Genomic DNA, 115,514 nt, shown 5'->3' on the forward strand with positions numbered 1-115,514 from the left:
TTGAGGTTCCTGAGTCTGGGGTGGGATGCTAGAAGGAAGGCCTTCTAGCAGAGACTACAGCAAACAGTCAGTGCAAAAGTCTTTTTCCCGTGTACCTCCATGGGGCTTAATTTTCTTTAGCAGTATAGCAGGAGGGGAATAGAGGAAGGAGAAAAGAGAAATGGTTGGAGAATAAAAACTAAGTAAATGACTTTCAGGAAAACTCACCAAATACTGAAACAATGATTTAGAAGTCAATGCTTGGTTGCTGTTGCTTTATATCCAGGTCCCCTGAGCACCTTAACATACATACGTCTCTGCTTAGTATCCAGCCTTTTCCCAATGGTTTTTTTTTGGTCTGATTTCTCTGTCTGCTGACAGGCCAGCAGCTATGCCTTCCCCACCCATCCTCAGGAGTCCCTTAGTGTCGATGTAGCACTGAGCACAGCTCTGCCTCCCAGAGAGGACATGAAAGTCTAAGGACACATGTCTCCATTTCCATGTAAGCCTGACAATACAGGCTCTGTAAAGATAAACCACACCACCAAATAAAGTTTAATTTTATTTCAAAATTGTACAAAAGGCCATAAGTGGCTATAAAAAATTTTGTCTTCAGAACATGGAAATTTGGGAAGAAAGACAAAACAGATTATCATTCACAGTGTAATGGAAAAGCTTTCTTTGAGGCAGAAATTATAACTCCTCCTTCCTTTTCCCTAGTCTTTCGAGGTCTCCCTCTCGGAGAGTTCGAATAAAATTGGTAAATCCCAATTCCTGTAGTGCAGGGAAGAGAGAGAGAGAAGGGACTTAAAACCCTGAGCTGGTACACACATACTCCCTTCCCTCTGACTCCAAGAACTCAGAGAGGTGTGCAGACTGACAGGGAGGCCCTGCTGGGATAGTTTAGCCCTGAGATGCAGGTGAGGAAACTGTAGCCAGCATCCACCCTGGCTATGAGACAACTCCTTGGACTCTCCCGGCAGTGAAGACCCGGCCAAGCCCAGGACCCATGTCTTGTCAGTGTGGAATGTCCCAACTGACTGTTAATGTTCCTGGCAGCCTCTATTTCCCGCTCTCCACAGTAGCTGTTTCCTGGCCCATCAAGAGAAAGCTCCAGGCAGGTGCCTCCCCCAACTCACCGTCCGATCACTGTCATATTTTTCTGTAAACTTCCCATAGTGGTAGTAGTGGAAAGTGGGGTAGGCCTTCACAGCCTCCTGCTGACACAAGTCTTGGTTCTTGTCCTTGATGCAGTCCACAGCAGCACAGGCAATCTAGGGAGTCAAGTGGGGAAAGTCGGCAGGGGCAGCTCCGGTCTGCACTCTGTCAGGGGTAGAGCTGAACAGGTGAAGAGCAAGAGCTTTGAAGTTTCCCAAGGGCAAATTCTGGCTGTACATTAAGACTTACGGAAAATGACCTAGCCTCTTGGTGCTGCAATTATTTCAGTTGTAAGTAGGAATAATGATACCTGGGTTTTAAGGGTATTATGAAGACTGAATAAGATAATTAAAAGTAAGCCCAATCAGGACAGGACCTGGCACAGGATTAGTAGTTAGAACATGTCAGATTCTAACAATCACTCCTACCCATGCTCTGTCCCCACTAGGAGCTCAGAGACAAAGCAGGAGTTGGATAGAGATAAGCCAACAATGTGTGATGTGAGCTAGAATGCAGGGGACCTGGGTGCCAGGGAAGTGAAGGCATTCTGCACTATTCACCATCTAAGCCAAGGCCTGAGGACAAAGGAGAAAGCCAGGACAGCACATTACAGAAAGGAGCTTAGCTAAAGCAATCAGGGGTTTTGGTCAGAAAAAGGTTCTCAAATTGGCCAGTGGCCTCTGCTCATGTAACAAATTCCACATGTCGAGTAGCTTTTCCTTATTGTCTGTTCTTTCAAAATAAGAGTATAAAACAAAATGAGGGGATGTTTATTATGTTGAATGTCACAAGCTAGAGAAGGAAGGGAAGGAATCAGCGAATGGCAATGTGTAATACACTATTGGGAAGTGAAGATCCTGATGAGAGGGTATCCACATATTAGGCAAACTGTACTGACACTCTGCTATATGCCATGTCTGTTTCAAATGCTCAGAGCATGGAAGTGACCCTGACACAGTCTAGTCATCCAGCATCTACCACAAAACAAATGATGTTATTTTGGAGTTCAATGAACACTATGAAGACATTTTGAAGGGTGGCTCAGTTAGACGATTTAAGGTTGTTGAATAGCCACAATTCACAGTTCTTTGGCTGCTGGCTGTTCACATAACACAGAGGCCCCTTTCCAAGGAGGAAGATTCTGAGCCAACAGCCAGTTACTGGTAATTCACTATGGGTTCAGTGAACGACCACTGTCAGTGGCAGGACTGAGCCAGAGTATGGAAGAGGCTTGGCCTTCTCATGTCACCCTCCCTCACCTCCCTCACCTCACACTTCCCTCCTACCTCTCCAGCTGGAACATTCTACATCGCAATACTTTCCAGAGTAGTTTGCAAACTCACTGCACATAATCCATAGCTGGCTCTCAGTCCTGTTCTATTTGGCCCACAGAATTTAAAAAGAAAACATATTTGAATTAGCTGCCAACACAGAAAAGAGCTAGAAGATTTAATATAAAAAACTGCCTTCTCTTTAAATGTCAGAAAATTTGATGGCACTTTCCCTGCATTTCCACGGGCAGGACATGGCTGGAGGGAGGGACTGGGGGAGAGTGCAGCTGTCTCCTTCAGACAGGATAACCCTGGCCTTCCAGCACCTTATAGAGTCCAATGCTGGCCCCAACTGGCTCCTGAGAATCCTGGCTCACCCCCTTAAGTGTGTGCTGAGTTACTTCAGAAACATGAGGCAGATGTTTCTGTGGTTGTCCAAGTGCAGGGCTTCATTCCTCAGGACAGGTGCATCGCACTGCCTAAGCACAGCCAGCAGCAGAGGACCCTCTGTGGCCAGCCCAAGGCCAGAGGCCGCCGCTCATCTGCTCTGCTGTGAGAGTGTTTGATGAACACTGCTCCAGGCTGCTGCTCTCTCTGCATCTGCTTTAAATTATGAATTTAATTTGTATATGTGCCCTGGAGCTGTTAGAAACACAGTGAATGGTTTTATAAATCTACTAAATTAAAAATGTGTACTTCTTCTGAGTCTTCATGCTAGCTTCCAGCCACACATAAGGAATGCAACTTCTAGCTGTAAAAGGGAATCCATGCTTAGTTCCTATAGAACAGACAAGTGCAGCCCTCCCAGTGGGAGAGCCTCCTCTCTGTGCTCCCCATTTCACCACTTGCAGTTAGACCCACTCCTAATCTGTACTGGTTACCTGCACCCAGTGTGTATACCTACAGCTCTGGCTTTGTTCTACGGTAGTTGGCACCAAGTCCTGGGCCCAGATGCTGGTGTACTGAAAGGTCACCTGGGCCCTGCACTTACACCTGCAATTATTTCAGCTGGTCAATCAACAGAAAGAGCTCCAGGCAGGTGCCTCCTCCAAGTCACTGTCATACCCATAGTGGTAGTAGTGCAAAGTGGGGTAGGCCTTCACAGCCTTATCTTGATGGCCTAAGAGTTTCCTATCAGCCTAAAAGAGCTGGATGCACAGCCAGTGACAGGTGAGGTTCAAGACAAGCACTCTGGCCTCCTCAGCTGTCAAGTGGGACAATCTCCTGGTGATGTCTCCCATGGGATATGAGCTAAAGTACCCCACAGCCATCTGCACCCCTTGCACCTACTTTAGCTCTTTCCCTTTCTTTTCTCATTTCCTTGATTCTGTGCTTCCTAAGACTACCACCCAAGTGAATTCCCCGTGTGCAAGGCCCAGACACTGCTTGTGGGAGATTCAAACTCTGGTAGTGCCTATGTATTCAATTCTATTGCGTTCTTCCAGCCAAGGAACTTGTGGCTGATCAGTGAACCGGTCTAGCTCCAGTCTCTTTATAAGTACAATGAGGGCCATAACAGTACATCTGATCAAGCTATTGTGAGAACCAAATGACATATGCTTTTAGTAGTCACCATCAAATGCTATTTTCCTTTATTTAGTCAACATTTACAAGGCTGTAAGATGCCAATACTGCAGGGGATTCAAAGACAAATGAGGTCCTTGGCCCCCAGGAAGCTGTGACTGCTGATTGGGAAGACTAGCCTGGCAAATGGAAGGAATATAACTCAGAGCCAGACTGCAGTGATGATGTGGCTAGTCTGTTGAAGAGCTTCTGCCTTATGACCTCCCCCCCAGGAATAACCCTTGCACTTTTCCTTGCCCACACCATGCCATGGCTTGGCACACTTTTAAGTGCATAGAAGGTAAGACCTCTTAGCCTGTTCAGCTGTTCCTGGCATCTGATCTGATCTACTCACCTTTCTCATGGGTCCCTGTCCTCTAGACCCTTCAATAACATCTTCCATGCCAATACTAACATTATGCAGTCCTTTCTCCACCAGCATGTCAACTGATAAAGTCCCCAACTAAGCTCCTGGGAGGGGGTGAGGGCTCCCCAGCTAAAATATGAGCTGCCTCACACAGCTTTATTGATTCAGTAAAATAAATCTCTGCAGGAGCTAATATTGACTTTGGCTATGAAAATGGAAGCGAAGAACCAACTGCATATTGATTGGGGAAGGAACTGAGACTGGCTGTTGTATGGAGGGGAAAAAAAAAAACAGCTAAGGGGTGTCAGCAAAGGGAGTCTAGAAGAATGGGAAGTCAGAAGACCCAGTTCTGGATTTCAGTGACCCACAAGGCATCCCTGGCCATGGGACAAAGCTTCTCTCTTTATTCCTCATGAGAAAAAAGAGAGGGTATACAGATTGGTGGTCCCCAAACACTGGCCTGGGGCCAGCACAAGAGCCAGCTTTTATAAGTCACCCATCTCCAGAGGCATCCCCCAGAGCTTCTGGTTTGACAGTTGTAGCACCCTGCAGCCATGCACCATGCCTGGGCACTGAATGTGCAGAAGTCACCTTAGCTCTTAGGCCAGATGCTAGCCTTGACAATTACTGTTAGTGCTGGAACTGAGTGCTGACTCTCTCCAGTAACTGCAGGTGGGCCAGCTGGCCTAATACCAGGTTAATATGTGAGTTCTAAAAACAAATGACAGTAACTCCAGCCTGGAAGATACTTGCAGGTCTGTCGTCTTTTTACCCTCCAACAAATCATACTCCCACCAGCCTTAGGATGATTATCTATTTATGTGTGTTGTCTTCCTTGCCCTGGCTAATCCTCCATTTCCACCTGCTTGAGTCTGTGTATCATCTGAGTCTTTTCAGCCTGCTCTGGGCCAGGAATCCACCTGGGACAAAAAAGGACCCCAGGACCAGTGTATCTGACTCTGGATACACGTATGTATGAGTGTGGGTCCCTACATAACTCTATGCCTCATCCACATGGGAGGTTCCAGACTGAATCGGAGGGCTAGGGACAATTCTTATGGTCATCTCTAACAGCCTGCTGGGACTAGTAAGATGATATGGGAACTCAAAGACTGGAAGTGTATGTCAGTGGTATGGCACTTGCCATTCATGCACCAGGAATCCAACTCCTGCATCATCTTCCCCAATACTAACAACATAAAGCAAAACTACATAGGAAAAGGGAAGTCAAGGATTAGACACTTGACAGGACTTCCTGGGTTCCAGGGTTTCTCTTGCCCCAGGGACCACACTCTGCCTTCTCTCAGTGGCATCCTGCTGCTAGAGCTGCTTTGTATCCACACTTGGCACCCACACCCTAATCCAATCTGCAGCTAACTTGTTAATTTTATGCTTCATCGGTTGGTGGCTAGAGAAATCTTTTGCTGAGGCAGGGAAGGTTCTTCTGGTATGACTTGACTCCTCCAGTATGGCCTCCTCCACTTGACTTTTGTGGAGTTTTTATTTGTATATTTAATTATGTAAGTAATGCATGCCCACAATCCTACTGTAAAAAGGTTTCAGCACTAAAAACAGAACACATGGCCACTTTTACTACTCACTCTTCCAAGTGAGTGCTGTAATAGTTAAGTTTATCCTTTTAGTCAATTTTGCAGGTGGAAATCCAGCCAGCATGCTCTCTTCCTTATGAAGAGGAACAATGTGTTGGTTTGCAGGAATGACCCTGCTCACTGTTTAGGGATGTGAATGTGGCAGGGAAGAAAGTGTAGGAATCAGTGGTAGAGCAAAGTTGGAGTTAGGACTGGAGAAGAAGGAGGTGTCCTTACCTTTCGGTCATCTTTGAAACTGTCAGCAGTGGCAGTGAAGTGTGGGATGACCTTCTTACAGTGGGGGCACCCTGAGTGAGAGAGGGCAGAGTGTCACACACACTGGGAGGTTAGAAAGCCAAGGCCAATTTCCAGAACCACTTCACTGTCAGATTCTATATGTCAACCTTACCAACCTAACTACCCTCATGCCTGACCTGGCATGACAGAAGTCCCTGCCACAAGCACTGGTGTATTCCTGTTCTGGAACCTCTTATCTGCCACCTGCACAAGAGATGGAGGTTACTGTGTCTGTGTTCTGCAGAGACTGTTTTCAACACTAGGAAGAGCATTATCTATGCCACAGAGGGAGCTCTGAGCTTAGGAAAGTGCATGTGTGCTCAGGATTCTTTAAATCCCTCTACTCCATTACTGAGGAAGTGGCACTGGGAAAAGCAGAACCAAAGAGAGCCACTGTGCCCAGGCAATGAAGGCTTATGCTTTGCTGCTAATTTCCTTCCTCCTGGCAACATCTACCTTTGCCTTACATGTCAACCTCTAAGCCGGGAACCAGAGAGCCCAGGTTAGACTAGGAAGACCAGCTACAAGGAGCCACTATCAATTCCCAAATCTCTTCATATGTTCTGTGCCAGGAAAAAGAATTATCAAAGTAGATGAAGACCTGTGATGTTCCACTAACATCCCCTATGGCCTTATTTGTTGGTCCCCCCAGAGCCTGTCCAGTTGGGAGGTATTCAGGTATCACACTTAGTTCAGGAAGCTATAGGCTGATCTGGCCCTGGCCCTCAGTATAACAGATCAGAACCCAAACCAATTCCCAAGATACTAATGAAAAGATGATAGCTGGCTTTGATCTTACTGTGATAATCAACTCTGATTTAAAAAAAAAAAAAACACAGGTAACAGAGGCCACATGTCTCACTCATGGAGTGACCTGGCTCCAGCCACAAGTTCTTTTTTTTTTTTAAGTAAGTTTTTTATTGTGAAAATACTGTACAGAGGGGTTAAAGTTACATGAGCAAGGTAATGAGTACATTTCTTATCCAGCATTGTTGCCTCCTTTTTTCAGCCACAACTTCTTGATAAACAGCCTGCCTGTCCTACCTCAGGGAGGCAGACAGCTGACTTGCTGACTTGGTGGGGAATAGAAATGGCTTTGCTCTTCTGCTTTTTCCTTTTTAGAATGAGATAATAATGACTGGCATTTCAAAGGGTTTTGTGAAACCAAATTAAGGCTAAGCTACAAATTTAATCTGAATTTAGCATTTGAGCTGCTTCCTAAGATGGGTGGGACCACCCATATGTCCTGGCTGGAGGAACAGCCAGCTGGTCTCAGAATATCATGGGGGTGTAGGAGGGGGCTTACAGGGATTTTCCCAACAGTTGATGCAGAAGGAGTAGACCAGAACTGGGCTAGCTCTGGGTTATATCAGAACTAAAGAAGACAGAGTGCCTAGCACAGTCTACATGGCAAATACCAGATGAAGGACATTTTAATCGCCTAAAATGGCAATTACAATTACACAACTAATTTGACCTAATGGACAAAAAGCTCAAATTCAGGGAAATGTCATAGTATAAAAGTGCATTGTTATATGATTTTCAAAACGTTTCAAGCACACAATCTACTCGTTAACCACATGTGCCAAAGACTAACCCTGTGGACAGCTCTAGCACCTGAGTAGGGCACAGGCTCACTAACAGCATGAGTCTGGCTGAAAATAACCTACCTCTGGCCTTAAAATCTGGTTTTACTATTTCTCCTTTTTAGCCTCTTTGCTTATTCAAAGTATAAAGGTAACTGTCAGCCTCATGTAAATTCCTGTACCATCAACTTAAAGTATCAAGACCTGTGATTAATGGCCTCTGATGCATCTCATTTTCTCATTATCTGAAAGAAAGAACATGCAGATAAGTAAGTAGAAGGGAGATTGTCTCAGTAAGTGCATGAACATGTTCCCAGGAGGTATGAGGCATGAGATCTTTAAATCTGGGCTTTTAAAGTGAAGAAGCAGAGTAGGGAGAAGGACAAAGCAAGGCTTTGTGGGGAGGGAAACTCAACCTCTAGAAATCAAGCTGGGCTGCAAGGGTGGTCCTGGCAGGGAGCAGAACAGTGGACCAGTAGAGAAAGCTATGGAAACCAGGGGATTTGGGGGGTTGAGATCTGGGGATAGCAGATATGGTAGAGCAGGAAAGTGGCAAATAGGCAGGATATGGGGGGACAGAGTTTGCTTTTTCCTTTTCCTTTTATCATGTGTCTCCCTTCTTTTTGCAGTAGTTAATTGAATTTTCTTCTTCGTGTGTGTGTGTGTGTGTGTGTGCGCGCGCGCGCGTGTGCGTACGCACGCTAGTCCTAGAGCTTGAACTCAGGGTCTGGGTGCTGTCTCTGAGCTTTTTTTGCTTAACTAAGGCTGGTGCCTTACCACTTAAGTCACAGTTCCACTTTGGCTTTTATGATAGCAAACTGGAGATAAGAGTCTCATAGACTTTCCTGCCCAGGTAGGCTTTGAACTGTGATCCTCTAATCTCAGCCCCCTAAGTAGCTAGGATTATAGGTGTAAGCTATTGGTGCTGGGAAGATTTTATTTTTTGGTGGCAGTGGTATTAGGTCTTGAACTGAGAGCCTTGCCACTTTTATGTTTTTGCTTTTCAATGTTTCTATTGTTATTATAAAGGTGATATATAGAGAAGGGCAGTTTTTTTTGTGTGTGTTTTTAATAGGGGCTTGGATTTATGCCTAGACTGGCCTGGTTCAGAACCCTATTTACACTTCCTGGGATGACATACGCTCAGTATTTTGTTGGATGAGATGGGGGTCTGTCACACTTTTTGCCTGGCCAACTGAGATCCTTCCAATCTCTGTCTCCCAAGTAGCAAGGGTTACAAGAGTGAGCCACTATACTCAGCTAGATTCTTTACATGTGTGTGTACACATATACAAGTATATACTATATTTTTATATAAATATTATTTTCAAATATTATTTTTAAATCATTATTATCAGTTTAATCATTAAAAAATAGAAAGATTCTTTGTCCTTGAATGGTCTTGCCAACCACCATACAGATATCCCTAGGATTACTGGGGCAAGATAAGGGGAGAGAAAATTTGAGCAGAAAGATAGGGACTAAGTCCTTTGCTAGAAGCTGAGTCACTCTGTGACTGCCTTATGGATTGTATTACAATAATTCTGTCACAAAAGACTGGAAGCCTCTAAGGGATGGCAGGCACATGGCTCTTTCTCTTGTGTCCTGGGCCTAGAACTCTGCCCAGCACAGGGCTGTTTGATGAAGCAATGACGAGAGGAAGGGAGGGAGGGACAGAAGATATTCTCAGCAGCCCACAGCAGCATACAAGTCCCCATCTCAGATACCCAGAGATTCAGAACCTGTCTGCCCTAGCAGCCAGTGGAACCTTCATGTCTGTCATAGGGTCCTTCATTCAGGAACAAGGAAGAGGAAGGCCTGTCTCTGGTCTACCGGCCTGGGCAATAGAAAGGGTGCATTTCTGGGGTGGAGTATATATTCTAGTCTTCGTGAAAGTCCATCTGGTAACTGGCCAAGGACTCCTTCTGTATCTATGTGCTTGCTCACTGAGAACACTCTTAATCATCAAATTATGTCTATGACAGAGAAAGCCACTCAGAATGTCACTAACAGGTCACAAGCCTTGAGAAGTCACATATATCCTGGTCTCCGTATTCACCTCCTCCTAGAGGAAGACACTAACTTCTTAAAATCCATTCAGGTTTCTAGATGCACTCTAAGGACAAGTGAGGACAGCAGCAAGAAGCTCTATAAGCAACTGAGAGATTAAATTCTACTCTGAGAAAAAGAGGCCAAAGAAGAGGGGCAGGGAGACTGCTAGGATGTACTGGGTGCCTGAGGAATGGGATCTGAGACTCGTGGGCTACTAAGGCCTCCTGGACATTATGGATTACTGACACTTAAGCAGTGGAGGTAGGAGGGAAGCAAACAGGAGTGCCGGCTACAACTGAGCAGGTTTATGACTAGATTGAGCTGCCTGGCTTCTCTGCAGATTGCAGCTTTTATTATCTTCACTCCATTAAGCTGAGCTGTAACCTGGGGGAGAGAGAGAGAAGGGCAACAGAAGAGTGGGAGATTCTAAGAACCTTTCTTCCTAAGTGTCAATTAACAACTTCAAAATGGGAATACACAAAAACCTGAGGTCACAAGTGCCAATCTGAGTAGACATGTCATTTTCTTAGCTTATGCTTTGATTAAAATGAGACTCACATGGAAACTTCAGAGCGAATGTGCTTGTCCCATATATACCAGTGTGAAACCCACTGGAAAGGGGAGGAAGTGGGGAGTGGGGGGAGTACATGTGGGGACAGCATGGCAGAGCCCAGGGATATGAGGAGAACAGTTCCTGCTATAAACAGAAGCTACAGGACTCACTGAAAACAGCATCTCCCAGATGAGGGCAGGACCTAATGAAGCTGACAGGAAGCCCTGGATTATTAAGGCCCTCTCAGCCTCTAATGAAACCAAGAAGCCAGCCCCTAGTGGAGATGATTCCAGAGTTCACTAGTGATTGCCCTGGTGCCTAAGAGTTGGGGTGAGGAGGATCTTCTTGGTTGAATATGGGGGAGGAGGGGAAGGGGAAAGACTCTTAGTACAAGGTACTTACAAGGAGCATAGAACATGACCAAGGTATGTTTCTTCTTCTTCAGGGTGTCTCGGAAGTTGTCCCCCACCAGATGCAATACACTAGTCTGCTGCTCTTCCCATGTAGGCTCTGGGGGTGGAGGGGCCTCAGGGCTGTGGAAGCAGAGGGGCGGTGAGAAGACATGAGAGAATACTATAGGCAGGTGTACCCATCCCTATCCCCAGTCACTTCAGATACAAAGGAAGAGATCACTTTCATCCCTTCTATTTCATTTGAAAACACTGGTGTAAACACCAAGGTTTACGCCAGAATATCATCTACAAAGATGCCTCCTGAGGAGCACATTGGGGAGCCGTTTGGTGAAGAGACAGGAGACATGCTCCCATTTTAGGGCAGCGCACTGATCTGGTGTGAGCCATCATCTCCTGTCCAGAGCATATTACCTTCTCTTGACTCCCCAGCTGCCCCTTCCTGGTCCCTCAATGACCTTCCACTATTTTCTGCTTCAAAGCTTCTCCCCACCCGCTTTGAGACAGATACTCTGCAACCTAGACTGGTCCCAAACTCAAGATCCTCCTGCCTCTGCCTCCCACATGTGGGATTATAGGTATGTACTACCACACCAAGTTCTCTGAGTTTTTGTTCTGGTGTAGTGCATGGGCCAAGTAGTAAGAAGGGCCTTGGCTCAAATCCAGATTACCTGCCAGCGGTGTGGGTTACTCAATTCCTCTAGACTTCCATTTTCTTTGTTATTAGTTGAAGAGCACAGACGGTGTTATAAAGCACCTACTATGTCAGTCAACTGATAATTACAGAAAACTTGGAAGCTCTAATACTCTCCAGGTATTGAATAAATGTTGGTAGGCATCTTCTGCATACTCACTGGAATTTTCAACTTTCCCTCACATATGGATGTAGTTTACTGTAGTTTGGATCTGGAATGACACCCCTACTCCGCCCCCACAAAATCTATGTGTTAAAAGCTTGGTTCCCCAAAGTGGCACTATTAGAAGGTGGTAGAAACTTCTAAGACATATTGCTCACCAACTGTGGATTGAAACTTGCAAAATGGTTTCATGAATGAAACAAGAATAAGAACACTGGCCTCTACTAGTAGGCCAGACCTGAGGACAAACTGGGAACAAGACAGGAAAGCAAGAGACAAAACCCAGGGCTCAGGAGGCTATGATAAAGGAAAGATATCTGGTGGACCTGCTACCACTATGTTTAGAAAAGTGTTAGGGGGTACTGGTAGTATGTTTCCAAAAGTTGTAAGGGTCAGACGTGGCTCCAGGCCAAGCTGAGCAAGGCCCTAGGCTGGTAGTGTTGGGTATGGTGAGAGTGCATGGGCTACTGCTACTGGCAAAAGACATGAGATCAGCACAGGAGAGTGGCCTTAGGACTGGGGAAGTGAAATCTGGCAAAGCTCTTGTGGGCCCTGAGCCAAGAACAGTAGCCCATAAAATTCACTTATCCCCTCATAGCAGCCTCCATTGGCCAGCGCCAATAGTCAGGATGTACCAAGACCATAAAACTTACTTCTGCATCCACTCAATAAACTTCTTCTTTGTTCTGAGTGCAGGAACTGCATTCTTCTCTCCATTCTTAAAATACTTCAGTGTAGGAAACTCTGAGATGTGAAATCTTTCTGCCAGGGCTTTGTTGACAGTGGCATCGACAGCTGCAAGTACACCAGAGCTCTGGGATGGGGGAAAGGCCAACCATGTGTTACAGCCTCAGACGTGGTACTGGCAGAAAGAGGAGCCCAGGTGCTGGCCCCCAAGCCCCTCAGGAACTGGGTAGAATGTAACTGGGGATCCCTGGCCTCTGGCCTCGCAAAGCTCAGGGAACAGCTGAACATGGGCATGGCCTTCATTTCCTTATGATGTGCTGAGATGGGGTTGAATCTTCCTCACTAACCATGCTGGCAGACTAGTGTCTGCTTCCAATAGTCAAGAGCCCCAGAGAAAAGAGTGCGCTGGCAGAGGTCACCTGGATAAGGATAGCAACATGGTCCCATAGGTTTTCTGTCCACCGAGCTTCCTTGGTAGGGGCCTCACCAATTTAACCAAGATGTTTCAACTGCCGGCACCCAGGGACAGGGACAGTGAAAGTCACTGTCATAATTCTACATTCTCTCAGCTGAATGGTGAAGGATCAGAAAAGAAAGCTTACATCTGCTTCTCCATGGAGGACTTCTGCAGCACTCTCAAACTCTGGCTTCATTTTCTTACAGTGTCCACACCCTGTCGAGAGAGCGAGAGAAGCCATCCCCATGGCATGGAGGCCTAGTGATGTCCCCTGTGTGCCTCCTTAGACAGGCAGCCACCATTCCCAGAATCTGGGTACCTGGGAGAAAAGATGAATGCCAGCTCAAAGAAAAAAAACAAAAACAAAACCCTCTCCTGCCTTAATTCATGGGGTGGGTTGGAACGGCAGAGGATCCAAGAGACAAAAATGAAAAAGTTGCATAAACAACACAGGCAACATGTATACAGCCCCAGCACTGATCTAGTACTTTATATCCATGCATCAGCCCAACAAGGTAGGAACCAACATGATGATCCTCATTTTAAGCAGGAGAAAACAAAGCTGTCCACAAAGGGTGGATGGCTGTCCAAGGCTGCCCACAAAGGCACAGGACAAAGCTGGGCTGGACCATAAGCAGTCCAATGGGAGACACAGCTGTGGTTGGCACATGCCTTCTGGCACTACATTCCAGTCACCACCACCATCTTTTCCTGACCTTGAGTTGGAAATAAAAATTCATAGAAGGAAAGCAGGTATGTGTGTGGGTGGGTGCGGTGGTGAATTAAGTTCTGATTGTCCCCATAAGAAATGGGATGCGATATCTGACTTGTTTCCAAACTAACAGTATTTTCTTGGGATAAAGACTGTTCTGTCCTTTTCTGATGACCACATCAATGTGACCTGACATCATAAAAATAAAATTTAATACACCAATAAGAAAACAGGTGTTTGTGCAGAAGACATAGGATAGTGGGAAACTGTTCTCCATTCTTATAGAAAGAGTGGTGTCTTGGCTCTAGATGCTGGATGGGTCTGCAAGGCAAGGGAGTTCAGACTAGCTCAGGGCTACAGGCTGCCCTCAAGAGGAGCCTGGCTGTCCCGGGAACCTGAATAAACGAGGCTTAGGAGATGCCAAGATATAGGGGTGTGCCACTGTGTGGGATACTGATTGTTAGGAAAAAGAAACACAAGAAGAAAGGAAGACAAAGGGAGAGGCTACATCAGAGGAGACCTCCCAGAACCTCCTGGAAGCATCTGAGCTTCCTCCAGGAAGAATCAGCTCTTCAGACTCCCCCAAAGCTCAGCTCCAGGTGGCAGACAGGGACCAGGGGTTCTAAAATGGCTATTCCCACTTATGAGAGAAAACCTAATTGACTGCTAGGCTCTGAGCAGTATTGTAAAGACTTTCCTCTCAAAAAGAGCACTAGGAATGGACTCAGTCAAGGAAAGTGACTGTGATAGAATCCAGTCCAGGGAGTGGCTAGCATTGTGAACTGCATCAATATACTGGTTCTTCCCAATGGATCTCTGGCAAGGCCACAAACCCTCAACATGGAGGCTCTGCAAAGCCTACCAAGCAGGAAGGAGAAAATGGCAAGTGTATAGGTACCCAACTGATGCTATAAAGGGAGCTCCCCACTCCTATTGGGCTATAAGCAGGAGTAAGGGGAGAAAGGGTTCCAGCCCTTGGGCTCTTTAAGCCTGAAGACAGAGAGGACCAGGGCCTTTGATCAAGGAAGAATATAATCCGTACATAATGCCCTCAAGAGATAAACTGGAGAAAGAACCCTCTCTGTCCTCATTCTCACTCCCACACCGCAGGGATCTGGCACTCCTTCTGCGTGCCCCTGCTACCCGCTATACCTGTATTACATACTTACGCTGGACTATAAGCAAATCAGGATTTTTCCTACCCTGTACCACCACAGGAAGCAAAAGGAATCACCATTTAATAGATACACAATAAATACAGCAACAAAAAGAACAGACCTAATTAAATAATTAGTAGAGAAAGAACAAGGGTGACCGAAGGCTGGAGAAGATTTCTAGAATTCAGATGAAAGGCCAGATAGAGGCTTGCTGATAAGAGAAGAGGTAGGATGGCCCAATTGGTAGAGAAAGTACAGTTTCAGAGGAGTGTGGATATCCCAGGCCCATCCAACTGTGAGGAAAGCCAGTGCTAGGACAAGGGGGCGGGGGGGGGGGGGGGAGAGCGGAGCTCACTACGTCAAGAAATGCTCACTCCCAAATGCTCCTCTGCAAGAACTAGGCTCTAGCCCCCAATAGCCTCCAGGTCTGGGAAGGAGTGAAAAGGTAGTCAGGCCCTGCTGGGCCTCATCTGACTAGAGCCTCTGACTGAACCCCTCCACTCCATAGACTGACTGGAGAGGGGTGAAGGTCATCACTATTTTCAATGATAAGAACATCATTTTCCAGAAATGAACAGTTGCATTGTTATAACATGAATTATATTAAGATTTTAAAATGTTTGATACTAAGCTGTGCACTGGTGGCTATTTGTGATCCTAGCAATTCAAGGCTGAGATCTGAGGATCACAGTTTGAAGCCAGCTTGGGCAGACAAGTCTGAGATTTTTATCTCCAATTAACCACCAAAAAGCCATAAGTGGAGCTGTGGCTCAAGTGGTAGAGTGTTAGCCTTGAACACGAAAGCTCAAGAACAGTGCTCAGGCCTTGAGTTCAAGCCCCAGGACCGGCACAAAAGGTATGTAGATATATAGACAGACAGACAGACGGACGGACAGACAGACAGATAGACAGACAGACAGACAGGTAGATAGATAAAAGAACAAATCATTCTTTAGGGATTACAGTTGTGATGAAAAAGTTCTATAACTTTTATGGGGACCTGTACATGCATCCACCCACATACACCAGGGCTATCTCCTTTCCTGTTCCTTGCCCAAAGCGACCACCTCATTCTTCTGTCGGCAGGCTGACTCTGCCTGGGGCAGATTAGGCAGGCCATGCCAGCACAGGAGATATGAAGAAAAGGAAAATCAGAGGCACTCCAGCTGCTGTGGACTTCCAGCCTGCCCTGGACAGAAGGAAGTAAGTGACCCCAGCAATCCTCCAAGTGCCACTATCTCAAGAGGGCCAGCTTAGTCCAGGAGCACATAGAGAAGGCAACCTAGCAGGAGATGTTCCCCTTAACACCTTCTCTTTAAACATGATGTGGCTGGTGCTGATGTCTAGCCAGCTTTGGCAGTGCCCATGATCAAGGTGAACACTGGGGCTGGAATGCAGACTAGCAAAGCTAACACACAAGGCTTAACTAGGCTGATAATTCCCTCCTCCCTCCATCCTTCCCTGTTTGTCTGTCTCTCTTTCTCTCTGTCTCCAGTCCTGGGGCTTGAGCTCAGAGTCTGGGCGTCATCCCTAAGCTTTTGTGCTCTCCTACTTTAAGCCACAGCTCTACTTCCAGCTTTCTGTGGTTAATTGGAAATAAGAGTCTCAAGACTTTCCTGGTCAGAATGACTTCAAACCACAATGCTCAGAACTCAGTCTCCTAAGGAGCTAGGATTATAGGCATGAGCCACTGAGTCACTAAGTGAGGACTAAATGTTTTCTAGGCAAGAATCATGCCCTGCGTCAAAATGGTGCTAACTTGATTGCCTCTACTTTGTATAGCTGGCAGCCAAGCCAGTAACAATGCACACAAGGTCTCTTCCATTTGTACACTTCCTCTGCTCCTTACCGGGTCTGGAAAATGTCTTTAGAAATCTCCAATATTGGGGAATGGGAAGGTGGCTCAGTGATAGAGTGCTTGCCTTGCATGCATGAGGCCCTGGGTTTGATTCCTCAGTACCACATAAGCAGAAAAAGCCAGAAGTAGAGCTGTGGCTCAAGTGGTAGAGGGCTAGCCTTGAGCTGAAGAGCTGAGGGACAGCACCCAGGCTCAGAGTTCAGGCCCCACGACTGAAAGAAAGAAAGAAAAAAAAGAAATCTCCAATATCTATGGATTTTGTTCAAATGGTTTCTATATGGATATACCCTAGAGCTTTCTTGACAATGTTAAGATTTTCAATACTAACATCAATTCTCTTCTTCTGCCCCTAAGCAGGATTAGTCTGAGCAATAAATTTCTGAAAACAGTGTTTATGGTAAGGAGACTGGGTAGGCCCAGAAAAGGAGAAAAGACTTGCTGAGCAATCACCTTCCCTAACACTGGCCATATCCTGGGGAGCTATGGTGATAGATGATGCCAGCCATTACCTGACCCCAGCTTCCTGGGTCTGGCCTTCAGGATGTCCTGGCTATGTGGCTGTGGGATAGAGAAGGAGGGTTAGATGTGGGAAGGGGAGCTCTGGCCTGTTGCATTTAGTGTCTTCATTGTGATTTGATAGGCCATTACGTTTTATCACCAAACTTCCTTGTTGGGTTTTTATCATCTGTGTAAGTGTTCCTGCTCTAAGTCCATGATCTGGCATGGAGGTCTGCATACCAACTCCTCAATCACACTCTCTCCTGGCTGTGGGAATGTTGGCCTTCTGTTAATCACAAGCCCTCTGCATTCAGTTATACTTATTTTATTAGCTATGGGGTTTTCTGGATGCTGGAACTAGAATTTTCCAGGGAATCAGATTAATCTGTAAAGCTCCCTGGTAACCAGGTTCCTGGGCAGAACCTGGCACTCTAGATGACCCTCGTATTATCTGGCCTGGAATTTGGCTTGCACTTGCCAGGGCGGGTGAGTTTGCTACAAATGCTAACAAAAATCACTGATGTCTGGACATTGCAAAGGGCACTAGAGATTTCAGGGTTCTCCCAAGTCTTCCAACTGTCCTCAGACCAAAGGTCACTGACACAGAGACCTCAAGGCAGACTCACAAACTGGTAGATGCCTCTATTTATCCCAGCCCCGTTTTCACAGAGCTTTTTTTCCCCAAGCCTTTACACCAGTGCCAAATATGGATAAGCAAGCTTTTAAAATTTTATTTCCAGGCTTCAATCCTGAGGAAATAATGTGACATGTGGACCAATATTTATACATGAAAGTGTTCTTTGCAGTATGATTTATAATAGGAAATTCAGTAAACAACTCAAACCCTCAGCATTATATTGCTTGTTAAGCAATTTATGGTGCTATTATATGATTGAATATTATGTGGCCACCAAAAGCATATATAAAATGGTATTTTTAGTAACAGAAGAAAATACAAGATGACAATAAGTAGACAATGTAAAGGAAAAAGATGCATAGATAAAAAGCCTAAAAAGCATAAAATTATACTCCTTTCTTTTATCTGGCATACAAGCAAATGAAAACTTCAGATGAAATGAAAAAACAAAAATATCATAACAAATGATAGAGTACTGTTTTCACATTTCAGGACAGACAGCAACCCAGAGGAGAAGATGGGAAAGGAGACTTGCAGAATGGCTCAGTGGTTAGGTGCAGCATTCAGCACTGCTTGGGTTTTAATGTCAGCTACGTTGTGTGGACCAAGTATGCTTTGAGGTCTCTGTGTGTGGACTGTGTAGACTAACTTTTCTCAAGTTTCTTGGGTTTTTGTACCTTCCTTTCTTTATCTATAAAATGGAAGCTGGGCACCAGTGGCTCACGCCACTCAGCTACTCAGGAGGCTGAGATCTGAGGATTGAGGTTCAAAGCCTGCCTGGGCAGGAGAGTCCATGAGACTCATCTCTAATAAACCAGTCAGAAAACCGGAAGTGGAGCTGTGGCTCAAGTGGTAGAGCACTAGCTTTGAGCTGAAGAGCTGAGGGACAGTACCTAAGCCCAGAGTTCAAGCCCCACAACCAACAAAAATAAATAAATAAATAAAATAAAATGGAAACAATCATGATATCAATATCACAGGATTTGTCATAAAGATTATATGAGTTAATATACAGAAAATGCCTAGAACAACGCCCAATCCATAGTGTTATAGCTATTATTTGGCTACAAAAATGTAAAGTACCAAGTTAAACAACATACTAAGAGACGGAACATCAAAGGAACAAGAGGGAAATAACAAAGATTAATATCCATAATTTCAGAGTTCTGGGTCAGAAGGAAAAAGACAGCTCAGTAGAACAGTGGGCAAAAAGGATGAGTAGGCAGTCCACATTAGAAATTTTAAAAGTCCGGTGTTATGATATACAACACAAATGTTTCCTAAGAACATGGGGTAAAAGCTTGGTCTCCAGCTGATGGTGCTATTGGAAAGTAGTGTGGACTGCAGTAGTGGGACCTAGTAGAAGGAGGTGAGTTCACTGGGAACATGCCCCAAGCCTGGTCCTCTGTCTGCTTCCCTGCTGCAATGAACAGAACTGGCTGCCTTCTCATGTGCTCCCTGTCATGATGCTCTGTCTCACCACAGGCCCAAAGCCCAAAATAAATCTTTCCTTCATTTAAGTTCATTTTCTTAGGCATTTTGTCATAGCAATGGGAAGTAGATGAACACTGCTGGTTACCACATGAAAGGACATTCTGCTTCCCCAGAGGTCAGAGAGAGCAGAAAAGCTGTGTTTCACCCAGTTTGGCAGAAATATCAAAGGCTAATAGTATCTTGCTGCAAGGGCCCAGTTTCTACCTTTCTGGAAGGTACTCTCTGGCAGTATCTACTAAAGTTCTAACACACTGAGCCCATGGACAAGCAACTCCACTTTTAGTGATTAATCCTAAATATTTAGAGCAACATGTCTAAACCTGGACAGAACACCAGGGAATGCCCTAAACACATTTATATATGTTATCTTGCATGGTGTGAATAGTCAAACACTGTAGACAAATGCCAGTCAATAGGGGACTAGATTAAAATATCTAAATATCTAAATGAAAAGCCACTAATTAGTGGATTATTGGGATAGGTATGACAATAGCATAAAAAACATCTTTAAGACCTACTGGTAAATGAAAAAAAATTTAATCACAGAAAAATGGATAGAAAATGATTCCATTAATGTTAGGAGAACAAAAGGAAAAATCCTAAAACTTAGGTGAAATACAGAAGAAAGGCTCTATGCCAATTTTTATATTGGTCTACCTTAAGAGAGGAAGGTTTCCCTGCCTGCACTGTATTATTGTGTACCCCTTGAACCTTGTACTGAAAAGGGCAACATTACTCTTAAATTACTTGTACAAATTTTTTTGTTGTTGGTCATGGGGCTTGAACTGAACTCTCCCTGAGGTTTTGTGTTCAAGGCTAGTGCTCTACCACTTTAAGCCACAGTGCCACTTCTAGTTCCCTGGTGGTTAATTGGAGATAAGAATCTCATGGACTTTCCTGCCCAGGCTGGCTTCAAACCATGGATCTCATCAGATCTCAGCCTCCTGAGTAGCTAGGATTACAGGTGTGAGCCACTGGTGCCAGGCTACTTGTGCAATTAATGAATGAAAAAACAAAAATATGATAACAAAAGATAGGGCAAAGAAAAAGCAGGTATTTTATTGCATCATGGTTACATAAATCTACACCTGTGTTGACAAGAGGATTAATTTTACTGTATATTAATTTAAAAATAGAAATTAAAAACAAGGGAAAAATAAAAGAAAAAGACTGCAAAGAATGATGTGCAGAGGCAGGTGCCAGCGGCTCATGCCTGTAATCCTAGCTACTCAGGAGGCTCTGAGGATCTCGGTTCAAAGCCAGCCGGGCAAGAAAGTCCGTGAGACTCTCATCTCCAATAAACCACTCAGAAAACTGGAAGTGGTGCTGTGGCTCAAGTGGTAGAGTGCTAGCCTTGAGCTGAAGAACAGAGGGACAGTGCCCAGGTCCAGAGTTCAAGCCCCACAACTGACAAAAAAAAAAAAAAAAAAAAAAGAATGATGGATGGAAACAAAGTGGTTGTCTCTGAATAATGGACAAGAGGTATTTTTTCTTCATTTATATTTCTCTATGCTTTTTAGATTTTCTATAAAAATCACATATCACTTTGAGAGTAAGACTGAGATAAAGCAAAAAATTAAAAAGAAAAAGAGTTGCAAAGAATATCTGGAGGCTGATAGAGATCTACCTCCAGAGACAGTCCAGATGCCCAAAAGGTAAGCTGACACAATGGCTTCTGACACACACCTGGGGGAGGTGAGTTGGGCAAAGAAAACATCTCACATTGGGCTTGCTGCAAAGCAAAGGGCAGATGGAGCAGGGGACAGACAAAACAGAGGATGGGCAAAGCAATCTAGCTCCCTGGCAGCTTTTTTCTGAGCCTCAACACCTGCTTGGGCGTTGATGGGCCCAGCAGAAGGACAGACTTCCCATAAGAGATATTCTTTTTCATTTCTTTTAACCCTTTAGTGATGCTTGCTCAGGTGGTATAACAACATCATGTCCTGCTCTAGGAGTTATGTGGGGAGGGACAGAAAGCAAACAGGAAGAGATGAGCGACAGTAGACAATCTTACTATTCACCCAGAATGTTACAGAAATAAATAAAAGGTACAAGAGTGGGACAACAGCCAGTGTTCAGTAGACTTGCATTTCCTGGTCTCCATCTTTGTCTCATGTGGGACTAGAGAACTAACTGGGCCTGAAGCTATGGCCTCCTGCATTCATATCAAACCCTACACTATAGACCAGAAGTTGGCCAAGTGTAAAACCTCAATAACAAAGGAGGTTACAAGGGCCAGGCTACATCACATACAGTGCCATGTCTCTCTCACCCTCTTCAGATGGCATAGCTCAGCTTCTGGTTTGTCCAGGTGACAAACCTGGCTGTAAATGGTAGAGTAACTTGGGGCAGGCTGGAACTCATCCATGTGGAGAACTCTGCTTGGAGGCTGCCTAGGCTGACTAATTCAATGACAATCACTGCAATCTTTATGTGTTCCAACTGTCTAGCGGGAAAAAGGAGGGATGGAAGACCATGAGAATCATGGGGTGTGAGCCGAGTGGTAAGAAAAGAAAAAAGAGTTTTATAAAGAAGGTCTTCAAGTGGGTCCAACTCTAGAGAATCAATGCTACATGGCAACGAGGGCCAGTGTGTCTTTCATGCCAGGAGCTAGAAGTAAGGCCACAAGCATGCCACAGTAGTTCAGGTAGAAGAACAAATGACTTGGCTCTGAACCTACAGTTTTCAGGAAGCACCCAGTGAGGCAGGCATAGGTCAGAGAAAAGCTGAAGACTCTGTCTTGCTGGTCTTTCAAAGAGAAATCAGGAAAGAACTAACGCTGGCTTGACCACTTGCTCTATTTGTAGAAATAACACTATAAAGTAAAACCATGTTTCTTTCTGTGAGTCAATATCAGGAATTATTTCAATTTTCTTCTCTATTCTTTCTGATATTTTTTCTTTATAAAACGTATATGTAAGCCAGGTGCCAGTGACTCAAACCTGTAATCCTTGCTACTCAGGAGACTAAGATCTGAGGATTGTGCTTTGAAGCCTGAGCAGGAAAGTTCATGAGACTCTTACCTTCCATTTAACTACCAAAAGTCTGGATGTGGAGGAGGGTTCAAGTGGTAGAGCACCAGCCTTGAGCAAAATCAACAATAACAACAACAATAACAACAAAACCTAAAACAAAAAACTCAGGGAGAGAGTCAGTCCTTCAGTCCTGAGTTCAAGCACTAGGACTGGCACCAAAGAAAAACAAATATATTAATAGCTTTTGTAATTAGCTAAGTGTCATAAAATATTCATTTTGGTTGAAACCTCACTATTTCAGCCTGTTAGGATGTTTAAAAACCTTCCTTTTTTAAAAAAATAAAGACATGCTGACTTGTTAATCTAGTGATCCTGTTTCAAAAAATACCAAGCACATCCAAAGTAGAATTAATAGTCTGCTATACTGACAGATCCCAGCTTTTTTTTCTAAATCTCTAAGATGTTCTATTCCCAAGCCTGGGACTGACACCTGTAACGGTGTGACTACTAAAATTCACCTTTTCTATCCTTGTGAAACCTGGGCACTCTGTTGCTTCCCAGGCTGAGGAGCATGCTTCAGGACAAAGAAGGGGAGCATAAGAGATTATTTAATGCAGTTACTGACATCTGACAGGAACACTGATGGGTAGTCCATCAAGAAGGTAATCTCATGCTTTGCCTAATCCTCTTACTCTGCAGTTAAGAGCCACAAATGGCCAAGTGATCAGTGAGCTCTCTTGACTCATGGACAGATACATGGAGGTGGTCTCTGGAACATCCCAAGTAGAGAAGTAGAAATAGCCAGCCAGAATCTGTCCTACAGTGGGGAGAGAGCTACAAACAGGGTGACTGCAGTTCTGGATTCAATCTAACTTCCCATTAAGCTTGCTTCCAATCAAAAACTGTCTTTGAGACACATGTTCACTGGGGAGGTGCAGTACTACCAGCTGTGCTCTAACAGCAAGGATCTTCCAAGTATGTCTAATCATAGGGACACCCTCTCTAAGGCTCTAGCAGACCTTGGGGTGTCACATTCCGAAGGCTTTCTCTGCCATTGCACTGAAAAATTGAAGGGTCTTTGGAACTTGTTAAAGAGCTTTGTCTGCTTTCCCTTTGAATTTGTTAAAAAAATTTAGCATAGTAAGAAAGGAGTTAGAAAAGTCCACAGTATCAGTGTAGTTATAAATGGTTCACATGATGCTGTGGGAAGGGGCAAGTGGGCAGAAGCCAGGGATCAGGCCTCAATTCTATTCCCAGATCCAATGGCTCTTCAATTGTGAACCATCATAAGATTCATGGGCAGCAGACAATCTGCCATTTCTCTATGCAATAGTCTCCTTATCTGCAAAATGGGGTTAATCACATTCATTTTGTGGCACTGTGGGTAAGATGAAAGATGGCCATTCTAAAGGGCACTGTGTCACCACCACAGGGTAATTGTACAACTGTTTGAGGCAGGAGCCTTATGTTAAAGAGATTAATCATGTAACCTTCTCATGGAACATGTCTCCACAGACCAGAATGCTTTCCTACACTGACACTGCAATTATGACACTGATCCAGGAAGCACATACTTCCAGCTTTTCTTTCTCCTCCACAATCTCTAACTCACTACTGCTGGACCAAAAGAGCGGTCAGGAGGCTATGAAAGAATACCCACATATGCTCACTTTGTCTCATGCAATGCTGAGACCCAGTTCTTTACCATCAAAGGGACCAGCCCCCCCCCCCCAAGGCATCCCCCACCAACTCCATGCCTGGAACTGCTATCCCCTTGCTCTCACACAAGTCATGCTCACTCTTCTAGGAGTAGTCTTCTCTCTCCATAAGTGTGGGGAAGACATAGTTCCAGAACGATCATGACCTACAAACCTCCTAGCCATTATTGCAAGCACGTGTTACAGCAGTGACTCATTTGACATCCTGGATTCACTGTGGTCATCTCAGACTGAGATTTAAACCGGGCAGGGAAGAAACATTCTAGACATGAGGAGATCTGAGGCTTTAACCCTTGCGTCACTTTGCCTACTCAGCTATCAGACAAGTACCCCACTGGGGGAAAGATAAAGGGAGACCATTGCTCTAGCTCTAAGTAGTCTGAGGATACTCACAGTCCTGATTCCTCCAGCTTATGCTGACTTGGGAGGAAGATACTCAAGTCTGAATGGGTAGAGCCACAGTGCACTCTTACTGAGGGACACATACAACCTGAGGAAGGTTTCTGTGCAGTTCCAACTATGATGCTGGATGAAGACCTTGCCTGACCCATTGCCTGACCCATGATACCCTGATACCCAACAACTCAAGGCTCGTGGCCTTAGGTCCCAGTGATGTGATCCTGCTCTGTGGAGGAGATGGGGAGCAGAGTTCCACTCACATGGGGCGTGGAACATGACGAGGACAGAGGAGTGCTCCTTCACAAACTGGTCAAAGTCTTCATCGGTCAGGTGATAAACGGAGCCGCCCTCATCTGCCCAGGGAGTCTCGGGGACCTGGGGCTGTGGCGGCTGTGGACTGGAAGACCAAAAACAGGCAGAGCTCAGAGCAAGCCCCAGGGCTTGAGCCCCGTTACAAATCCAGCCCCCTGGCACAAAGCGCCCACTGAGTCAGCCAGTCCCACTCCAGGAATTCATCCTCTTATAAAGTGCAAACTGGCCCTGGAGGAGAAGCCATGGAGTAGGATGGCCTGCCCACCTCTACCTTCCCACCAAAGTTCCAGAGAGGTACTTAGAGGATGTCCTGCTACAAATGGTGGCCTTCTGCTACCCTCTCACTTGCTCCTAGGAAGTAGGGGGTTTGTTAGCTCTCTAACACAATTGTAAACTAGAAAGATTATACAGTTACAGGGGAGGGGGACCTTTGGATTAGCACACTGCTGCATTCAGTACTGCCAAAGGGCTGGGGAAGAAAGCTGGGAAAATGGGTTTATGCACAGGGAAGGTAGGAAGCAACATGGCCAGCGGTCTGAGAAAGACCACATCTGGGTGAAGAAGAAGCTGCTACATGAGGACACAGGGGCACAGAGCGCTCACTGACCAGCCTGAGGAAAACAGGGTTAGGAATGTCCTACTTAGCACTTAGTGCCATCTCACTAATCCTCCCAGAATAACAACAGTAGTTCTTCACCACTCATTAGCTGCAAACCTTGGGCACCACCTAACTTCTCACATACTGTGCCCAAGTACTATAAGAAGATTCACAGGTGTCTAATACAAGATGGCTGGTGACCTAAGGTTCTTACTCCTTTACTGCAAAGCACCTCTGCTAAAGCACCTCAATGTAGCTTTGAGAAAACCCTTTAAGATGACAAAGGTGAAAATCCAGCCATTGTTCTGGCTTTTGAGAACCTACTTGGCAGGAAATGTTTTAAAGTCTAGAGTCTGGGCTGGAGAATTCATCAGCTCATATAACATAATCTGCCAACATCCTGGCTCTACACTACACCGCAGAAGCCCACAATGGTGCTGCTGACTGGGTCCTACTGGCAGTCTGAGTCTTCCTGGTCCCAAGAAATGGAAAGTAGCAGGAAGTGGCAAGCCATCTCAGCCCATGCATGTCTAGTGGCAGGACAAAATTGAGCTTGGAATGAGTCACCAACAAGTCTCAAACAGTATCATGATATCTAGGTTCCTATTCTTGGCCTCAAATGCTAACCACTCACACTATCACTAATACTGTGAAGAATCTGTCTTTACAGTACACATACCAAGTTATGTACAGTTGTGTACATTTGAAAATATCTACTATAGATTATTTGTTGTGGAATAGACTAGAAACAAGCCAGGGTACATCGAAAAATGACAGGTCAAGGTACACCATGCTCTATCTCATACGGAGGGCTGAGAGCTGTAAGAAGAACAAGGACTTTCTACATACCCACATAGATAGACTGCTGGAGATACAGAATGGTCTCAAATGTGCTAATTCTTGCATAAAAGAGAGACAAAATATACTCATTCGTGGAAGTGGAGGTGTGACTAGAGTGGTAGAGAGCTAGCCTTGAGCAAAAAAATATACTCATACATATTTGCTTGCAGCTCCCTAAAGAAAGACTTTAAGAACATATGAGAAGCTGTAGGTGTAACTCAAGTGGTAGAGCACCTGCCTAGAAGCATGAGGTCTTGAGTTCAAAGAAATGAGCTGGAAAGAAGTTGTTATCTGTAAGACATGGGAGGGAGAATACAGAGGAGAGGGGTTGAAGTGAGACTTTTAAATGTTTACTTCTCATCTTAAATTTTGTTTTGTCTTATGAATGCAACCTATTAAAAGATCAAAACAAAAATTTAAAAATTCAGCAAGAAAATAAACCGAAGGTGGAGAAGCTAGAGCTGACTAGGAGCACAAGCATAAGAAAGTGAGAAACATGTAGTCAAATAGGGAGAAGAATGCACTGTAAACCCACTAAAATAACAGTACTAGAGGCCAAAAAAAAAAGTATGTATGAATCCACTGGTGCAAAAAGAACAGGAAACACCAAGCAGAAAGGAGTAAAAGAGGTCAGTGCAATTTTAGAAGCTGGAAAACCACTGTAGTACAACAGAAGGCAGAACCACGCCTTGAAGCAGTACTGCAGCTGGGCTGGAAACAGAAGCTGTCACTGAAAACTAGAGCAGTCAGACCTTAGATCTGGGGGAATACCCACTCCCATTCAGCAGACAAACCGAGGTTTACTTTCTGGAGAGGACTGTAGGATGGGCACAGTGGTAAGAAGACCTGATGGAAAGAACAAGGGAATAGAAGTCTGAGCCTGAAGCACTGAATGATGCTTTTTACTGTGTGCCTCTTCCTGAGAGAGCTCCCTGAAGATGGGGGCTCTTTGTCATCTCTTTTCTTCTTGTACTTAATATACAGCAGACACCTAATAAGTGCTTGTTGAGTAACTGAATGAAAGAATAGTAGATTAAAAAGTAGTTAAAAATAGATGTGTTAAGTTTGGTGAGGAGAAAACATGAGAGAACCCAGTAGCTATCTTCAAACATTTCAGACTGCTTTGAAAAAGAAATTATGATTCATTTTCTATGACCCAAAGACTAAAACCAACACCAACCCATGGAAGCTCCAGAGAAAGAAATTAACTCAGTATAAGGAAAACTGTTCTATCTATAGTAGGTGAGAGGGACAGAGCAGAACTGGAGTTAAAAGACCTGCTTGAGCCCTATTTCCACCTCTAATCAGCTCCAGGAACCCAGGTAAGCAAACCTTACTTAAAACATCCCCCATGGCTGAGAGTGTGGCTCAAAGGGTAGAATGCCTACCTAACAAGCATAAAACTTGAGTTCAAACCCAAATGTCATTAGGGGAAAAAAGCCTCAAAACATAGGCCAGTGTCCTTTATCTATCAAGTTCACTCAGGTAGATATGGACATGAGATATTTTGGAAATTTATAAATCCCTGCCCAAGTGTTCCTAGATAGCCTGTATGACCTGTAGACTAATCCAAAATAAATGGGCCAGTCTGTGATGAGGCAAAGGCACTAGGGGGAATTGCCAGGCTCAGTTTGCTGACTTTTCTGTGCCTTTGCAGTCTCTAATATGGTGTTCTCTGCAGGCTGGAGGACCAGGTACTCTAAAACTGGAAAGACAACACAACAGCTCTTATCTTAGGATAAGAGCTTCCTGTCTGCCAAAGACAGGAAGATGCAACCTGGAGCATTCCAAGGCAAGAACACTTGATGGCTATTTCAGTTTCCTCTTGTTAGTATCAAAATATACAAGATGGGATGCATGGCTAGCCATATAGAGTATGTCCTTATACCTGCCTGCGTAGCTTAACTCACCAGTGTGAGGCTCCACCAGCAGGGGATGGGACATAAGGCCATCAGAAGCATCAGGAGGTACAACTGCCATAATCATTGTGTAGAGTCCTTATGTCTTCAGCCACCAGGCCTCACTCTTGGACTTTTATGAAGAGAAATAAGCCAAGCTAGATGTACCTTTGTCCTGCACATAAGCCCCAAAATGGCTCAGAGCCAAAGGAGAGGCCCAAGGCATAGGAAAAGTGACATCACTACTACCTGCCAGGATTTGAGAAAACTTGGAGACTTAAAGCAAGACAAGAAAACTGCATGTGGAGCTAGGTCAGAAAATCTAGGAGGAAATTTGTCAAAATATCACGTTATCATTTTTGGGTAACGGAGAAGGAAGAAGGCTTTTTGTTTCACTAAAATTTTTGTATGTGTATCTCACTTGATTATCTTAAAATTGAGGAAGACTGAAAAATTAGGGTAGTTAGCTACACAGTGACATCACTAACTCTTATTAGTGCATGATGTCAGAGGGCTCACTGGGTATCATTAGATTCTCTACCGGGGAAGTCGACTGCAGCATACCCCAACACAGAGGGCTCATGGCTGGTGGGGAGATATTTCAAGAATCTGTAGATGTCCCTTCTCCTTCCTGGCAGGTCCTCATCTCCATTCTTACCCTGCTGATTACCAATGAACCACAGGCGGCTAACAGAGGCTCTTCCCCACTGGTGAAAGGAGGGAGGAGCTGGAAAGTGGGGATGCAACTCTGTCGGCAGGCAGCCAGGGTGTGGGCAGGCCAGAGCAAGGTGAGGAAGGGAGCTGGATACAGAGAGGAGAGGGCTGGGAAGACAGGGTGGCAGGCTCCAGTGGGAAGATAATAACCTGTCACAGAAACTCCACTGATGTGCTTCCCTTGCCTAGGCCTAGCAGGTGATTCTGAACATTTTTTTTTCTTAAACACCAAACCTTATCCTTCCAAAGAGATATGAGGGTGTTTTGAAGCCAGAAAAGGTTAGAGAAAGGGGAGGGAAGCAGACAGATTTTATGCTCTGGTGACAAATGAGATTGCTATTTGTTGAAACCTTCTCCCAAAGCAGAGCGAGATATGTCTGGCTGGAGGAGAGGACATGCTTATTATCAAATGAAAAAGGAAAATAGGAAAGTGAAAGCCCAGGTTAAGACAATGAACACATGATAATGGAGAGCAGCCTTCCCAGGCAGGGGCCGATAGGGACAGAGATGTGAATATGCTTCCAAGAAATGAAAGATGCTATGCAAACACAGGCTGCAGTGGCTGTTCATCTCCCAGGTCCCTGGGATGGGGGATAGCAGAGGACAGGATTTCAACCTCTGGAAACCCAAGTTATTTCTTACAGTCTTTTTTTTAAAACATAAAATCCACATTTTTATCATTCTGAAATATACACTGTGAATCCATATCTTTGGATATGTAATTCTTTCATCTGGGTTCCTTAGGTACAGATGTCTTTAAGTATCTACAAGCTGGCAAAACTGGGTAGGGGGCTGAGCCTTCCAGCAGGGCTCAGAAGGGGCTGAGCCAGAGTGTGGGAAGCAGCTGGGGGGTGGCATCAGGCTGCAGGACAGGGCTCAGTACTGGCTTTGTTTCTGCCATGTGCTCTGTGACCTCAGACAAGTTGCTCCATCAGCACCTCAGTTACATCACCAAACAAGGATAATAATTACAACATCTTCCCGACAGGGCTACTGTAAGCAGTAAGTGGGAATCCTGGTGAAGCATCAAGAACAGTATAGAGATCTCAAAATATTTCAAAAAAATATTAAAAAAAAAAAAAAGCCAACAGGCTTAGGCAGCCCTGTCCCAGCTCACAGCCATCCAGAAGAGAGTGAAGGAGACAGATGTTGACCAGGTCCCAGCTCCATAGGCCCAGGGCTCACGAAATCCTTACAACTCCTAGGACCCCAATCACACAGATCCCCATGCTGACTTAGACTCCTGCCTGATCCAGTAATGCACACAGTGCAATGTGTCTCCTACCCTTCCTTATTCCCTTTACCAGCCCCTGCCCTGAGACTGAAAGGCCACCTTTGGGCCTAGCAGATATCTTCCCCTGAGTATATCCAATGTGAATGCCCAACTTACTTCTTTAGCCATTCCACGATGTCCTCGGCTGTGGAACCATAATTGTCATACTGGAACAGAAACCGTCCTTTCCTGTGATATGTAGAGAGACAGCATGGCTAAGCCAGGGACACAAATGCCACTGGGAGAGAAGTGAGCACCACAAGAAAGTAGGGGACTTACTCAAAATAGCAGATGGTGGGGTAGCCGCGCACATTGTACTCCTCCTTGATGTTTTCAAATTCAGAGGGGTAGACATTCATCCCAGCCAGGACCTGGGAGAAGGAAGAACAAACTAGTCCACTCTCTGCACATGTCCATGCACATCTTGGCCAGGTGTCCCAGCAGAAAAGATATATGGGATAAAGCCTTGCACACTGGGATGTCACCAGAGCCACTGGGAACAAGGTAGACTGAGTTGCCTGGGAATAACAATAGAGTGCTCTGGAAAAGTCAGATATCTAGATCCATACAGCTGGTCCCTTATACTTGCCCTTCAGGAAGAACAACTCCTAGGCAAAAACAAAGTTCTGAGGGCTAAGGAACTTGCTACTTAGTTCAAGGCAGAGTCTGGAATGGGGCTACAGCCATTCAAATGCATTCTATGTCTTTTTCTCTGCCCCTGTCAACTCAGGCTGTACTCTTCCTTTTATGTAAATGGAAATAAGTAGTTTTCAGACATAGTCAGTGTCTGCACATATCCTTAGACACCTCCATGAATACCTCATGGGCTGTCCTTGGTCTGTCCCCCGGGCCTAATATGTAGAACATTCTCAGACCTCCTAACTCAGATGTGGCTAAGTACAACATGAGAAACACAGTGTCTGGGAACCTGCCTATCTCTCTTCCCTCCAGACCTTGTAATGCCTCCCTAGTTATTTCTTCCTTTTGTGACCATCACCCTCAGCCTCGTTTGACTGAAGTCATAGAAGTTTGATCAAGTTCTGGAGCCAGGGCTGGGAAGGTGGCTTAGTGGTAGAGTGCTTGCCTAGCATTCATGGAGCCCTGGGTTCAATTCCTCAGTACCACCTAAACAGAAACAGCCAGAAGTGACGCTGTGGCCTAAGTAGTAGAGTGCTAGCCTTGAACAAAAGAAGCTCAGGGGCAGTGTTCAGGCCCTGAGTTCAAGCCCCAGGACTGCCCCCTCCCCCACCAAAAAAGTTCTGGGGCCACATGACTGGCACACCTGAATCAGAAAGGAGATAAATAGCTGTGTTATTAGTACATGGCTAAATGCTAAGAAAAATCTGGAAAATAGCATTCTGCATCTCTGCCCTTTCCTTGGCAGTTAACTACTCTAGGGTTGGATCAAGCACTTGGACTTTTTCGTCTATTCTCATGGGCAAACATTGCTAAAAGAGCCAGTGGAATGCTGTCCCCCAGAGCAGGAGAGCACAGAGGTGAGAGGAAAGGAAGTCCCAAGGAGCCAATAGCAGCTACAGCAGCAGAGAACAGAAGGCCAGGAAGCTAAATGTTACCATTTCCAATGCACAACGATACATACGATAAAAAGGAATATCGTGGTTTCAGTGGACAATGATCTTGATCCAGAAGACTGCTTTCACCTACATGTCATGTGGCCTTGGGGAAATCACTCACGCTCACCGAGGTTTCTCATTTGGAAGGTGTGGGAGATAGACTATCAAAGGGCTCATAAGAGAATGGAATGAGATAACCAAGTTGAAAACTTCAAGAATAAAACTGGTTTTCAGTAACTGTCAAGGTCCTTATTCCCTACTAAGTCTTCTTCGTGACAGGGCCACCTGTGCCTCTGGCTCTCCATCTCCAGGAGGATGTAAAAATGTCGTTCTAACTGTTTTCATTACCTAGCACAATGCCTGGCATGTAACAGGCACATAATAACTGCTTGGGAAATTGTGGGGGCTTTCTCCAGCCAGTATGGGATGCCACAAAGAATACAGGGAGAACAAGTCTGAAACAGAACTTAGTAGAAGCCCTGGAGCCCTCTAAAAGCCATTCTGCTCATTTCCCAAATTGATTCAGCCTGTTCCAGTAATATCTGTCTACTTTAAACTTCTTTCTTTTCTGTCTAATTGATCTCTTTGTCAGTGTACATTCACAAGATTAATTACACACATCCCTCCTCTTTTATTACATCACTTCCCTGCACCAAACCTTCCAATTCCATTGAATAGAGGCTAAAAATCCAACTTCATACTCAGCCCATATGGTCTCTGTCTCATTTCTAAATCCTTCTTTCTTACAAAACTCTTATTTGCACACCTGTTAGGGTGTGGGTTTTGGATTTTGGATTTTCCCAGGAAGGAGACAGTCTGAGATTTTGTACAGGAAGGAAGCTGAGCCATCTGCCTTCTCAGGCACCTTGCAGAGCGCAGCAGCAGCATCCAGTAGCTGGGAATATGGGCTCATGGGTCAGGAGGCCTGAGCTGCAATCCCATCTCCCTACTTAACAAGTACTTTTTCTGAACAAGTCACAATGTCATGTGCTTTGATGAAGACTAAATGAAGTAATATAAGTAAACCCTCTGTAACATGCAAAATGAATGAGCTGTTTTTGTTAATACTACTGAGAGGTTCTCTATTCCAGACACACAGTATGCTTCCCTGGCCCCTACTTCATGTCTTCTAGTTCCCTTGCTGAGGATGCCTATTCCCCACTACTCAGCAAATCTTGAAGGCAAATCAACTCTCACCTCTGTGGACAGCTTCCTTATGCTACCTTTCTTTCTTTTTTTTTTTTTTTTTTGGGTCCGGTTGGTGGGGCCTGAACTCTGGGCCTGGGCGCTGTCCCTCAGCTCTTCAGCTCAAGGCTAGCACTCTACCACTTGAGCCACAGCGCCACTTCCGGCTTTTTTTCTTATGTGGTGCTAAGGAATCGAACCCAGGGCCTCAAGTATGCAAGGCAAGTGCTCTACCACTGAGCCACCTTCCCAGCCCCATATGCTACCTTTCTTAGGGGTGACTTGTAATCCTAGAGCTTCTATAGACCTTCTGTGCTACTTTGGCAGCACTGTGTACAAACATATTTTTGGAGGGTTTTTTGTATTTTTTTTTAAATTGTGCTGTTGAACTCACCGCCTTGCATTTGCCAAGCTAGTGCTCTACCACTTGAGTCGTGCCTCCAGCTCTATTTTCTTTTGCTTATTTTTGAGATAGGGTATCTTAGGCTTTTCTTCCCAGGCTGGCCTTAAATCCTGGTCCTTCTGTTCTCAGCCTCCTAAGTAACTAGAATTACAGATCTGAGGCAGTGGTACCCAGGAGTTGAGGCTTTTGAAGCCACATGACACAAAACACCTGGCCTAAGTCTAAGGGGGCAATAAGACCACAATTTCAAAGTAACTGTGTCTGTGGGGTGGTGCAAGTGGTACAACCAACATACTCTTCACATCCACCTGCAATTCCTACTGAGGAATAACCATGGAAGCTGCATAAGTGGGTTAGCATATGAGCTACTGCCCAAAGGAGGGTCAAATTTCCACAGACAGTCCAGGGAGGGGCATGGAAGCAAGACACCAGATTTGGCTCAAGAAATGGAGAACATTGACAGAAAGCAGAAAAGAGAAGGCTTGGAACAGATTTGAACTACCTAAGAAACAAGGACTCTATTCAGGATAGAGAGATATTGAGGTCTAATTAAGATAGCAAACATGAAGTTACTCATCCTCCGTATCTTTTATATAAGAGACACAGTCTCTTATATAAAATGGAGTTTTATTTGTCTATAATCTACATACATCCTCCCATATCTTTAGATCATTTCTGCATTACTTTACTATATAATGCAATAACATTGATATATACGGTTGTGACCATGTAAACAATGACCATAAAAAGTCTGTACATGTTAGTACAGAATCAATTCTTTTCCAAATATTTTTGATCCACTACTGGTTGAATCCAGGGATGAAGAACCCAAAAATGCATAGGGCTGACTGTTTAAAGGACAAACTATAAGGGAAAGTTGTGGGTCATGGAGATAAGTCAGTAGACTTTGACCACCATTAGTGTGGATAGCGTTCTGGGGCAAGATGGGGGATGTGAGATGTTCAATGAGGCCTTGGCACAGGACATGCTAGGAGGAGGAGCCTGGGTGACCTGGCAAGGTTTCTAAAGGAAAGCTGGTGTCTGCCAGATGGAGAGATGCTGACTTTTAGATATTCTCCATTTGGGACATGGGGAAAAAACCCAGGCTGAGATGTCAAGCAAGCTGCCAGACATGTGGTAGTGGTTCTTAGGGGAAGAACTTGGGCTCCTCAAAGCTATATTTTGTTGAAGCTATTAACACAGGCAAGATCTCTAAAGGACAGATTGTGACAACACAAGAAAAGCAGTGCCAGGCCCATGCACTGTGTGCTAAAAAACAATAGAAAGCAGACACTTAGTAGCACCCCCACCTAGAGAGCAAGAGGAACAGGGACAGGAAAGTTAGGAAATTGAGTCCTCTGTGTCTACCAAGTCCTCCTCATGGCAACCCAGTGAGAAGGGTAGGACTTGACATTATCACTCTTTTTTCACAGATGGGGCAACAGAGGCTTCAAGACTAAGCAGCTTGCCCAAGAACTCCCAGCTAGTGAGTGAAAACTAGCACAGAGCCTGACCTATACAAATCTGTCACCATGATGTTCCATTTCAGTGTTACGCTCATACTATCCCATCATGGCTGAGGTTAGTAAGAGATTGGGCAAAGCTCAGAGGCCCAGTTTGGATGTGGATAATGGAAAAGCTGGGAAGCTGGGAAGCAGGCAGGTAGAGATGAGGTTCATTCTGAATTAGGGAGCAGCACAGCTGCTGCTGAGGATATCAATTAGCAAGCAGTAGGAAGGACAGACGCTGATGCTTTACCAGATATCAATGACAGCCCAAAAGAAACAGATCTGAGTTTGGAAAATGGCAAAGGCCACACACACACATCCCTGACCTGGCTTCCTCTCTGACAGCATCAGGTTGGATGGTTCCCAAAATTTCTGTAGAGGGAAAGTTCTGGCCCTTGCTACAGATGTAGTTAGCCAAAAAGGCCTCAGAGATGATAGAGATGAAGAGGCAGGGGGCTCTTGGCTGGCTAGATTTCAGCACTGGAAGGGTGAGCTTTTGATGCCTGGGGAGGAGCAGCCCATCTGTCAGCCTGTGTGCGAATATGAAAAGCAATCAACACCTCTGGTTTCCCAGCCACTCCAGTCCTGTGCCTGGCTGCTGGGGAGCTACTGCTGCTGTATTGGAAACCCCGGCCTCCAAGAGCATCTGCATAGCGGGGGAAGGGCTAGACTCTTATCAGAGATGCCTTCCTAAAACAGCTGGGAGCTGCTGCTGCTGCATTAGAAATCCCCGGCCTCCAAGAGCATCTGCATAGCTGGGGAAGAGCTAGACTCTTATAAAAGATGTTTTCCTAAGACAGTGAGGGGAGGTAGGGACAGAATAAAACAAAAATCTCAAGAAAGAAAACGTTTCCTTCATGCACATAACACGATGACCTGGGCACAAGTAATTAACACCTAGCCTCCTATGGCCTGCCCAGATCCAAAGAAAAGCCTTCTGACTTTTCTATAATGTTGTTGAGGGAACAGGAAGGCACCTTGTACACCTGAATACCAGGAGAAATTAAGTCCTCTGATCACAAATATTCTTTGGGGCTCTCCTTGGAAAAAGTCTGTGGGAGCCCAATGCCAGGGGAAAAAACCCATCCCTCAAACCTCCTTCCCATTGCCTCTGCCCTTAATAACTAACGCTCTAGATTCTTTTAAAAAAGAAAGAACATTACTCTACAGAAAACAGTCTAAAATAAAATGTACCTAGAAGTGACAAGCCACATAGTTACTTATCTTTCATCATGTACTGGGTACCTACAATGAGCTTGTCCTTGTACTATGTACTAAAGAAAAAGATAGGACTGGGACATAACTTTTACATCCAGGAAGCTCACATATCACAATCAGTATCAAATGATGAACAACAAAGTGACATGGAACACAGCAAAGATGAATCAGGTGCTGTTGGCTCATGCCTGTAATCCCAGGTACTTAGGAGGTTGAGACCCAGAGCATAGGGTTTCAAAGCCAGTCCATGCAGAAAATTCTGTGAGATTCTGCCTTCAAAATAACCAGCAAAAACCAGGTCTGAAAGTGTGATTCAAGTGGTAGAGTGCCAGACAGGCAAGCAATGACTTAAGTTCAAACCCCAGTTCCACTAATTTTTTAAAAAGTCAAAGATGGCTAGATTTGGCCATGCACAGCAGAGACAAGCTCTATAGCATTGGTGGGAATGATCCACGATGTACATGTGACTGGCGTCAAGTCCTCTTCTTTGATTGGGACAACTGGAATCATTAGTTCATGATCTGATTTGGGGCTGGAGCTACTTATTTGACAGCCCCACAGGTTTGGAAGTGGAACTGAACAGTTTTCTAAGTACACAGGGCACAGGAAGACAGAACACAATAGGCAATTAAGTCTTTTCTCCAGGCTAAATAATTTTAAAATATGGTGTCTGAGGCCCTTGAAATGTGCAGAAACTTCCCCAGAGTGATATGTGTGCCTCAAGGCCAAACGACTCTAGGCAAGCTACTAAAAATTCATTAGTAAAGAAACAAGTAGGAACCTAGTGTTGTCTCAGAATGAGGTCAAAAGACAAAGCACTGGTTTTTGGCAAGCCAGATCTGCAGCTGAAAAGTGGGGCTGTTCACATGTCCATGTACTCCCACTTCAGACTGTATATGTTTGAGCTAATCACCACATAATTTGATCCATAAAGATCATGAAGCAGTTGCAAGACCTCAGATCTTTCCTAATAAGATCTGGGCCAGTCCCACTGAGATGGCTCTTCTGCTAACCTTCGAAGAAAAGTTTATGGATTTTTCCATGCTCTCTGTTGACACCAAAACAAAATACTTATGCCAGTTAGGTTGCAAAACCAAACAAATCAGACAAATATATATTTCAAAACAATTCAAAGCAGGATCTCAAAGAGATACTTATGAAATAAGGATACTAGGTCTAAGTAACAATGTCTGTTCTCACAGCCAACCTGGTACCTTGCTGGGTGGTGGGGGCTTTTCACACTTCACCCAGCTATGCAAAGCTTAGAGGTGAAATAGGCCAATCTTTGAATTGCAGATGTCATGCTGTTTAGCTTCAGGAAAGCTTTGCTACAGAGAACGTTGATTTCCCCTAAAAGGGTTGCTTTGCTTGCCCAATTTCCCCAATATAGTTTGCTTTTGTTAAGGTTTGGGTCTCCACCCCAAACATGGGTTTTTTGTTTGTTTTCGTAGAGGGGTTACAGTTACATGAGTAAGGCAATGAATACATTTCTTGTTGGCATTGTTACCCCCTCCCTTGTGAGTTTTTGTCTTTAAAAGCTGTATTCTGGGCTGCAGGTCTTTTTTTTTTTTTTTTTTTTTTGTCGGTCATGGGGCTTGAACTCTGGGCCTGGGCACTGTCCCTCAGCTCTTCAGCTCAAGGCAAGCGCTTTACCACTTGAGCTACAGCGCCACTTCCGCTTTCCTGGTGGTTTATTGGAGATAGGAGTCTCACGGTCTTTCCTGCCCGGGCTGGCTTTGAACCGCGATCCTCAGATCTCAGCCTCCTGAGTAGCTAGGATTACAGGCGTGAGCCACCAGCGCCCGGCTGGGCTGCAGGTCTTTGGGACAGAAGTCAACTGCAGTCATCAGCTTTCTCATAAAGACAACCAATCTGACCTCTCAAGATGTGGCTTCTCTGTTTCTTGCGAGTGAATTCCCATATAACACTTATACTTGCATACTCATGTATGGAGCAGCATTGCTCAAAATAGCCAAGAACTGGAAGTAACTCGTGTCCACCAAAAGAAAAAGAAAATATTGTGTGAATAGAAATAGAAATACAGATAAATGTGTATCTATAGATATAGATGTACATATATAGTCATATGTATGTATAGATGTATATATACTTCTATATGTATACATGTGTGTGTATGTAAGCCTTGTAAAATTATTCAGCCTTAATAAACAAAAACTCCTGCCACATGTTACAACATAGATAAACCTAAAGGATATTATATTAAGCAAAATAAGCCAATCACAAAGTGGCAAATAAATGATTTCACTCATATAAGGATCAAAAATTGTGAAAAAAAAAAAGAAACAGAAAGTAGAAAGTTTGTTTTTTTTTTTAATCAATGCTGGGGTGGGGAGTGAAGAGAAAACTAATGTTTAGTGAGGACAGAGTTTCAGTTTTGCAGTATCAGAAAGTTTTGGAAATCTGTTTCCCAACAGTATAATATACTTAGCAATGCTGAACCATACATGTAAAGATGATCATGTAGTAGTATTTTTCTAGAGTTTTAAAACATGATGGGCATTTGGCAGAAAAGAAAAAAGAGGAGATACAGATAGCAGAAAGTCCTCAGGGATAGACCCTCAGTCACAGCTCTCTTCCCCCTGCTGTGTTCCCAGTTCCCCTTCTGCTTCTCGGTGCCATCCTGGTGGCCTAGACTTCTCAGAAGACCCATTTCTTCAATGGCTCTACCTCCTCTTCTCTTCCTCAACTTCAAGGTATGCCTCCCTAGGACACACCTATCTCCGCCCTGCCTCCCCCACCCCTCTCCCCACCCACCAGCTCTAAGAACTGCCAGCTTGCTTGCATTCTTGGCTTTACAGATCTCCACTTGGGCTTGCATTTCTATGCTGGGCTCTTCTCTTCTGGCCTGGGGAAGCCTGGGCAAGGCACAGCCTCTGTGAGCTTCCACTGCTTCTGATCCACCAATGGTGGCACTTCTTGCTTCTCAGTAATAGCCTCTCCTACTTTGGAGCCTGGCCCTAGCAATTTTGAACCCCTTGGATCACTAGCCTCTGGTAACACCAAGTGTATGGCTGCTGGTTTCCTAACTCAGCAACTATGTGGAGTTAGTTAGCTCTCTACCGTCATAGGGAACAGATCACTGAGACACAGCATTTTTTAAAGAAGCTATCTGGACAGAAAGTACCATCACCCTCCCTCCCCACCTTGCCCCCAGCCCTCTTCTTCACCAAGACTGAGAACCACCTAGGCCTGCTGGCCCACAAAGCCTCACTTACAAAGTGGCCTCGCAGCTGCGTGGCAGCCTTCTGGAAATGTGGCATCATCCTCTTGCACATGCTGCACCCTGGTCAAAGGCAGGAAAAAAAAACAAGTTCAGTTATGGTGAGGCTAACCCTGCGCTCCAGCCTGCCTTCCCCAGACTGTCCTCTACCACAAACCAGCCTGAGAAGCTCAAGATTGCAAAGACCATGGACACCCCAAAATAGGAGGCAGACACTCTATCCCCAAAGAGCTAAGAGTCTTGATGGCACAAAGCAGGGCAGAGTCCAGAAGTCCCCCAATGAATCTTAAGATTGACTAGCAAACATGTCACAAAAGGCAAAGCACAGAATACTTAGAGCTGCTGATAGCTCAAGTGGAATTTAGGGAGCCAGAACAGGGGTGGGAGAGCAAACAACCTTTTATATCACAGCTAAAAGCCACCCTTACCATTTAGTCAGGGGCTGCCAACAAACCAGTCAAATGCCACAAATGGACAAATTGTGACCATAAATACAAAGACTTTGGGGATTTTTCATGCTTCTTGTCTCTTCCATTAATAAGGATAATTAAGCAATGACTGAGACAGGCTGAGCGTGAAAGCTGCTGGCTCTGACAGCTTGGAAAAGAACTTAGACACAGGAGTTAGTTAATCTTTCCAGACCTGCTGAGGGCCCTGGCCAAGTCAACTCTTTCTAGGCCATTCCTTCTTCTGGCAAATGTGGCAGGAAGGGAGTGGTAGAGCAGACAATCCCAGGTCCTTCCAGCTCTAAGATGAGAGGCTCCTGCGAGGGCTTTGACTCAACCTTCTCTGGTATTTCTGTGGTCATATGACCACACTCCTCTCTTAGGGTGGTGTCATCTCTCTCCTCCAGCCTTGAGGGCTTCAGAATTAGGCTGGTCAGGCCCCAAATGTCCACTACTACTTCAGAATGACCTTGATTTAAACCCAACCGAGAGCTATGTTTCTGTACTAACCCCACTGGACAGGAGTGCTAGTTTCCTTGGCCACCAGGAATTCTGACATGCCAGGCTGTCACTCTTTCTGACAGCTGCCCTGTGAAGAACAGGCTTTGAGAAGCATCCGAATGCCACAGGAAACCATAGCTGCTTGGAACCACATTTCAGGCTGGTTCTCATCTCAACTCAGTAAAGCAGGGCCATGGCCTATGTGATGGCGGGCTGACAGCTCTAATCCCTGTTGAGCCAGCATCGTGACGGAAGTGATCAAGTAATTGAGACTACAGTGGCCTCTCCCCTTCGGAGCAGGTGCTAGAGAACTGAGAAGAGGTCAAAATCCCTCCTGGGTCACCTGTACCTGTCCAGCACCGAGTCTACTGGCTCCCACCATGCCCCATAGCCCTGCTGCTGCCAACATTCTTAGCCAACAGACATGCAGACACAGACACACACAGAGACACACAGAGACACACAGAGACACACAGAGACACACACACAGAGACACACACACAGAGACACACACACACACACACACACACACACACACACACACACACACACACACACACACACACACACACACACACACACACACACACACACACACACACACACACACACACACACACACACACACACACACACACACACACACACACACACACACACACACACACACACACACACACACACACACACACACCCCTATGAACCCTGGACTAGAGCTCCTGACATCAGTCTAGGCTTCTGTACCAGACATGCAGCACCTGCCCTGGAAAGACAAGAGGCCTTCCCTCAGGGACATGGGCTATAACCACCTCTTCTCTCTACTGCTTCCTCACTCAGCAACCTGAACATGATGACCACTTCCCATCCAGCCAGTCTTCCTTCAGGAGCTAAACTGATCACCTGTCTCCCTTCACAGATGTGGCATCTCTTCTAGCTCTGTTCACTGGCAACCTGTGACAATGTTACCTCCCCCCTCTTCCCAAACAGGCCAACTATCCCCAGGAGTGGAGGCCAGCAGCTCTGGGTATAGAGGTTACTGGGGAAAGAGGAGTAATAGGAAGCTACATGCCCACCCAGTGTCTAGTTTAATGTTATATATAAATAGAGCTGGTATTGTGATTCCTATCTGAGTTTATCTTTCTGTGGATTCAATGGGGAGGCTAGGGAAGAGGTAAGACTAATTATCACTCTCAAAGCCCAAAAGTCAGAGCAGTCAGCCTTTTATTTTCTCATTAATTCAGTGAACAAACATTTGCTGAGTAAATAGCAGGATCTGGGGACCTGGATGCCATGTCACAAGTAAAGGGCCCCAGAGCCTCTGGATTCATCCATCCCACACATGATCACAGGATCAGAGTACCAACAGCCATCCAGGGGAAGGGGATTGCTGTGTCCCAGAAGAAAACTGAATTATGAGGCCATGGAAGCTGCAGTGGGCTCATATTATAAAAGCATAAATTTGTTTTATGAAACACACACATAGCAAGACATCCAGGGTTCCTGGCACCTTGAAGACCATCCAATCTGACTTCCATGGGAAATTTAACATAGCAATTGCTTTTTACTTCCCTCTCCCTCCCATTAAGATGGGACACCTACAAAGTTCCTTCCCCAATCCCAGCTTTCAGCACATAAAGATGATCACACTGCTCACATAGATGCTGTGATGAATAATAGGACAGACACACTGTCAAAGGGACCTGGGAAAGGGTGAGGTGGTGGGAAAACAGCACAAACATCAGGCACAAACTGCTTTTTAAAGTGATTAATGTCTTTACAAGGAAATTTTCACGACTGTACCATGATTCTGCCTGGGGACCTGTACTGTCTCCTGACACATATCCGGTTTTACAATGTCATTTCACTAATTATTGCATCTGATGGTTCTGAGATAAACCAAGAGAGCTCCTACTCTTCCAGGGGCCTTGAAAGCCAGGTATTCCTGAAGCAATTCATAGTTGGACAATTAAGAAGATCCCACCAAGAAGAAAGAAAAAAGGATTGGACATTAATAACCATAATAAAGAGAATGAGCAGGGTTGAATATGCAGGCCATTCTGGACAGAGCAGGAGCTATGGATAGGTGGAAGGCAGGCATACCTTTGGGCTGAGAAGGGTCTAGGCAAGGGGCCAGAGCTGGGGAGAATCTCTTGTCATGATGAACAAACTACAGGCCCAAATAAGGCAGAACCAGGAGAACTACCAGAACCCATCTAGGTGTGTCACTATCACTACTAGCATGGACAGAAAGGTGCCTATCAGAAAGAAGGAATTGAAATGGGTCTTTAAGAGTAAGCAGAACCCTGGTACCACAGCCTGTGATACTCTCAACTTGGGCTCATCTACCTTCCACAACTGATGGCCTCCTTTCTCCAGCCTTCACAGGCAATGACACCTCTGGCTTCCTGAAAGGTATGTGCAGTCCCAGAGTCACAACTCCAAGAGCCTTACCAAGGTCCAATCATCCTATAGGTTGGGTCCCATAAGTCTGCTGGATGGTCCAATAGTGATTACCCGAGATTATGCCTCTGTCACAATCGTTAATCTGCCATTAAAGCTCAGAAGTAGTCATAAACAGCATGTCAATATACAGACATGACTGTTTCAATAAAACTATATTTAAAAAACAACAATAGTGGGGCTGGGAAGGTGGCTCAGTGGTAGAGCACTTGCCTTGCATGCCTGAGGCCCTGGGTTCGATTCCTTAGCATCACATAAGCAAAAAGTAACAAGCTGGAAGTGGCGCTGTGGCTCAAGTGGTTGAGCACTAGCCTTGAGCTGAAGAGCTGAGGGACAGTGCCCAGGCCCAGAGTTCAGGCCCCACAACTGGACCCAAAACAAACAAACAAACAAACAAACAAACAACAACAGTGGCTACCCATGGGCCATAGTTTGAAGATCCTGCTCATTTAGGAGGTATAACTGTTTTTCAATAAAACAGAAAAGAAAAGAAAATAGGTATTAAGTACAATGACTCATTCTTATAATCTCAGCTACTTGGGAGGTAGAAATTGTGAAGATGGTGGTTTGAAGCAAGCCTGGGCAAAAAAGTAACACTCTATATCAACAAATAAACTGGATATGTGGAATGTGCCTGTCAGTCCTGCTATGCAAAAGACATAAGTAGATTGTAGTCAGAGGCCAATCTTGGGCAAAAACTCAAGACCTCACCTGAAAAATAACTGAAGCAAAAATGGCTGGGGGACATGACTCAGGTGGTATAATACCTCCTTAGCAAGTGTGAGGTTCTAAGTTCAAACCCCAGTACCCCCATCAGGAAAAAAACCACACAAAAAGAAAAAACAAAAACCCCATCCAGTATACATTATATCTGGTATTGTGTATGGTAGCAAGTAGTTTTGTAAAACTTTAGCTTCAGCATATTTATGTACTGTTCATATATATTTAAAGAACTGGGTTATAATCATAAATTCTATTTTTAAATTCTATTTTTAAATGTGGGAGGGAGTTATTTATTTAATTTCTTTCTTTTCTCTTTTTGCCAGTACTAGGATTTGAACTTAGGATCTCATGCTTACTCAGCTTGCTGGCTTGGCTAGCATTCTACTGTTGGAGCTGTTTGCTGATTATTTTTGGAGATGGGATCTTTTGGAGTTTTCTGCCTAGAATGGCTTTGAACAAAGATCCTCTGGATCATATGAGCCACCAGCATCTGGCTTCTGTGTATGTTTTTGGGAAAAGGTTTTGCTATGTAGCTCAGACCAGTTGCAAACAATTGATCCTCCTGCCTCCATCTCCCAAGTACTAGGATTATAGATAGGTACAAGACACTATGATCAGCAATAGGAAAGTATTTCTAAATCTGTGAAATGCAGTTAAAAAATGTGAAATCTACCACTTTGACCCAAGCTCTTCTCTTACAGTTATGAAAACTGAGATCCAGAGAGGGGGCAAACGTTCACCCAGCTTGCTGGTGACATAGCTGGACTCAGAATCCAGGTCTTCATGTTGCTACCCACAATGGTCCTCCTGCCATCCACATGACCTCTGTCCTCATACAGGAACAACCCCAAAGCCCCATTACTCCGATGCAGGGGCCAGAAATGAAGAGCTGGTGTCCCCTCCCATGAAGTAGGCAGGCCGAGGAGTGGCAGAATAGCAGCACCAGAGTGCACCTGAGACTGAGAGCACATAAATCTGCTACATGAGGCAGAGGGTTTGTGGGAAGGCAGAGCTAACTAGACAGGGGACTATATTGGGTCTAAGGTAGAAAGTGCAGAGGCTACCGATTCTAGTGGAAGAGGATGGTAGGAGGCAGGGAGCCAGACAGAAAGCAAAGAAGTGGGGACAGAATGATGGAATAAGAGACTGAGTCTACCTTCCAGTTGGCCCCAGCAACCCAAGCTGCCAATCACCGAAGGATACTGAACAATAGACTTGCCCAGAGGAGAATGTTCACTCACAGGGGGCATAAAACATCATGAGAAGTGGCTTCTCTTCTTTCTTCAGGAGCCGTCTGAAGTCCTGTAGCACAAAGACACAAAATACCAACAGGTTATTTATCTACAATGTACTAACCGGACTCAGGCTTTCCACTCCTCCTGCTCCAGTACCCACAGCAGCAAGGATGCACAGGGGGAAACACTCCAGAACTCACATGGGACACAGTCATAGCATATCAGGTGCTGAAGAACTTGAGCTGATTATTCTAGACCATCCTTCCATATTATAAAGGGGAAAACTGAGGCCCTGGGGGGATAAATGGCTTTCCCAAGACCAACGGTGAGATGAAGTAGGCAGGACCAGCTACTAGCTTTACTTCTGGCTCTGTCTGAACAACTTAAAGATATCAGGAGCTGTATTTGTACTATGTGATGTGGGGAATAGTCTTGTGGTGGGGAGCAGCTGCTTTGATGTCTGCTTGGCTTGGCCAGATGGTGATCTGCTGGTTGACATAGCTATGGCCTGTTAATCTCTTCCCAGGCTCCAGCACTACCACCACTATTTGTGCCCCCAAGGCCACTTTGCCGACAAGGGCATATGGATAAAGACTGCCCAGCCCCTCCAGCAGGTTACAAGCTAAAGGGATTAACTGTAAATCCTTCTATCAGAGCCTGATACACTATTAGACAATGCATAATGACCTGTTAAATAAATATGATAAATGTAAAAAGACAAATGGTCAGAACAATGCTAATGAAAAGACTTAAGTAGGGCAGAGACTTTATTCCAATGGGAGCCAATGATGGATGAGAAAAAGCAAATCCATCAAGGGCTGCAGGGAAGCACCAAGACACAGCATATTTTGATTAAAATAAGCTTCTCTAACCAGTTTACACAAAAAAAAATTAGAGTTTTTCTTTTGAATAATAAGGAAAATAAGAGAAAATTTCCAAATGGAGCTTTCTGACAGCAACAAGGCATTAGGTAAATAAATGATGGCAGATCCCGCACAATGGAATTCTATGGCAGCTTTAAAAACAGGAAGAGGCATATTTAATGTCACAATGAGATGTGCATGTTACAGTAAGTGAATAGGAGGAGGAAGGACAAGTTACAAAACAGCATGTAATATGTAAGGACATTTTTGAGAGTAGAAATATTTATGTATGAATTATGATAAAACCCTAGAAGGCTACACAAATATCAGCAGTGGGTATTTCTGAATGAAAAGGTGTGGGGTGATTGTGGTTTTCTTTTACACTTAAGTTGTATATTCTAAATTGTCAACATTGAATGTGTACTACTCAAAATTATTGATTATATACAAAGATTATTTTATGATAAATCCTGAGAAAGTTTACTCTTATGTATATAACAAAAAGCTTTAGTCACTCATTTTTTTTAAACAGATGAGTAATTAATTGTCAACCTAAATAATAACCACAGAGATGCTCTAAATACTCATGATATTTATTTGGAAGTAAGCAGACAGCATTGCAATACAGTCTGCCACCTATGGAAACTACAACTACAGGCAGGATCAAAGGGAAACTTTTAAAGGTAAAATGAAGACTAAATAAGTTCTTTTAAAACAATAGGCCACAGGATTAATAACAGGAGTGTATACGATCAATAACAAGGGTGCTGTCAGTTAAAAGTTGAAGTTCTTGAATAAACTTTTTTTTCTCTTTTTGGTGGTATTCAGAGCTTCTAGTCCTTTTGCTTTTAGTCAGCTTTTGTTTTTTTGTCAGTCCTGGGGCTTTAACTCTGGGCCTGGGCATTATCCCTCAGCTTTTCAGCTCAAAGCAAGTGCTTTACCACTTGAGCCACAGTACACTTCTAGTTTTCTGGTGGTTTACTGGAGATAAGAGTCTCACAGACTTTCCTGCCCAGGCTGGCTTTGAACCGAGATCCTCAGCTCTCAGCCTCCTGAATAGCTAAGATTACAGGTGTGAGCCACCGGCTCTCAGCTTAGTCAGCTTTTTAAATAGTCTCACACTTTACCCAGGCCAGCCTCAGGTGAAGATCCTCTTTTCTCCGCCTTCTGAGTAACTAGGTTTACAAACATGAATCATCACAGCTTGTTTCTGAGATAAGGCCTAGGTTTGTTGTTGAAATTAATTCTCATGCTTTATACTGGCCTGGCCCTGAACCACAACTATTTTAATTTTCATTTTAGAGCTGAACACAAGTGACTCCATTTTGATTCTGACAACTTTCTTTTTTTTTTCTTTTGGGTCCGGTCGTGGGGCCTGAACTCTGGGCCTGAGCGCTGTCCCTCAGCTCTTCAGCTCAAGGCTAGCACCCTACCACTTGAGCCACAGCGCCACTTCCGGCTTTTTTCTTTTTTGCTTATGTGGTGCTGAGGAATCGAACCCAGGGCCTCAGGCATGCAAGGCAAGTGCTCTACCACTGAGCCACCTTCCCAGCCCCTGATTCTGACAATTTCACGGGATATTTGACCTAGCTGAGGATGAAGGATATAAATAACTTTAAAAATTATCTTCTGGAGCCGGGCGCTGGTGGCTCACGCCTGTAATCCTAGCTACTCAGGAGGCTGAGATCTGAGGATCGCGGTTCAAAGCCAGCCCGGGCAGGAGAGACCATGAGACTCCTATCTCCAATAAACCACCAGAAAACCGGAAGTGGCGCTGTAGCTCAAGTGGTAGAGCGCTCGCCTTGAGCTGAAGAGCTGAGGGACAGCGCCCAGGCCTGGAGTTCAAGCCCCATGACCGACAAAAAAAAAAAAAAAAAAAAAAAAAAATTATCTTCTGGGATCTATGGAGATAAAATAGAGCAAAAGATCTGAGAAAAAAAGTTTTATTGTATATACTGCATCTTGGGTTCTTATCTTCAGTAACAAATATTACATGCATAGAGGCTTAATTACCTTCAAAAAGTATGGAGGGCTGGGAAGGTGGCTCAGTGGTAGAGTACTTGCCTTGCATGCCTGAGGCCCTGAGTTCGATTCCTCAGCACCACATAAGCAAAAAGAAAAAAGCCGGAAGTGGCGCTGTGGCTCAAATGGTAGAGTGCTAGCCTTGAGCTGAAGAGCTGAGGGACAGCGCCCAGGCCCAGAGTTCAGGCCCCACGACCGGACCCCCCCCCCCAAAAAAAAATCAAAAAGTATGGAATCTAAGTCTACAAATTGCATCAGTAACTTTTGAATCTGAACTTTTGAACTGAATCTGAAACTTTTAGTTATTTTATATGGGGATTCCAGTTTGTGAAAAGTAGCCACACTATACACACTATACAGAGAAGAGTGCAAAGAACAGCAACTGGTGAAGAAAATACTTCTGCTTAATATTCCTGCAGTTACAAAAGAACAATCTCAGGAAGTTTGTGACATGACACTGGGGGAAGAGGTGCCAGGCACTTGCTTTCCAAAGAAGCTAAAAATTTATCACAGGAGCAACAACCAGGTGGCTCTTCCTTTTATTCATAGCTCTAGGCACCCGTGTCACCGTCCCCTGACACCTCTCTTTCCCCAACATGTTTTCTAGAAAGACCTAACCTTCTAGTTGACAGTACTGGTGCATCCTATTTCAGGAATATACACACTCAGTCCCTTACATTGAATCACTACAGACCAACCCCCCTTGGGTGGCCGATAGTGATCATACACAATCTCCCCTCCAGAAAGTAAGAAAGGCATCATTTCTTTTTGGGCTAACAGGTTGTGAGTCAATTTTAAATGAAAGGGAGAAGAAGCAGAGGAAGATAAAAGGTATTCTATATCTCATCAAGAACAAGCATTCTCCCTCCAGCTACAAAAAAGCTGCACTCGTAGGCACCAGTAGCTCTATAATCCTACCTACTCAGGGAGCTGAGATCTGAGGATCACAGTTCAAAGCTAGCATGAGCAGGAACATCCGTGAGACTCCTATCTCCAGTTAACCACCAGAAACAAGTGGAGCTGTAGTTCAAAGTGGTAGAATACTAGCTTTGGGCAAAAATGCTCAGGGACAGCGCCCAGGCCCTGAGTTAAAGCCCTACTAATGACAAGGGGGAAAAAAACACCTCACTTCCCTCACAGACCAGGGGAAATACTGGAGACCCGGCTCCTCCCTGTGGGAGGACACAGTATGAGCAAAAAGGGCACATTCAGGTCAGATGAGACAAGGAAGGGAAGGGCAGGTTGGCTATAGCTGTGGTTTAACCACAGCTTGAAGAAGTAATAAAGGCTGTAAATCAGACTCACCTTTCCACCCTTCCTTCCTGGTCAATTATAAATAGAAGTTCAAGAAGATATAAATTTGTTTAAAATTATATAAGGACTAAAAAAATGTGCAGTCAATGCCGCCAATATCTGGATTATATACTCAAAATGAAAAACTAAACATGTTGAAATATCTTAAGTAAGATAGTGGAGAACGGAAAACCTTCTCACGCAATCACTTGTCTGCTACTGTTCATTGTATCACAGATAGGAAATGAAACGTTAGGGGTCTGGCCTAGCTCTCCTAGGGAGAGTACATGTGGTTCTGGAGTAGTTCCTTGGAGTCCTCTCCTTGAGAGACTCAGATATCAGGGGAGAACTAAATTACCTTTTCACTGTCAATGTGGACAACATCCTTGGCTCCAGGATCTTCTTCCCACAGTGGAGGACCTTTAGGATCCTTCAGAAAGGCTACTATGGACTGAAGGGGGGTGGAAAGAAGAGAAAATGCATTTTAGCCAGGATAAGAGAGAAGCAGGGGAACCAGGAACTTACCTTGTTTGACTGGACCAGTCAAAGGCATATGTTTGAAGGGTAAGCTATTTCCATTGTTCATAGATGTCACTATTAATGTCCAAAAATGCACTTCCACCACTCCCATTAGGCGTTTTCACTCTTGACATCTCACTGGTCAGCTGATCCATGCCTGCTACGTATCATATTAGTGCTTTAACCCTCCAAGAAGCCTTTCTGGTCAACTGAACCAAGGCTTCTAGTCTTGTCTAAAGTAGTTACTTCCACATTCCTATAGCCACTAAAACTGTCACTCCCATAAGAAGATAATCACATTTGCTTACTACCTGCTAGGCAGTTCATGATAGACACTGATTGTGAGTTAGATCTTAACTATATGGGTTTAGTTGGGCCCAACTGGGGCAGCCTTAGGGCAGGGTATTCACCAAGGTCTTACCCCCTTTCTAGACCAGAGTAATGAAGCTGAAGGTCGTGTTATCTGGCATCAAATCTCCCCTCCTTTGGGGAAGACAGGGAAGAGGAGTAGGCAGGGAAGAGGAGTGTTGTCTCTCCATTCCTCTGCCTGTACCATCTACAACAGACTCTGGGAGTCTGGGAAATCTCAGACACTCACAGGGAATGGATACTTCACTATCTGTATATGCCTTGTTTCTGGGAGGAAGATCTCTATGTAGTTGACTGTCATTGGAATCTACAATAGGTTTAAAACTGCTGATCTAGGGAGAAAAAGGGGTCTGTCCCCACATCCAGTGTGAACTAAACTTCAGAGCTCACACAGCCTCTTTGCTCCCCCCCCACACACACACACAGGATTAAGATGATGTAGATGGGAAAAGGCAAGAAATGGCCTCTTTTAATGTAACAACTTGAATGGTCATTTAACTCAAGCTAAATAACCCAACCAGATGTTGTTCTCTGCAAGTTGGTCTAACTGAATAAGGCCTGAAAACATCTGTGGGAAGCAATGCAATGGAGCCCACCTTCAGCCATCTAGCTAGGTGCTCATAATCCCAGGAAAATAGCCTGACAGCTGCACTTGGCCTATGGGATCTCTATGGCTACAGGCATGGCTCAGAGTTTCAAGTTTGGGAAAAAGTCAGCAGAGAGTCACCTCAATCTAGGCTCCCATGCACATATGAACCTCACGAGGAAGGCACAGACAGACAGGCAAAGGGCTGCTTCCACAGGAAGTTCCTTCTCTGTTTACCAATGGAAAGATGCAAAAAGCCCTCACTTAGCAGGCCCCTAATCTCCTTAGATGCTACAGCAGTCTTACAGTTCCTAATCAACTATGCATAATGACAGCATATGCATAATATTTCCATCCTCTACCTTTTTGCAAACAGCCCAAGAACACTTTGAAAAGAAAGCTAATTAGTAACAGAGGCAGCTTTGATGTTAGCTGTGAAGGTAGAAAAGGAAAAAGCATCAGTCATGATAAATGCTACACCAACTTCCCTGTGCTCTTGAGAAATCCAGAGATTCTGCCCCGGTTGTTCTTGGCCCTGCAGGACTGCCTACTCTGTAAAATTAAAGACTAAAACTCTACAATGCTCAGCCTACTTCTTCAGCTTGTTAACATAGCCATAGTGGGAGTATGCTACTTCCACCCCTGGCAAAGCCAGGACTGTGCTTCCCATACCAGACACTTAGTGGCAAGCTGGGTCTTCTGGGCTCCTTGCTACTTCCCTGGTAGGAGTTCTGAACAGCTGTTACTCTTGCTCCATGATCCTAGGACAGATTCCTCTGAGGTCCTATCTGAACACAAACCAAGACCCAGCCTTTCGTTTTAATCAATGTATACACAATCACACCATGCCACGCACTACATCTTGCTCCTTGGGAACACACGTTCACTCTCACGATGTAGTTAATGCTATAATACAGAATACAAGGGGACAAATAACTATAGTAGGAAGAATTCTCCAAGTATCTAAGTGGGTGTTAAGGCAGAGGGAGATCAGACTAAGCCCTTTTACAGAATGAAAACTGTAGCAACTAAAAAAAAAAATGGAAGTGTTAGTAGGTAAACGAAGTATGAAGGACAGGCAGAGAGAGGGAAGGGGAAATGATAGCTACACAGACAGTGGACATGCAGGAAAGAATGAGAGGAGACATGGAGAAAAAAACGAGTGCAGGGATCAACCTCTGTCTGAGAAGAGGGAAGTTAAAAGAAGCTGAGTTCAACCCAGATTGGGACCAGAAGAAACTGGACCCTGTCAAGGCAGGAAAATGCATCTGGACAGTAGTAGACGACTGGTTTGAGGAAGAGGATGTCAATATGAAATGAAAGCTGAAGGGGTAGGCAACTGCTCTATGATAACCAGGAGGCAACAGGAGATTGTAGGATCTCACTTCTCCTCATTTATACATTTTCACCTACTTCTAGGTTGGAGTATAACAGGTAATACCTCAGTGACAGTCACATTAAAAGGGCTACATATGCCAAAGGCACCAACTTGCCCATGTTCTGGTATCATATACTAAGCTGGGTAGAGAATGTCCCCTTTGTCCTATGGATGGTTACTGTAAATACTACCACAGAAATGGTGGGATAGCTTCAAAGCAATGGCTTTCAAAAGAGACTCAGACCTATGTAGGGAAGGAGCTATGATGTCACCTGACTCCTAGATAACTCCTAGACATTCACTAACTTATCTACTAGGCTGAGCCATCCCCTTGTGTTAACAGTTACAAACTTTTCCAGCTATTCTGCTGGCTTGGGCTTTAGAGATAAGAGTCCTAAGTTCATTTGGGAAAGCCATTGCACAGTCTGCTCTTCTTTTTCTCAGAGACAAATTGCCAGACTTTAGGCATCCATTCACTCCAACAACTCCTGCTGAAAACAAGGAAGGAAAATTTACCTTAAGTGTCAAAGCTCGATTATATTCAGTATGAAATGCACCATCCCTATCAAATAAGAAGAAAAGGGGGTTAACTTTAAGAATGTTTGGAAAAATATACACTTTAGATTTCCTGAAGTATGTTAATAAGACTCAGCTATTGAACAGTTTGGGATTTTTTTAAAGAAATAATTTAGAACAGGAAAAAAATATTCTGCAATAAAGTTAATCTAACTAAAAACTGCTGTTCACTGAGAATACCAATAAAAGCTTTCAGCACTTATTTGAAAATAGGAAATGCCTATGTGTACTTACTGGTAATGGAATAATACAGCCCTCTTGTCCTTTGGGATGAGGTCAACTTTCATCTTCTTGCACAATTTTCTACTCTCTGCATCACTGAAAGACACAAATGTCAGGAAGCATTTATTACCTAATACCCTCATATCAGTATTGATGGTAAAACCTGCTGGTAGGCGAAGAAATAAGCCAGATAATCTGGAATTCTCAGTAACAGGTAAGGACCTTCTGACAACGGGCTCTTACAGAATTAGGGGGAAGAATAACCAGCAGGATAGGAGCTGGTCAAGAGGGACAAGGCAAGCAGACAGCAGAGAATATGGCACTACTCAGACGAAGGAAGTGCCCGGAAGAGATGGAGAGTTCATGATAGTAAGAAAAATCAACTCAAAGCCAGGCACATAGTGCACACCTGCAGTTTTAACACCTCAGGAGACTGAATCAGAAAGATCACTTGAGCCTTGAAGTTTGAAGCTAGTCTGAACACCAAAGTAAGACACCCCAACCCAACAAAAGGAACAAAAAAACCCTACAATACCAGCAGCTCACTAGGAAAGTTTAAAACACACTGCTTCCCTGGGCATCTCAGGCCATTAGTTCAGACTCTGTGAGGGTAGGGCCAAAGCAAATTTTTGCTTTTAAAGTTCTATATGTGCCATCTGCTATAGACTCTATGACCAAGAAAAAAGGAAAATGTTCTGCTAAGCTGAAGAAGTGCTGAAATCTGACTGGATACTGACAAAAGCCAGAAGAAGGAAGGGGAATACTAGGTGTCTGAACTAGAACACCTGTAACTCTGACAAGAAATGCCCATCAGCAGCTGTTTCTAAACTACCAGTGCAGGACCTCATCTAATATTGCTGTCCTTCCTGTTGGACCAATGGATCTTCAGATGTAGTCCCTAAGCTAGGCACTGGTGGCTCATGCCTGTAATCCTAGCTATTAAAGAGGCTGAAATTTGAGGATTGCAGTTCAAACAGCCTGAGCAGGAAAATCCGTGAGACTCTTATCTCCAATTAACCACCAGAAAACTGGAAGTGGCACTGTGGCTCAAGTGGTAGAGTACTCGCCTTGAGCTGAAGAGCTCAGGGACAGCCCCCAGGCCCAGAGTTCAAGCCCCACGACCAACAAGAAAAAAAAAAAAATTTCTCTAGACCAACTTCAAAATGCAAAAACAGCCCCATCCGAGATCTTAATCAAAATCACCCAGGTATTAGAGCAACTGTGTTTTAACATACTTTCCAAGAAATTCTGATGCAGGTTCAGTGTAGGAACTACTGTGTAAGACCACCATGCTTCATGGCTCTTCTTCCCTTCCCCACCCCAGTGTATCAGCTCTTCAGGGGCCTTCCTACTTGCTTTACCACCATCTCTGAACTCTGCTACTCCCTTAGTGGCTAGCCCGCCATCATGTATGTATACAGCCCTGCTTGTCTCTATATCTGAACAGACTCAATATACTATTTTAGCAGTCTGTAATCTGTTAGATACCAGTCACCACCGAATGGCAGTCTTTGGGAAACTGTTCTGCTGGACACAACAGCCACGTGCAGGAAGATCCCTTCCTCTCCCACATATTTATTCTCCTCTCCTTTATCCACAGCCATCAGCTTCACACAGCTGTGCATGAGCCCCAGAACAGATGAACTCATTAAACCACTCAGCTCAATTCTACAAACAATATCATCAATGGACAAGCAAAACTGTAGTTTTAACTAACTTCAAGTATAAACATGCAGTACAAGTCAAGAAGCATGTTTGAAAGAGGAAAGGTGTGTGGGAAGAAGGGGTGTCACTCTGTTATCCTGACTCCACCTCATTCAGGACCATGTGTTTCCTTCCCACGGGTCCTAGCTATCTAGCCACCTCTGTGGCTACTTTAGTTTCCAGCTATCAGCCTATCAGGAGCAGGGACTCAAAAGTACATGACAGCCAGGTACCAGTGGCTCACACCTATAAGATCTGAGGATCACAGTTCAAAGCCAGCCCAGGCAGGAAAGTCTGTGCGACTCTTATCTCCAATTAAACACCAAAAAGCCACAAGCAGAGTTATGACTCAACTAGAGTGCTAGCCTTGAGTACAAAAGTTCAGTGACAGCAAACAAGTCCTGAGTTCAAGCCCTAAGACTTGCATACACACACAAAAAGTACATGATGAATTCAGCTGAAGGAGTGCAGGCTCCTCCCTTGAGTGATAAAGGCATCCAAAGACAGGGAGAGTTCAGAGAGAAGTAGGCTGGAAATGAGGACAGCTAGAGGGGCTGATGGGGCACATCAGACGGCAATACATGGCATCTGGCTGCTAGAAACTTTCTCGTCCTTAAGTCCTCTGATGCCATATATGCCTTAACAATAGCTGTTCCAACTTGGGTTTACCAGGTTCCTCAGAAGCATTGTAGTCCAGGTTGGTTTGAGAACAGAATGAAGTATCCTCTCTCTTCCTAATTCCCTGGGAAAAGAGCACCACTTGGGAAGTTTACAATCATTTGCTTGGCACCTTCTTTGCCAGCCTTTGCTCAGCTGTTTATGTGACCACAACCACCAGCAGTTAACAACAAACAACAGATGCTAGGGTAGGAACCGAACCTCAGTGACAGTGCAGCAGGCTCCATCAGGACCTGAGAGGTTCAAAAGACACAAGGAGGAATGTCAGGGCTTGAAGTCCTGCCCATTCTGCAGGAACCGAGACCAGAGGAAGTTTCTAGGGCTGCAAATTTCAGGTCCTCTGTGGGCCCAGGAGCAATGCTCCTAACCAACCTGGGTGCTGGAGTTGGGCCTACAGACACACCCAAGCTGCTCCTTAATGTGGCTAAGAAATCCAGCCCAGCTTGCAGCCTGTGATCTGTACTCCAGCAGAGTGAATCACCCAGGATTCCTAGTGGCTGACTCTATATGATACTCTTCCTTAGTTTACATGACACTTTCCCTGCCTCCTGTGCATACTCTTTCTGTCTAAGGGATGAGGTAGCAGGTGGCTTCCTTCCTGTCACATCAATCCCAATCTTCCCCACCCTGCTTCCTCTCCATGAACTACTGACATCTGACCACTTTTCCACTAACCATGTTCCCATGAGAAATATTTGCTCCCTGAAGGCAAGAGCTTCCTTTTGCTCAAAGCTGCTTTCTTAGGGCCACAACAGCAGTTGGCAGATAATAGGCATTCAATAACTAACCTAACTGGGCAAATGAGTGGAATGAATGATGCTATCTACAACTGCTGTGATGAGTCCTAGGGTGTATGCTGGCTCCAGGAATCCTGCCAGGTGACAGTTCTTGATGGGGATCTCCCAGCTCTGCTCCTTGCTGAGAATTCTGTCTCTTAGCGTGTCTAAGTGTACACGTGAACATGTACTAATTGTGCAGTACAGACAATAAAAGTCATAAGAGTTCAAGAAGGGGAGAAAATTACCCAAGCCCAGGGGCTTAAAAAGGATCTCGGTTGATAGATTAAGTACAATTAATTGATCCACTGCCTCCCTCCCCCACCCAGCTCATAGCTGGGGAAAAAAAGAGAGACAAAGGCAGAGAACAGGGAAAGGAGGCACTTTATCCCAGCTGTTAAGGTCCCCAAAGCCCTCCCCTGGCCTACAGGAACCTGTCTTCAGGTTAAAGGCCTGGGAGGTCTCAAGGCCACTGACCTGTTATACCTTTTTCTTCCCCACCTGACACAGAGAATAAGGAGGGAAGGATCACAGAGGCCTATATATACCTCATACCCACCTCCCGCCCCAACATCTCAACTGACACATACCCAGGGGGTTTTCATGCATCACTGCTGTGGGGAGCTGGCTGCTAATCTGGAGCAGCTGCTGCAGGTATGAAGTGCTGTGTTGATTAGATAGCGATTCATGTGCTACTGCACATGAATCACTCAAGAGACTGGTGACCTATACTTCTGGGAGTCAAGCCCAAGGACGGCAGGTAGGTTTGAAGAAAGAGAATAGAACAAGATGTTGGGGACTAAGGAGAGGAGGTTTAGGTTTTTCCTAAATTGCAGCTTGACTACCAAACCTTCTCTAGAGAAAGGCTCAACAGCCAGTCGGATGATGTCTCCTAGATCAGGTTCTACTACCAGCCAGCTGTGAATTTTAATGGAACCTTTGGTTTCCTGAATTATAGAAGTTGTTCAGATAAGTGCAAAGAGCTTCTGGTTCCTTGAAAAAGTAGCACTAAACATGCAAGACAAGCTAACACAGAAGATGGCAACTAAGAAAAAATCAGAATCAATGTTACTGCTCTATTGAGTCAGTTAGGTTCTTATGTTCATGGGAAGCTAAGTCAGGCCATCTCCTAGTGTCGTTGCAAAAGGCCAGACTAAAAACCAGCAACCAAGCCTCCATCTGCCTTGGCCATGAACTTTGAGACCTTGACACCCAGGTATCTCAGAGTTGTGGCTCCCCATCAGTGAAAGGAGGGTAAATTTCTTTTTCTGTCTGTTGGGCCTGCTGTGGTAGGATTCTGAGCAGATAAATCTGGGTTCCTTTGAAGGTGGGTAAGGGATAGCACCCTCCTTTCAGAGACAGGAGAAAACAACTGATAAGGAGTGAGCAACAGAAACTAAGAGTACTTTGTACCAAACGATAAGGACAAAGGGAAGAAAGGTAGAGTATGAATCAGAGAATAGTTGGAAATGTCTTGTACAAGCTCAGCCTTAAACCTGGACAGACCTTGGTTCCACAGAGTACTCCCTGAGCAAGAGACTTTACAACAGAAATTCTCCTAAGCCAGGCACTGGTAGCTCACCCCTGTAATCCTAGCTACTCAGGAAGCTGAGATCTGAGGACTGTGGTTCAAAGCCAGCCCTGGCAGGAAAGTACTTGAGATTCTTATCTTCAATAAACCCACCGAGAAAACCGATAGTGGTGCAGTGGCTCAAGTGGTAGAGTGCTAGCTTTGAGCTGAAGAGCTGAGGGGCAGTGTTCAGGCCCAGAGTTCAAGCCCCATGACCAACTAAAAAAAAAGAAAAGAAAAAAGAAAGAAATTCTCAATTGGCTGGTCTCCTTGGTACCCAGTGTAAGAAGGAACATATGGAATGAACTCTTTACTGAAGTCACTGAGTATTGGGAATGAGAGAGAAGAGAGTAACTTCTCTGAAGAAATGTTCATGCCCCCTCTCTACCTGTTCTACTCAGGTGGTGATGTGCCAGCGGGAACATGTCACCACAAATGCCTGACTCAGTGTCAGCGTTAACTATAATCATAAGGTAAAAATGGAACTTCTAGCCTGGTACTGGTATATTACACCTGTAATCCTAGCTAAGATCTGAAAGCTAAGATCTGAGGATCATAGTTCAAAGCCAACCCAAGCAGTAAAGTCTATAAGACTCTTTTCTCCAATTAACCATTCAAAAGTTGAAAATGGAGCTATGGCTTAAATGATAGAGTACTAGCTACGAGCAGATAAAGCTCAGAGGCAGTTCAAGCCCTAGGATTGGCACAAAAAAAAAAGGGACTTCTGGGAGTCTATTTTACACCATGGTAAGTAATGTTTGTCATGCTTATATATAGGGGTAAATGTTAAACTCAAATTATTTTTTGAAGAAAATGTAAGACTTCAAAATATGTTATATCTGTCCCAGCAGGCCCCTAATCTCACATCTTGGGAGTGATCAAGACTCCAGGAAAATCAAATGGATGGGAAGAGAGCAGGTAAGAAAGAAAATGTGGCTATGTAATGATTTGGCACCCCAGGGAAAGAAAGCAACTATGCACTTGACAGGAGTCTGCCCCCAGCAAGGAAGCTTCAGGAATTTGCATGGCAAGTGTGGCATCCTTGGCTGGCTCCAGATAAATTTCCCAGACAGAAGCATTGCCTGACAAGGCTTTACCTCATGAGACTACAGACTCCTACCCTACACAATGCAATTCACAACCTCCACCAGCCAATCAGACCATGGCTGCTGAGGCTGGAGCTAGGAGGTAGAGGGAGTGGAAAGGACTGACAAATCTCTAGACAGAAAACACATAGCCTATCACTGTACAAGTCACAGCCAAGCACTAGGAAGAAAGCCAGCAGAGAGGTCACATGTGTCTACAGGTATGCTTGCAGGAAAAACAAGGTATGTGTCAGGAAACCAAAAAGAAGGATAAGAAATATTCCCAACAGGAAAAATGAAAACAGAGACCTAAAGAATGGGAGCAACAGAAATTCAATTCTCTCTGGGAAGAGGCAACAGAAACAGTGAGGGGAGAGAAATGAGGGAAACAGAAGACAGGACCTTGGGAAGGAAGATAGGAGAGATCCAACAAGAGAAAGACCCATCACTGAAAGGCAAAAGTCCATCATATACTTACATATACACATTATCCAAGCTGGCAGCTTCTGGCATTTTCTAAATCAGGCTTTCTAGGGAAGAGAGCAACTTGGAAGGTTCTACTATACATTTCACAGATAAAATTATAGCCCAGAGAGAGGCAGAGATTTCCTAAAGGCCTCACAGCAATTTGCTATTAATGTGAGCTTCAAATCAGTTCCTTGCCCTTGAGTCCTACAAATTCCACGGCACTTTATGCTTTGTTGATGTTGTTGTTGTTTGTTGTTGTTTTTGAGAAAAGGTCTTGCTATGTGATTCAGACAGCCTGGAACTTTCCATTCTCCTGCCCCAGCCTCCCAGGCTTGGCTGCCATGCCCAGCTCACTCCGTATTTCATAATTAATGGTAGTAAAACACCCAATGGGCTAGGGCTGATTCTCATGCCCAATACTTTTTGTGGGGACATTTCCTTAGAATCAAAGAATTTTCACCCAACAAACATGCCACTTCTCCCTATCTAGCTTCTTACTGAACTAATATGTATAGATGAAAGATGACAACAACAGAAGTACATCTCATATTGTTCTATTCCATTATAGAACCTGTTCCTTACTATAGACCTGGGGTGGGGTGGGGAGGGGAGGTAGAATATGTAGCCTTTCTCACCTTGCAGATGAGGAAACACATTCAGAATAACCAACTTGTCCCAAGTCACAGGGTTAGTAAGTGGAGGGACTGGCTTTTCCAACGAGGCCTCCTCCTAAGTCCTAGGCTGTGTCCATTATTCCACATAGCTGCAAAGATATTCCTAAACCACAGAAGCACCTTCTCTTGTCTAGAGGTTTCCTGTAGCCCTCACCTGCCTTTTAAAAAAACAGGGTGACTTGTTCATTCTGACCTTCCTGGTCACCTCATCCTAAATTATGGTTAACATCTTCACTCTAACCACCAACCTCTTGCTAGTAGGGCAGCAGGCAGAGCTGGAGAGGGTGAGATGGGAACCACAACAGAGCCCACTAGAGGGAACACATACTAGTTGACCATCTGCTACTTAACAGCAGGGCCAAAGAGAGCAGCACTGGCACCATGCCACCTCCTCCCTCCTTTCTCCATGCAGACAGAAGCAGAAAACATTCCCAACACTCCTGCCATCCTGGGAGTGTCCCATTACCACGTTCACAGATGTAAATACAGATGGAACACACATGGGACAATAGCGGGAACTGCCACCTCACGGCTGTCTGGCATTCTTATGGGTTCCCCTGAGGATTTACAGGCTAGATGTCAATGACCAGGAGTAGGAGCAGATGAGTGGAAGGGCCCTCAGGATCTCTTGCTTTAACAATTATTCCTGAGACTCTCCCCTCAGGTTGGCAGCCAGGAACCAAAATACTAGTGCTGACCCTTGAACAGCTTTGGAAGATTCAGTTACACTTGCCCTCTAATTCCAAATTCAGACCCAGATATCCTGGCTTCCGACATAATCCACATTAGCGCCATAATCCACCTGCTTATCTAAAGCACTTTAAAGCTATTTAGCACTTCAGTTTGTACTTCCTCTTATAGTGGTAAATTCAATAGACTGAGAGGCATCTATGTAAAATGGTCCAATCTTTGTATAAGACATCTGTTTGAAGCTCTAACATGTCTTCCACCTAAATTTAATTTCAGCACATCAGATTCACAGGATTTACCCACTAGCATTTTTACTGACTACAGACCTTAGACTCTTGTTAGTCTAAACACTTTGGGGTGTGTGTATGTGCCAGTTCTGGATCTTGAACTCAGGGCCTGGGTGATGTCCCTGATCTTTTTTGCTCAAGGCTAGCACCCTACCACTTGAGCCACAGCTCCACTTCTGGCCTTTTGGTGGTTAACTGCAGTTAAGAGTCTCATGGACTTTCCTACTAGGGCTGGCTTCAAACTACAATACTCAGATCTCAGCCTCCAGAGTAGCTAGGATTATAGGCATAAACCACCAGTACCTCACAAGTCCTAATCTCTAACTTGCTCATCTGTCTTTGCACATGAACCCTTAGCCCCATTTAACTCAGCCATCCTGCTCAGGATATTCTACAGTTTGGGAACAGAGAACCACTTTTGCCCCTTAACGCAGAGTCTGGAAGCCATGCTATGAGGAATTCCTGTGGAGAAAGGCAAGTCACATGACAACCTCAGTTCTTTGTCTCCCTTTGAATTTTACCTCCTTTGCCTGTGACTGTTTATATACAGAACCTCTGTTAACAGCACTCCATGCCTGTTGGCATAAGCCAGCCTGTGTGTCTAGCTCCTCAGTGTACTCTGGGCTCTTTGAGGGAACTGTTACTCATCTGTACATCCTCAAAGCACATATTAAGGGCTTGGTAATAGCTAGCAGATGGACCCTGGCAGAAACGGCAATGAAATCAAAGCTCCTCTGTCCCTTTCTGCCAACCCATGAGTCTCTGAAGAATCCCCAACAATAAGGTACCTCAGCTTGGCAGAACTGTCATTATCTTCTGATATGGAAATTCTAAAGTGCCTAGGCCCCTCTAATAGGCTTTGTTGCTTTGCCAGTTTCACAGTGCATGACTGGTAAAATGTGGGAGACAAAGAGATACCTGGAAGACAGGAGCACTTTTAGCACAACTACCAACTAAAATTAATCAATGGTTAAGATCTTGCCAGTTGCCCAGTGAGGAGTCTTTTCTGTTCAGCCAGTGTCAGCATGAATTTGGAAGTATCAGACAGACAGACAGACAGACAGACAGACAGAGACACACACACACACACACACACACACACACACACACACACACACACAGACACACACACACACATACATACACATACACACACACACACACACACCACTTAGCTTTGTCAAAATATAAAAGAAGCTCCTTTGAATCTCTCTAGTCATGGATAGGACAAGCCTAAAATCATCAACTTATAAATCAGCATGTCCCAAACCTCACTTGTAAAACAGTCACTTGGAACTACAGACTTACATTGGGGTAGGGACCATGAAAGCTCACTCAGCCTGCAGGATAATAACAGGGCTTGAAACCTAGACAAGAGCAGTTACTTCAAAGGTCAACTGATCCTCCAGGCATGTTCCAGCTCAGGAGCCCAGGTACAGTCAGGAGACCAGTTGGTTGCACTATGCTATGGGAGTGGGGATATCATGCACTGGAGGAAAGGGCCAGGGTTCTTTCTGCAGACTAACTACAGGATAACCCTGAAATCCCCTCTGGGCATCAAGCGTTTCCTCTATGTAGGGAGGATTTTCTCTGATACCATGCCTCCTTTTGGGAAGACAAACTAAGGGAACACAAGAGAGTTCTATGGAGAATAAGAAGGAAATGGGCAGGAGCTAGAAAGAAAGGGAAGGAGAGGTACACCTCCCCTCTCCAGGGCAGAGGTGACCCCCAAGATCACCTGGGAGATCTCTCCAAAACATCCTCTCTTCCAGAGAATTAATCACAAGACGATTCTCCAATCAAAAAAGCTCCCCAATCCCAGCTGCTGAGCCTGGGTCCCCAGAACGTACCCACAGTCTACCCAACAGACGGTGCCTTGTCCTTTCACTGCCTGGGCCACAGTGGACAGTAGCCTGAGATGATTTTCAGCGGCTGCTTCTGTAAAAGAACAAAATAATTAAGCATTCATGTCCAAGAGCTCCTGGGCCATGGTCAGGGTGAGTGAATGTAAGAAAGACTCTCTGAGTCTATGTGTCAAGCCTGTGAACCTGTTATGGCAGAGTCTTAGGGACAAGCTTCTGTGGACAGGATTTCAACCTCACTGTCCTGCAATGTTTTCCTGAAAGGCGGCTGTGTTTGACATCTGTATGCTGGAGAGTATGCATCTCTTTCTCCATTTGACCCCAGCAAGCTCATTCAAAAGGCCCGCCAGGCAGATGCTGGTAAGGAGAGCAATCTGCTGCTGCCTCTTCCACCCAACACCATATGATACATCCCAAAGCCAAGCAGAAATGATGTCTGAATTATGTGCCTCCTCAGATCTCCTTTTCCAGGGTGGATAATGGGAGCTGTTTGTGAATACAAAGCATGCTGAGCCTTTCACAAATGTGAACAAAAAGAATCGTTCAAGAAACATGCACTGAGTGGCTCAGAGGAGGCACTCCCAGGAAACCACAGCCAGGGCAACAGGAGGCTGGACCACTGAGGCGGGGAAAGCCATTGTTCTGCCCTGCAGATAGGCTCTGGGGGGAATAAAGGAGAGCAATACAAAGCTCTCCCATCCCAGGCCTGCCTTTCAGCCACAAGAAGCAGGCACTGCTTGGAATGATGGGAGGAGGGGAAGAAAATCAAGTTTCTATAATGCTCAGAAGACCCACAGGAGGACACAAGTCTGGTGCAGCAGGAATGGGCAAGAACAGGAAGTAAAATAACCATCCAGGCCCAGCTTTCATCAGGCCAAAGCAGGAAAGAGCCTAGGGAGCAGGCAGCAAAGGAGTTCCACTCTCAATGATCTGAGACCAGATTGGGCAAGGGGTGAAGAGATCAGACGAGAGATCAGGCCCTGCCTCTACTGCAGGCCCACTGAACCAACCATTCTACTCTAACTTACTCTAAGATTTTCTGTCTCAGTCCCATGCTGGTCCCAAAGTCCTATGGCTATAGAGGTAACTTGTTTCTTCCAAACCCACATTAGAGGACCCAGGAGGCAGAGGCAGCATAGGGGACTGACTTTGCCACCAGGAGCTGGTAGACATTAAATGAATCCATCATTCCCCCCCCCAGCTTCCCATGTCCTCATTTGTAAACTGGTTTCTGTCTGACAGCCTGTGCGCCTCCCTTGTGGCAGAGGAGCAAATGAGATGTTCATTAAAGCACCCTAGCATGAGCCTGCCCAGAGAGGAACAAACAATCCAGATCATCCATGGGATGAACCATGCCTATTAAGGACCCTGAACGCAAGAAAAAGAATCCCCCTTGCCTCAGTTCTCCTCAGCTCTGACAACAGTGAAATGCTAGTCATATGCTGGACTCCTAACAACAAACTCAGGAGTGCGTGTGCCCAATCCTCAGAAGAAGACACAGCAGTAAGTAGCAGCAAGGACAGCCATGTGCCAGGAATGCTCAGAAGGTGCAGGTTTCAGGAAGGACACATGTCCAAACCATCCATCAACTCCAAGTGCCAATGAATGTCAGGGATGAGCTGCCCGGTAAACCTGGCCTGAGAACTAGTCCAGCTACTGGCTGCTGCTTCTCTAGGGGCACAGGAAACTTGGCATCCTTTGGAGCAGCGAAAACACTTAACTCTACTGGAATAACACCAACAGAGGCAGCCATTCATCCTTCCCCAAAGTTGCTGCCACGAGCCAAGCAACCCTCTCTCGATCCCCCATGCCCTCGGCAGTCTCAAGGTCAGAGGACATAGGCTGCTATTCCTACCCAAATTAAGCTTCTGTGCTTGAGCCTAGGACTCACTCCAAAGTCAGTCTTGCATCTGACCCAAAGCAGGACAGATGGGAGCTAAGCAGGGCCAGCGCTGCCTGGCCTGGGTGAGTGCCCCTAAGCCTGGGACCAATTCAGCTGGCAATAGGCCAGCCTGAGCAGTTAATCAGCTGCTCCAGTGAAGCAAACCCTGGCAGAGCTTATCCTAAGCCTATGCAGGAAGCTGGGTGTCCAAGTCGCTGATCACTGTGTCTTCCCACACATCTTTTCCCTCCTGAGGTAGTAAAGGGTTCAAGAATACATTTCCCAAGAAATACTCACAATAAGGAACTGAAATGGCCCTCAGGATGCTAAAGGGCTGAACTCCTACATAACTCAGCCTCCATCTTCTGAAAAAAAGAGGACAGTTCTAACACTTTGGACTTTCTCTGATGGGTTTCAGTCCTAATGTCTCACCTAATGCCTCTCCTTACCTCCCCCCACCCCATCCCACCTTATTTGATAGGTGGCTCCATCTTGATAGGTGGCTCCAAGGCCAGGAAGGAACACTTACCAGATCTGGAGTAAAGCACCAGTACGTTATTCCGGGTTCTGAGAAGTTTTTTCAAGTCCTTGGGGTCGGAGACTCTCTCAATGAGTGAGGAGACCTTGGCAGAGTACAGCCAAGTTGGCAGGACCACCTGAGAACCAAGCAATCAGAAACTATGAGTCCAGCTCCTGGCCTACCCATGGTACTCACCAGAAGTGCTGCCTAGAGCACATTTTACTTCTCACCAGTCCTCAGGATACCACTATATCTGTATCTGCAAGGACATCCTCCAGCCCTTTCACGTCATCATCCTCTCCTCCAGGTACTTCGTCAAAGCTTGTGGTCTATAAACACACTTGCTACACCCATCAGTTTATAGAGTTCCTTGGAGTTCAAGCTCTGCATTTTACACATCACCCCAAAAGACACACATTGGAGCAGTAAGAAAACTCCATCCTACCTTGAAGTACCAAAGCCAAAACCCCACAGGAAGCAGGGGTTCAGGATGAGAATGGACCAGCAAAGTTAGAAGGTCAGTTAAACAGGTAATTAAGTAGAATCTGGATCCTCCTGGCTTTCTTCCTACAGAATCAGCCAATCCTTCAGATTACCTAATCAAGGACTACCTGAGATTAAACAAGCTACTTTCCAGCCAGCCACCTAAACCTCTGGTCCAGTGTTTACCATGACACTTAAGCTCTATCGGAAATACAATGAGCAAATTGACTTTGCATGAAATCCATCACTGGGCACAAAGCTGAGGCTGGCACTGAGCCCTCCTTATAGCTGACCTGTTTCCTCCTTATTTTACCTGACCTCCAGCCCCACCCCAAAATAGGAGTTGTGAAGGGCAAGGGATCTGAAAACTCTCAGGAAATGTCTGTCCAACTTGATAAATGACAAATCACACCCCCTAAAGGTCATTCATAGAGGACGCATTACAAAGTGAGTCCTTGGCAACTCTCATGCATGCAAGGAGACCATGGCACAGTGAGTCAGGCCGGCACGGAGCTGGTTGGAGAAAGCAGGTGGGGCATAACTGGGGGTATTGATAACCTGGCTAAGGAGCTAGCCCAGACAGGAGGCAAGTGGGCACATGGCTGACCGATTAGCAGGGTAGTACAACCTCAGATGGGGGCAACAGAGGGGCAGGAGATAGTGAACAAAGGCTGTCTAAGAGTCTCCAGGGGAAAAACAACCAATTCAATGACTATTCACAGGCAGGAAAAGTCTAAACTGACTCCAGGGATGCTCAGAGATGGGGAAGACCAGTGAAGGAGGTCCTTCCATAGGGCTGAGGAAGACAATGACAGACTCAAGCTGCAGATACATAAGCAAGAGGCACTCATGAACACATCCTGTGGCTAGAAAGTAAGCCACAATTTAAGTGACATCTCTATGAGACAGAACCTAAGAAAGGAAACAGGGAACACCCTAATCCAGGAGGAAGGAAAGAGTAGGGAAGGTGCTGTGGGCACTGCTCAGGGAGGAGACACAAGGAAGGACAAGCCAGGATGGGAGTTCTGGGGACACATGGGGACATTTCAGTGGAGTGGGCAGACTCGAAGCCAGGCTGCCTATCGATCCCATCTAGCATAGGAGCTGAGTGACAATGAAGTCAGGAGAAGGGTGGTAGACATAAAAGATATGGGATTTGCTTGGAAAGGCAAAATTTGAAGGTCCGGGAGAAAGAGAGGAAAAACAAAGATGTCCAGATCCAAGGGGAATTCAGGAGATGACCGACAAGGCTGCTCGTCTTCAAAGGAGAGAAGGATGAAAGACTGTGTCTGCCCCAGACAGACTTTGCCCCAGCCAGTAACAACAGAGGCAGCCAAAAAGGCAGCCCTTCCTCCCTCTCCTAAAGCCCAAGGCAACCCTGCAGCCACTTAACATTCTGCTTCCCACTCACTCGTATCTGTTAACCTTTTTGCGTGTATGTCTTCCTTCCCTTTAGATGCAGTTCCAGTGAGCTTGGATCACATTGCCCAGAACCTTCCTGCAGACTCTGTAAGTCACAACCCACAAATCTTGCTAACAACAATAACCAAGGCCACAATAACAGTTAATGATGCAGACTACCAGGTCCTTTGTTGCACCCAGGCAGGGAGGGGGCAGTATGGGAGCAGTGCTTTCCACACCAACATGGTATTGTTCAAGCACTTGGTATGCTCTTTGCTTGGAAGTCAATGCTATAGAGGTCAGGGGGAGAAATAGATGCCCAAGCTCATTGTCTCCACTCACTGCCTTTTTCCCACTTGCCAGCACTCTGCTTTACCAGCACTGACCTCAGGCTGAACTGCCTGCGCTCCTCTGGCAGTATCGAAAACATTTTCGTGGTACAGCCCTACCTGTCTCAGAAAAGCAGCAGCCCACTCCAGCAGAACACCAGCTTCCCAACTCCTAGCCCAGTGGCAGTTCCTTTCCACCACCCACCAACCCTTGGTCAGACTGGAAGGATCTCTTGAGAGTCCTGCAACACCCAGAGTTCTTGCCCCACCTAGCATAGCTGGGCAACAAAGGAGAAGACTGAGCTACTTCCTTATCTACACTGTTTCCCACTACTCAGTTTCAGGTTTCTGGGCTTTCCCTGCTATCCCTTCTCCCTTCTCCTTCTCCATATTCCAGACACTGCAAAAAGAGCACTGACTTTGGAGTCAGACAGATGCAATGCTATCATTTACAGCCAGATGATCTCAGCCTGGATACTAGACCTCTGAGTTCCATCTTCCCACTTGGAAGGGGAGAGGGCAACACAGAGGCCAATTTGGCAGGCTGGCTCGGGGTTACACAAGGGAAGAAGGACATAAAGAACCTAACAATGCTTGGCACACAGAGGCATGTAATGATGGTTAATTACCTTTATTGGTATATTAGTGAGCAAGAACAACAACATAACAGGGACTGCCTCTTCCTCTCCAGGGCCCTGCCTGTGATTAAATGAAGTAGCAGGTCCAGACAGGAAGGTAAGCACACGTACACACAGTCAGAAAACTTGGCATTGTCAGCCAGCTGTACAGCGACCCAGACCAAGAGGTCACACGGCACACATAGAACACACTTTCCAGGTTTTGTGTACTGGGCCCCATTTACCCCTCACAGTGATCCTCGGGCAGTTCTTGCCTCCTCTACAGATGAGGTTAAGTGACCAAAGTCACACAGTAGGTCAGCAGCAGGATCAGAACAAGAACATGACCTTGACTCCTGGCCAGAGGTTCCTCTCTGAACCTTACTGGATTCCTGAGCAGTCAGCAAGCCACGCAAAAAAAAAAAAAAAAAAGAAGAAAAGAAAAGAAAAAAAGAAAGAAAGGAGCTGTACTTGCCAGCAAGAGGAGCAGCTCACACCTCTCAGAATCATGGACCAGGAGGTCCTGGAGGAATTTACTTTAACTCTCTGCATTCTGCAAGCCCAGAAGATCCTGGGGTTGGCTAAGATATTTAGGATAAAGATATGGAGTTCCTTCCCCAAATCTGTTCCTATTAGAGACTGTGTGCTGGGTGGGTATACACTCCTTCCTCTACACCTCTTCCTGGTAGGCACCTACTCTCCACCTGCTCACAGCACACATAAACACCCCTACTGTCGCTGAATCAGTCTGCCACCATCCACCACCACCACCAGACAGAAGAGCCACACCACTGGAGAATAATCGAGGAGCACAGTCCTCTCTATGTTACACCCTCCCCTTAAAAAGGCTCCATCTTGAGGGGTGTGCCAGCACCCTCCTGCTCCTTTGCTGTTGAGGGACAGCGCCGTCTGTCATTCTACATTCACTGTCTGCTGCAGATCCTGAAGCCAGAGATATTTAATTATGTAAAAGCAGCTTGCCAATGAAGAAAGATTTGGGGACAGAAAATTAACATTTAGGAGGAAGGATGGAGGCGGGACTTGACCTTTTTGCTCTGTCACCTGAGTAAAGAATTTCTTTATTGGGAGCTGTGAAGAAACCAGTTTAATTTAGTTTAACTCACATTTTGCTCAAAATAGCTCTGAAATGTCTGATCTGTAAGTTTAGACACTGAAGAAGCTGGAGGCAAAGGAAGTAGGAGAGGAGGTTAAAAATGGACAAGGGTCTGAATCCAAGGTCAGAGATAAAGTTGGCTGAGAATGCAGAGCTGAAGATTTGGGAAAGAAGGCACCATACTTACAGCCAGAAACCTAAGTTTGGTGCTGACCTTAATGGCTACTGGCTTATGACCTTGAACAAGTTATCTCTCCTCCTAGTCTCAGTTTCCTCTTCCAGAAAATGGAAGGTTTAAAAGTGATTTCCTAAGTCCTTTCTAATTACAGCATTAAGTAAACTGTTGGAAGCTACCTAGTTTCTCAGGCCATTCACAGTGAGAGCCCCATTGTCCATGTGGCTACATCCCAAGCACAAGATTTAGGAGGCCACGTCTAGGAACTGTCTCTACTAGACATCTGATAGGACTCTTTAGTCTCTTCCTGTCAGCTGCAATTTAGACAAGATGGCAGCAACTCAAGCAGCCAACTTGAAACAATGAGAAGAAAGGACTTGCTGAACATACATTATTAACAAGAAGATGTGAGGGTCCCAGCCCACAAAATTGTGGTGAACCTGGAATATCCCTCTCTCACTTGAACACGAATAATGTTTGTGACTTCTCTAATGCAAAATCATTCTGAGTCTTCTGCAACACACACAAATAGAGTTGAGTATGTAGTTTAACTAGAAAGGAATACAAATCTCCGTTTCTATGGAGTTATTGCAAAGTGCCTTAGACAGATTGTGAAGTGATTGCTTTACCCTTGTTCTTACTGATGGTATATGCTTGTTCTTATCTGGTATTCTGGTCACTTGGTGATAGCTACCCACACATCAGGAGAATCAGCTGGAAACTTGGCAAGTTCCCTACCTAGCCCTTTTGTAGTCTAGAGATTCTGCTGGAAATCAAGAAGCCAGGACATCTCCTTCAGTTCCTAGGTTTGAGTTGGGCTAATTGGTTTCCCTACACAGAAATCCTCAACATTCCTCATGTGCCATCTTGAGCCTCCACAGCCAAGGACTCAAAATCTCCTCAAAATGCTCAACCCAGCTGGCCCCAGAAAGCTGAGAACTTAATAACTGCAATGCTACCATGTTCTGTGCCTTACTAGATTCCTCCTGGACAGCTCCAGGAGCTTTGAGAGGAGCAAGCTTCAAGCTCCCTTCCCATGCCATGTGTCTGCCAATTGTACTCTAAAGATGATAAATACCTCCCTTACGCCTCTCTAGGTGAACTCACCCATTTGATCTCAAGTCCTTCCCCATTTTGAAGGATCCTCCCTGGTCACAACCACCTCTACCAGGTTAGATCTCTTCCAATGTTGGAGACCAGCACTATCACTTGAAGAGTAATATGCTACATTGCACTGTGGTTTATTTTTAGAATAAAGACCTGTAGTTCCATAATTATAAATATAGGAAATTAATCTCAACACTAAAATCCTCACTGGTAGATGGTAGCTTAAAAAAAAAAAAAGGTTGAAGACCAAGTACAGAAGGCTCATGCCTATAATCCCAGCTACTCAGAAAGCTGAGATCTGAGAATCATTATTCAAAGCTAGCCAGGCAGTAAAGTCCACGAGACTCTTATCTCCAATTAACAACTCAAAAGCAAGAAGGGGAGGTGTGGCTCAAACAAACAGCACTAGCCCTGAGCAGATAAATCTCAGGAACAGTGCCCAGAGACTTCAGTGGCCCAGGACTTGCAAGCAGGTACACACATATGCACACACGCGGGCACATGCACACGCGTGGGCACACACACACACACACACACACACACAAGAAAAAGAAGCACCATTAGTGAATCTTAAAATATGGAGCCCAGTTGTCATACTGCTAGCAGAAAGCTAAACCATACAACTCTTTCAAAAGCTACTTGTAATTATCAGGCATCTTGAAAAGATTTGTCCTTTTTGATTTAGTAATTCCACGTCTGAGAATGTTATGAGAAAATCAAAACAGGGTCTATCTCAAATATGATTCCCATGATCTTTTCCCTGTAAACAGTCTAAATGTCCAACAGCTGGGGATGGTTACACAAGTTGGAGCAAATGCTCAAAGAAGAATACAGCCAGTATAGATGAACTTAAAGACAGTATAGTGCAAAAGTATTTGTCATCATGTTAAGTTTAAGAAAAGTTCATAATATACATAGTATGATCACAACTATGAAAACAAAATTACTCAGAAAAGGACTAGATGGCAAAAAAATGCACAAGGGTAATATTTTATCCTTGTTAATAGTTACTCTTACCTTACAGTTTCAAAGTTATCTTCTCACCAGAAAACACAATTTACAGTATGTCCCTCCCCCTGCCCACTTTACTAAGGGACCAACATTAATATCACCAGTCATGGGTCAAATTGACATCATGTAGCTCCTGATACAATGAGTGAATGAGACATTATCAAAAACCTAATTATGGGAAACTCTTCAAAAATGTCAAGGTCACTGAAGACAGAGGATTCATTCCAGTGTAAAGGAAAATAAAGGATAATTAAATGCAATGTGGGGTTCTATATTAGATCCTGACCAAGTTGTCCCTTCCATATCTTTAGATTCAGTGAATGTCAGATCAAAAATATTCAAAAATACTGTTATCTGTACTGACATTCACACTTATTTTTCTTGTCATTATTTGCTAGACAATTATAACTGCATTGAGCTAGATGTCAAAGGTTAGAGGTTATTTAAAGTATGTGGGAGAATATGTGCAGATTACATGCAAACACACCATTTTCATAAGGCATTCATGTTGTTGTGGCCATAGGTAAGGGTAGGTCTGAAACCAATCCCCAGTAGATACTGAGGGACACTTGTTCTACCTTCCTGACTTCAATCATTGTATCTAATTATTTTGGCAAGTATAAGAAGCAAGTGTTGTTACTATACCTAATTTAAAAGGAAACAGAAACTGAGAATTAAGAAATTCACTGTATTATATAGCTTTCACTCACCCAACAAAATGCCCAAGAAAAATGATTTATAAAGAGAAAAAGGTTATTTTGGTTCAGTTCTGCAGGGTCCAGCCATGACTGGGTTAACACTGCTTTTAGTAGCTTCCTAGAATGCCAGGAAGCAATGGTGGGAAGCTCAGAGCAGGGCACAGTGCTCACACTACATGGCCAGAAAGCAAGAGGAAGAGGAAAGGGGCTGAGGTCCCACAATCCCATTCAAGTACAACCCCCAAGAACCTAGGAATCTTTCAAAAGGTCTCAGCTCCTTAAAGGTCCTACCACCTCCTAATAGGGGACCAAGCCTTTAACATATAAGCCTTTGGGAGGGTAACACAACATAAAACTACAATACTTGCTCAAGGCTACCCAAATTCAGACTCTAATCTGACAAACAATACACAAACATGAAAAAGGCAGATCCCCACAGCTGCACATACCTGATGGCTCACGACATAAATTCAAGGCTAGCTGGATTTCTGGCACATGCCCAGCATCCCTAATCTGAATATCTAAATCCAAAATACTCTACAACCAAAACAATTTTCTTCTTTGAGACAGGGTCTCACTATATAGCTTTGGTTAGCATGGAACTCAAGATCTTCTTGCCTCAGCCTCCTGAGTGCTTGGATTACAGGCCTGAACCACCATACTCAGCTCCAAATCTGAAACTTTTTGAGTTTTACATGAAAAGTAGAAGGTTCCACACTTGATACCATGTGATGCACCACAGTCTAAACACAGGCACATTAAAAGCACTACATAAAATCACCTTCTTGCTGAACTCATGTCTATAGTCCTTGCTGGTAACTCATGTCTGGAATCCTTGCTACTCAAGAGGCTGAGAGCTGAAGATCATGGTTTGAAGGCAGCCCAAACTAAAATGTCCAAGAGACACATCTCCAATTAACCAGCAAAAAGCCAGAAGTAAGCTATGGCTCAAGTGGTAGAACACTGGCCTTGAGTAAAAAAAGCTAAGTGATAATGAGTTCAAGCCCCAATATTGTCAAAAAAAATTACCTCCAGGCTATGTATATAAGCTGTATTTGAAAGATAAATGAATTTTGTGTTTAGACTTGGGTCTTATCCCAATGACGTTTTATAGTACATGTAAATATTCCCCCAAAATATCAGAAATCTCAAATATTTCTGGTCCCAAACAATTGGGTAAAGGTCCTCCATCTGTATTTTGCTTCCTTTAAAGAACCAAATCACCTGTTTGGGGCTACACAATATAGTTCCTCACCCCTCTTCGCTCCCATGTTCACCACAGCATAAACATGGCTGTAACAGGGACATAAACATGTCAACAGGGACAAGGTAGTGGGCAGGACAATTGATCCAAGAGCCTCTAAAACAAGGTTTTCTTATCCTGAAATTGCAACCGCAGTGCATTTAACCAAGACCTAAGTCCCTGAGGCTATTAATGTTTTGGAAACCGTCTTCTAGAGCCAGAAGGACTTGGGCGGCTGCCAGCCTGGCGGTGCCAGGTCTGTTAATGAGGAGAAACTGGTAGAGGGAACACTGAATCAGAGAGCAAAGAAGGGGAGGAGGAGGTGAATTCCCACTCCAGAATCCTGACTTTCATCAAAACTGTTAATTGATAAGAAAACAGCAACTCTGGTGCTCATGACCCACAGTGTACAGCCATGCTTTTACACTCATTAGCTCATTCAGCACTCTACTGCTGAGAGTTTAAACATACGTTTCCAGCCTCCAGGTCTCAACCCAAGAGCAATCAGAAAGCCTGTTCAGTGGGGGACTCTTTTTAATGGCTGGAAAAAGAAGATATCACTGTGTGTCACAGGTAGCAAGATAGACTAGGTGTTCAGCAGAACATTTATGTTGCTGGGTTTACGTATATACACATAGGACTAGATTGTAAAATGTCTAAGTATTCTCACAGGAGTTTCTGTAAAAATGTTTACAAAGTTGCTATAGACAAGTAGTGTGGGAGGTGGTCCTACCCCACTTCAGAGATGTGATAACAGGTTCAAAGCAGTTACCAGACTGGCCTAAACCTAACTAAAGCCAGGGCCTGAACCATGTCTATGAGCCCAGACCCACACCCTTCTCAATACCTGTCTATGAAAATAGCTCCCACTTCCTACAGCTTCATGCAGAGCACAACTGGAAAGGCCAGCAAGTCCAGTACAACCAACTGAAAAGCACCATATTGACCATTATCTTTCCTCTGCACCTGAATGCCCACAGTTCCCCCAAATCCCTTAAAGGGAAAGCAAAAAAAAAGAGAGCTCAGACCAGCTTTTGCCACAGCCTGTGTCCCACCAAGTGGCGAGAAGCAGTAACCTTAACTGGCCAAAATACTCTCTGCGGCCCAAAATGAAGGATTCTTGCTACAGTTGGATTTCAGAGTCCCCCAAAGACCCTGGGTTAAAGGCTTCGTCCCCAATCCAGGATACATGTGGAATGTGGTGGAAACTGTAGGAGTGAAACCTAGTAAAAGAAAGGTGGGTCACTGACAGTGTTCTCTTGACCACTGTTCACACTGTTCCCAGCAGTCATGAGGTGACCAGACCTCCTCTGCCACCTGTTCCCACTATCACTGTATCCAAAGCATTAATCACAGGTCCAAAGCAACCACACTGAAACCTATGAAACTGTGGGCCAAAAACCTTTCCTTTTGATTACCTCAGCTATTTTGTCACAGCCACAGAAACCTTAACCCCCCCCCCCATACATACATACATACATATATGTATATTCATTTACTGTATCATAGCCAAAAAGCTATAGCTTTTTTTTCTTAAAAAAAATAGATTTCTGGACCTTATTCTCTTTTCTTTTCTTTTTTTTTTTTTGGTCCTGGGGATCGAACCCAGGACGTTGTACTTGCTAGGCACGTACTACTGAGATACATCCCAACCCCTGGGCCTTATTCTTGAAGAAAGTCACCTCTGGGTCATGGAGGGACCAAAAACTCATTTTTTTTCTCACCTACCCTAAGGTGGTTTTTATTCATAGCCAGCTGGAGAAATTCTGCTCCTGACTCATCTTTTTAAAACACTCTGCTCTGTATAACTAATTTAAGCTGGAGGGGGGGAGGGAATCACATGTCACTCCTCTATCAACTCACAGTAGCAGTTAGCTGCTGCCTCGATCTCCCTAGCACTGTGATTAAAAGCATGTGCCACCACTCCCAGAACTGAGGTTATTTTCATGAAGAAAAGTTACATCTTCACTTTCACTAACCTCTGATATGTAGCTTTTCCTTTATTACAAGATATTTGTGGATATATGAGTGCTTTCTGCATTTATGAATGGAGGGAACATATTACTGAGTATTTTTAGTAGCAGGACCTTCACTAACAGATACCACCTTTTAAAAATTACATTCTAATTGGGACAGATATTGTTTAAAATTACAGAAGTTGTCCAACCTGCATTCAGATCTTCTTACATGATACACTAACAAAAAGCAAAGATTACAAATTTGCTTTTATAACATAATATTCAACAATATTTTATAATAATATTCAACAATATTTTATAATAATATTCAACATTATTTTGATAGGACACATAGGTTCTTAGAAAAGCCCTTCCTGCTGCTCTGAATTGGGTGAGGAGTCACATATTCTTTCTGAGCATTTACTACCTGGATTAAGTCACTAATTAGTGGCTCTCCTACTAGGCCACGGTAGAAGGATGAATTGTGTCTTATTTATTATTACATTCCCAGTGCCTTGGCAATAGGGCCCAGCTCATAAAGACCCACAAGGAAATACAAAGGAGTGTCTGTTGATGAACATCTGAGACACTGGTGGGATGCTGATGCTAGTCTTTGTTTCCTGGACACAGGCAGTTACTCAGTCTTGTATGAGTTACCTAAGATATAGCAGAGGCACTGGGGATTGAAACCAGGACCTCTCACTTGACACCTATTCTACCATTAAACTTTGTTTGTTGTTTGTTTTTGGTTGGTCATGGGGCTTGAACTCAGGGCTTGTCTCTGAGCTTGCTCTCAAGGCTAGCACCCTACCACTTTGAGCCACAGTACCACTTCTAGTTTTCTGGTGGTTTCTTGCCCTGGCTGGCTTTGAATGACAATCCTCCAATCTTATCCTTCTGAGTAGCTAGGATTACAGGCATGAGCCAGTGTCTGGTTGTTTGTGTTTTTTAAGACAGCCAGCTGACATTGCCCAAGCTGACATTGAGTTTGTAATCCTCCTGCTTCCCAAGTAGCTTGAATTACAAGGGTATGCCTCCTGATAAGAGCAAATCTGCTGGAGGAAAAAAAGAAAGAAAGAAAGAAAAAAGAAAAGAAAAGAAAAAAACAAATCTGCTGGTTCCTGGAGGCTTTCAACCTCTTGGCCCAACAACAGAGTTTTTTAGCCTAACCCACACCTGGGCTCAGTATTGGGGTCCTTGTTTGTGGAGCCTCAGCTACAGCTCAACCTGGACCCTCATTAGCCTTCCCACAAGGGCTAAGGCACCTGCTCATACAATCAAAATGTCAAAGGGCATCTTGACACTAAAGAGATTGGTTGAATGTATATTCTATTCCTAACCTGCCAAAATGTAACAAGATGAAAACTGCACATACAACTAGTGTGTATATGTACTAGAACTTCAGAATGACTTTGAGAAATAAGAAGACACAAAAAGACTATTTCCCCCTTGTTCCATCGTGTCCTTAACCTCCCTTGGCATGATGGCAAGGCTAACCCCTAGTGAGAAGTGCTCACAGACTGGTGGAAGAGTGGTGGGGGGTTGGGAGGAGCTGCTAGGAAGGAGGCAGATGGGGTCTGGTAGGCTACCCTGGGGGTGCCACAGCCATCAGGGGGCGACAGACAAGCTGCACAAGAACTCCAGGAAAAGAGCTGCCAACACAGCTTCCTAAACATTCAAATGAGTCACCATATGCCCTAACCTCTTCCTCCTCACCTTTGCCTACCTGGCCACACATACCTCCAACTTTATCAGTGTTATCACTCACCTCTCAGTCTACTTATCTCTGCCTCTCTAGAAGTCATAGTACTTACCCAACACCACTGATAGGGAAGATACAGAAATGTTCTGTAAACTCTAAGGTTGTCTATAAATGTATCAGAGTTGTTGTGATTCTAGTCAACAGAGCAAACCTGTAGCCAGAGGCTCTGGAACCATCTGCAGGATGAGCAAGATCAGACCAGCCCACAATGGGGAAGCACTGTTACTCCTCCTGTCCCTGCTCACAGAGGTGGGGAGAGTTCAGTCAATGCAAAAATGTAAGCTCTTCTCATACATCCGTTTTTGGCCTAGGTCACTGACTCAAAACCTACCACAAGCACTACACAAGATGAGAGAACCCCATAGAATAAAACCACAAAGCTAGGGTGAAACCTTCCAGGGATTCGTGTGGCTAGCAGATCTGTTCCCAAGAGGGGATTGACTTTCAAAGGGAGGGAGAGAAAGGCAGTGACAAAAACCCCCCGTCCTTCTGGATGCAACCACTCCCGAGATGTCTCCACAGTGTTCTGGCAGAAGAGTGAGCAAGGGCAGAGTCAGGAACCAGCTCCAAGGAATCCTGTGAAGCCCAGCAGACTAGGTTCCCCCCTTGGCAGCCATGTCACATGCCTCCCTTTCACATACCTCATCTGACCCCTCACTGCCTGCCACCGCTCTGCCCTCCCATCCCACCCCCTCCTACTGAAAAGCATGCAGTGCTGCAGGGCCCCCACTGCTGCTGTGCACTATGCTATGTGCTTCCTGTGTTAGTTCTCATTTTCCAACTCTGCGAAATACACAAATCTTAAAGAGAAAAAAAAAGAAAAATAAAGCAAGGTATGGCCCAAAGCTACACAGCTCCTGAGTATCTAACTGGCTGAAAGCCGACATTCTTCCCTCCATATCACCCTTGTGGATAACAGGGAGGAAAGCAAGAGAAAAAAGTATGCCTTCCTCTTCACCCCAACCCTGTATGTGGCCTGACAAATATGATTAAAAGGGCCACTTCCATCATGTCCCTCCATTCCCTAGTCCAGTCTCCAAGGCTTTGTCAGACATTTATGGTTCTTTAAAGGTGGCTCATGCCTGTAATTCTATCTACTCAAGAGGTTGAGATCTGAGGTCTGCAGTTCAAAGCCAACCTGAACAAGAAACTATGAGACTCTTATCTTCAATTAAGTATACACACGCACACCTGTGCATGAGTACACACACACACACACACACACACACACACACACACACAGTGCATGAGCACACACACACACACACACACACACACACACACACACACACACACACACACACACACACACACACACACACACACACACACACACACACACACACACACACACACAAGCTCAGGGCCAGTTCCCAGGCTCCAAATTCAAGCCCCAGGATTGGCACCAAAAAAAAAAAAAAATTAACTTTTCTGACCTTATTCCCCGACTACCACATTCAGATCCTTCCAGTTATCCTGGCCTATACCTCTTCAATTCCCAAATCTCAGTCTGCAACAATCACTCATTCATTCCACCAAAGAGACTCCAGTGCTTTCTGACTGACAGGCCCTGGGCTAGGTGCCAAGGCCATGGCAGACAGACAGGAAGATTACTGAAGTCACAGGTCTCAGGAGTGTGCCCTCCTTGTGAGGCCAGCTCCTACATCCCTCTTTCTAAGACCTTATCTGGCCACTAGATGCCCATTGCCTGAATCCCAACAGTCAGCATTTGCCACACAAATGGCACTCAGCCGCATCTCTACTCTGCATGCCATGCATGCAGGGTTTGTTTTAAGACTTCCTCAGTAATGTGTTTATTTCTGTAGGAAAAGTGCACTCCGGGTTCCAATCTGCATTATAAATGGCAATTAGGTCCTCGGGCCAGCCCACAAAAGCCTATTAAATATATAATGGTCACAGAGAAGAACAGAACCTACATGAGTATACCTTAAAAGCTCTACAGAGAGATAGGGGCAAAGGTCTGCCTCCAGCACCTTCATGAACTGTTTCCTAGAATCTGGACTTCAGGCTGCCTCAGGAAAGCAGGCAGGACAAAAAAGACTACAAAGGCAGAGGAGTGGGAAGAACCTCGTTTATATATAATTCAGCAGGTCTGGCTCTACTCCTAGCCCTGCCTTTACTTGGGGGTGGGGGTGGGGGGAAGAGGGGTTGGCTGTAAGGTGGTCTCTTCCCTTGGGAACTCCATAGCTTCCATATACAGTTAGGTGTGGTGCAGTAGTAGAGGGCTTGCCTATTGTGCAGGTGACCCTAGGTTCAACCCCAGCACTACAAGATAAAAAAATAAGAGGGTTAATTCTCAGATTTCTGAATCTCCTGTGCTACATTTCCAAAATATACTTGTGAATGTTATATATTTTTAAATAAATTTTATCAAGAATTGACATTTTAATAGAAAATCATGCTGTATTACTACCAGTGTTATTTTTCAAAACAACACTGTAAATAACTCACCCAAATCATGGACATCATCAGAAAAATGGAAACATTTTCTGTGCATGTGTGTATATTTACTGGGGATCAAACCCAGGACCTCATACATACTAAGTACTCTATCACTGAGTCACATCCACAGCCCTAGACAGGTTCTGTTTTGCATTTAGTAATATGAAAATGTGAATTAAGAAAAAACAAAAAACAAAAACAAAACCACTCACTACTGGTGAGTGGACCAGTGAAATTGCTCACAGACCAGCTCTAGTCCTTGGCCTGACATTTGACAACCACTGAGCTGGGAGACTAACAAGCCATTTCTCTACCCTGGGACTCTAGGAAGTCTGTATGGCAATCAGCCTGACCATGCTACTATGGAAGGGCAGGGAGGCCTCCTCAGCCTGTGAGCTCCTGGGATTAATCATGCTGCTTCCCACCTAGGTATTGGAAGACTGAAGAACAGCTTACAAAGAATCTTAAAAAAGAAATAAGAGAAAAGAACCTCAGCTAGGTGTAGTGATTCAAGCCTGTTAATCCTAGCAACTTAAGAGGTATATCGGGAGCTGAGGCCAATCTGGCAGAAGTTCATGAGACTCCATCTGAACCTGTGGTATGTGCCTGTTGCCTGTTATCCCAGCCCTAGGGGAAGCACAAGGGCTAGCCTGCAGTGCCACGACTGTCAGCCCTAGCCACATGAATAAGCACAGATAGGAGAATCAAAGCCCAGGTTGGCCAGGCCATCAAAGACCTCAAAATAATAAAGTGGAAGGGGCTGCATGCTCAGTGGTTGAACACCTGCCAGGCTGAGTATCCCCAGTACACTGAAAAAAAAAACACAAAAAACTTTAATTTGATTATAAACTAGTACATATTCATTTGGAAAACATAAGAAAGCATAAACAAAGATGCATATGAAAGTCATCTACCACTCCACCTTCCAGGATAATCATCTGAAATTTTCATGCACTGTGAATTCTTCACATGCATAACTTCAGCTACTCCAGGATTTTACTTCATATCCTGCTTTTCATACTTGAGGATTTTTCCATCTCTTTGGGTAGTCTCCATCAACACAACATTATTCATAAGCATTCATAATAAACACTGCAATGGATTGAAAGTTTGTTAAATTCGTATGTTGGGATCCTAACCCCACAGTGCAAATATTAGGAGGTGAGGCCTTGGAGAGAAGGTGAGGCCATGAGGGTAGAGTCCTCATGGATGGGACCAGTGCCCATGAAAAGGGACCAAGAAAGCTCGCTAGTCCTCTTTCTGCCACATAATTCAGAAGTCTGCAGCCAGGAAGTGGCCCTCCCTAGAACCCTACTAGGCTGACATCCTGCTCTCAGACTTCCAGCCTCCACAACTGTCAGAAAAAAAAAAAAAAATTACAAGCCTCTCTCCATTTATGGCATTTTTCTCACAGCTGCTCAAACTAACCAACATTACTCTCCTTAGTATGAACAGGCTAGAAGTTACCTAACTATACCACGATCACTAAGCCAGTAAGGCATTTTCATATTCTTGCTATTGTAAAAAACAAAATGTGGCTGTCTTTTATATAGCAGTTCCCCCTTGTGCAAGGAGGATGGCTCCAAGACCCTCACTGGATGGCTGAAACTACAGATTGTACCAAACCTTATATATACTGTTACATTTTATACACACATACTTTTTGTTGTCGGTGGTGATGGTGGTCATGGGGTTTGAACTCATGGCCTGGGCGCTGTCTCCTGTCCTTGAGCAATTTTGCTCAGGGCTAACACTCTACCATTTTAAGCCGCTGTGCCACTTCTAGTTTTCTAGTGGTTCATAAGAGTCTCACTGACTTTCCTGCTCTGGCTGGCTTTGAGCCACGATCCTCAGATCTCAGCCTTCTGGTAGCTAGGATTACAGGCATGAACCACCAGTCCCTGGCCACACATATCTTTGACAGTTTAACAATCTGGCACAGTAAGAGATTAACAACACTAATAGTAATAAAACAGGACGATTATAACTACATTGTGATAAAAGTTATGTAAATATGGTCTCACTCAAAATACCATATTGAATTGTACTTTTTCTGTTGACCATAGATAACTAAAACCATGGAAAGCGAAACTGGAAAGCAAGGTACTGTACTTTATATCCCTTGGGTCACAGTCCAGTGTTGAACACACATCAGCCCTCAGTAAATATTGAGTGACCCAAAGGAGACCAATATGCTCCCAGAAACCCAAGAAGCCCTTATCAGATCCACACTGAATTTTAATTTACAGAGCAGTTACTCATCATTTGACCCTGGAGGCTCACTCCACTTTACACCTGCTAAACCAACTATAGGCTTAGGGGAAGGAGAGGATATAAATTGCTCAGGACTCCCAGCTTCTAGTGCTGGGCAAATCTCCAGCTTTTTCACACCACCTGGGAGAGACCTCCATTGCCTAACTAACTCCCACACTCCAGACTCTGCTCAGCCTATCTCAGGAAGGCTCAGTTGACACTCCCTCTAAATTTAAATATGATTCCCATTCAATGGAGGGTTCCAATAATTAGGATACTAGTACTAACATGTTGGCCTAGCCAAGGCAACAAACATCTCCACATAGAACAGGCTCCTCACTCAAAATCCAACCCTGTGCCAAGCAATGTGGTTGATAAATGCTTACTGAATGAAATGTCAGATGTTGAAGGCATTTGTTTCCATAGCAGGGAAAGAAAAAGAGAAAAATTTGGGGCCCTTACCCTCTCACAGAATCCTAAGGCAAGCAAGGAACTGATGGGGGTCAGGTAGGAGATGGTCCTATCCCCAGCTCAGTTCTGCCTGTCATGGAGACCCACCCAGACAACTGGCTCTGGAAACTGGTGAGAAACAGTATATAGTATACCCAGATACATTGAAGGACAATGCCCCACTCCACTCTCCCTCTCTCGGTCCTGGAGAAGGGCAGAACAGGGGACAGGGAGCTTCCTTCTCCACCCACTTCTAGGCAACAGAAAAATACAAGCCTCTCCTCATTGGGGATCCAAAATAGACAGAGCTTTGGGAGATGTTAGTGTTTAAAAGAGACTCAAAGCACACTTTTCCTCCCAGGTGCTCAGTATCCTTGCCACACCCAAAAGGGAAGACAAAATGGAAATATCTGGATCGGTGAGAATGCCAGAAAGAGGAAGTTCTTTAAAGACTTAGGAAGGGGATGGAGTGGAGTGGGAGAAGCCGGGATGGTCCTAACATAAGAGAGATCAAAAGTTATGGGAGGGTTGGAGAAGGCCACAGCATCCCCCATCACACACCCAACACCCGGGCCAAGCCCAGGTCCCCAGCTCCCCGCCACACCCATCCGGGCCTGGCACACCCAGTCTGATCTCAGTGATGCCTGGGAATCCCCCCTTTACCCCCCCCAATCTACTCCACCACCCCCCACCCCCACACACCCCCCCCCCGCAGCAAGGGTAGCAAATTCCTCTGGGTGGGCTCACCCCTCCCAGCATCCTGACCCACCCTTCTAGCACTCTTGTATGATTTTGCAGTTCGCATTGCTTCCTCTTCCGACTTCTCATCTGACCCTCCCCACCACCTCACAAGACAGGTACCCTTATTGTCCCCATCTGGCGGGTGAGGTGACACGTTAGATGATCTGCAACGCCCCACCACTTGAAAGTGGCCGGGGCTCCTGGCAGCTTCAGCCCGGTTGTCCGGGGTCAGAACTCCTGAGGGGGGGGGGGGGACCCCACCCAGCCCGCAGAGCCTGGCCCCCGGTGGGGGAGAGGCCGGGCTGGGGAGCCGCAGTTTCCCAAGTCGGTTGGGGTCGAAACCAAGAACAAGGGTGGCCCTGCCGCGCAGGTGGAAAGCTCCCGACATCCCACCCGGTACTCACACAGGTGCGGGGCCCCGAGCCCGGGGCGGGACGGCCCCCCTGACCCGCCAATGTCCCGCCCTAGGGTCACCCAGGGCGCCCCCCCCCCCGAGAACCTTGGCCCGGCCAAGTTGTGCCATGGCGCGAGCACCCAGCAAGGTAGCACCCAGCGCCCAGGGCCACCTCCGGACCCCGCGCCCGCGAGCGCCCGGCGGGGACACCCCGAAAGAGACCCGGAGCCCGCCCGCGGCTGCCTGCCCGGCGCGCACGCCCTCACCCCGGCGCCCCGCGGCAGCTCCGCACAACCCGGGAAAAGCGGGGGACGCAGAGAGCCGGCCGGCACGCGGGGCGCACGTGCCGGCCCAACCCCGGACCCCCGCCCGGACCCCGGCCCTCGCCCTCACCCAAATCGCCAGCAGCAGCCCCCACGCCGGCCCGGCCCGTGCCATCCCCGCCGCCGCTCTCCACCGCCGGCTCCGGTCTCCACCGTGGCTCCCGCGCCCGCCCACCCGCTAGCTCCGCCGCGGCCAACCGCCACGGCCACTTCCCAGCCGCTCCCCGCCTCCGAGTTCCCGGTGCCACGTCTGCCAAAGCATGCGCACCCAGATGGGCGGGGCGACAGGTAGGTGCATGCCGGGAGTTGTAGTCTTTCCAGCCAGCACCTCTGGAGTGTGACTTGGTCCCCAGGGTATGTGTGTAACCACTGGAGTGAGGGCAAGAAGGCCAAGGAGGAAGGCAGGCAGTTGATTTGGGGGCGGGGGGCGCTAACTACATGCTTCAGAATCAGCAACTCACTCTGCTCACAGAAGTTAATCCCCCCATAGAAGATTAGAAGTAACCCCAAAGAAGATTCTAAGTCGTTTGATTGTCAATGATGGCATCCTGCAATGCTGTGGAGGGTAGGAAAAGCCCTTTTCTCTGCCTCCTAGTCTTCTACCTGTCTTTTCTTTCTTCCTTCAGCAGTTTATTGAGCTATTGGAAAATACTTTGGCAGATTCTCAAAAAAAAAAAAAAAGTTGTACTCAATGTTCATGGCAAATGTCCTCAAAGGAGAATAAGTAACAAAACAGAATATTATTGAGTCTAAAAATGAATGGATGTGCTAATACAGGTTACCATATGCACGAAGACATCATGCTGATAAAAATGGTCCTATATTTTATTATTGCATTTATATGAAATATCCCTGATAGGTAAATGATAGAAAGGAAGCAAATTGAGGAAGAAATGGGGAGTGATTGTTTAGTAGGTATAGGGACTCCTTTGGGAATGGTGAAAAATTTTGGAACACGACAGAGATAATGGTTGTACAAGATTGTGATTGTAAAGTAGTATATATCCAAGACAAACAGAAGAGGTCAAAAGCTATGTACATATGACCATATATGCTGATGCTAAGCGAAATGAAACCCAAGATAGGGACACAAGAGATTTTATCTTTCTTGCTGTTCTTTTTAATGTACTTACTATGTGATTTTTTTGTTTCTTTGTATGTTCTTCCCCCATGGTACAACCCTTGTTGTCACTGTATTTGATTCCAGTGTCCTGCATCTCATATGTACATTTTTCTAATTTGGGGAGGGGAAGGGAAATAACAAAATGCTGACATAAGGATACAGGATGACCCATTGTAACAATGAGATGTACAAGACACTATGTTGAAAACGAATTTTACAACTTCCAGGGGGAAGGAGGGGAAAGGAGGAAAGAGTTAGAGAGGTGGGGAGGAAAGGGAAAACAAAGGAGGGGGTAAAAATGCTGGATAGGAAATGGATTTATTACCTTGCTCATGTAACTGTAACCCCTCTGTGCAGTATCTTTACAATAAAAATATACATTTTAAAAGATTGTGATTGTACTAAATGCCTCTGAATTGTACACTTTTTTCAAAGTGGCTAATTGATTTTATAGAATGCTATCTTAAATGCAAAAATATATGGAAAGTCAAAGGGTGAGCAAATGCAGCAGTGATACTCACTAGATACCATTTGTGAGTGGGGACAGGAGGGGAAAACTGGGAGAGAGCAAGGGAAGGGGTGATACTGTGCAGAAAAATGTATTCTTTACCTGACTTATATAACTGCAACCCCTCTGTACATCACCTTTATAATAACATTAAAAATATTTAAAGAGAAAAAACATTGTGAAGTGGTATGCAAGTGTATACAAAAGTATTAACCAAAATACAGTAGATTTAGGGGCTAATAAAATGGTATAATTACTTAGGAAGGCTAGCAGTCCAGCAAAATAAACACCAGGAAATTGGTACTCAAAAGGGAGTGGGTGGGCCAAAGTGAGACGGGTAGATGAATAAAGAGAGGAAACAAGGGGAATGTGGTCATAAAATTCAATGCATTTCCTACAAAATTAAGAAGAATGAGGAAAGGAGTGGAATGGAGAGGAATAGAAGAGAATGATGTAAGGGGTGACATTAATCAAGATGCATTGTATTCATAAACTGTTCTGTTGAATGGCAGCTCTTGTGTATAACTACAAAGACTATGTGTGTATGTGTTTATGTGTGTGTGAAAAAAACCTTAATTCATTCCATTCATGAATGCACTCGGTTATTTCATTTAAGAATGCTTGCTGGACACCTATGCCCTGAGGCAGAAGATACACATTTCACTGGAGTAAGATGAATACAATACTGAGTAGTAAGCAGTGCAGGCAAAGGTGAGTTGGTCATGGTGGAATAAGCCTCGCCTACTGCTTAGAAGTCCAAAACTAAAACTGAGAAGTTAGCCTGACTTACTTCCTATTTCCAACATCCCATCACCAATGCCTCTCCATTCTACTTCCAAAATACAACTCTTCTGCCACTTCCTGCTAGGTCACCAGCAAGTGTCTCGTAGGCAAGGATAGCAGTCTCCTAAATAAAGCAAGGCTGCTTCTCCAGCAAGCCAGGAAGTAATGCCATTTGGGTCTTGCTTGTCACTTCCCTAAAGCCCTCCAGTGGTTTACTATTACCCCTAGAATGAATCCAAAGTCTTCCATGACCTGAAGTACAACAGCTTCTAGACTCCATCCCATCATACTCAACTCCAGTATCACGTCCTCCTCTGTCTATCTGTGCCTTTGCTTCTAATCCTTTGGCATTCTCCTATCAGTCCCCCATTGGAAAGGCCTTTTAGAAAGGGCAATTTTGCCTTCTCCCATTTTGAACCTCCTTATTCCCCAGCTTGGGTTCTGTCAGTGCCTTGCTCAGTACATACCAGTCTGCAGTTTCACAAAGCAGCACTTTGTATCTGTGGATTCTATATCTATAGATTCAACCAACTGTAGGCTAAAAATATTTTAAGTTTCTTTTTAAAAGCAACTAGTAGGCCTAGGAAGGTGGCTCAGTGGTAGAGTGCTTGCCTCGCATGCATGAGGCCCTGGGCTCGATTCCTCAGCACCACATAAACAGAAAAAGCCAGAAATGGGTTCTGTTTCTCAAGTGATAGAGCACTAGCCTTGAGCTGAAGAGCTGAGGGACAGCACCCAGGCCCAAAGTCAAGCTCCATGACCAACAACAATGACAACAAAAAACAAACAAACAAACAAAAAACAGTAAAAATAAAAAGCAACTACTAAACATGAGCAGGCTTTTTCCCTTATCATTATTCTGTAAACAATATAGTAGAACATTCATTTACATAGCATTTGCATTGTGTTAGGTAATATAAGGAATCTAGAGTTGGTTTAAAGTCCACAAGAAGATGTGCACAGGTTATATGCAAATACTATGCCGTTTTCTAGAAGGGACTTTGGTTTCTGTGAGCTGCTCTGGAACCAATCTCCCATGGAGACTGAGGGATTACTAAATTGTTAGCTTTGCTGTCTGTTCCTCCCTTTCCTGGCTCTCTTGTCAGGACCTGAGCCACAGGTGGTTTACCACGCTGTTTTTGGTGAGTGAACAACTGAATGAAATTCTGGGTAGAGTCAGGACTTCCTCCACATGCTCTGCTCTACAGCCTCAGGGTACTGTCCATATGTAGGGAAGTGAGCCTCACACCTTTGCTCTGTGGATCTGATTTTCAACTGAAAAATGAAGCAGCTAGGGAGGACTAGAAAACTATAGAGTCCTCGCACATTGTTGATGGGAACATAAATTGGTTCAACCACTTCAGACCACTCTACATGTACAAAATATGTTCAAAAATATTTATTGTTTACTTTGTTCAAAGTAACTATCATAAACTGAATTGTGGCCCCATTCATATGCTATAATCCTAATGCTTAGTATTTCAGAATGTAACCTTATTAGGAGCCTTTAAAGAGGTGATTATGGTTAAATGCGGTTATTGAAGTAGGACCTAATCCACTGTGACTATTTTTTAAAAAAAGGGAAAGAGAGGAAGGAAGGAAGGAAGGAAGAAAGGAAGGAAGGAAGGAAGGAAAAAAGAAAGAAAGAAAGAAGGAACAAAAGAAAGAAAGAAAGAGAAAGAAAGAGAAAGAAAGAAAGAAATAGAAAGAAAGAAAGAAGCCAACCAGCCATGTGTCTGTGTGCCAGGAAACTAGAGGGCAAGGGACTAAGAAGGAAAAATGAAAAATGCCAAGAAAACAGGCCATTTCATTCTGCAATTGAAACAAGTTAAAATGTAATTTATGGCTCTTGTGTGAATGTTTAGCAATTCTAAACTTCACTCTCCTTGAAATATTAGGAGGAGAGCACAGGACAAGTAAGGTCCCTCCTCCATTACAGTCCACAATGGGAACCATCTATTTCCTAGCAGCCACCCTCGGGGCCAGGCCTGAGAAACTCCTATCTTGTGGTATACTGTGAATTTGATGTCATGTTACATTGGGTAGCCAGTCCCCTCCATCATCTTGGCTGGCATGAGGAGTAGCACAATGACTATTTGCTGACGTTCTAGCAAAATGGGAATTGGCTCAGAACAACAGAAAAAGAAGGAATGTTGAGCCAAGAAGCCAGACACAAAGGCTCTATTCTGTATGATTCTGTGTGTATAAGGTACAGGAAAGGAATGTAGCCCTTTGGAATCACTGGAAGGAGTCTTTTGAATTGCTGAGAAAATTCTATTTAGCCATTGGTGTATTTATGCTGTGAAAATCATCACATATATTTCAATAAGAAGTTTACAACTTTTGAAAAAGAGGAGGAATCAGGTGGGTGGTAGGAAAAAGTAAGCTCAAAAGATAGAAGGTGAGGGTTGGAGGTGCAGCTCAGTTAGTAGAGCACTAGCCAATGAGTGAAAGCATCAGGTACCAAGTTTGAGACCATTTCTCAGGACAAAAAAAAAAAGGGAAAGAAAATAAAAGAAATGATAAAAAGTGAAAAAAGATAGATCCCAGAGAAAAGACATCAGGGAAATTAACTGTTAAACATTAGGCTTTTAAAGAGAGAGTCACCAAAAACAATGATTGGAATATGACATCAGTTAGTACTCACAAGTCCCTTTGCAAGCCTTTGCCTCTGTTCATCACATTTTCAACCATGTTGACTCTGTCCTCACCTCCTTGATTGGCTGATCCTGGCTCCTCTCTGTCCTCACCTCCTTGATTGGCTGATCCTGGCCCCTCTTTTAACATTCCTCTCCAAAATCCTGATTGGACACTTGTCATCCTCCCACCAACCTCCCCACCATATGTTTGTGTTTTTTTTTCTGTTCCCACAACTTCCTCCTGTAGAGCATGGTCCTAAAGAATGTGTACTGTGACAAAATCATAGACAGAGTAAGTACAATAGTAGTTTCTAGGGGCTTGAGAGAAGGTGAAAAGAGTTACTGTTTAATGGGAAGCATTCCCAAAGAAGATGATGGAACATTTTGGAGAGAAGCTGTGTTGGCTACCCAACAATGTGAGTGTCCTTTTTCTTTAATGTTTTTTAAATTTTTATTTTATTTTATTGTAAAGATGCTGTACAGAGGGGTTACAGTTACCTGAGTAAGTTAATGAGTACATTTCTTGTCCTGCATTGTTACCCTCTCCTTCCTTTTTCTCCTACTATCCTTTCCCTCCCTCACCTCCCCCACTGCTCCCCTCCAAGTTGTAAAGTTCATTTCCAACATAATGAGTATCATTGTTGCAATGAGTCATTCCGTGTCCTTGTTTCAGTATTTTGTTATTCCCTTTCCCCTCCCCAAATTAGATAACTGTATATACAAGATGCAGGGTACCAAAATCAAGTACAGTGACAATGGGGGATATACTATAGGAGAAGAACATGCAAAAGAAACCCCCCAAAAATCACATAGTCATTAAAAACAATAACAACAAAGAAAAACCTCTTGTATCCATATCTTGGGGTTCATTTCACTTAGTATCATCTTATATGGTCATATGTACATAGCCTTTGAGCTTTTCTGCTCATCTGATAAGATCATCCTAGATGCATACTAATTATTGCAAATAAGGGAAACCATGGGACCCAACAATATGAATGTTCTTAAAGCCCCTGACATGTACACTTAAAAACAGTGAATAGTCTTTCCAACAAATCTGCTGGAAAAACTGGGTATCTAGGTGTGAAAGAAAAAAATGGTCTCTCTCCTTACAATATATACCAAAGCTGACTCAGATTTAAGAACTCCAAGCACAGGAGAAGACATAAGGAGAAAGCTGCACAGTGTTGAATTTTGCATTGACTTCTTTTTTTTTCTTTTTTTTTTTTGTCGGTTGTGGGGCTTGAACTCTGGGTTTGGGTGCTGTCCTTCAGCTCTTCAGCTCAAGGTGAGTGCGCTACCACTGGAGCCACAGCGCCACTGCCGGTTTTCTAGTGGTTTTGTGGAGATAAGAGTCTCACGGACTTTCATGCCCAGGCTGGCTTTGAACTGCGATTTTCAGATCTCAGCCTCCTCAATAGCTAAGATTACAGGCTTGAGCCACCAGCGCCCGTCTTTGCATTGATTTCTTAAGCATGAAAGCAAAAGTACAAGCAACAAAAGTGAGAAATAAATTGGATTAATGAAAAATTTGAAATTTTTGTACATCAGATATCAAAATCAAGAGGAAGAAAAGCAAGCTACAGAGTGGTAAGAGATTCTTGCAAGTGATATAGCTAATAAAGGTTAATATTGGGGCTGGGAAGGTGGCTCAGTGGTAGAGCGCTTGCCTTGCATGCAGGAGGCCCTGGGTTCAATTCCTCAGCACCACATAAGCAAAAAGAAAAAAACTGGAAGTGGCACTGTGGCTCAAGTCGTAGAGGGCTAGCCTTGAGCTGAAGAGCTGAGGCCCAGAGTTCAGGCCCCATGACCGGACCCAAAAAAATAAAAAATAAAATAGGTTAATATTCAGAATATATAAAACACTCAACTGCAAAATATTTTAATGGGCAAAGGACTTGAAATACACATTTCTCTCACCAGAAAAATATAAATGGCTAAATGTAAAATGCCTGATATCAGTAATCTTTAGAAAAAGGTAAATGATAAAAGATGCCACTTCATACCCAGGATGGCTGTCATTAAAAAATAGGAAAAGAAAAAAAAGAACCAACCAATGAAGAGATATTGATTTCTTTATGTGATGTATGTGAAATGTTATATTTCCTGTGGAAAACAGTAAGGGCAGTTCTCAAATTTTTAATTACCAGGGGCTATAAGTGTAATTCAGTAGTAAAACACATTGGAGGCTCAGGGTGCTATCCCAATGATGATGATGATGATGATGAAGATGACGATATAATAACAACAACAACAACCACAGGACTTAACAGTTCCTTGTGGACATATATCCAAAAACAGTTTCATGAAGAGAGATTGGTACATTCATGTTCATAGCCACTTCATGCACAATAGTCAGTAAGTAGAAGTCACCCATGTGTCTGTTAACAGAAAAATGTATAAAATAAGTGTTGGACAGGAATGCTATTCAATCTTAAAAAGAGAGGAAATTTCGACATATCCTAAACTTGGATGAAACTTGACATTAAGTGAGACAAGCTAGTCATAAAAAAAGTAATGTATGACTCTCCTTATATGAGATACTTTAACCAGCTGGATTCATAGAGACTGAAAGTAGAACAGTACTTGCCAGGAGGAGGAGAAAAGGGAGGGGGAGGGAGGAATGGGAGGGGGAGGGAGGAATGGGAGAGGGAGGGAAGTAAGGGGAAAGGGAGGAGAGGAGTTGCTGAATAATTACAAATTTTCAGTTGTGTAAAACAAAAACCATTCTAGAAATTGGTTGTATAAGAATGTGAATGTTCTTAACACTACTGTTAAAATGGCTAAGATGGCAAATTTTATATGCATATTGTACAAAACTAAAATTTTTATTTTTTAATCTTATTGCAAAGATGCTGTTCAGAGAAAAAATTTAATTTGTAATAAAGTGAAATGTAAAAGTTTCAAAATTAAATTTCATAGTATATATATATATATATATATATATATTTGTGATAATTTTTTTTAACCAACTATGACCTTAGGAAGGCCTAGCTATGGGTTCTGGATCTGTGACTGACTAGCCAGATGACCTCAAAGAAGCCATACAACTTCAGATCTCCTTATATAAGTGAGATAACAGTGTTGCACAGGCTTATATTAGATGCAATGCATCTAATCATGCATTTGTATGAATAATAGTGGTCTCTGATAGTTATTTTCATGACGTACATTTCTCAATGCTGTCCATTTTCTTCATAATACTAAGCCTCATATCCTGAGGGAGAAACAGAGACAGACAGACAGAGGCACAGAAAGAAGGAGAGGGGCGGAGAGATTGAGAAATGAACATGAACAGTGGAGGATAGACTTTAGCTGGTTTATGTTGTCATTTTTTTTTTTTTTTGTCGGTCATGGGACTTGAACTCTGGGCCTGGGCACTGTCCCTCAGCTCTTCAGCTCAAGGCTAGTGTTCTATCACTTGAGCCATAGCACCACTTCTGGTTTTCTGGTAGTTCATTGGAGATAGGAGTCTCACGGGCTTTTCTGCCTGGGCTGGCTTTGAACCGAGATCCTCAGATCTCAGCCTCCTGAGTAGCTGGGATTATAGGCGAGAGCCACTTGTGCCGGGCTATGTTGTCTATTTTTATATCCTCTACTGTCTGGCATGTAGTGGGAAATCATTAAATGTTTGAAATGGACTTTGACAAGAGGGTTTGACAATATTGACAAGGAAACTTCTTCAACATTAATATATAGAGACAAATGGCAGAACAGGTTTATCAAGTAATCTTAAGATCAGAAAAAGAATCCTCACAAACCTGGGTTTGGATGTGTCCTTCCAAAAAGTAGGGTAAGCAAAGCAGCTCCAGGGTTTCTCCATCGGTCTGTTTCTATGTAAACCTGGAAAGAATGGTTGGTTACTGAATCATAATTAGTCATTCATTATTAAACATTGATTGGACATTCTTCCTAGGCCCACTCGTAGGGCTTCCATCTGACATTCCATTAAGAAAGCATCACAGTACAGGGTCCAGTTCTCAAGTTGGCAGATGCACTTCTGCCTGTCCTTTGAAACTTGATCTCCATTTCTGTTGGCCATCTTGCCCTCCAGCTGGGTGCCAGTGGCTCATGCCTATAATCCTAGCTATTCAGGGATTGGGGGGAGGGGGGAGGCTGGGAAGGGATGTGAAGGGTAAACAAAGGAGGAGGCTGCAATGCTTGGTAAGAAATGTATGCATTATCCTGCCCATGTAATTGTAACTCCTCTGTACAGTATATTCACAAATAAAATTAAATTAAATTAAAAAAAAAAAGAAAATGAACTTTACAACTTTGGCAGGGGTGGGAAGGAGGGGGTAATTGTAGAGGTGGGAGAGAAGGGATAGTAGGGGAACAACAAAGGAGGAAGCAACAATGCTCAATAGGAAATGTACTCATTACCTTGCTCATGTAACTGTAACCCTTCTGTACAGTATTTTTACAATAAAAAAATACCAAATAAAAAAAATCCTAGCTATTCAGCAGGCTGAGATCTGAGGATCATAGTTCAAAGCCATCCCAGGCAGGAATGTCCATGAGACTCTTATCTCCAATTAAGTAACAAATAAGTCAGCAAAGGAGCTGTAGCTCAAGTGGTAAAGCATTAGCTTTGAGCAAAGAAGCACAGGGACAGTGCCCAGGTTCTGAGTTCAAGCCCCAAGACTGGCACAAAAGTAAGCAAGCAAGCAAGCAAAGAAGAAAGAAAGAAAGAAAGAAAGGAAGGAAGGAAGGAAGAAAGAAAGAAAGAAAGAAAGAAAGGAAGGAAGGAAGGAAGGAAGGAAGGAAGGAAGGAGGGAAGGAGGGAGGGAGGGAAGGAGGGAGGGAGGAAGAAAAGAAAGAGAGAAGAAGGAAGGAAGGAAGGAAGGAAAGAAGGGAAAGAAATAAAGAGAAAGAAAGAAAGAGTGAATGAAAGAAAGAGAAAAAGAAAGAAAGAAAGAAAAGGAAGGAAGGAAAAGAGAAAGAGAAAGAATGAGAGAAAGAGGAAAAGAAAGAAAGAAGAAAGAAAAGAAAAGGAAGGAAGGAAGGTAGGAAGCAAGGAAGCAAGCAAGCAAGGAACGAACGAATGAAAGGAAGGAAGAAAGGAAGAAAATTCCCTTCCATGTGGCTCAGATCCTCCCAGTTCTACCCAATCATGATACCTTGGGCCTGTGCTTTGGGACCACTAGAAGCTTAGACCCCAGGTAAGACCTGAGTAGTATGACTGAATCTGATTTCCTTCATACAGTTCTCTCTTGAAAGCCAGTTCCAACATGTGTCTGAATATCTTCACTTTCTCTGTTTTTCAAAAATTTACTCTCTAGCTGCATGTATAAGGCTCCAGGCTGTAGCTCATTAAAATAAAATTTAAAAAATTATTGTCTTGCCAAAACTAAATCTAGAGCTGCTGAACTTAGAAGACAGCATTTTCTTCCTTAATAATGGCATTCACATTACTAGAGACTTTAATTATACAGTTAGTCACATGTCAAAATTGAAGATAACCTCATATCCTCAACTTTGTGAGACTACCATTTGGTTAATAGTCACGTTTAAGTGACTCAAAAATCTCATCCTACATACAATGGGAACCCAACACCTTCCCTTTATCAAATACCTCTGTGGAGGATCTCAGAGACTCTTAAATGTGTGATTCTAGGGGCTCACAGAAATGGAATATCAAAGTTCCAAAATCTTGTTTCCATTGAAGCATATGAATTTCACTAGCACTGTGCTTTCTTGCCATCTGTGTTGACACAATCATAATGTGGCTCCTCAACCTACATGGTCTACACTAACTCCGGGAGTCAGTGTCAGAACAGAATCGAATTGTTGGACACCTAGTTAGTGTTGGGAAATCAGACAGGAGCCCTTCTGTGATGGTGTGCGTGCGTGCGTGTGTGTGTGTGTGTGTGTGTGTGTGTGTCTGTGTGTGTGTGTGTGTCTGTGTGTGTCTATGTGTCTCTGTTTCAGGGATCTGCAATTATGTAGATCTTGATATACGTCAAGATTCTGTTCACATTTATAGAGGGCTCAAAAGCCATGTTGTAGCCAAGGTAGAAGCCAAATTCAGCCAATTAGCTGTTTCAGTTGACTTTTTCTTTGGTGCAGGTGCTATAAATGATATACAGAATGTTTAGAAAAGGGACCCCATTGGGCTGGGAAGGTGGCTCAGTGGTAGAGCGCTTGCCTTGCATGCATGAGGCCCTGGGTTTGATTCCTCAGCACCACATAAGCAAAAAGAAAAAAGCCAGAAGTGGAGCTGTGGCTCAAGTGGTAGAGTGATAGCCTTGAGCTGAAGAGCTGAGGGACAGCGCCCAGGCCCAGAGTTCAGGCCCCATGACTGGACCCAAAAAACAACCAAAAAGAAAAAGAAAAGAAAAGGGGCCCCATGTCTGGATACCAGAGCCCCCCAGTGTTCTCTCTAATCAGGTATAGCCTTGCCTAGAGAGCTAGTCATGCAGTTTCCTCACTATTTTTCAAAATCAGTTCCCCAATTTTCACTTGACAGTTTTAATTTTAAACCATGTACAGAAATTCTTTGGTACACCTCATTATCAAGAGCTGGGTCTTAATTGCCTAACTCCTTAGGCTGGGATAGACTTAGTGACCCATTCTCATGAATAGACAATATATTCCTTGTGAGACTATGTCATAAAAAGCATTAAAGTCTCTTCTCTTCTCTTCTCTTTTCTTCTGCCTCTCCTCTTCTCCCCTCTCCTTTCTACACCTCCCCTGTACCTCTTCCCCTCCCCTCCCCTCCTTTCTCCTCCTCTTCCTCCTCCTCCTCTCTCTCTCTCTCTCTCTCTCTCTTCTCTCTCTCTCTCTCTCTCTCTCTCTCTCTCTCTCTCTCTCTCTCTCTCTCTCTCTCTCTCTCTGGGAAAAGCTAGCTGTTATATCATAAGGACACTCAGGCAGCATAATAGAGAGCCATCTTCAAGAAAACAAAGCCTTTTGCCAACAACAGGAAAGGGAATGAGACATCTTGGAAGAGCTACTCCACCCCCTCTTGGATCAGAAGACTGAGCCCACCTGACATTCTGAGTAAAACCTAATGAAACCCACCAACAAGAACTACTCCACTAAATGAGTCCCCAATCTCCAACCTTAGAAGAGGAATGAGAATATAAATGTGTATTAGAACCCCTAAATTTGTGGCTGATTTGTTATGTAGCACAATAACCAACATTCTTCTAAATTCTGTAGCCTTCCAATGGTTTCTTTTTCTGCTTAAGTTAGTTGGACCAGGGTTGATTTGTACAGCCAAGAGCCCTTCTTCACATCTGCTTTCTACCAATGAAGCTACTTACATGATGCAATCTCTATCTCAATCCTGACACAGGCCCCATCTTTCAATGCCTGCCCCTCAATCAGGTAGGGAAGCTCCAATTTCTCACGATCTTACCATCACTCCCAGCTGATGGAATAGGCGGTCCAACTCTTCCTTGTTGAAAAATTCTTCCCCCTATTCCCTGAGCAGGCAAAGGCAGCTTTAGCTTGCTGTGACATTAAATCGCTTCCAGCCCAACAGCAACCACCCCCCCCCCACCCCGCCCAAGGCTCGCCATCTGTCTTTCTTCCCTGTCACCAACTCACTGCTGCTCCCTTGCTGATGTCTCATGATCTCCTCCTTGGTGAGCTAATTCACCTTGCCCCCAACCCCAAGAGCTGTCCTATCTGTAGTTCTGAACACTACGGTTCCCTTCTGGAAACTCTCCTTTCTTGACTTCTTCAATCTGGAACATTCCACAGTCTGTCCTACATCTAATTTTGGGGTAGTTTTTTCTCCTCTGTAGTTTCCTAATTAAATTACCCCTCATATTTATGTTGGCTTTCCATCATTTGCAAACAGAAGATTCTGGACCAGTGTAGTTGCAAATTATAAAGTGGGGTTACAAGACACAAGTCTCATCGAAGGTAGTCCCTTGAGTGGCAGGGATAAAAATAAAACCTGAGTTCTTATGAAGCAGTGATCTCCTGCAAGAAGCTCTATGGCTATGGCTATCAGCTATTAGCTCTGAGTGGCTTTCCAATCCCTGTCTCTACAGCTGATGCTTCTCCTGAATACTGGACCATTTTCCTTTATGCTCAGTTACTCTAATTAGCTCTGTCACTGCTACCTCAGCTTAGCTTCCCTTTCTCTCTATTAATGGTCTCATCCTTCCTTTTGGAAGCCAGGCTCTGCTTCCCAGGCATCTTTGACATTTTCTTCTCCTTTACTCCCACTCTCTTCCACTGCTACATCTCAGCAAACCTTTCCTTCAGTATACCCCACTTTCCTTTCTAATCATGCCCTGTCACCTCCTATATTGACCTCTGTGAGTACCTCTTTGTTATTGCTGCCCTCCTTCTGTGCCCCCTCAACGAATTCCCCCCACATACAGGCTTCTGAGCAATCTGCCTAAGGAATAATCTCCATCCTATTTACTGCCTCACTTAAGAACCTTCCATTATATTCAACAGTTATTGAGTTCCTACTGCGTGTGTATTATTTATGATTCTTTGCATGCAACCTATTGAAACTAACTTGTGCCAGTTTAAACTGAAAAAGAGGACCGGATTTCATGGTTTTAAGGAGGACTTCTAAAAACTCAAGGGCAGGAAAGCAGCCAAGCCTCAGGACTGGGAGCGCCACAATATTCTCTGTCTTCATATCCTCTCTGTTTTGCCCAGACATCGCTCTCTTAGATACACAGCTTCTTGCAGGCAATCAGGTTTTATTTTTATCTCTGACATTCAAGAGACCACCTTCAAATGGGAATCAAGTCTTGAAGCCTCCATTTATAATTTGCAAGTACACAGGTCTAGAATCTTCTGTTTGCAAATGATGGAAAGCCAACATAACTAGCTTAAACTAAAGGGTGCTTTAAGGGTTCTTTCAAACCAGCTTTGGGAAGGGAAAGTAAGGAGTAAAGAGTATCCGGAATGGAATAGCATTCATCTCTCCATTTCTCATCTCTGACTGAGCTGCGTTGCTTTGAGTAGACTTACTCCTTCTACATGTTAAAAGATATGACCACTGATGGCACCTGGTAAACATGGTCAGCTAAGATAATAACTTCTTCTTTCCCAAGTTCTTATTTTAAAAAAAATTCTTAGAACTCTGACTGATCCAGATTTAGATCCTTCCCTGTAGCCAGGTGGGAGGGTTACTAGAGAAAGCGGGAGGGAGCATAGAGTCTGAAGCCAGTCTGCCTGAGCCTGTATCTGGACTTTGATATTTATTAACTGTGTCTTGGCATTTAAATCCCTCTATGTCTCAGTTTTCTCATCTGTAAAATAACAGCATTTGGTTTCTCAATTGTTACAAAGACTACATCTAGTGATTAGAATTAGGCCTAGCACAAAGCAGGACTCTCTAAGTGCTAGAGATGATGATGCTGGCAGTGATGATGCCGATGACAACTATGGTGAAGAACTAGAGAAGAGAAAGAAAATACTTCTTGACCCCATGCTGAGAGGTGAGGAGAAGTTAACCAAAGACAATATTTACTAGTTTCACAGGATTACTAATGACGTACCACTATACTAGGTGGCTTAGGACAGAAATGGACAGTTCTAGAGAACAGAAGTCTGATATCAAGGTGTCTTCCTTCTAAAGACAGTGAAGGAGTCGCTGTTTCTGTGGCTTCTAGAAGTTGCTTTCCTGTGTTCTCACATCATCTTCCTTTTATGAATGTGTTTATCTCTAGATGTCCTCTTTTTATAAGGGCACAAGTCATATTATATTAAGATCCCTCTTAGCCTGATGACTTGTAAAGACTAAATAAGTTTGCATTGATAGGTACTGAGCATAAGGACTTCAACATTATATAGATAAGTAGGGGACACAATTCTTTCCATAACAGAGAAGATGGGACGGGGCTGATTTGACCAATAGCTCTCTTACATATCTAATTCCGAGCACTAAATATATTCCTAAATCTTGTTCAGGTCATCTATCATCCTCGATAGTGACTTAGGAAGGATTCATTTTTTTTTTTTTACATAACCCCCAAGCCTACCTCTGAATGTACTACTCTATCTCATCCTTCCCTAAGTGTCTCACTGCTCAATTATGGCTCAACCCTTTCTCCTGGAGAAACAGGCCTTGGAAGGTAGTCTGGGCATGACTGGATTGAGGACTCTGAGTCACTTTGACCTGCTGTCCTGGAGTCCCCTTACTCTGGGTGTGGCCACAAACCAGTTCCTTTTTGAGGCTCCTTCTATAAATGGAGTTAATGATGGTTAGTTTCTATTTCACAAACTTAATAATAAATTAGCTGTAAATAAATAAATGCCTTATAAATTAATAATAAACAGACATTGACACATCCTATATTATATTCTCATTATATAATATATAGTTTATAAAAATTGATGCAATTAATCTATTAATAAAACAGAATAAAATGCTATTTTCTACTCTTGATGGCATCCATTTCATTTAATATACATTTAAGGAAGTATTTCCATGCCACCTGGAGACAGAGTACTGCAGGGGATACAGAAGTAAAAGGATGCAAGCTCTCCTGGCCCAACAAGCTCTCAAGATTTACTGAGGAGAAATAGGGAAAGTTCAGTGTGAAAGCCAACTACACAAATGACCTTTAAAGATCCTCCTATGGGTGTTGTGTTTTATGGGCTCTGAAGGAGTGTGAACTATTTACTTCATCCCCGCCCCCTTTTCTGTCTGCTTTGCACTGATGTCTTCTGCCCCAGGCCTGGGAGAATTCTGGCCCAGATTCAGAGGTTATTGATGGTTAACTGTTCACTGCCCAGTCTGTGATGAAGACTAGGCTATGAGCTGACTTTAACTACCTAAATGCTGCACATTGCATTTTCAGTTATCAGTATTGTATCTTTTCCTCTCTCTCACCCTCCTTTTCCAGCAGTTCATTGGCAAACTACCTCTCCTCTCCATAGCATCCTGGAGTCTGAGAAGCTTGTAACAGTAGAATCTCCAGAGGAAGGCCCTGTCTGTCACTCAGTATCTCATCACTAGGGACCCCTCCCCCTCTGGTACATGAGCTATTAGTTCTTCTTAGCCTCCAGTGTCCTCTGGAAGTAGATTCCTCAAGGTAATCTTCAATGCTCCCTATACTCCTGTATGGGGTGGAGTGTGTGTGTGTGTGTGTGTGTGTGTGTGTGTGTGTGTGTGTGTGTGTGTGTGTGAATGAATAAAAATGAAAATCAGCATTTTCTGAGAAATTAACATCTTGTTTCTCTGGGATTTCTTTCTGAAATATGAGACTATTAAAGGGATGTTGGGGTTGGAGGGAAAAAAAGTCACAAGCTTTGGACTCCCATCCACCTTTTTATCAATCCTAATTTGCCTGCTATTTCTGTACTTGCTGAAGCTTTAGTTTCTTTGTCCTCTGCTTACAATGGAGTCCTGATAAACTCATCATAAATTGAAAATATTTTAAGTCAAAAATGCAAAGAACACACCTAACCTGCCAAACCTCAAAGAGTTGCAACACAGAATGCTGTAGAGCATGCGCAGTTTCTCCTCGTGATCATGAGTCTTGGTGGGAGCTGCCACTGCCTAGAATCACAAGACAGTATAGCGTTGCTCATCGCTAAGCCAAAAAAGACCAACATCCAAAATCTGGATATTGTTCCTACTGAATGCAAGCTATCATAAGACAGAGATGTCTGTACTCTGTGTGTGTGTGTGTGTGTGTGTGTGTGTGTGTGTGTGTGTGTGTGTGTGTGTGTGCAGTCTTGAGGTTTGAACTCAAGACCCTGAACTTGCTAGGCAAATGGGACTTGAGCCATGCCCCAGCCTTTTCTGTTTTAGTTTGTGCTTCAGAGAGTGTCTTCTAATTTTGTTGGACTAATCGCAGACTGCAATTGTTCTACCTCTGCCAAGTACTAGGATTATACATGTGAGCCACCATGCCCAGCTCTGGACTTACTCTTTAAAAAATATTGTTTGTAAAACTGGAAGAGGAGGAGGGGGAGTTAAGAGAGCTTAATCAAGGGAGTGATTGGATTAAAATACACTGCTTGCACTTACAGAAATATCACAATAAACTCCCTTGTAAAGTAATTAATAAAAGATTCACCCATGAAAATATAAATAGTTGAAAAGAAATGTTAATGTCCTATGTGATGGGAACAAGGGAATAACTTTTGCTGTTAGGCCTTATCACCCTAGTCCCTGTTGGGGACTTTTGTCATCACAACCAGACTCAAGTTTCAGTCTCCTGTAACTGACAACTCCCAGATGTACTAATCAGCAACAATTTCAGCCTTAACCCTCCCTTCTGTTCATTCATCCCCTTAAAAATCTAAGCTCTGTGAAAGACATATCCCTCTCCTCCTTCCCTCCTTCTTTCCCTCCTTTCTCCCGGCTCCCACCTGGAAGAGAGAGCCTCTCAGGTTTTCTCTAACAAAGCCTCCATATTGTTAAGGTTGTCCTGTCTCTGACTCCCATTGCTCACTCGAATCTCGAACACTTCTTTTACACTGTGTATCTCATTTAAAGATGAATCCTGCTGGGTGCCAATGGCTCATGCCTGTAATCCTAGCTACTCAGGAGGCTGAGATCTGAGGATTGTGGTTTGAAGCCAGTCCAGGCAGGAAAGTCTGTGAGACACATAAATAATCTACTCAAAAGAAGCCGGAAGAGGTGCTGTGGCTCCAGTGGTAGAGTGCTAGCCTTGAGCAAGAAAAGCTTAGAGACAGGGCTCAGGCTCTGAGTTCAAGCCCCAGGACCATCAAGAAAAAGAAAGAAAGGAAGGAAGGAAGAAAAAAAGATACATCCAATAAGGGTGCATTCTTACAGTAAAACATAAATTTAGATAAATTATTAATAAGGATTTTAAAGTAACACACATAATGGAGGTACACAAACAGTAGAGAGGTGGCTAGTAAAGATAGACAATGTACATACCCTTTCCTCTTAACATTTCTAGGCCTCCACCTCATGCTTCTTCTGAGATGAACACTTCTATTCATTTTTTATGAATCTTCTCAGACACCTGCACACAGACAAGTGAATATGTATGTAATAGGATTCTTTTCAGCCAAATCAGAACAGACTGTGCATGTTTTATGTACCTGACTTTTTTTCATTCCTGAATATTGAAGAGCTTTTTATTTTGGCACAAATATATTCTTTTTTAGTGGCTTCATGATACTCTAAGATACGAATGTTCCATGATGTGTTTACCACTTCCCTATACTTGGACTTTTGGCATTCCCGTCTTTTTTGAGCATGTATACTAATACCAGGGCTTGAACTCAGAGCCTTGGGTTCTGCATTTGCTTGCTTTGTCACAGCTGGTGCCCTACCGTTTGAGCCATGCCTTTAGTCTGGTACTTTCCTGGCTAATTAAAGATGGAGTCTTACAGACTTTTCTACCCAGGATAGTTTAGGACTGTGATTCTCCACGTCTCAGTCTTTTGAGTAGCTAGGATTGCAGATGTGAGCTACTGTTGCCTGGCTTGAGATTCCTATCATTTTAAAGCTCCTCAGATTGGCAGTGTAGAGGATCTATTTTATATATCCTTCTTTCTTCCTATTAGGATCCCTGAACCTCTAAAGTCGGGATCTGTGGGAACTGGATGTAGCAGGCATTTCCTCCCTCAGGAAGGAAGGAGCAGGAAGATTTGTTGGCACCCTGGGTTGGGGTCTTCCTGGGGCACAGGAATGGAGAAGGAAACAGATTTAGAAATGTCATTCAAGCTCTCTGTCTTTGTTTACCTCAACCTCCTGATTATCTCTAGGCGCAGGCACTAGTGTTCAATGTGTCCCCCACCCTTACGCCCCATACTCAGAATTACCTAGGGAATGGCTACAATCTCAGAGACAAACCACACTCCGGCCCATCTAATTAAACTAGAGTCTCTGGGGCCAACCCTGGATTTCAGCACTCTGTTAGTATTTCACGTGATTCTATTGTGCAGACACAAGAAACTACAGCACAGAAGCTTGGAAATAACAATGCAGGACCAGCCTGAGGTCTTTACTTTCTTCCTTTTTTCAGTCATATGAGAGAGATATGATTTCCCCACAGCATACAAGCCAGAATGTATTTAATGATCATGCATACAAGATGTGCACATGGAATAGTTCTTATTTAATTCCTTGCTAGGTTTTTTGTTTGGTCACCTTTTTGACTCTTGTTCAAAATTGTTCATGCAAATTGGTGAGAAGCTTTTAGCAGGCAATTTGGCAATATGTATCAAGAGCCATAAAACTGTTCAGAATTGTTGGCCTAGTAATTCCACTTTTGGAAGCTATCCTGAAGAAGTAACATAAATATAAGGAAAAAGCCTATGTGCGTAAGATGTTCATTGTAGCATTGTTTAGGTTAATGGAAAGCTGGAACCTAGATGTCCAATGAAACAGGAACAGGTAAGTGAAATGTGACATATCCATTTGTAGAATATTAAATAATCATTAAAGTTATTGCTATGAAGACAAAGCAATAACATGGGAAATGCTTGTGCCATAAAGTTAAATGAAAACACAGGATATAAGGTTATATGGGTATACTATAAACACCACAGGCAGAGGAAACAAAATATAAAGGGAAAAATTAGAAAAGAACAGACCACTATGTATATTGTGTTAGAATAAGATCTTTTAGGTAGGGATGGGTGGCTCACACCTGTAATTGTAACTACTCAGAAGGCTGAGATCAATCTAAGGAGGCAGTTCATAGCAAGCCCAGGCCAAAAAAAAATGTCCATGAGACTTTATACCTCCAGTTAATCAGCAAAAAACCAGAAGTGGGAGTATGGTTCAAGTGGTAGATAGCATATTCGCCTTGAGTGAAAAAGCTAGGTAGGAGCACAAAGCCCTGAGTTCAATCCCCAGTACTTGAACCAAAAAATAAACAATCCTTTAAAAAGTCCAGTTCTTACAATGCCATACTTCTTAGAAGCAATTAGTTGTTTCTTTTTTTTTAAATGTGCCTTGTGTATTTTTTTATGTTTGTTTGAGATTCAGGACACCCTGATGTCAATATCCTTGGGTCACAGTACCATGTCCAGCACCTCAGGCTACCTACTAACCAGGAGCTTTTAACTTCTGCTCCAACTTTCTGCTGTACCCTTGAACAAGTCATTCCTCTTTTCTAAACCTCCCTATCCTGTCTGTGCCACAATGGATTCAACTAGGAGGATGTTCAAGAATGTTTCAAATCTGAAATAGATGACCATGATATTGGTGATGATGATACTGATGATGAGGATGAGGATGAGGAGGAGGAGGAGGAGGAGGAGGATGGTGGTGGTGGTGGTGATGGTGGTGGTGATGATGATAATGATGAAGAGGAATAATTTTGGTGCATTCAGAGCCATGGAACATGAGACTAAGGAAGAATACAAGCTTCTCTAAATTGTGCCAGGGCAGGCTGCTTCTGCTCCTTATTTTGACATTCAGAATTGCTGCATCTCATCCTGTAAATCCTGAAAAGCATAACTGAATAAATGTAAGGCAAATCATACACCTCTGTGCAATATTTGGTAATTTCTCTCCACATCCCTCGCATGTACTCTTGATGACTGGTAAACATAAGTGCTTCTGAAATATGCAGGAGAGGGCTTTGAGCCAAACAGGAAATCCAGCTCCACCCCCACCCAGACTTTTCATCTTGATAAAGTGATTTTCCTCAACAGGAAGAAGAAGACAAGGAGTTATAAATCAGTGACAACACAGCTCCTTGGGAAAGATGGCTCTCTTCTATGATGTGGATGCTCCAGCCCCAGGCAAGAGAATAGCAGGGGGAAAGGGCTAGGGGTGGCAAGAAGCAGGCTCAATCTGATGGGAAGGAAAATTGAAACCCCAGGATTTAAAGAGAGCAATAAAGGTGATGATGGGAAACGTGAAGCCCACAGATACACAGTGGATACACAGTGCCGCCTCACTCATCTGGCAGGAGGCAAAGAGCTGCTGGGGATTAGTACATTTTCCACATGACTGAAGTTTAACTGTTGATGTGCCAGGACTTAGATTTTTTCTTTTTGGTTTCGGTACTGGGGCTTGAACTCTGGGCCTGAGCGCTGTCCCTTTAGCTGCTTTGCTCAAGGTTGGTATTCTACCCCTTGAGCCACAGCTCCACTTCTAGCTTTTTTTTTTTTTCAGTTATAGGGCTTGAACTCAGGGCCTGGGCTCTGTCCTTGAGCTCAAGGCTAGTGCTCTACCACTGTGGGCCACCGTGCTACTTCTACTTCCAGCTTTTTGATAGTTAATTGGTGATAAGAGTCTCATATTCTGTTTTGTCTGTGCTGGCTTCGAAATGCAATCCTTAGATCTCAGCCTCCTGGGTAGCTAGGATTATAAGCATGAACCACCAGAGCTAGGACTTCGTTTTTTAACCCATTTAAAATACTTCTCTATCTTCTTAAGTAAGACATGACATAGTCTTTACTAAGGGAAGGGAACCAAGAGTTCTTTCATTATGTATTTAAGGGATTACTTGTGAAATGCTGGTTTTCCCCACTAGATTGTATAGAGGGGACAATAGGGACAGTGGGTCTCAGTCCCCAGGACAGAATAGGTGCACAAGACATTCAAATGAATGATAGAAACCCCCTGGACTTTAATCTGGTGTTTTATGAATGACTCCATTTACTTATTTTTATCAGAAGATGACTCGTGCTAAGCCAGGCAAAAGTAGAGCTGCATTAAAATGTGATTTTTGGGGGGAGGGGGGTTCTGTAAGGGAGTTTGGTACTGTGGTTGACTTGGGACCAGGCTAGAGCTCTGAGAACCTCCAGAGGCTTCTCCCGTTTGGGCTCTGAGCATCTTTCTCTGTTCATCTTTCCTGTCCATTGGTGCTCAGTTTCAGAAGTGAAACTGGCCAGTCTCTCTTGGTTGTTTCCGTTCCTAAACTTCCTGGGCAGGATTTTAGTTGGTCTAATTTGATTGGCATGTATCTCTAAGAAACAATCAAGTTAGAGGTCCAGAAACCATATAGGTGTGGGGAGTCTTCTCAGATACAGAGGTGCAGACCTACAAAACAGTAGACCTCTCAACATTCATGACATCTCCATTCACCTATGCAATAACCTTGGAAGATAGGTGAGTCTTTACAAGAGGAAAAATGGGTGAAGAAAAGATACGGTATTTGGCAAAGATGACATGATTAGTCAGTTGTAGGTGGAGACCAGAGGCAGAAGTGATGAGTCTAGGCAGCCATCAAAGATGAGCATTCTCCTAGGCCAGCTTCCCAAGCACCAGCCATTTCTGTTCACTGCAGTAATTGCAGTGGTCAGGATGGCTCTGGGGACTCAATGATCATTGACCCTCGGAAACGCCCTGCAAATTGCTTGCTTGGAAAAGCCCCAAAGTCAGCTTCCTTGTAGCTATTGGTCTCTCACATAGCCAGAGAAAGTTTGTAACCTGCTTACTCTTGGGGGCAATGGACTGAAGATCCCCTTGTGCAAAATGAGTCAGTAAATCAAAGATCCAAGCTGCCTTCTCCTCCAAAGAATGCTTGGTCCTCCAAAATAGCTGTATCTTCTCCACTGTAACCATCAGTGTCTTTTACCTCTTAGGCAGTGGTGGTAGCCATTCCAGTGATTTTGCATTTCCACCTCTGTGTCTGGATGCAAGAGGGGTGGATCTGGGCGTGAAAGAAGAGTCCTTTGCTATTGCCAAGAATGTGGGTTGCAGTATTGAGATCCCGTTTTACTGTACCCTAGACAACCTCTTTTTCCTGCTTAGCAGGTGATGTGTTTCTCCAAATAAGCCACTGGTCACGTTTTCTTTGAGCTCTTTTTAATGTTTGACTTTGAACAACCTCTTAGGCACAAGCAATATGAAAGCCATATCTTTAATATTGTCACAAGGCTGGGAAAAAATCCTCTATAGTGTCTACATGATAGAGCAGCTTGCTCGTGACATTTGTTTTGTAATAATACTTCATATTCTGGATATTCCCCTGGTCCATAGGTCAGATCAGAGAAGTAACACTGAGTAGGAAGGTGGTGGGGGAGGGCAGGATGGTGGTGAAAATATTGTCAGGCTATAGCCTCAGGGAGCATTTTATAATTATCTAGTAATAAGATAGCTTTGCTTACCTAGGGAGTTCTGTGGTTCTCAAATTATCATTCATGAAAGGTGCAAAAGGATGTTAGTACCAGTTAGGAAAAATATCTTTGTCTAAGACCAGCTAGTGTCATGGATTTGAAAGATTCACTTAGTGAAATTTCTAATACAGATTATAAACTCCTGGAGGGAAAGAGCTTTTGAATAACAGGAAACAATTCAAAGTGGCTGAAATGATTAAGAAATTAACCACTAATTCATATATCAAGAAAGGCAGAGGACTGGTCAATTTATTGGTCTAGCAATAACATCAAAGACCGAGTTCTATCCCTCTATCTTTCCTGCTATTCTTGGTATACCAGCTGTTATTTCTCATAATCACAAGACAGCTGCACTTTCTCCAGACATTACATCCTCACACATTACCATCTAGAAGCAGAAAAAGGGTAGTATTTGTATTTTTCTTATTTTCTTGGTACTAAGAACAATCTACCCAGAAAATGGCTGCTAATATCTCACTGGATAAAAATTCAGTCATGTGTCTTTTTCAGTCAGTCACTAGTAAAACAAATGTATTATTTTCAAGAAATAATATTGTCTATTGGTCCAGGACTGAGGTGATCCACCTCTGACATACATGACTGTCTAATATTTGAATATTTTATTAGAAAGGAAGTGGGAAGGAAGGCGTATTGGTTAGGACACCAATAATGCCTGCTACAGGGCTCAATAAACATTTCTTGATTCTAATCCACTTTACTCTTTTTAAATCCCAGGACATTTGATTCACTGACACCTACTGAGATAGATGACATTAAGCCTCACATAATAATAAAGCAGTTTCAAAAACACGATAAAACTGCTCAAGAGAGACAGTGTTCAGAAAAGAATTCCTTGAAAAAGCCACAGAATTGGTGATTGGTTTTCACTAACTTGCCTAATCTTCTAATTCTGTGTCTCATTGTGAAGCATCTCAGCAGCCCTTCAGAAAATAAATGCGTGGCTCCATCAACTACACTTGCTTATTCAATTCCATTTGCCTTTTTAATTAACACTTGGACTCAAGAGAGTATGACTATGATGTCTGAAACAAAAGTTGTATCTGTATTTACCTATCTATCTGGCTATCTATCTATCTATCTATCTATCTATCTATCTACCTACCTACCTACCTACCTACCTACCTACCTACCTACCTATCTACCAATCTGCCACCTTTGGTAAGTGTCTGCATTCCACAGGAGCTCAGACACGCTCTGTGACATTTCCATTAGGAAAACTCAGGACTCCCTCTCAGGGGATGACGTATGTCACCTCACCACTCTGTTCTGTCACATATATTTTCCCTCTGGTTTGACATGGAGGATATTTCCATTGCAGGTAGCAGAAACCAACCATGGCTAATTCTTAAGGAAAGGGGAATTTATTTGAAGGACATGGTGAAGCCAGAGGCTCAAGGGAAGCTCTTGGGAACTGGAACTAATTGCAACTGCTGGCCAAGAATTAACTCTGCAAGCCATTCCTGTCCTGTCCCATCTTACAGATGTGAGTGTAAGGAGAGAAAGTCTGTTTGGATGAGCTTGGGACACATCCTTCCTTGAACCAGTGCTGTGTGTGTTGGGAAAAGGGGGCACCTAGATTAACGCTCCTGTTAAAACTAGTGATCTGCTGAGTCGTTTCCAGGAGGAAATTGGGATTTTGCTACCAGAGGGGTATGCTATGCCCAGCAGGCGAAGGCAGCCAGCCAAAGCATCAGTCTAGCACTGCAACTAAAAGCCATATAGTAAGAATACTGAGCATAGACCACTCAGAAAAATGCAATAACAACAATTTGTTTTTGCTATTGTTGTTCCCTGTGCCTCTTTTAACTGGCTGGATGGAGAAAATTCCGAATGCATGATCCAAGTCACTTCTACATAATAAAACATCCTACGATCCCTTTAAAATGCAAACACAATTTTAAATTCAGTCACAGAATGTTAATTCTATTATCCAATCACTCTTCATTCAAATATGGCTCCTCCTCCAATCCCCCAAACAGGAGGAGCTGCAAGCAAGCTGTCTGCCTTTGGAAAAGAGTGTTCCCATTTACTTTCCTCACTGCCCGATATTTCCCATTCCTCCATGGTCACAGTAAGGGAAGAAGGAATGAGAATGGGAAGGGAGAAAGTGTTATTTAACTGGCCTCAAATGACCTGTTTCCTGTGGGTACCTTCATGTCATTTATCAAATTCGTGTGTGTTTGGGAGGGTGCGTATGCACGCTCACCATGCCAGTACTAGGGCACTGTCTCTTAGCTTTTTCAATTTAGGCTGGAACTCTATCACTTGAACCACAACTCTACTTTTGACTTCATAGTGGTTAATTGGAGATACAAGTCTCATGGACATTTCTAGCTCAGCTGGCTTTGAACAGGGATCCTCAGATCTCAGTCTCCCAAGTAGCTAGGATTCTAGGCATGAACCAACTGTGCCCAGCAACAATTTTTAACTGGTAATTAATAGCTGTATATGTTTATTGGTTAGATAGAGTATGGTATTTTGATATAAGCATTGCATATGTATATGTATATGCAATATGTAGTGGAAATTAGCATATCAATAACAAGTTATCATTCCTTTTTATTCAAAGTCCTCTCTTCTGAGATGTACAGTAAATTGCTGTTAATTGAAATCATCCTGCTATAGAACACAGAGTTTTCCTTTCATTTAACTGGACTTTGGTAGACAATAACCAACTTCTTTTTTGGGGTGGGTGGGTCCGGTCGTGGGGCCTGAACTCTGGGCCTGAGCGCTGTCCCTCAGCTCTTCAGCTCAAGGCTAGTGCTCTACCACTTGAGCCACAGCGCCACTTCCAGCTTTTTTCTTCTTGTTTATGTGGTGCTGAGGATCGAACCCAGGGCCTCAGGCATGCAAGGCAAGTGCTCTACCACTGAGCCACCTTCCCAGCCCCCCCCCCAACTTCTTTCTCTAGCTCTTCCTCACTGCTACCTTTCCTAGCCTACTCTATTCCCTACATTCATGAGTCCAACCTTTTAGTTTCTGGTCATGAGTGAAATCAGGTAGCATTTATCTTTCTCTGCCTGGTATGTTTCACCCAACATAATGGCCTCTGGGTTTGTTCATATTATTTCAGATGACAAGATTTCATTTAGTTTAATGCCTAAAATGTATTTTATTGTGTATATATGCCATATTTTCTTTATCTATATCAGTTGATGGCCAATTAAGTTGATTCCTTATCTTGGCAATTGTAAGTAATGCTGTAGTAAACATACATGCAAAGATATCTCTTGGACATACGGATTTCATATACATTGAATATCTAGCACAGGGATTGCTGAATCATATGGCAGTTCTATTTTTAGTGTTTTGAGGAACCTTCACACTGTTTTCTATAATGGCTGTACTAATTTACATTTTCACCAGCAATATCTGAGAATTCTCCTTCTCTGCATCCTTGCCAACATTCGCTGATTTTCGTCTTTTTTGATAATGTCATTCTAACTGGGATGAGATGATATCTCATCATGGTTTTGATGTGCATTTCCCTGATGGTTTGTGATGTTGAGCAATTTTTTGCATGCTTGTTGGCCATTTGTATGATTTCTTTGAGAAATGTCTATTGAGATCATTTTCCCATGGTTTAATTGAATTTTTGTGTTGAGATGTTTGAGTTCTTTATGTGTTCTGGATATTAATGCCTGTTGGGTGAATAGTTTGCAAACATTTTCTCCCATTCTGTGGGTTGTCTTTTTACTCTGCTGGTTATTTCCTCTGCTGTGCAAAAGTTGTTTTTAGCTTGTTGAAATTACATTTGTCTATTTTTGCTTTTGCCACCTGTACTTTGGGGTCATATTAAAAAAAACTTGTGGGGCTGGGAAGGTGGCTCAGTGGTAGAGCGCATGCCTTGCATGCCAGAGGCTCTGGGTTCGATTCCTCAGCACCACATAAGAAAAAAGAAAAAAAGCCGGAAGTGGCGCTGTGGCTCAAGTGGTAGGGCGCTAGCCTTGAGCTGAAGAGCTGAGGGACAGCGCCCAGGCCCAGAGTTCAGGCCCCATGACCGGACCCCCCAAAACACACACACACACACACACACACACACACACACACACACACACACACAAAACTTGCTTATTTTCTGTTTCTTCAGGGTTTTTTGTTTTGTTTTGTTTTGTTTTTTTGTCAGTTATAGGGCTTGAATCCTGGGCCTGGGCACTGTCCCTCAGCTCTTCAGCTCAAGGCGAGCACTCGACCACTTGAACCACAGTACTACTTCCAGTTTTTTGGTGATTTATTGGAGATAAGAGTCTCATGGACTTTCTTGTCCAGGCTGGCTTTGAACCTCGATCCTCAGATCTCAGCCTCCTTAATAGCTAGGATTACAGGCATGAGCTACCAGCGCCGAACTTGTTTCTTCATTGGTTGAGACTCCTCTGCCGTGTCTCCTTTACTGCCACACTGCTGCTTTCAGCTTCCATACAGCAAACTGCCTGCCTCTCTTGTGCTAGTCCCCCAGGCTCCTTTTCTCCAGCTATAGGACTTAAATAGTTATGTTGAATCCTCCTTCAGTAGGCTTAAATTTAGGAATAGGCACCAGCACCCCACCCTTAATGGCATATGTGGGCTGTGTCTTTGTGTTTGCACATGTGCATAATTCTGTCCAAAGAAATGATTTAAAAATAATCCTATCCTGCTAGGCATAGTGGCTCACGCCTATAGTCCTAGGTATCCTCAGTAGGCTGAGATTTGAGGATCCCCATTCAAAGTCAATCAGGGCAAACAAATTGGAGAAGCTCTTACCTCCAACTAACAAGCAAAAAGTCAGGAGTAGAAGTGTGGCTCAAGTGTTAGAGCACCAGCTTTGAGCAAAAAGCTAAGCTAGAACATGAGACTTTCAGTTCAAGCTCACGTACTGGTTGGCGTGAATGGGTGCACACATACACGCACACACGCACGTATACACACACAAGATCCTCTCTTCCCCAGTTGCCACCCTTTCAATCCTTTTTGTATTGTCAAAAGATGTGAAGGGGTCAAAAATATACTTTTAAAAATCTTTGCCAATATATGGCAATGGCGTTTTCTTACCATTTGCATTTCTTCAATTATTAATGAGAGTACACTTTTTCAAATACCAGGTACATGTGTCTAAATATAGAAATAATTAACAGAGCTCTGGGATGGGCCTGAGTGAGGCCTTGGGTTTGATCCCCATCACTGTAAAGAATAAAAATAACTGGGTACAAGTGGCTCATGCCTATAATCCTAGCTATTCAGGAAGCTGAGATCTTAGGATCATGGTTCAAAGCCAGCCCAGGCAGGAAAGTCTGTGAAGTTCTTATATACAATTAGCCACTAAAGAGCCTGAAGTAGAGCCCTAGCCTTGAGCACAAAATCTCAGGGACAGTGCCCAGGCTCTCAGTTCAAGAGCTAGGACTGGCACAATTAGATAGATAGATAGATAGATAGATAGATAGATAGATAGATAGATAGATAGATAGATAGATAGATAGATAGATAGATAGATTATAACAGAGCGCTTACTTCACTGCAAGTAGCAAGCTATGCTATAGTCACTGAATCCTGTCATGGGTCCCATGCTGTAAGTTCTGTTCTTCTCATTTTTCTAGCCGAGGCCCAGAATGATAACTAAACTTGTCCAAGGTCACATTGCTAATGGATCTGGTTCTGGATTACTCCTGCCTGTATTTGCCTCTATTTTTGCTTTGTTTATTCAACATTATCTTGCTCCCTCCTCTTATTTTTTCCTTTCTGTTCTTTTCCCTTTTTCTTGTAGTCTGTGTGTTTTTATTCCCCCTGCCCCCCAGGGAGCACTTTGACCTTCCTAGCTGTGGTCAACCTGTTCAGTTCAGTTCAACACATCCTAGTGACATTTAGCATATGCCAAACAGTATGTTAGTGGCTGCCAGACAAATGCCCCCCAGTGTGTACCTGGTGTCAGAGTATCTCCCTCAGGAGTAAATAGTAGGGAGTTATACCCATGCTGTTCACATGAATTTCCAGGTACAATTTTCTGCCATAGTTATTGTTGTTGTTGCTCTTCTTCTTCTTCTTCTTCTTCTTCTTCTTCTTCTTCTTCTTCTTCTTCTTCTTCTTCTTCTTCTTCTTCTTCTTCTTCTTCTTCTTCTTCTTCTTCTTCTCCTTCTCCTTCTCCTTCTCCTTCTCCTTCTCCTCCTCCTCCTCCTCCTCCTCCTCCTCCTCCTCCTCCTCCTCCTCCTCCTCCTCCTCCTCCTCTTCCTCCTCCTCCTCTTTCTTCTTCCTTCTCCTTCTTCTTCCTTCTCCTTCTTTCTCCTCCTCTGCCCTCCCTTCCCCTCCTTCTCCCCCACTTCTCTTCCCCCTCCTCCTCCTTTTCCCCTCCTCCTCTTCCCCTTCCCCCTCCTCCTTCTCCTCCTTTTTTCTTTTTCTTTGGGTCACTTGTGGAGCTTGAACTCCAAGTCTGGCTGCTATCCTTCAGGTATTTTTGCTCAAACCTAGCCTCTACTACTTTGAGCCACAGCTCCATTTCTGGTTTTCTGATGGTTAATTGAAGATAAGAGTCTTACTGACTTTACTGCCTGGGCTGGCTTTGAACCAAAGTCCTTAGATTTCAGTCTCTAGAATAGCTAAGATTACAGACATGAGCCACCAGCACCTGGCTTCTGCAACAGTTCTTTTCTTCAGAGAGTTTAAATGACCTTCCCAAAGTGACACAACTAATCTGTGATGGAAGAAATAAAAGTGGGATACAACCTTGTGAGCTCTGTGGAGGTCTTTTTACCATTTCCATTGCCACTCAAGTGCTGCTTGCCATTAGAAACAGCTTTTGCCTCCATTTTGGGGCTCTTCCTAATGTTTACTCCTCCTGGAAGAGCACTGTGTGGTTAACTGAAGTGTTATTATAGCAACAATCCCAATGATAGCCACCAATTTCACACCACAGACTCCAACGTGCAAACATATAACTTCATATTCTTGTATTTCAAGTTAATTTCTGACCTTAGGCCTCTCTCCTGCCTAATACAAGAAATCCTATTCACTTTCAAGTGCACTTAGTAAAATTCAGTATTTCCCAGTCATTTTTAAAAATTTAAAATATATCAATTCAGGTCAGGCACTGGTGGCCTATGCCTGTTATCCTATCTACTCAAGAGGCTGAGATCTGAGGATCATGGTTTGAAACCAGACTCAGCAGTAAAGTCCCCGTGAGACTCTTATCTCCAATTAGCCACTTAAAAACCAGAAGTGGTGTTGTGGTTCAAGTAGTAGAGCACAAAGAGGCATAGGGAGAGCCCTCAGGCCCAGAGTTCAAGCCTCACAATGAACAAAAAAACAAAACAAAACAAACCTGAAATGTATCAATTCAAGCTGATTGGTAGAAGATGAGAGTCCATAAATGCTTCCCTGATGGCAGTGGGGTTCTGAAGCAAAGGAACATGTCTGTATTTAGCTTCACATCCTCCTGGCTGGGCATGGCTGAGGGGATGATGGACTTTCTTTGAATGGAGACACTGTCCTACTGCTAGGAATCCCTGAGCTTTTCCCAAGCAGGAACCCCATGGGGGCGGCTCCCACCACCTTCACCTACTGTGTGATTTCCTCATCCAACAAAAGCTCTGGCTTTTCTCTTCATTTAATTTTCTTTCTTTCACCTCATAAAACAAAGCTATAGTCTCTCATACAAACTCTAGGTTCTAGAAAATCTAAAAGGGCTTTCTTGTCCTTGCCTTAAGACTAGAATAAGATAGAACAGAGGAAAAGGCGAAGGAAAAGAATCCATGACTAAGATCTCAAATAGTATTCTTTCGTGTTATGGTTAATTTTGATTGTCAGACCTTGATCGGACCAGAGAGATGCCTAGGAGATTTGTAAAGTACACTTCTGGGTATGTCTTTGAGGGCATTTCCTAAGCTGATGGACACAAGGGAGGGCAACTGAGAGAAGAAAACACCTCCTTAATATGGGTAGAGCATCCAATACATTGGAACAAAAGCAGAAGGAACTTGCTAGGCCTGTGCTCTCTGTCTTTCTTCTCAGTTACCATAAGATGAGTAGCTCTTCCACCACATGCTTTTGCTGCCATGATGTGTCATCTCAACACAGGCCCATAGCAAGGAAGCCAGTTGACCATAGTCTGAAATTTCTGAAATTGTGGGCCAAAATAAATCTTCCTGCCTTTTAAATGGTTTCTCCCAGGTATTTTGTTCATCATCCCAAACACGAACCTGTGTGCCAATGATTTCCACTCTCCTGATCTGTTGGATGACCTCAGCCTTCACCTAGCCTTGGTTTTTATTTTTTTCTATTCTTGAGTCACATGAACCCACCCAACAAGTTAATATCTTTTCTTTTCTCATACATAGATGCCCGCTTGCTTTTTACTTGCCTTGAATCCTTTTTGGAAATGCATAGGTCTAAAATAAAATTATAGTAAACAACATTATTGTAGTCCTTTTCAGTTTCAATGACTAGAAGTGCCTATGTTATTGCCAAGTGCAATTGTATCTTGGTCTCCAAATTGCTTTCATTTTGAATAAATTTTCTTTGTGTGAAGCTTTTGATGTTTTCCCCACTTTTGAATCAGTTACGCTAGTTAAATAAAAGAAAGAGAAAAGGAATAATAGTATTATCTATGATGTCACAGGCTCTATGCTGGACACATTATATTATGTCATGCATATATCAGATCCCACATGTATAGAGTCATAGCTGTAATCTATGCCACATTTTCCCCCAAGGTTCAGACATATCTCTTTGAGGATGCAAGGGGAATAAAACATTTTGGACAGGGTTGGAGCCTCCTATAGTTGTAGGGATCAATTTTCTAAACTTAAAGAGAGAATCCACTTGGAAAAGAGAGAATTTCCACTAAATCATCCAACATATACTTATTGAACATTTATAATGTAGCCAACACTGTGCTAGGCACCAGAGATACTATTGTTGCCAAGACTTGGAAAAATTGTATGTTGGGTCTTGTAAGGACTTATGGGGAGGAATCTGGTGAAAGCTCAGATTTCAGAAAGCTATGATGACAGAACCCAAGAAGTCTGCTTTGTGACTTTCCCAGGTCTACTTTGACTCCCAATCAATGGGGTGAAGTCACTTCATAATTCATAGTAGGCTCAGAGGAAGTAAGACACTCTCAAGCTCATTGATTTATTTGCCAGTGAACTTTCTCCAAAGACCTTCCAGCTGCATTCCACCACATGGTACAGTAAAAAAGCTTCAGGGGGCTGGGAAGGTAGCTCAGTGTTAGAGTGCTTGCCTTGCATACATAAGACCCTGGGTTCTATTCTGTAGAACCACATAAACAGAAAAAGTCAGAAATGGCACTGTGGCACAAGTGGTAGAGCGCTAGCCTGGAGCTGATGAGCTGAGGGACAGCGTCTAGGCCCAGAGTTCAAGCTCCATGACCAACAACAACAAAAAAGTTCCCACGTCTGTGTGTTGTTAACACATGGAGAACCTTGGAATTTATCTCCTTGAGCTCCAGTTTTTGCATCTTTGTTTGAGACAGGGTTTCTCTATGGAGATTAGGCTGCCTGGGAATCACCATTCTCCTA

General features: G+C 44.1%; 1 protein-coding gene across 2 annotated transcripts; it reads right to left on the reverse strand.

Annotated features, from left to right (window-relative positions):
* Nucleotides 1–528: 528 nt before the first annotated feature.
* Pdia5 (protein disulfide isomerase family A member 5) lies at nt 529–83,119 on the reverse strand. Of its 2 annotated transcripts, XM_070030063.1 has the most exons (17): nt 83,020–83,119; nt 64,437–64,563; nt 62,014–62,101; nt 52,244–52,327; nt 51,950–51,995; nt 48,940–49,032; nt 44,410–44,470; nt 39,034–39,101; nt 30,189–30,280; nt 30,027–30,098; nt 24,535–24,671; nt 12,972–13,042; nt 12,336–12,496; nt 10,818–10,948; nt 6,165–6,235; nt 1,119–1,253; nt 529–753 (listed from the first exon to the last, which is right to left on the reverse strand). In XM_070030063.1, the coding sequence occupies exons 1-17, from the start codon at nt 83,062–83,064 to the stop codon at nt 673–675; spliced, it is 1,563 nt and encodes a 520-aa protein (XP_069886164.1). In that variant the 5' UTR covers nt 83,065–83,119; the 3' UTR covers nt 529–672. The 2 variants fall into 2 exon arrangements, with proteins under 2 accessions (XP_069886164.1, XP_069886165.1); XM_070030064.1 differs by lacking the exons at nt 529–753; nt 1,119–1,253; nt 6,165–6,235 and adding an exon at nt 7,149–8,055.
* Between the last annotated feature and the right edge of the window lie 32,395 nt (nt 83,120–115,514).

This window comes from Dipodomys merriami, unplaced genomic scaffold, assembly GCF_024711535.1.
Source record: "Dipodomys merriami isolate MVZ:Mamm:240054 unplaced genomic scaffold, mDipMer1.0.p SCAF_2, whole genome shotgun sequence".
In the NCBI taxonomy this organism is placed as follows: domain Eukaryota; kingdom Metazoa; phylum Chordata; class Mammalia; order Rodentia; family Heteromyidae; genus Dipodomys; species Dipodomys merriami.

Excerpts from the sequence above, each read along its gene's own strand:
- Pdia5 (XM_070030063.1), bottom strand. The coding sequence starts at position 83,064 with ATGGCACGGGCCGGGCCGGCGTGGGGGCTGCTGCTGGCGATTTGG. Across the intron at positions 64,564-83,019 it reads GGCTGCTGCTGGCGATTTGG|GTGGTCCTGCCAACTTGGCT; the intron begins GTGAGGGCGAGG and ends CTTGGTTCTCAG. Across the intron at positions 30,281-39,033 it reads CGCAGCTGCGAGGCCACTTT|GTCCTGGCTGGGATGAATGT; the intron begins GTAAGTGAGGCT and ends TCCTTCTCCCAG.